Source organism: Dipodomys merriami, unplaced genomic scaffold, assembly GCF_024711535.1.
Source record: "Dipodomys merriami isolate MVZ:Mamm:240054 unplaced genomic scaffold, mDipMer1.0.p SCAF_92, whole genome shotgun sequence".
NCBI lineage: Eukaryota > Metazoa > Chordata > Mammalia > Rodentia > Heteromyidae > Dipodomys > Dipodomys merriami.
Genome location: NW_027206535.1, coordinates 1730667 through 1870992, shown reverse-complemented (window position 1 = coordinate 1870992; position 140326 = coordinate 1730667). Strand labels below are relative to the sequence as shown.

Sequence of the window (140326 nt, the reverse complement as noted above, 5' to 3'; positions counted from 1 at the left end):
ATGGTGAAGAGCCAGATGCCAGATTCCAGATCCTAGCTATTCAGGAGGCTGAGATCTGAGGATCTCAAATCAAAGCCAGCCTGAGCAGGAAGTCTGAGATTCTTATCTCCAATTAAATATCAAAAAAGTCAAAAGTGGAGTTGTGGCACAAGTGAGAGAGTGCTAGCCTTGAGCCAAAAAGCCCAGGGGTAATGCCCAGTCCCTGAGTTTAAGCCCCAGTTCTGGAGCACGTACATGCATGCGCACACCCGCGCACACACACACACAGTGATGATAACTTAAGATTAAGAACCTGAATGATAAAGTGATGAAAGCAGAAAACAAAATATACTTCTTATTGATATTCCAAGTACATTAAGAAAAATTACAATAAAAAAAAATTAGAGGGGCTGGGAAGGTGGCTCAGCAGTAGAGCACTTGCCTCACGTGCATGAGGCCCTGGGTTCCATTCCTCAGCACCACATAAACAGAAATAAAGGCCAGAAGTGGCACTGTGGCTCAAGTGGTAGAATGCTAGCCTTGAGCTGAAGAGCTCAGGGACAGTATTTAGGCCTAGAGTTCAAGCCCCATGACTGACCAAAAAAAAACAAAAACAAAAAAACCTTAGAGGAGACACAGCAAAATAATACCATGTTCTTACTAATGTAGAAGCTAAAAAATGTTAATATCATAGAAGCAGAGAGAAAGTAATTACTAGAAACTAAAAGAAATGGACAAAAAGTGGGAATCAAGAAAGACTGGATAAACAACCAAAATACAGTTAGATAAGAGGTATAGGGACTAATATCCTACAGCACAGAAGGTTGACTATAGTTTACAATAATTTAAACAGATACACATATTATGGTGTGGGAGATTGAGAACAGAGCTTTTACTTCACCACTGAGCTACATCCCAGCAACTAGACAGATAGATATTTACATATAAATATATATACATAAATATATTTCCAGAGGGTGGGACCAAGTCATCTCTAAAATTATCTTCCATTTTATTTTATTCTATTTTTGGAGGTGTTCCCAAGTTTTATTCAAGAACACATTCAATATAGTTCAGATAGTTGAATTTTAATCCTTATCTTCCTCCTTTGTCCTGGTTAATCTGGAAGGAATGTAAACCGTAACTCTTTGTGTAACCAATCAGATATTCTTAAAATATTTTTGGGTGAGATATTTCAAATACCTTTGGAGAAAGGCATTTCAGAGTTTACAGTGATCTTGCTCTTGTTTCTCTCAATGGTGATAACTCTTCCACTAAGATGTCCAGCTTTCCTGTTCACTTTAATTCTTTCTTGGAGAAATTGGCAGTATCCAGGATTCCATCTTCTACAGGGTGGGTGCAGTCCATAGTGAACTTCAGAACCTGCTTCTTCCCCGCCCGCCTGCGGCCCCCACCCCCACCCCGCCACACACACACACCTTCACCACAAGCTTTTTCACAGTTGCCATAGTGGCAGCAGAGATAGAAAGGTCCTTTCCATTCTAAAATAGTTTTCTGTGAAGAAAAAAAAAATCAACAAAAATAGTCTTAGAAAGTGGGAGGAAATGTCATGAAATATGATGTTATTCTTCTTTTTCTTTTTAAAGAGGTCATTTTCTTCTGAGAAAGTTACTCATAAGGACCATGCTGTTCCCAACCCCAGCTGGAGCAAAGACCTACGAATCCTTTTTGACCAGTTTATGAAGAAATGTGAAGATGGCTCCTGGAAACGTTTGTCTTCATATAGAATAATTCCTCCTGAACACCTTAAAGACTTCCAAACCCAATTTATAGGTAGGAACAGTCATTTGCCCATTAATAATAATATTTTAATATTGAGTATAAAACTAAGTACATATTGAAGAACTAGTTATTACCTAAAAAGAGAAGGAACAGGGGGACATAGTAGTTTCTACCTGTAATCCAAGCTATTTCACAGGAGGATCACAAGTTCAAGGCTAGCCTGGGGAAAAAAACAATCTCCATCTGAAGAGAAAGAGAACAGTATAGAGGTTTCTATAGTCTCTGGTTTTATGGGCCAATCATTTATTGCCAGTCCTGGGGCTCAAACTCAGGGTCTGGACACTATCCCTAAGCTTCTTTTGCTCAAGACTAGCCCTCTACCACTTGAGCCACAGCGCCACTTCGTCTTTTTCTGTGTATGTGGTACTGAGGGAACAAACCCAGGGCTTCATGCATGCTACACAAGCACTCTACCACTAAGCCAGCCTACCTGAGCAATTCAGCTCAAGGCGAGTGATCTACCACTTGAGCCACAGCACCACTTCCAGTTTTCTGGTGGTTAATTATGGATAAAAGTCTCATGAACTTTCCTGCCCAAGCTGGCTTTGAATGGCAGTCCTCAGATCTCAGCCTCCTAAGTAGCTAGGATTACAGGTGTGACCCACCAGCACCCAGCAAAAATTTTTAACACTGGATATTGTGGCATATGCCTATAATCCCTGAACTCAGATGCTGAGGCAAGAAGATTGTGAGTTCAAGACCAGCCTGAGATATGTACAAGAGCCTGTCTCAAAAAAATTAAGTTTTAAAAGCTGAGGGTCCTGCTCAATGATGGAGCACTTGCCTTACATGTGAATCTGAGTCCAACTGCACAAATTATAATTATTTTTAATTAAAATTGTAAATGTTAAAAAAACTTTAAGTGAGCCAGTGCTGGTGGCTCACATGTGTGGCTCAACAGGTAGAACTCTAGCCTTGACAAAAGAAGCTCAGGGACAGTGCCTAGGCCCCAAGTTCAAACTCCAGGACTAGGCGGGGGAAAAGCCATGATATAAACAATACATTTCAAATTAGATGTCAAAAGACAACACTACATCCTTTATCAGCAGTGGCTTTCTGCCTTTATTTTGAAATGATCTACATTTTTACTCACCCTGTGACATCCAACTTGCACTCAGTGTTTTAGGTGAAGAAACCATAAGCAAGTACTCTAATACTTAAAATATATCTGAAATATTCTGTTGCTTTTTTTTTTTTTTTTTTTTTTTGTCAGTCATGGGGCTTGAACTCTGGGCCTGGGCGCTATTCCTCAACTCTTCAGCTTAAGGCGAGCACTCTACCACTTGAGCCACAGCACCACTTCCAGTTCTCTCGTGGTTAATTGGAGATAAGAGCCTCACAGATTTTCCTGCCTGGGCTGGCTTTGAACCGTGATCCTCAGATCTCAACGTCCTGAGTAGCTAGGATTACAAGTATGAGCCACTGGCACCCAGCTATTTTGTTGCTTTTAAAAGTCTGATTAACAAGTGTGAGAGATAGCAGGTAAAACTCATACCTGTCAGGAAAAATCCTTACTTAAATCCATTTAAGCCTCACTTGCTCCAAGAAGAAATTCTGTCTGTACCTTACCATTTTGTTCAGTTTATTAGCATGTATATATTTCTTGATTGTCATGTGTTGATAAGTTTCTATGTTATGTTTACTCTGTTCCTAGACTAGTAATTCCACAAGGGCCTAGATCTTATATTCTACTTCTTAGAAACCTTTTATTGCTTTTAGTTTTATACTTAAGTAACATTTTAATCAATCATCCATCAACATGTGATTTTAGCAGAACATAGATGCTTATATGGCATTTCTCTCATACATTTTTTTCACCACCTGTACCCACTCATTTCATTTCCATACAGACCCAAGTTACAGCAAAGAAGAATATATATTAAAGGGCCAACTCTTCACCAGGAGCTTTGAGGACGGCATGGGCTTTGAATATGTGGTCTTCTGTAATGATGTTGAAAAAAAGGTTGTTTGCCTTTTTCAAGGAGGTCCTTTCCTGCAAGGAGTACCTGGGTAAGAGTGATAACCTAGCAGTGTGTATATGAAAGACTTTTATCTCCTAACATCTTTATGACTGCAGAGACTACAAAGAAGGCATTAAAATGGTAATGTAGATAAACTTATTGACTTGGAAAGATGTTTATAATACAGTGCTAAACATTATTATATTGTTAATTCTTATTAAATTTCAATATGCTATTAAAGGACATATGTAATATATTATTGTAGAATATATAGCAATGGAGTATAATTAGAGGGAATACCACAAGCATGAGAACAGTAGCTTGTCACTGACCTGTTATAAGCCTTAAATTGCTTTTCTTCTATTTATCTGCATTTCTTTTTTATTTTTAATATTTTATCTTTTTTCCCTTCCCATCCTCCCCCTACCCTCCCCCCACCCAGTCCTCCCCGACCCCCCGACCCCCCACCAAAGTTGTAAAGTTCGTTTTCGACATAACGACTTGTACATCTCATTGTTGCAGTGGGTCCACCTGTATCCCTATTTAAACGATTTGTTTTTCCCCTTCCCTCCACAAATTATACCGACATCAAATACAGTGAAAGCAGGGGTTATACTGTGGGGGAGGGACATACAAAGCAACAAAGAAATATTCTTATAAATGCGTTAGAAACAATCGCATGAAAGAAAAAAAAACATTTGAATACATATCTTAGGGTTCATTTCCCTAACACACCTTATCTGACCTTTTCTGCTCGACTCAGACATACACTAGATATTGCAAATAAGGGAAACCATGGAACCTATGTTTCTTTGGGCCTGGCTTACTTCACTTAATATAATTTTTTCCAAGCCTTTCCATTTCCTAACAAATGGGGCAATGTCATTCTTTCTGGTGGAGGCATAGAATTTATCTGCATTTCTTAAGCTTTTACAAAAAACAATAAATGAGTATAGCTTATTTAATAAAAATCATATGTGAATGTTCTAAATTATACTGTATCTTTTTATTTATTGTAAATTCATTATTACTATTAAGTTCCAAATTTACCACAAATACGTAAGCCTGCCCCATTATGCCATGAACAAAGTTGGGGGCATGAGCATTACTTGACATTCAATACACCAAACTTGGGATATTAAGCAGGCTACTGCTAAGTAGTGATAAGAAGATGCTGGTGTGACTTCTCCCTCTTAAGAGGCTTTCTGCTTCCTGAACTTCTGAAAACATTTTCCTTCCTCTGCTGTGTAACTAGATTCCTTCACGGAGGTGCCACCGCATCCATCATTGATGTTGCTCTTGGTAAATGTGCAGCTAGAGCTGGGGGAATTGTCATGACTGCCAATCTTAACATCAATTATAAAAGGTAAATTTCTATATTTAAAGATTCTTCTCCTACCCAGACACTGTAGAAGGGGATGAGCCCCAGACCCCCTGACTTGTGATTATTCCTTGTTTTCAGGTCTACAGTGTAGCTCAGTCCCAAATAGTTGACCCCTTCTCCAATTCTAGCCTGCCACACAGGGGGACTCATTGTCACACAATATCTCTGCACTGGACCTAGGACTCTACTACAGAACTTTGGGTTTCTCCTGCAGCTAGGACTGCCAGTGTGTTATCACACACCTTGAGGTTGTGGCTTCAGCTTCCCATCGATCCACCCCTCACAAGCCAGGTTAGAGCTATGGATGGTATCCTAGCTTTCTCTGTATTATCTTGTTTCTCCATGTGTTTTTAGCTGTCCTGTCACCTCTTTTTTGATTCTTGATGCTCTTGCTCCCTTCAGAATATTGCCACTCTTTTGCCCTCATTCTTCTCATTCAGGGTCACACTGAGGAAATTTCTAATCCTCAATGATAGGAGTCACCTTGAAAGGAGGCCAATTAATTGGGACTGAACTACTCTGAAGACCTAGAAACAAGGAACAATCACAGGTCAGGGAGTTTAGAAATACCCTTCCATACTTTCTAAGTGGGAGATAGCCATTTATCTGTTACTGGGAATTTTGTAGTGTTTCTACATCTTGGCTATTGAAAATAATGCATTAGTCAATATTAGTATACTATTATCCTGTCAAGATTCTGATTTCAAGCCAGGTGCCGGTAGCTCACGCCTATAATCCTAGCTACCCAGGAGGCTGAGACCTGAGGATCACAGTTCAAAGCCAGGCCAGGCAGGAAAGTCCATGAGACTCTTATCTCCATTTAGCCACCAGAAAACCAGAAGTGGCGCTGTGACTAATGGTAGAGCACTAGCCTTGAGCTAAAGAGTGCAGGGACAGCATCCAGGCCCAGAGTTCAAGCCTCACACCGACAGAAAACAAAAAGATTCTGATTTCAGTTATTTTGTATAAATATCCAAAAGTGGTATTGCTGATGATATGGTAGTTCTATTTTAATTTATTGAGAAACCCTCTATTTTCCATAGCAGCTCTACATTTTTGCCAGCTGAAATAAAATGTTGGGATTGCAAATTAGCTCGAAAGGTATCTATAAACCATACATGGTAGTACAAATCTACACTCTCAGCACTCATAAGGCTGAGGCAGGAGGATCTAGAGTTCAAGGCCAGCCTGGATTATATAAAGAGCCTTTTCCCCACCCCCAGGCTGGGTACCAGTGACTCAAGCCTATAACTACAGCTACTCAGAAGGCTGAAACCGGACGAGTTATGGTTTGAGGCAGAAAAGTCTTCAAGGCTCCACCTCCAAAATAACCAACAAAAAGCAGGGTTGTGGGCATAGGTCAAGTGGTAGAGCACCAGTCTAGCAAATGTGAGATCATAACCTTAATACTGAAAAATAAAATAAACAGAATAAAACATTGAATAATAGTATTTATCAGGCCTTATCTTTTTGTATAAAGTCATTTTAGTTCAAAACATTAATATGAATAATACACTTAATTGAGCAGTTAATAGGCCTTTGGATACTAAATATAACAACTTAAGATTAACATTTTTATTGTTAATTGAAGATAATTTCCAGTGTTAATTGAGCATTAAGTACCTTCTTACTTTTAAGAAGCAAAACCATTCCTTAACCATCTCAAATCATTTCCAGCCCTTCAATCACTTGACTTATTTTCTTATCCCTAGTATATAAAGAGAGACAAAGCTCATAACTAGAGGTGATTAACCTGCTGAGAGGTTGTGTCTCAGCATGCCCATAACCCATTCATGACAAATCACTTCACAAACTTGACTGGACTTTTTTTTTTTTTGGTCAATCATGGTGCTTGAACTATGGGCCTGGGCACTGTCCCTAAGAAATTCAGCTCAAGGCAAGTGTTCTACCACTTGAGCCACAGCACCACTTCCAATTTTCTGGTGGTTTATTGGAGATGAGTCTCACAGGCTTTCCTGCCCAGGCTGGCTTTGAACCTCAGATCTCAGCCTCCTAAGTAGCTAGGATTATAGGCGTGAGCCACAAGTGCCAGGCCACAATTGGACTTCTTAATGCAACATGACAAATTCTAAAAGGTATTCCTCTTCCTTCAAAATAAGTAGCACTTCCTGCCCCAAATATGTAAGCAAATTATCAAAAGTAATTGTCAGCAGGAACAGTAAATAACAAATTTAGACTCTCAGAGATTTAAGATATTCATGACAATGATACACAATATAGAAGAACAAAATGTGAGATGTGTAAAGAATTAAAGTCACAAAAAAGGAAAAGCAAAAGGAAACTATAAAGATTATTGGGCAGATTTGTTATAGAATCCCATAGAATTTGTAGACATGAAAATGTAGCTGTTTAAAACCAAAAAAAAAAAAAAAATGTCAGGAATAGGTAAAAAGACTGTTTTTTCATGAAGTGCCTTTAAATTTTTTTTTTTGGGGGGGGGTCTGGTCGTGGGGCCTGAACTCTGGGCCTGGGCGCTGTCCCTCAGCTCTTCAGCTCAAGGCTAGCGCTCTACCACTTGAGCCACAGCACCACTTCCGGCTTTTTTCTTTTTGTTTATGTGGTGCTGAGGAATCGAACCCAAGGCCTCATGCATGCAAGGCAAGCGCTCTACCACTGAGCCACCTTCCCAGCCCCGCCTCTAAATTTTTTATACCCCAATAGTGCATTCATTCCTAGGGCTACCTTAACAAATTGCCTCAATCTTGGTGGCTTAAAGCATTTCAGACTGATTTTCTTGCAGCCCTAAAAACTGTAAGTTTTAAATAAGGTCCTTTAAGAACAGCTTCCTCTGAGACCTATAAGGCAGGATTCTGCTTTGCCTCTCCCTAGCTGGGGATAGTGGTGGTTAATCTGCAGTAGTCCTTAACTAGTAGCTATATTACTCATTCTCGTCTCTGCCCCTTCACCATGTGGTGACAGTAGAGAAAATATTAGAGGGCTATTAAAGGCAACTAAAAATGAACAGAAATGTAGACCTGCAGAAACTGCCTTGATAAAGCTGTGCAGATGAAGCCTAAAACCTTTCCTCTGAATCTTTAGAAACTCAAAAGCTGTGAGAATGACTTTTCCATTTGCCTGTTACAATTACTCCACCTTGTGGGCAATCTGTATAGAAAGGTTTCAGTACTGCCCAAAAAGTGTGAAAGCAAGAGATGTAAATGTGAATTTTTATAGATAGAAAACACAGGAAATACTCTCTAAGTATTAGTCTACTACAGGCATTTAAAGCAACACTTTATTCTGGGTCGTGATTTGTTAGGGGTTTTTTTTCCTATTTGGTTTTTGTTTTTTGAGTCAGGGTCTCACTATATGGCCCAGGCTGGACTTGAATTCACAATCCTCCTGCCACCTAGCCTCTCTAATTCTGGGTTTACAGGTACCACCATGCTCAGCTTAAAACAAAACTTAAAACTACATTCACTAGTGTTCTTTAAATGAAAAGGGAAAATGGTCATTCTTAGGCTTCTGTTTTGTTTGCTTTTTTAGAGTTTAGGTTGCTTTTCACTATGTTTTTACTTTCCAGAAGCTCAGATCACTTCAACAATCTTGCACCAATTGGTTCCATTTTTTAGAAGCTTATTCTTCTAAAATGCACAGTTAAATCCTATCCTGTATTTTTTTCACTAAAAATTCATAGATGTTTTACATGATTTAAAATTTTTCACAACCCAGTGAAATCTAAAATCATTTCTCTTCACAAGATGATTCCTCCTTCCATTAAAATTTATTCACGAGCTTTTACAGATCCATATCCTTCATAGTGGTGATAATGGTAACACTAAATCCTTCACCAATTCCACCGTTTGAAAGTGATAGTGAAATATATCCTACATGCACACTAACATGGCCACTTCAGCTATTTGTCAGCTATAACAAGCTCAAATGGGAAGTAGAACTTTCATCCAGACTGACTGTTAAAACCACATATTCACATATCAAGTAGACATGTAGCTTTGGTAAGTTATATAGGCTCTCTGGGCCTCACTTTCCTCATCCATTAATAAGAGACAAATATAGCTAGAACACCCAATGTCCATATGTGAAAAAGGAAAAGAGAAATGTGAAATGAGTCCAGGGGTGGGAACAGATGGGATAGAGGAGAATAATGGAAGATGTGACTGATCAAGAAGCACTGGATACATAAATGAACACTTTAAATTGTAACCCCATTGTATAACCTTTTTGAAGTTCAGGGGGAAAAAATTAAGAGATAATACTTTTCCTAGAGGTGACAGCTTAGATATTTAGAGTTAGCAATTTAATAGGTTAGATAAGCCTTATAAGTTATTTTCAGATCTAGGCTTAGAAGAAAGAAGAAGAAAGCTTGAGAGGGAGGGAGGGGTGAGAAAGGGAAGGGCAGGGTAGGGAGATAAAATATGAAACCAATTTGTGTATGTGTACTGGTCCTAGGGCTTTAACACTTAAACTCAGTGCCTGAGTGCTGACCTTTAGATTTTTTGCTCAAGGCTAGAGCTCTACCACTTGAGCTATAGCTCCATGTACAGCTTTTTAGTGGCTATTTGGAAATAAGCATATCATGGATTATACTTTCCTGCCCAGGCTGGCTTCAAACCATGATTCTCAGATCTCAGACTCCTGAATAGCTAGGATTATAGGCCAGAGCCACTGATGACCCAGTGGAAAATATTTTTTAGACAGCTTTAACTATAAAGGACAAATAAAAAGTTCTAATATCCTATAATCAGAGTCCTAGAAGAATAAAATAGGGAGAATGAAAAAGATCCGGGATGTTTGCCTGAGAATAGTGAAGCTGAGAGAAAGGTAACAGGATAGATTTCTTTTTTTTTTCTTTTTTTTGGGGGGGGGAGGGTCGGTCATAGGGCTTGAACTCTGGGCCTGGATGCTGTCCCTCAACTCTTCAGCTAGAGCTAGCGCTCTACCACTTGAGCCACAGCACTACTTCCAGTTTTCTGGTGGTTTATTGGAGATGAAAGTTTCACAGACTTTCCTACCTGAGCTGGCTTTGAATTGTGATCCTCAGATCTCAGCCTGCTGAGTAGCTAGGATTACAGGCATGAGCCACCGGTGCCTGGTAAGATCGATTTTTTAAATGTTGCTATTGGAGAATTGAGTGTTTATAAATGTTTGTAAGGAATATTTTAACTAAGGAAGTCCATGCTCACCTGTGTCAAGTTTCAGAAAATTGTGTATCATGTACTTGATCATCTTTCAGTGTTTGGTAAAAACTCACTTTCTTCTTTTCTTTCTTCTGTAGACCTATCCCTCTTTGTTCTGTTAGTGTGATAAACAGCCAAATTGATAAAATTGAAGGAAGGAAACTTTTTCTTTCCTGTAATTTTCAAAGTAGTGATGAGAAGATCTTATACGCAGATGCAACAGGTAAGAAGCTGCCACTATCTCTTTTGGGTGGATTTAAGCTCCAGGTTTTGTCTTGTCTTTGTTGGCTTTGATTTTATAACTCACACATGCCCAGATGTTCTCAATTCCCTGACATTACTGAACAAGTTAAAAGCATTCTTATACATTGTTGTTGAAGAGCCATTGCAAGTGATCTGTCAAAATTACAAATTATGTGCCCTTGACTCACAACACAGATAAAAATGTAAGCAGAATTACGCACATCCAACATTACTTGCTCTCTCAAGTAATATTTTTTGCTCTTGCAAGTAATAGATATACCTCAGTAGGAGAATGGTTAAATTACTGTAGTTCATCCCTAAACTATACTGTATTTATGCTATAAAAATAGCAGCATGGGGCCATAAGGATAAGGAAGCTCTTTGATCAATGAGCTATCTCATTAATATATACGTATTGAATGAATACAAAATAAAGGACAGTAAGTATAGTACGTTATCACTAGTATAAAAAGAGAGATCTTCACATTTCTTCCCCTTTTCTTCCTCTTTCCTAGTACCTTACTTTCTTCCTGAATAATTTATTCCAAAGCCATTGGCTGGTGTTCTGGCTTAAGGATGAGGGAACATCTCTAGGGAAAGGTAGCTAAAACAGCCCAGCACAATATCAGAGCCTGAGTGGATTGAGGAAGGTATCTACACAGAGGTCCCAGGTAAGGAAAGTGGCAGCAGTATTAGGAACCATGGTCATACTGTTAACCGTGACAGGTATAGGAAGAAAGAAAACAGTAAGTCTAGTGTTACATAGGAGTTAGAGACATTGGGTATTCATGTTTTCCCATTCTTTGTTTTATAGGTTTATAACAAATATCTTTATATGTTGCCACTTTTTTTTGTTGTTGTTTTTGGTCAGTCATAGGGCTTGAATTCTGGGCCTGACGCTGTCCCTCAGCTCTTCAGCTCAAGGTGAACACTCTACCACTAGAGCCACAGCTCCACTTCTGGTTTTCTGGTGGTTTATTGGAGAAAATAGTTTCACAGCCTTCCCTACCTAGACTGGCTTTGAACCACAATCCTCAGATCTCAGCCTCCTGAGTAGCTAGGATTACAGGTGTGAGCCACTGGCACCTGGCTATTGCCACTTTTTTAAGTGTGTACAGATACTGGAACTTGAACTCAGGGCCTGGGCACTATGTCTTAGCTTTTTTTCACAAGGCTGTGCTCCACTCTTTGAGCCACTGTTGTACTTTTAGCTTTTTGGTGTTAAAGTCTCATATACTTTCCTAACTGGGCTGGCTTCAAACCATGATCCTCAAATCTGTTTCCTGAGATCACAGCTAAGATCAGAGGTGTGACCACCAGTGCCTGGCTCTATGTTATCACTTTTATACACATTTTAACAAATTACTCTCCAGTCACTTAAAGGAAAATGTATCCTTGGACTAGTCTCATGATTTGTCTGTATTTATTTTGAAATTATTTCAAAATAAATAATAAATGGGAAGGGAAATATATGCCTATGATTGCATGCATATAGACTACCTCGTAAAAGTGCTACACATGACTTGATTCTTCTGGAAAGAAGACTGGAAGATTTACTATATGCCTTTTTATACATTTTGAAAGTGTTTATGTGTGGGTTGGAGGCATAGTTTAAGCACTAGAATATCTATTCTAGCACACTCAAAGCCCTGCCTGAGTTCAAAATCCAGTACCAACAAAAAAAGGAGGGGGGGGGAGAGAGAGAGAGAGAGAGAGAGAGAGAGAAAGAGAGAGAGAGAGAGAGAGAGAGAGAGAGCGAATAGGGGAATAAAGAAAGGGAAATAAAGTCAGACAGACAGGCATAAGAAAAGAATGAAAACCATATGAATGGATTACCAAGAAAAAAAGATAGATTTTTTTTTTTTTAGTTTAATGTATTTTAATAGCAAACTTACAGGAACAACACAGAAGACAGACAACATTAAAAACATGAACTTGCATGTAGGACAACTCAGAAAAGTGGAGTGAATGGATGGAATCTACCGTATGATAAAAATGCTACAAACACCATTTAGTTGCCATCAATAAGAAATTTACTTATTTTTTTAAAAAATCCAAATGCTGGCATTGTCCAGAAAAATTTAACAGATTTATAAAGTTGAACTGCTGAAACATTTTGACTTGCATTAATGCTTTATATCCCCACAGTTATATTAAAAATTCACACACAAATGGAAATGGAAAAACTGCCAATACCTGATTTCTGTCCCCTATTTTTCCACTGGCAATCATATACTTAGGTACCTTTTGACCCCATGGGAAAAAAAATCTAACATTCAGAACTACTGATAGCAAGAAAAGGGGGGGGCGGATTTTGAGAATGAAATGCCCCCCATTTTAGTGGATTCTTGAGCAGGTTCTCCACGTATGCAGCGTGCTAGCTGGCTATCTTTTGGCATAATTGTCACACGTTTGGCATGGATAGCACACAGATTGGTATCTTCAGAAAGGCCAACGAGATAGGCCTCACTCGCCTCCTGCAAAGCACCGACAGCTGCGCTCTGGAAGCGCAGATCTGTTTTGAAGTCCTGAGCAATGTCCAGACGCTGGGAAGGGAGCTTGCGAATCAGAAGTTCTGTGCACTTCTGGTAGCGTCTCATTTCACGGAGCGCCACAGCACCAGGCCTGTAGCGGGGCGGCTTCTTCACCCCTCGGTCGCCAGCCGCTTCCTGGGCGCCTGGCCCCGGGTGGACTTGCGGGCGGTCTGCTTGGTGCGAGCCATGGAGGAGCGGCCTCAACCCCCCCTTCTCCTTCTGCTGGAGCTCAGCGAAACAGAGGGCGCACTGGCGCGGTGGCGGCTGCCAACACCAAAAAGATAGATTTTTATGTGGCCCAAAGCTTATAAAAAGCCCAACTTAAGAAAAAGGATTTCAAATTAAGCATAAAAGTGAAAAATCATTCATAATGAGGAGGGAAATCAGAGTACATTACCAGTGTCTTAAAAGGGTTGCAGAAGCTTTCCTTCTCTGTTCTCTGTAGCAATTTGTCAGTCTCATACAGGACTGCTTCCTTGAATAATGCAGAAAATCGGGGCCTTTGCAAGTCAATGAAGTAACGAGGCCTTACCTTCCTAGCTTCATATGTGGAAATAGATAACCAGTAGTTTTCATTTTTTACTTTTTTATTCTAGTGGCCCTCTCTGTGCTTTGGTAGGTTGGTTGGTTCGTTTTGTGTGTGTGCTGGGGTTTTAATTCCAGACTGGCATGGATATCAGTCTCATGAATAGGTAGGATTATAGATGTGAGCCACCAATGCCCAGTTTTTTGTGGTGGTTGTTTTTATTTTCTGCAAATGCTCCATAATTTAAACACCTGAGGATTAGTGACCTAGGAGGCAGTCTAATGCCCAAGGCTTTTTTGTTTGTTTGTTTTTCTGGTTCTGGGACTTGAACTCAGGGCCTGGGTTTTGTCCCCCAGCTTCTTTTTGCTCAAGACAAGCACTCTTCTGCTTGAGCCACAGTGCCACTCTGGCTTTTTCTGAGTACTTTATTGGACTTAAGTCTCTCACAGACTTTTCTGCCTGGGCTAGCTTCGAAGTGCAATCCTCAGATCTCAGTCTCTTGAGTAACTAGGATTATAGGCATGAGCCACCAGTGCCCTGCTGTACCCAGTTTTTAATGGACCTGTTAGATGCACATGTTTTGATTAATCATAATCCTTGAGTTAGGATACACAGTTCTCACTGGTACATGCATAGCCATATTTTATTTGTTTACTTATCTACTTATTTTTAAATTTTAATAGTAAAAAATTCTGGTACTTACCATCAAATAGGAACAAGACTTGCACAATATTTTATCCCTATGTAATTGCTATCCCTGTATTTTTCTTCTGCTTCGAGGTCACCGAACAGATTTTGTGCTTTCCATTTTTTTTGACTTTCTATTTTTAAATACTTTATCAAGAATAATATATATCTAAAGGTTATATTACTTACTTGTTTTTTAACTTTTTTTTTTTTTTTTTTTTTTTTGTCGGTCGTGGGGCCTGAACTCTGGGCCTGGGTGCTGTCCCTCAGCTCTTCAGCTCAAGGCAAGCGCTCTACCACTTGAGCTACAGCACCACTTCCGGTTTTCTGGTGGTTTATTGGAGATAGGAGTCTCACGGTCTCTCCTGCCCGGGCTGGCTTTGAACCGCAATCCTCAGATCTCAGCCTCCTGAGTAGCTAGGATTACAGGCGTGAGCCACCAGCACCCGGCTTAACTTTTTTTTTTTTTTTTTTTTTGGTCGGCCATGGGGCTTGAACTCTGGGCCTGGGCGCTGTCCCTCAGCTCTTCAGCTCAAGGCGAGCGCTCTACCACTTGAGCTACAGCGCCACTTCCGTTTTTTAACTTTTTAGAGAAGAGATTGTGAGGTGTACGCTATGCTATTCCAGTTTTGGAGTTGTTTTGTTTTGTTAACTTAGCTGTATTCTACTGAGGTTCATCCATGTTGTTAACCATGTTGTATTGTTTGCTCATTTTTGCAACTATGTGACCATTCCATAATGAATTTAACTCTTCCAATGCTGTGTTTCTGACTGTTGTGACTGGTGCTGCTATGAACATTCTTGTTCATATCTCCTGGTAATATATACAGGCAAAAGTTTGGCTTACACTTGGGAATAGGGTTTCTGGTAATAGGGGATATAAGTGTTCAGCTTAATAGAGTAATGCCAAATTGTTTCCCAAGCTGCACTCCCACCAAGAACTAGGGATCCTTTTGATCCCTAATTCCTTTAGTAATAGTTAAGTCAGATTGAGTTTTGTCAGCCAAATGCTTAAAATATGCTATTTGTCATTCTTATTTGCATTTCCCTGATTCCATACCCATATGTAGCACAGGTGTATATTACTAATCATATTTGTTTCCCATTCTGTGTAATTCCTGTTTGCTTGCTTCTTTTTATTTATTTATTTATTTATCATTGTGAAAATACTGTACAGAGGGGTTATAAAATTACATGGGCAAGATAATGAGTACATTTCTTATCAAGCATTGTAGCCTCCTCCTTTGTTTCCCCTTCCCATCCCTTCCCTGCTTGCTTCTTTTTCTTTCTTTCTTTTTTCTTGTCTTTCTTTCTTTCTTTTTTTTTTTTGTCAGTCGTGGGGCTTGAACTTTGGGCCTAGGCGCTGTCCTTCACCTCAAGGCTAGCACTCTACCACTTGAGCCACAGTGCCACTTCCAGCTTCTTCTGCTTATGTGGTACTGAGGAATCGAACCCAGGGCCTCATGCATGCAAGGCAACCACTCAACCACTGAGCCACCTTCCCAGCCCCTGTTCACTTCTTTTTCTTTTTAAAAATTTTTATCCAGCCAGGTGCCAGTGGCTCACATCTGTCATCCTAGAGACTCAAGAGGCTGAGATCTGAGGATCAAGTTTCAAAGCCAGACCAGGCAGGATAGTCTGTGAGACCCTTATATCCAGTTAATCACCAGAAAACCAGAAGTGGCATGGTTCAGTGGTAGAGTGCTAGCCTTAGCCTTGAGCAAAAGAGCTCAGGGACAGTACCCAAGTCCTGAGTTCAAGCCCCATAAATGACAAAAATAAAATAAAATAAAAATTACCAATTTATAAGAGCTCCTTATATTATTATATTAAACTTTTGTTGGATTGTAAGCTGTGCATTTCTCCTTCCAGTATATGAGTTCTTTTGTTTTTAATTTGCTCTAAGGTATCCTTTTGTACTCACAAACTTTTAATGTAAGTGTAGTTGCATTCATTAGATTTTTCCCTTTATGGCTAATGAATTTCATGTCTTGTGTTAGAAATTTATTTTCCCAACATATCAGCTACTTGCAGGAGTGATGGATAAAAGGAGCAGAGAGAGATCATGAATAGCTTGAATCTATAGTCAAATTATAACTCCATCCTAGGCTATAGCTTATAACTCTTTCCATATCCTAAAGGTACCAGATGGCTGGCTCAAATGCAAATTTACTTCTTTCCATTCCCCTGACTGTCTCTTAATGGAAGTGGTAATGAACCATGAAATGGCCAAGTAGTAAAGGACTGTTTTGCTAGGGGAAGATAATATTGTAACAGTCAAAAGTTGATTCTTGATTTGACTGAAAAATGAGAATAGCCAGACAGACTGAAAGTACCTATGTGAATCTGCATGCCTCCCTTTGTATATATCGTTCTAGTGAATTTAATCTCATTAGATGGAAGTCAGCTAATTTATAATCTGTTCTTTTGTTCATTTAGGCTTATTTATAAAGCTGGATCCTAAAAAACGTTTAACATAAAAGAGCTGTCAGAGAATTGCACACGGTTCTGCATGAGGCCCTTCCTCCTCTGGAAGCAGCAGCTGTCCCCGCCCTTGCTCTGCTCACGCACTACAGCATCCCCCAGTGGAGCCCGTTAACACTGATCCTTTGGAACATAATTCTGATAATAAATCCAGACTCTCCCACCTTTTAAACTTTTTAACAAGAAGCACTTCCAGGAGAGTATCAGCAGATCTTTGTATCTCTCTAGGATAAAATGATGGTTTTTCTATCATTTGAACAGATTCCTTCAAGTGGGGTAGAAATTAACAGCTGCCTACGGAAGACTTGGAAACCAATGTAGGAATAAATATATTGAATTGTATGAGGAGTGTATATGTGTTCTTGTGTGCACAAATTGTGACTTACAAAGCTACCTTTGTTATAGCTGAACAAACAAATCTGTTGGGCCAGAGTAGGAAAGAGAAAAGTCTCAATGGAAAAGATAACCACAAATCTATGATCCTAGATCATAGATCTAGGCATTAAACCTCTGTACCTTTTTTTTTTCTTTTTTTTTGATCGGTTGTGGGCCTGAATTCTGGGTCTGGGTGCTGTCCCTCAGCTCTTCAGCTCAAGGCTAGCACTCTACCACTTGAGCCACAGGGCCACTTCTGGCTTTTTCTTCTTATGTGGTGCTGAGGAATCAAACCCAGGGCCTCATGCATGCGAGGCAAGCACTCTACCACTGAGCCATCTTCCCAGCCCCACTGTACCATTTTAAACAAGGCTTTGCTTTTGTTTCTTGCCAACAGTAGTTTGCCCTACTTAAGAGAGACTATTAGTTTCCTAAGGCTGTAACAAGGTACTAAAAACTGAGTGGCTTAAACCAACAAAAAACGTACCATCTTAACCATTCTGGAGGACAGACATCCAAAATTAAGGGATTAACAAGACTTGGCACCTCCTGAAGGTAGTAGGGTAAGAACTGATTCTCTCCTAGCATATCCAAAGGAAGCTTCAGGTAATGTCTGGTTTATAGATACAGCCCAATCCTCTATGTCTCCATATCATCATTTTATACACATCTGTCCTCTTTGCATGAAGGCACCAGTCCTAGTAGATCTCTTCTGAGCAACCTCATTTTAACTTTGTTGCTTTGTTTCCAAATAAGATCCATTATGACGTACTAGAAATTAGAACATTCCTTTTAAGGAGACAAAAGTTAACTCATAAAAGAACCTTGTATAAGACAAAAAAATAAATTGAGAGGTTAATGTTCTGGAAAAAAATTGTTTCCTAATGCAGGCAATACATCATTTGGGCTTCTGTATCTTCTTCACCCTTTTGGGAAGTTTAAACCAAAACTATATAAAAGGGCCTTTTTAAAAAAAAGTCACAGTGTAACTGTAACCCCTCTATACAGCATCTTTACAATAAAATAAAAATTAAAAAAGTAAATAAAAAGTCACAGTGGTCAAATATTAACAGTTTCTGACAATTCAGCCCAGTAACTTAGGGTTAGCCATTTAGTACCCTATCAAGTCATTCTCCCATGGCCAAAAGAGCAGCTAGAGTGCTCCACTACCAAAGCTGACTGACCCTAACTAACATGGCCAAGTGAGGTTGTGGGAGTATCTCAGGTAACCACCTGTAGCGCCAAAGCTTCAGGAAAGGCCTCCCCAGATGGAAGGAAGCACCCCATGAGGATAAAGCTAGCAGATCCTCCCTGAAAACTCTAGTCGAGCTGGAACACTTGAGGAGTTTGCAGTTCCCATGTCTGGTAACCACCATTTATTCCAGTCTTCCTTTCCACTAATCCTGAAGCATCAAAGACAGTGGACTGTTAAGATAACTATCTCACGCTTGCTTTTTATGGGAACTAGTAATATAAAAATATGTAGGGCTGGGAAGGTGGCTCAGTGGTAGAGCGCTTGTCCTGCATGCCTGAGGCCCTGGGTTCGATTCCTCAGCACCACATAAGCAAAAAGAAAAAAGCCGGAAGTGGTGCTGTGGCTCAAGGGGTAGAGCACTAGCCTTGAGCTGAAGAGCTGAGGGACAGCGCTCAGGCCCAGAGTTCAGGCCCCACGACCGGACCCAAAAAAAAAAAAAAAAAATGTAAAGCCAAAGGAACTAGGCACCACTGCTTTTTAGTTTCATTCATCTAGTAGAGGGTAGAAGGTTCTAGAAAGTGAAGGTTCTTTTGTCATTTGTTCTCTTATCATTTGGTTCATTTTAACAGCCTTGCACAACTGCTAGAAAACACCAGACTTCTGCCCAAGGCAAAAATAAAACAACTGAAAGAATGCCAAAAGACCAGTTTTTCTTATTCCTAGTATCTTCATATCTCTCTTTGAATCCTCCCTTTTTTTTTTGCTTTTTTCTACCCACCCTCTCAGTTTTAGTTTTAAACACTGGTTTAATTAGGTCCAGGATACATGGAAACATATGAGTGAGATCATTCACAAGATCAACCAAGGGAAAAACTCAGTCGCCATTCACACCTTATAACCAATGAAGAAAAATGGTTTCTCTGCTTTGAAGCAGACTATTAGTAGGCATCACCCTGCTCAAGTGTAGGATGGCACTGTTAGTTTTCCATTGCTGCAATAATGCACTAAACAAAATTTAGGAACATAGATTTTATTTTGGCTCATGGTTTTGAAGGTTTCAGGCCATGGGCACTTGGTTCTATTGTACTGTGATGAGGTCAAACATCATAGCAGAGATCATGTGGTGGAGCAAGGCTACTCACTTTATAGCATACAAGAATCAAAGAGAACAAAGTGGTCAGGAAAAATAATAGCTACCAACAAACTCCCCACTACCACCACCACCAACCCCGCTGCCAGTGTCCAATTTTCTCTTATTGGGGCTCTACCTCCAAAAGTTTCCATGACCTCCCAATAATGCCATCCAATTTTGAGTCAGTGAATCCATTGGTTAGGTCAGAGCCCGCATACTACCTCTCAGACAGCAAATCTGCCAGCAGAGGGCCAAGCTTTCAACATATGAGCCTTTTTGGTGTCACATTTCATATCCAAATCATAGCAATGGCTAAAGGAACTGGAGAGTCAGAAAGGAGAGATGTGCAGTCAGGTTATTCTCAGCTCCCTCGATCACTGGCTTGCCGTGTGACTTAATAGTCCTTATTATTTGTTTTTCCCTCTATCCTGTATGGAAAAACAACATTTTGAATGAAGATTAAGGATTGATACTAGTGTATTTAACTAATGTGTTGTATATATGAAAACACAGACTCGGAAGTGGCGCTGTTGCTCAAGTGGTAGAGTGCTCGCCTTGAGCTGAAGAGCTGAGGGACAGCGCCCAGGCTCAGAGTTCAAGCCCCATGGCCGACAAAAAAAAAAATCTCATGGGGGCTTTTCTGCCTGGGCTAGCATAGAAAACACAGACTCAACAAAAACTTATGATCAATAGTAGGAGAGAAGGAAAGAAAAATAGACCTTATGGAGCAGGTGAGGCCTTGCAGAAGGGGGTTGTGACAATAAAGAAGACAATTCTATCAAAATAAGACTATTTCCAACTATGAAAACTGAATGAGTTGGGCACTGTAAGCCTAGCTATTCAGGAGACTGAGATCTGAGTGAGCATCCCAGTTCAAAGCCAGCTGGGCAGGAAAGTCTGAAAGAAAGACTCTTATCTCCAATTAACCCTGAGAAAACCAGAAGTGGCACTGTGGCTCAAAGTGGTAGAGGGCTAACCTTGACCAAAAAAACTCAAGGACAGTGCCCACACCCCGAGTTAAAGCCCCACAACCAACAAAAAGAAAAAAAAAAAAAAAGGAACAAAAAATGAGGAAACCTATTGGAGACATTATTTCCTAAAATGAAGGGTGCAGGGTATAAGAGTAGGTGAAATTGATTGGAATATAACTTTAACATATATAGACATGTAGCAATGAAATCTCCCCCTCTTCCATATAACTGATGTAAGCCAATAAAAATCTTTGAACTATCAATATAAACATAAAAGTTGGCCCCAGTGACTCACACCTAATAACCCTAGCTACTCAGAACACTGAGATATGGAAGAGTGTGGCTCAAGTCCAGCCCAAGCAGAAAAGTTGGCTAGATTCAGGCTCTAAAATAACCAGTAAAAGGCAAGGCTTGAGGGGTACCTCAAGTGGTAGAACAGCAGCCTAGCAAGTGAGAGGCCCTGAGTTCAAACCCCATACCACCACAAAAAAAAAATCATAATTTATTATGGTATCTTGCTTTTACTGCCATGTTTATAAAATGTCTAAAGCCAGGTACCAGTGGCTCACGCCTGTAATCCTATCTAATCAGGAGGCTGAGATCTGAGGATTGCGGTTCAAAGCCAGCTCAGGCAGGAAAGTTCATGAGACTCTTATCTCCAATAAACAACTCAGAAAACTGGAAATGGCACTGTGGCTCAAGTGGTAGAGTGCTAGCCTTAAGCTGAAGAGCTGAGGGACCGCACCCAAGCCCAGAGTTTAAGCCCCACAACTAACAACAACAACAAAAATAAATCAAAATAAAGTCTAAGAGGCACAATAAAAACATTGTGTATAGATATCAGAAAAAAAAACTTTTTTTTTTTGGGTCCTGTCGTGGGGCCTGAACTCTGGGCCTGGGTACTGTCCCTCAGCTCTTCAGCTCAAGGCTAGTGCTCTACCACTTGAGCCACAGCGCCACTTCTGGCTTTTTTTTCTTTTTGCTTATGTGGTGCTGAGGAATCGAACCCAGGGCCTCATGCATACAAGGCAAGCGCTCTACCACTGAGCCACCTTCCCAGCCCCAGATATCAGAAAATTTAAAAACAATATTTTTTCCCAAATGAGAAAATGAAACAAAACACTTAAGAAAGTCAAGCTGGGTGCTGGTGGCTCACCCCTGTAATCCTAGCTACTCAGGAGACTGAGGTCTGATTGTGGATCAAAACCAGCCTGAGCAGGAAAGTCCGTGAGATTCTTATCTCCAATAAACCACTAGAAAACCAGAAGTGGTGCTTAGCTCAAGTGATAGAGAGCTAGCCTTGAGCTGAAGAGCTGAGGGACAGTACCCAGGACCAGAGTTCAAGCCCCATGACCAACAAAAAAAAAAAGTCAATAAAGCCAGGTGCCAGTGGCTCACACCTGTAATCCCAGCTACTCAAGAGGCTGAGATCTGAAGACTGCAGTTCAAAGCCAGCCCAGGCAGAAAAGTACTCGTGAGACTCTTATGTCCAATTAACCTCTAAAAAAACAGAAGTGGAGCTGTTGCTCAAAGTGGTAGAGTGCTAGTCTTGAGCCAAAGAGCTCAGGGACAAAACCCAGGCCCTGAATTCAAGCCTTACAACTGACTGGAAAAAGAACCATTTTCTGTTGGCACCAGACCTAGGACTTAAACTCAAGGCCTGGGCACTGTCCTTGAGCTTTTGTGCTCAAAGCTAGTATTCTACCTCTTGAGCTATAGCTCCACTTCTGGCTTTTTTCTGTTTAATTGAAAATAAGAGTCTCACAGACCTTCCTACCCAGGCTGGCTTTGAACTATAATCCTCAGATTTTAGCCCCCTGAATAGCTCGATTACAGTACCCAGCTTAAATATACACTTTTTAATACCAAATCTGTGACATTCTCTATAGTGAATATAGCGCAATCTCTTACATTTCAGTTACTGGAAATAAGTCATGATTTAAATATATCAAGGCTTAAATTTGTCCTGATCATATTCTGGGTCTGGTACTGTGGTAAATTTGGAGTTATAGAATTGGTTTGCTTTATTCCTCGTCTTAATAAAAAGCTTAATTACAGATTTAAAATTAGAGAATATGCAGACAAAGAAAGCTCAAGGGGGGAAAAAACCTATAGACCAATATATCTTATAAGTACAGATGCTAAAATCCTCAACAAGCTGCTAGCAAACCAAATCCAAGAATACATTAAAAAAAAAAAAAAACTACATCTAAGCTGGGTGCTAATGGCTCACATCTATAATCCTGGCTACTCAGGAGACTGAGATCTGAGGATCATGGTTTGAAGCCAACTTATGCAGTAAAGTCTGTGAAACTTATTTCCAGTTAACTACCCCCCCCCCAAAAAAAAGCCAGAAATGGAGATATAGTTCAAGTGGTACAGTGCTAGCCTTGAGTGAAAGGAGCTCAGGAACAGTGCCCAGGCCCTAAGTTCAAGCCCCAGGACCAGCACCAAAAGAACAAAAACAAAAACCCTACATATTATGACCAAGGGATTTTTATCCTACCAATGTAGAAGTGGTTCAGTATATGAAACTCAAGGAAGCAAGCAAGCATGATGGGTCATACCTGTAATACCAGCACAGTAGAGGCTGAGGTAGGAAAATTGATCATTCAAGGGCAGCCTAAGATACTTATTGAAACCCATCCTCAAAAGAAAAAGATAATTCAATGTAATACAAATAGAACACAATAAAACTACATGAAGTTAGACCTAAAATATAAACTCATAATGAAAATACCTACACACACACACACACACACACACACACACACACACACACACACACAGAGTCAAGCTGACTAACTTCTGAACAATTAATAGATTGGTTCAACAAAATGAATATCAAGAAGCTAAAGGGGGCTGGGAAGGTGGCTCAGTGATAGAGCATGGGGTTCAACAAAATGAATATCAAGAAGATAAAGGGGGCTGGGAAGGTGGCTCAATGGTAGAGCGCTTACTTTGCATGCATGAGGCCCTGGGTTCGATTCCTTAGCACCACATAAGCAAAAAGAAAAAAGCCAGAAGTGGTGCTGTGGCTCAAGTGGTAGAGCGCTAGCCTTGAGCTGAAGAGCTGAAGGACAGCGCCCAGGCCCAGAGTTCAGGCCCCATGACCGGACCCCCCCCCCAAAAAAAAAAGAAACTAAAATATGTCTTGTCTCAGGGTGAAGGGCAAGGGAAGGGGTACAGACAAGTACAGAAAGTAATGGTAGGCCAATATAGTGATAATACTCAAAGTACATACATGAAACTGGAACGAGGAATCAAGGAAGGGGGGGATAGGATAGAAGGGAGAGGGAGGAGAAAGGTGGAAGAGGTGATACTAACATGCATTGTGCATATAAATTGACATGTTGAATTGAAAACTCTTTTTTAAAAAATTTTTGGAGGAGGAGTGCTTGAACTCAGGGCCTGGATGCTGTCCCTGAACTTTTGTACTCTACCACTTAAGCCACAGCTCACTTCTGGCTTTTTGGTGGTTATTAGAGATCAGAGTCTCGTGGAAGCCAGGCACCTGTAGCTCACACCTGTAATCCTAGCTACTCAGGAGGCTGAGATCTGAGGATAGAGGTTCAAAGCCAGCCCAGGCAGGAAAGTCCATGAGACTCTTATCTCCAATAAACCACCATAAAACCGGAAGTGGCGCTGTGGCTCAAGTGGTAGAGAGCTCGCCTTGAGCTGAAGAGTGCAGGGACAGCACGCAAAGCCCAGAGTTCAAGCCCCACGACCGACAAAAAAAAAAAAAAAAAGAGTCTCATGGACTTTCCTGCCAGGCTATCTTTGAACCATAATCCCCAGATCTCAACCTGCTTAGTAGCTAGGATTACAAGTGTGAGCAATTGATGCCTGATACTACTGCTATTTTTAGTATAGTTCTAGAAGTCCTAAACAGAGATCAAATGAGAAAAAGAAACAAAATCAATGCAAATTGGAAAGGGAGGAAAAATATTCTAAATATCTATCAATAAACAATGGATAAACAGGCCATAATACATATAATGTAGTTATGGTGACACTGATTAAAATGACAGGCCCTTCTTGCTTCTGCGAGGACACATGCCCAGTCTTGAGGTGTGGCAGTTTCTGGACTCTAGTAAGCTATTTCCCACCCTTGCTCATGTCCTTCTACTACAAGGCAATCTGGCCACATGCAGAAGGAGAGGGGAGAAGAGGGCTAGAAATGAAGTGTGCCAGCTGCCAAGTGGCAGTGACTAACATTGACCTTAAAGAATCGTTTTTATGAGCACATGTTTAATTCACAGCTCTACTCTACTCACCTGTTTGTGTTTTGTTGGCCAAGGCAGAGACAGTGTTAAAGAAGGTATAGAAACTGTTGGGAAGAGGCTGTATCCAGACACGGTGAACCTGCATTGACCCAGAACACTTGTCTAAATGGGCCAAACCTTTGCAGTACAAGTAACTGTGAAAAGCCATAGTAGCTAATTACTTAAAATTACAATTTGATAGGCCTGGTGTGAACACAGTATTTGTGTTACCTCCTTTGTAGATATTGTTACCAATTGGCTGGGTGTTCTTTTGCTCTATCTGGATGGAAATCACAAATAGGCAAAGTGCAATTCCTTTACTGTCAGCAATTCCAAGCTTAGAGTGTCAGAATCTCCTGCTTTTTATTGTGGCCGCTGCTGACTGTAAGTGCCCAGCTACTAATGTTACAGCTCAGAGCTTAAGATGTCAGAACCTTTCACTATTAGTGTTACAGCTACTTGGCAGCCCAAGCTGCTAACTCTTGCTGGCTTCCTTGGAACTCTTGCAGCATTTGGGCTTGCAGCTCTGCCACAGCCGTGGCTCTTCAGAGGCCTTTGCCTTCGAGCTCCCTGCTGTCTCTAACTCTTTCAGCACTTCTGTAGTCCTTTATAGTCTCTTCTCTTTGCAGTCTCTGTTCCTTCCCAGTCACTCTCTGAAACTTCAGTGGCCTTGTAGCTGCTCCTCTTGGCTATGCTGGGGATGTTGCCTGGCTCTGCTTCTGGGCACTACTGCTGCAGACAAACACGAGGGTGGGGGGGGGCCTGATAGGTGTCAAAAGCAGCTAAAATGATGCCACATAAGACAGCTTCAGTCATTTAAAAGATGATTAAGGAGTGCTTGCAATAAAGAATCAACCTGGAGCAGGGCGCTGGTGGCTCACGCCTGTAATCCTAGCTACTCAGGAGGCTGAGATCTGAGGATCTCGGTTCAAAGCCAGCCCTGGCAGAAAAGTCTGTGAGACTCTTATCTCCAATAAAACCACTAGAAAACCAGAAGTGGCGCTGTGGCTCAAGTAGTAGAGCGCTCGCCTTGAGCTGAAGAGCACAGGGATAGCGCCAAAGCCCAGAGTTCAAGCCCCACGAACAACAACAACAAAAAAAAAAAGAATCAATTTTTCTTTAACGTTTTCTTTATTTAATACCACTACACCACCAGCACTACCACCCCTCGCCTTAATATCAGTTGAGAGCGTCAGGTTGTCCTGGTCCATCTCAAGACCATCAGTAGCTTCCATTTACATCTGTAAATTGTGCAAGCTCTGTGATGTTGAAGCAAATTTCCCCAGATCACACAGCCAGCCCTATAAGTTGGATAGTCTTATCCCCATGTTTAGATGAGGAAGCTAAAGCAAACCTGAAATTTGTGTCTGGGTCCCCCTGACTCTAGATCCCAAACTTCCAACACAGGGATTTACTATCATCCTGTGATCACATACTAGGACATAGAAGTATGTAAACGTGTAGCAGAATCAGTAAACAGACATCCTAAAGACAGCAGGTAGGCAGTATGGACATTCCTTTTCTTTTCTTTATTAAGATAGGATTTTGCATTTGTGGCATAGATTGGCACCAAACAAATTCACAATCCTGCCTCAACCTTCCCAGCAGTAGAGATTACAGGTACACACACCATGCCCAGCTTGATTGTTTTCTTTTATCAAGTAAAATGTGGCCAGTTTTCAATACTGAATTTTGAAATTTTTCTATTTTATGTAAAAATAAAAAAGATACCTCGTGCCTGTAATCCTAGCTACTGAGGAAGCTGAGATCTGAGAATTACAGTTCTAAGTCAGCTCAAGCATGAAAGAAGGTGAAGTTCTTGTTTCCAAACAACACCAAAAACCTGAAGTGGAGCTGTGGCTCAAGTGGTAAAGCACTAGCCTTGAGTATAAAAGCTCAGTGTCAGCACCTAGGCCCTGAGTTAAAACCCCAGGAGTGGTACACACACACACACACACACACACACACAAAAGCTACCTCAAATCCATTTTGATAGTAGTATAGAATTAGTATCTATGATCAGAAAAAGTATCCTCTGAAATAATAGCATAGAGTCAATAGCAGTGGTATATATATATATGTAATCCCAACTACTCAAGAAGCTGAAGCAGGAAGATGACAAGTTCAAGAAAGCCTGGGCGCCAGGCACCTGTGGCTCACTCCTGTAATCCTGAGGATCACAGTTCAAAGCCAGCACAGGCAGGAAAGTCTATGAGACTCTTATCTCCAATAAACCACCAGAAAACCGGAAGTGGTGCAGTGGCTCAAGCAGTAGAGCTCTAGCCTTGAGCTGAAGAGCTGAGGGACAGCGCTCAGGCCCAGAGTACAAGCCCCATGACTGACAAAAAAAAAAAAAGCCTGGGAAATATAGCAAAACTCCATTTTCTCCATCTCTTTCCTTCCCCAAAAATTAATACCAGCCATAAGTAAATGGACATACACACTACTGGAAGTGAACATTATAGAGCTGTAGCTATAGCTAGATGTCTGTAGTTGTATATTATCTGATAAGAAATACACATAAAAATAAATGCTCTATTCATTTCCTATAAAGTGTTCTGCTAGTCTTCAAAAATAATATAAGAAAAAGAAAAACACAGAGAGAAAAAAATAATAAAACAAAATGAGGCCATTACTATAGGGAAAGGTGAATAGAACAATAGGATAAGTACTGGGAACATGAGTCAGGAATAATACCCACACCACCCAAATCTAAAATATGGAGGAGACTGTTTCCACATCTTCAACATCAGCAAGCTGCTGAAGAACTCTATGGTTGGATAATTCTGATCTGCAGTATTTTTAAATAAGCCTCAACCAAGAGGACCACTTTCACTTCCTCTTTCTCTTCCTTTGTCTCCATTTCATCCCCTCCGTTCCCAAAACATAATCTTTACAGTGGAGGCATGCCTCCTTGGCTACTCCCGCCCATCATGAAGGCTTGTTTTCCTATTCATCCCTGGACTTGTTAAGATACAGTTATGGATTTTAGTCACTATTTTGTCTGTCTACCTTCCCTTCTCCCTGTCTTCTGTTTAACAGAGCTGTGCAGCAGTGGCAGGCAACCCTTTCCGCTTTTCCTTAATTCTCACAATCTTTGAGAGCCACTGGCATTAAGACACACATGCCGCTAGCCTTAGTCACTCCCAAAGAGGAACATGATAGTGGAATCTTTCCTTGGGATTTTATGTGGATGATAGAAATTGAACAGATTGTGATATATTCTGGAAATACAATCCATGAGGCTCTATATGTGGATAGAAAAGTCATTTAACCTCAATAAACTTGAGCTTCCTTCTCTCTACAATGTAAGACTTAGACCAATGGCTCTTTGAGGCCTGCCCAGACTCAGTCTGGGATCTGGCAGTTCAATGGAGCTTTACCTGAGTCAGTCTGACTGGAAAAGACATACTCTTCAAGGAAAGAGGAACCTGGCAAAATTATACATCTGGGGAAATTCCTCTCCTGTAAATCCAGACTCAAGTTTATCCCTATGATTTCCCCCTTCTCTAGAGAAAATTAAGAAAATGCTCAGAGGAAAGAAAATCTCCCTTCCAACCTAAAGTATTTGGAGAAGCGTCTGGGGCAGAAAGGGCAGGGGAAGTCAGTAATGGTAGATTTTTATTCATTCTGTTGCTCTGCCTGCTTTATTCCTAGTTTGGGACCCATAAGTGAGTATTGGGTTTAGGAACTTCTCTTTCTAAAATATTGGAATCTAGAAGCACATTCGGAGCCTGGCAGAACTTCTCTTTCTAAAATATTGGAATCTAGAAGCACATTCGGAGCCTGGCAGAAGACCCAGCTGTGTGATCTGCTGAGACATGTTTAAAAAAAATCTACTTTGGAGTTGGAGATAAATGGTGGTTGTGGTGATTCGTAACATTTTTCCATTTCTGTGATGCAAATATTGTCATTGTGGCTGATTTCAAGTTGGAGAGGAGTATACATGATCTAGCTCTGGTGAAATAGGAACTGGCTCCAGCACACCACTGCATGAGTGACTTCTCTGGCTTGAACTGAAGCCACAAGATTGACCAAACCTCAGTAGATTTAATATATCAGTTCTTTGTCCCAGCTCTAAATTCAATTACCTTTCGGTGTGTTTTGGAGTTCTCTTTCTCAAAAGGCTGACTATGGAGTATTTCTTAGTCTTCCCAGCCTATCTGCTTTGCTAAACATCCAACAAATCCATAAGACATTTTTTGTTGTTGTTTAGATCTATTTTCATCACTAAGAAGAAACATGAAAATCAGTATTGCTAGAAATATCACCAAGTCTACTTCAGCTTGGGTGGCCCTGGAAGCCCTTTCCAGATCAATATGAACACATGGCTAACTTCTTAAGGATGGAGGAGCATTCCAGCCAAAACTCAGGGCTTTTATCAGTAGGATTAATGAAATGTTAAAGGTATTAGCAAAGCACTCCTCCACATCCCTAAACAGCTGACCTCATCTACAACGAGCTCCATTTTGCAGGAAAAAAAAAAAAAGGATGTGAGGAATGATGAATCAAAACAAAGAGTTGGAAAGGGAGCCATTTCTCCAAAATCTTTGTCATTCTCTTCCAAGATAGCTCTAGACAATGGCATGAGTGTGTGTGTGTGTGTGTGTGTGTGTGTGTGTGTGTGTGTGAGTGTGTGTGTGTGTGTGTGTGTGTGTGTGTGTGGCATTAGCCACTGGCACCAGGCTCCTCTTGCCTTCTCCCAGCTATCTTTCTAATATCCTCCAATTTATCATATCTTTTATTCTACTAAGTCCGTCCTCCATGGCATAGATATCACCAGATCCTCATTGCTTTTACCTTCTCCCACCCGGATGCTCTTCCCTCTCAGCTGGGAAATAAAGGTTGGTCACCTCAACAACTCCTTCATTCCTTGTTTCCCTAATTCTCAGGGACCACACCACCCACCAAGCTTTGGTAATTATCCCCAAAACAGGAATGTTATCTATATTACATGGCAAGACTGAGATCAAAAGTCACATACGCATAATTATGTAGATACCTGAAAGTGGATATCACCAAAAACTGTGAAGGAAGAGAGTGTTATTGCCCTGGTCTAGCAATACAAGACTTAGAGCTGACTGGGCCTGGTAAAAACCAGCTCCCTTCGTGGCTCTTGGACAATGAGGTAACACTGTCCTCACCCAGGTTTGCGGCTGGTTCTTTGTGGGAAGGATAATCATTTCCTCCTCCTCCTTGAGCATCTTGGGATCAATTCCCAGTGTCACAGACACCTGAAGAGCGCCCCCGATTGTCCCCGCTTCCCTTACCTCTTCATCCTTCTCACATGCTTCTTTTCTCCCCTGTCTCTTCCTCAAATCTCACCTTTTAAATCAAAGAAAATGAAAGGAAGCCCAGCACCAGAAGAGGCCTGAGCAAACACAGGCAGGGCAGCAGCCCAGCCAGCTGCTGCTGAGACATGCCATTGCTAAGCCTTTCCTCTCCTCTGTGGAGAGCTCTGACATTCTGTTTTGTACAAAACTCCCTGTTTTACATTGTTATCAATTAATAAATTATCTTTTAGTTAAGACTTGGTGCCTGAGAGAGTTTAGAGGGGAAAAACCTGATTCCTCCAGCTCCTGGGAAATACAAACCTTCCTTAGAGGTGTATATTGTAGTTTTCTAGAGCAGTCAAACCCAGAAGGTGATTAAAACCAAGCCACGGGCCATAGCTATCTGCTTGGCATTTATCAAAAGAAGAGTTTGTAATCGCAGTTGTGGTACTCTAGCCACACCATACATTGCCTGGACTCCTAGGCCATCCTTTGACATCCTCAGTTAACTCACCCCAACAAGCACAGTAAGCCTAGTTTTATTTACACTATTCACAACATGTGTGTGCATGAGTACACTGGTCCTGGGGCTTAAACACAGGACCTAGACACTGTCCCTGAGATTTTTACTCAGTGCTAGTGCTCTACACTGAAACCACAGCTCTACTTCCAGGGTTTTTGGTGGTTAATTGGAGATAAGAGTCTCATGAATTTTCCTGCCTAGACTGACTTCCAACTGCAATCCTTAGATCTCAGCCTCCTGAGTATTATAGGCATGAGCCACAAATGCCAGGTTTCTTCTGTACTTTTTACTTCTCTGACTTTGAGAGAAATGCTCTACCTCTCTTGACTACTTCCTTTCAGTTGGCTTTAAAAAATCACTAATTGGGGCTGGGAAGGTGGCTTGCCTTGCATGCATGAGGTCCTAGGTTCAATTCCTCAGCACCACATAAGCAAAAAAAGAAAAAAGCCATAAGTGGCGCTGTGGCTCAAGTGGTAGAGTGCTAGCCTTGAGCTGAAGAGCTGAGGGACAGCGCCCAGGGCCAGAGGTCAGGCCCCACAACGACAAAAAAAAAAAAATCACTAATTGTAGGATAGAGTCCTAGTTCAAGTGGTAGAATATTCACCTAACTAAGCTCAAGTCTCTGAGTTTAAACCTGAGTAACCACTCACACACCCAAATGAAAATGAAAACAAAATCATTAATTCTGCAGGTTATACACTGAGCTATATATTACACTCACACTAACTATACTGTACATAATACTTTAACATATAGGTTATAATGATTATCATTGCCTAAATTGCTTTTCAGGAACATAAAAGGATTTGGGGTGGGTTTTTTTTTTTTATCAAAAACTACCAATTATTCACTTGTACTTGCATAGGTGTCTGATGGGTGACCTTTTGAAGTCAGAAGGCTGACTTCAAGATCATATATCACATGAATTGCCATGAGGTTTAACTGTGTGCACAGACCCCAGATCATTCCCAATCGCCTGTCTCCACAACCTAAATACTCCAAATGCCATCCTCAGATTGGCAGATTTGAGACTTGGGTGCTCTCCCTCCATGCTCAACTGCATTGCAAATAATCTCTTTTGTAAAACCTGTCTCAGAGATTTGCTTATTGTGTAGCTGTCAAAATGGATCTGATTCCATAACATGACAAATGTTTTAACTTTATATTTTAAAGTTTAACCTTTCAGAACCTGCCAAGAGATCATAATCATCACTGTCAACTTCATATCATCATCAAATTCCATCTTTGTATAGGTCCCATCTTTTTTTTTTTTTTTTGTGGGCCCTGGGACTTGAACTCTGGGCCTGGACACTGTCCCTCAGCTCTTCAGCTCAAGGCTAGCACTCTACCAATTAAACCACAGGACCACTTCCAGTTTTCTGAGTGGTTTATTGGAGTTAAGAGTCTCACAAACTTTCCTGCCCAGGCTGGCTTTGAACCATGATCCTCAGATCTCAGCCTCCTGAGTAGCTAGGATTAAGGCATGAGCCACCGACACCTGGCTTGTTCTTATCTTTAGAACATGTTTATTTTATTTTAGTAAACTAAAACTAAGGCTTTTGGCCAGGCATGATGGCATATACCTGTAATCCTAGCACCTTCGGCCAGGCATGATGACATATACCTATAATCCTAGCACCTATTTAGTGAAATGCTGTCCAAGTAGGGAAGGAGGGAGGTTGAAGATAGAGCTCAAAATGGTAAAGCATGTGCCTAGCATGTGTGAGGCCCTGAGTTCAATCCCCAATACTGAAAGAGAGAGAGGAGGGACAGAGAAAGAGAGGGAAAGGATCTGGCCCTTTAATTTAAAACTGACAGGTTTCAGCTAATAGAAGAAACAATGCTACCAAAAAGCATCCACAGCTTTGTAGATATTGGCTGAGCACTCAAGCATCTCCCTCAATACGCAGATACACAAAACCTCTACAGTCTGCCCCACCTCACTCCCTCTCTCAAAGCATGAGTTTCTTGCTAAATTGCTTTTCCCATGTGGCTCTTCCTTCCTACCTCCTCCCCCTCAATCCTTCCCCTTAATCTCTCCACACATACCCTCAACTCCAATCCCTGGCCAGAGGTGAAGATGAAGGCCTCCCTGTGGTAACCCTTGTCTGACACATAAGAAAAGGGGTGTCTAGGGGCTGAGAGTTGTTTTTCTGAACCCCAAATCATGCCAGAGCTTTCAGTCTTGCTGCAGAGCACATGTCACAAACACTCCACTGACATCCACCAATCAAGAGGTAGACAACCACTTTTCTTTCTGGAAATTTTTATTAGTTCCTTCCCAGATACCCAGGGCATCTTTCTAAGGCTCCATGTACCCTCCTATTACTTGTTTATGCACGTTTTATTCCTTAAACAAAATTTTCTTTTGGAATTCAAGCCAGTCCTCCTTCCCAACCATGCTTAAGCAATATCTGTCCCTCCCCCAAGCACTGGGTTGGGCTCTAGAAGCAGATGAAGGCCTCAAGCAACTGGGGGCCTTGTCTGGCCAAACCCACCCCCACACAGTCACCCTCTGTAATGAGCTCTGTGTGCCAGAACAAAGCTTGCGACACGGAGGAGTGGTTAGTGGGAGGTGGCTGCACCCTCTGCCCAGAGTATTTCACAGCGCTTACCTTATCAACCGCTTCTCAAGAATCAGCTGCACCTCTGATACAAGTAAGGCCAGGAGCCTGGCCCTCAGCCATGATGAGAAGAGGCTTCCAAGTGGCAGCAAGACTTGGCCACCAAAGAACTCTTTCCAAGATACCCCATCTCTTGCCTAGACTCAACATGGCCTCAGCATCTGGATCCCCGACAGACTCCCTGGTGAGTGAATTCCCAGCCCAGTCAGATGAGCAGCTTTTCTTCCTCTATCTGGAGGTCCCACAGCCCAAGCAGCAGTCCCTAACCTCCAGGACACCATCTGTCATCTTGATTTTTCCTACCCAGGTCTCAAGATTCTGTCTAGAGAAGACAGACTTGAAGGATTATGCCCTTCCCAATGGCAGCTGGGGTCCAGAAATGTTGAGCCTATACCAAGAGTTTCTGGAGAAGACCAAATCCGGCAGTTGGGTAAAAATGCCCTCCTTCAAGTCTAACAGAGAACACATTCAAGGGCTCAAACTGCCATTCGAGTTGGGAGTTACCTCAGGTAAGACAGGTCCTGGCCCTCTCAGACCCACACACATCCTAACCCACACTGATGGGACCCTGAGTGGGGCCTGTGGGTCACTTCACCTAGCTCCACCCCTGTGTTAAAAAAAAAAAAATCTGGAGGACTTACAAAGCCCTTTCCAGTTCTCAACCTAGAAACTCTTCCTGGGTCTGAACGCTCCCCAGCTGTGGATGGGAAGGGTGTCCGCTCAGGTCCCTCACCCCCTTCCTTCCCTCTGAATGGAACACTTCCCGGTGATATCCTTGCGCCCAGCCGATTGTATGTCCCCACTGGAGAGCTGTCTGCTCGGTATGTGCCCTTTCTCACTTCTCACTGGCAGGTCTTTTCTCACAGTGCTCTCTTCCCCAGCCCCCCTTGCCCTCAGGCCTCAGCTTAGCTAGGCTCAGAGTGGCATTTTAGACAACCATTGTAGTGTACTACCACCTTCATCTTTCTTCATGAGCTTATGCATGTGTGTGTGTGTGTGTGTGTGTGTGTGTGTGTGTGTTTGTGTGTGTATGTGCATGCATGCATGCATGCATGAGAGTAGTCGGCACAAAATAATTTAAGAATTTGAAGCCAAGTATTGGTGGCTCATGCCTGTAATCCTACCTACTCAGGAGGCTGAGATCACAGTTTAAAGTCAGGGCAGGAAAATCTGTGAGACTCTCCAATTAACCACCTAAAAACCAAAAGTGGAACTATGGCTCAAAGCCTTGAGCAAAAAAGCTCAGGCCCTGAATTCAAGCCACATGATACACACACACACACACACACACACACACACACACACACACACACACACACACACACACACCACACACACACACACACACACACACACACACACACACACACACACACATTGAGAGCACAGGATGATGGTTCATACCTGTAATCCCATCTACTTGGGAAAAGCAGAGATCAGGAGAATCATGACTCAAAGCTAGTCTGAGCAAAAACTTTAGCAAGACCCTCATCTCAACCAGCAAGTCATGCGTAATGGTGTGCATCTACAATCCCAGCTATTGGAGAGGCATAAGTAGAAGGATTGTGGTCTGAAGCCAGTCCTGGGCAAAAACACAAGACTCTACCTTAAAAACAACTAAAGCTAAAAAGGGCTGGGAATGTGATAGTGCACGTGCCTAGGGAGCACAAGAGCCTATGTTCAAACCCTAGTGCCACCGAGAGAAAAAAATAAAAATAAAAATAATAAAGAAGGGATACAGTTAGTTGCATTAGAGGGAAAGTTCAGAACAACTTTGGTAGACTCTATTTATTTACTTATTTACTCTGTGTGGGGGGTGGGGTGGAGGGGCATGTGGATATGGGTATGTTTTATTACAGTTTGAACTCTGGGCCTTGCATTTGCTAGACAAGCATTCTACCACTCCAGTCACACCCTCAACCTAATAATGTTATTTTTAATTATATGCAAGTTCCACGAGTAATCATTTTTTAAACAATCCTTATGCTGGTTTTATTTATTTATTTATTTACTTATTTATTTTTTAGTTTTATTTATTATTATTAGTTGTTGTCATTGTTGTTTGTTGGTCATGGGGCCTGAACTCTGGACCTGGGCGCTGTCCCTCAGTTCTTCAGCTTAAGGCTAGCACTCTACCACTTGAGCTACAGTGTCACTTCCAGCTTTTTCTGTTTATGTGGTGCTGAGGAATCAAACCCAGGGCCTCATGCATGCAAGGCAAGCACTCTACCACTGAGCTACCTTCCCAGCCCCAGTAATCTTTTTTTTTTTTAAGTTAGTGGTGCTGACAGCCTTTTCAAGTGTTGCCTGGACTCTGATCCTGTCTCCACCTTCACCCAGGGAACTGTTTGTCTCCATGGCCATATTCTCTCTAAAGACAGGGACTGTGTCTCTTTTCCAAGATTGAAGGCTCCCTGAGGGTGAAGCCTGAAGCCTGGGGTCCTCTGGTTCACTCACCTTGATCTAGTCTAGACAGGTCAGCTGATAGAGGGCTCAACTCTCAGTGCTGCATCCTGACTGAATGCTACACCTTCAACCATCTGTTTTCTCCGATTGGGACACTGTCCATCTCTCCCCAGACAAAAGTGACGGGCGCATCTTCACCAGGTGCATCCAGGCAGAAGGACAAGGCTACGAGTATGTTATCTTTTTCCAACCATCCAAGAAGAAGTCAGTCTGTCTTTTCCAACCAGGCCCCTACTTGGAGGGGCCTCCAGGGTAAGAGCACGGCCAGGGTGGGCTCCTCCTTCCTGGCTCAACAGAGTGGGTCTGCACCTCTCTTCAAGGAGCCAAAATGGGGATGTGAGAAACTGGGCTTCAGTCTCACAGTGGGCAGCCTGGGAGGACATACGGGGCTATCTAGTGCAGTCTGTGTTGTTCAGGTAAGGGAAAGCCCCCTTACTGAGGTCTCACGATTTTCTAGCAAGAAAAAGCCTGGTGCTGGTGGCTCACACCTATAATCCTAGTGATCAGGACACTGAGAATGGGACAATCACTGTTCCAGGCCAGCTGGAACAGAAAAAGTCTGCGAGATTCACATCTCAATGTCAGGAAGCTGCATGTGGTGGCATGATTGACATCCCATTAAAGACAGGAAGTCTAAAATAGGCTTAGTGTGGTACAGGCAGGGAGCAAGACCCTCTCCTAAAAATAACCAATGAAGCCAGGTGCTGGTGGCTCACGCCTATAATCCTAACTACTCAGGAAGCTGAGATCTGAGGGTCAAAGCCAGCCTGGGCAGGAAAGTCCATGAGACTCTGCAGTTAACCACCAGGAAACTGGAAATGGAGCTGTGGTTCAAAGTGGTAGAGTACTAGCTTTGAACTCAGTGCCAGGCCCTGAGTTCAAGTTCCATGGCTTCCAAAAAAAAGAAAAGAAATGGAGGCATGACCCAAGCAGTAGATCTCCTGCCAGCAGGTGCAAAATACTGAATTCAAACTCCAGTACCACCAAAAGGAAAAAAAAAAAGGGAAAGAAAGGCTCCAAGATGCCATTTTGAGCAGGATGTGATTACCTGGGAGGTAATATCTGGAAGCAAGAGCCTGACCTCCATACCTGCTCTGGAGTTGCAAACAAGCAGTATCGCCTCTGTTTTTTATCTGTCTTACTTGAATCCTAGGACAATAATACCTGCCTGCCATAATAGACTATATAATGAACATAGTGTATGCTCTCATGAGCCAAAAATCGCAATATAGTTATCATACATGTATATCCAAACTCTTGTATTACCCTGAAGTGCAGAGACATTAACTTGTCTGAAGTAGCACAGCCAATCAAAGTCAGATCCAGGACTCTAATCCAGGAATTGGGATGCCAACTCTCCTTCTACTGTACTCTACCACTGCCAAACATATACTAGACCTAGGAAGAAAGTCATACTGGACGTAAATCAGGATGTCCCTGGGCCTCTTGGCTAAGGCCACAGGACCTTCAAGTCCATGGTTGTCTACCTTCTCTTCCATTCCTATTCCTACTCCAGTCACCAAAGGAGAAAGTTGTTGAGGGCAGAGTTCTTGCAAGGGAAAGAGGGACCAAAAGTGTAACATAAGCTTTATAGTCCTAAGAATTCTGACAGGAGCTTTACAGGGTTAAAGAGTATCAGAGTGCTAAGTATGTCAGCTCCATAGGCTGTGGGCACAGACTGCAGCCCTCAGAGTCTTAGCCATCCCACAGATGTCCTTCACTGAAACACTGTTCTCCAAACCATTGAATAGAGCCTTTCCTGGGCCACCATCCCTTTCTTTCTGCAGAAGAAAACTCCAAGAGGCAGATGGATGTCTGATGTGTGCTAAGGAAGCAAAACAGACCATCCAACACAGGCTGGCCAGCAGATTGAGAAGGATCCAGACAAGAGATTAATATTCATTGGTCCCCCCAGGCAATAGGAACAACTCATTGGTCAAAAGCCACTCTGCAAAATCAGTAGTTACTAATAGGTCCCTTTCTGGATAGCAAGATAAAGAAGGAAGAACAGATCTCGGTGGTTTTGTTGTTGTTCACATCAATGTCTTTTCCCTTTTCTAAGCACTTTAGGAGATGAGGAGGTAAATACCTGGAAATATGCATTTTACAAACATTTGTTCATTGAATCCAGTGAGATGGGAATTGTTTTTATTCACAGTGTATAATGGAATAATTAAGGTTCAGAAAAGTTTAATAACTTGCTCAAAAGCAAACAGGTTGTTAGCAGTGAAACAAGGAGACCAACCAGCTGATGTGGTGCCATGGCCCCCAGCTCTTTCCATTAGAGGAAAGGGAACGTGAGGGCCTGCTAAGTTCACTGATGGCAGAATCTGGAAAACAACCTTTGGACTACAGCATGAACACATATGCGCGCACACGCACACACAAGTGCATGCACCAATCCTGAGACTTGAACTTGGGGCCTGAATGTATTTATTCAAGGCTAGTGCTCTACCACTTGAGCCACACAGCTCTAATTCCAGCATTTTGGTGATTACCTGGAGATAAGAATCTCACCACTGGGGCTGGGAAGGTGGCTCAGTGATAGAATGCTTGCCTCGCATGCATGAGGCCCTAGGTTCGATTCCTCAGCACCACATAAGCAGAAAAAGCCAGAAGTGGCACTGTGGCTCAAATGATAGCGTGCTAGCCTTGAGCTGAAGAGCTGAGGGAGAGCTCCCAGGCCCACAGTTCAGGCCCCATGACAGACCAAAAAAAAAAAAAAAAAAGAGTCTCACCACTTTCCTGTCCCAGCTGGCTTCAAACTACGATCTTCAGATCTCAGCTTCCTGAGTAGCAAGGATTACAAGTATGAGCCACCAATGCCTGGCTACAATTGTACTCTCAAATATCAGAAACTTAAACCTATTTTGTTATTTGCATTCTAAAGTTGGGGGGCCTCTGAATTTTCCCTGGTTAACTAAAATGATGTGACTTTGTCATGAAGGCCAGCTTGCATGGAAATGAAGGTTTTCATATCCAATAAGTAAAGCAAATGTTTGCAGCATGTTTGCAGCCTGCTGGAGCAGGCTTTTACCTTTTCCAAACAATGCTGCTCAGGAGTCTGCCTTGCTGGCATATATGGTATAAGTTATTTCTCAGATCTACCTGTCATGAAACTGTGAGCTAGTATAGCAAGATAGCACAACTGCTGAAAGGGGTGGGGCATGCTACTGGAGGGGTGGGGCATTGATCCCCACATGGCTAGCTGTCAGGAAGTGATTGGACCGTGGACAGCTTGGGGGAGGCACATGAATGGCAGTTGGAAAACCATTGGGGGGAAAACCGTTAGCCCAGAGGGAGAAGGGGAAAGCTTGGAAGAGAGTAGTATGAGTGGAGGGAGAGACGGCAGGAGGGAAAAGCCTTCCAGAGCAGAGCAGGGCAGGCCTGTGAAGGACAGGGCAAGCCTCCAGAGGCCATTTGGGGCTTCTCAAGGAAGCCATTTGGGGCCTCCTCGAGGGGCCATTCGGGTCCTCCTTCGGAGGTCATTTGGGATCTCCATCTAGAGAGGCCTATGGAGAGGCGCCTCCCGGAGCAGAGCAGGGCAGGCCTGTGGCCTGTGGAGAGTGGAGAGGCCTTCAGTGGAGGAGGAAGGGAAGAAAGGGAAAAGCCTTCCCCTTTGGAGGTTTGGAGCTTTGGAGCTACGGAGGTTTGGAGGTTTGCAGGCAACTAATTGGGGTTTGCAGACCAACAAATAATGGTGGGAGGGGGAGGTCAGGGCTGCCTATTGGAGGCTTGGAGGTTTGATGGTTGAAGCTGCTCTTGGTTCTGGGTATCTAGACAAGGACAAGGTAGTCTCAAGACCCTTTTCTGGTATAAATAAACTTCTTTTGTTCATCTTTCACTGTGACTCGATGAATTGTCTCGCTCTCCAAAGGTCATAAGTCTGCCTTGAGCAGAAAAGCTCAAGGATAACACACAGGCCCTGAGTTCAAACCTCATAACCAAAAAAAAAAAAAAAGTTTTGAGGTAGGCTAGAAGGTGTGGTGAGGTGGTCTGCCCATTCTTACACTTGCTCCAATCCCTAGGTTTGCCCATGGAGGATCTCTGGCAGCCATTATAGATGAGACCTTTTCTAAAACTGCCTACCTGGCTGGAGAGGGGCTGTTCACACTAAGCCTCAACATCAGGTTCAAAAAGTAAGTATGGATTCCTGGAGTCCCCAAGTCCCCGAGTCCCTGGCCAGAGTGCAACCTCCGCCATCCCACTTTGGGAATCTCTGAGCCCATGTATGAGTCCCTGGGGCCAGGTGGGGTAAAAATAAGATGAGGGTCACAACGAGGGTGAAGTTGAAGGATGGGCTAAACTGCCTCTTCTCCCAGCTTGATCCCTGTGGGCTCACTGGCTGTCCTGGATGTCCAAGTGGAAAAGATTGAAGATCAGAAGCTTTACATGTCTTGTGTTGCCCAAAGCAGAGATCAGCAGACAGTCTATGCCAAATCCTCAGGTAAGGAATTACTCAGCCCTAGGCTCTGACCTGCCATGACCCACCTCAGAACAAAGACTGCTGGGGATCCATTCCAAAACTGGGGGTCTAGCTAGTTTTAGGGGTGGGACAGGGCACCTACTACTACTACTAGAGACCTGGATGAAGGGAGGAAGAACCCAACTAGGATTTTCTTTCCTTTTTCTCTTTCTTGCTTTCTTTCTTGTTTTCTTTCTTTCTTTCTTTCTTTCTTTCTTTCTTTCTTTCTTTTCTTTCTTTCTTTTCTTTCTTTCTTTCTTTTTCTTTCTTTCTTTCTTTCTTTCTTCCTTCCTTCCTTCCTTTCTTTCTTTCTTTCTTTCTTTCTGTCTTTCTTTCTGTCTTTCTTTCTTTCTGTCTTTCTTTCTTTCTTTCTTTCTTTCTTTTGTCGGTTGTGGGTTTGAACTCTGGGCCTGGGCACTATCCCTCAGCTCTTCAGCTCAAGGCTAGCACTCTACCACTTGAGCCACAGTGCCACTTCCGGTGTTCTGGTAGTTAATTGGAGATAAGAGTCTCACGGACTTTCCTGCTCACATTGTCTTGGAGCCTCCACCCTCAGATGTCAGCATCCTAAGTAGCTAGAATTACAGGGGTGAGCCGCTGGCCCTGGTAACAGGGGACAGTTCCAGGTAGTGGGTATTTGGAGTCTAATGATCCATACACATAGGCAAGCTCTTGCCCTCGTGGCCCTCCTGTCCTCTAGACTCAACGCACCCTTCTCTTGTAGGTGTTTTCCTTCAACTGCAATTGGAGGAAGAGTCACTGCAGTAGCAGTCATTGTGTCCTCAGTAGCGATGACCCTGATGGCCCTTCCAGTCTGGTACCAACCACACAGCAGGAAGGGTTCCCCAGGAAGCAGATGGCAGGTGAGGGAAAGGACATGTTCTCCAAGTAAATAAACTCTCACCCCATGCTTAGCCCAAGAGTCTTCTGTAAATGGAACCCAAAATCTTCCCAGGGCCTCCCATTCACCCCCCCACCATCACTGAGATCTCAGAGAGTTATTGAGTTCCTCCTAGGTGCCAGGCACTGGGTGGGGCATTGAAAGATGCACAAGGGGAAAGTGGTACACAGAGGGTCTGTCAAGCTCCTTCTGTCTCAACCGTGCAGGAACAGTAAAGACAAACAGAGGCAGGTCCATGTTGCTCTCTGAACACAATGAGACAAGGCTTCCTAAAGCAAAATGTGCCTGAAATAAGTCTCAAAAGTGGAACTCACTCACCAGGCAGGAGGGGCAGATGGGATATTTCAGCCAGAGGGAACCAAAAGAAGAGAGGCACTGTCACATACAAGAGCACAGGGACTTTGGACAACTGCAAGGCACTGAATAGGGCAGGAGTCTCGGGAAAGAGAAGGTGCTCAGGGCAAGAGCACACCATGGGAACCTTCAGAATCACCACCATAAAGTAGGAACTGAATGTTATAGATAATAGCAGCCACAAAAGGTCTGCACTGAGGAGAGACATAATGTTCTGTTTTTAATAGAGGTGACAGGTGGGAGGAAGCAACAGCAAGACTGAAGGGAGGAATGCTGGTTAGGAGACCCCTTCAGGACTCAGTGCTGAAGACAGGAAGGACTGAGGGTCACAACCATATAGGTGAAAGAGCTATGAGGAAAGCTGCAAATAAAAGTGCAAGCTTGGGCTGGGAATGTGGATTAGTGGTAAAGTGTTTGCCTAGCATGCATGAAGCCCTGGATTTGATTCCTCAGTACCACACAAACAGAAAAGGCCGGAAATAGCACTCAATTGGCAGAGCATTAGCCTTGAGCAAAAGAAGCTCAGGGACAGTGCCTAGGCCCTGAATTCAAGCCCTAGTACTGGCAAAAAAAAAAAAAGTACAAGCTTTGCTACTGGTTACACATAGTAGATGTGTGAAAGAGAGCTATCTAAGATGATTTCAAGTTTCTAGTTTGTGGAGCAGGGGCTGTTCCACATAATATCATAGGGAACACAGGAAAAGCAGAAGTGGAGAATGAGCTGTTTCACATGGACTGAGCTTGAAGTACTCATGGAACCTACATTGTGAAGGAAACACCAGCAAGATCCTGGATATTATGATCTGGCGCTCAGGAAAAGAGAAGCTACTGACTCCGTTTGTGGATTAAATACTAAAGCCCACATGGCACCCCTGGGAGTAGCTTGTTAGGAGTGAGAGAGGAGAGGAAACAAGGGAAATGAGAGTGAAGGCAGGGAAGAGGAAATGGAGAAGAAAACAGCCAAAGACAGAGCCTGAAGCCACAATGAGGCTTAAAGTTGGAACAGAAAGCCAAGGACCCACTAAAGAGACAGAAAAAAGAATAGGAATGCCTATCTCTGAGAAGATGAGATCTGCAGTCTCAAATGCTAACAAGAAAGCAAGGAAGAAGAGAACTAAAAAGAGGCCTTTGGATTTGGCAATGAAAAAGGAGGTAGTCTTTTTTTTTTTTTTTTTTTATGCCACGCCTGGGGCTGGAACTCAGGACAGGGCTTTTCTGCTCAAGGCTAGTACTCTACCACTTGAGCCATAGCTTCACTTCTAGCTTTTGGTAGTTTATTGAAGAGTCTCCTGTCCAGACTGGCTTCAAACATCTATCCTCAGATCTCAACCTCCTGAGGAGCTAGGATCACCTGTGAGCCACCCACACCCAGTGACATCATCTTTGCCAGAGCAATTTAAGAAGTAGAAGCCAAACCCAAAGTGTGATCAATTGAAAAATGATGATGAAATGAAGGTAGTGATTTCTTTCAGGGAATTGTGTTGTTTTAGCTAAAGCAAAAAAGGCATTAACTGTATTTATAAATTTGTTTTGGAGGAGCTAGTAGAGAGAGAGGCTAAAGATTTTAGGAAAAAGCATCATCCCAGAGACTAGCTTGTTGCTCTCACAGATGGACCGAGAGCACAAAGAGATGGGAGAGCATCAGACTGACGCTGAGACCAAAAGGCAGGAAGTGAGGACACAGAGCAAGATGAGAAGTTGAGGGGATCCTCCTCAGACTGTCTCAACTTTCTCAGTGAAAGAGGAGGCAAAGCCTTTGGTGGAGAGAGGAAGAACAATGACTTGGAAAAGCTCTGTAGGGATGAGGAAAAGCAATTGATCAAATACACATATAACCAAGGCATGCTGAGGTCCCCATTGCTAGTGGAAAATGGGTTTCTGGAGTGACACCAGCCTGAGGGAAAGATGGGAGCTAGCCAGCAAAGCTCAGGGACAAGGGCGGCTAAGACAGGTGGGAGCAGAGTAAAAATAGAAAGAGGGCAACATGGCTGGTGCACCTGTTAAGAAATGTTGCTGTAATGGAGATGATGGCGTGAGGAAGGTAACATTCACCTAAGAGTAGCCTGTACCTTCTCAGGACCTGGGGAGGAGATGGGCAAGAAACTGTGCAGCTTTCACAGGGAGAACTGCAAGAGAAGAGGGCTCAGGACAGTCAGAACTGCAGTAAGGCCAGTAGGTGGAGAGGATGTTTAAGAAGAGGTCAAGATTAGGAATGTTTTGAAATGCCATATGATAAAGGGATTTCTTATTGTGTGTGGTAACGTCAACTGTTGAAATACATAAGCCTTTAACTGTCCATAGCTTTATCCATACAGAATATAGTTCTTACTCACCTGAATTCCAGTTAGTGGTGTCTAAGAGTCATTCAGGAACTTGGCTGATAAAAGTTCTGCCATCTTAAACACGTGACTTCCAGGGGCCAGATAAAGTAAGAGAGAATCCCCACAAAAGGTGGGGATCAGGCCTCAAAGTGGTTCCACTCACTAGAACACAGTTACAAGAACCCCCCCACAAAGCCACAAAGGAGTTTTGTTTGAAAAATATTGTCAGCCGTGCGCCGATGGTTCACGCCTGTAATCTTAGCTACTCAGGAGGCTGAGATCTGAGGATCAAGGTTCAAAGCCAGCCCGGGCAGGAAAGTCCATGAAACTCTTATCTCCAATAAACCACGAGAAAACCGGAAGTGGTGCTGTAGCTCTAGCCTAGAGCTGAAGAGCTGAAGGACAGTGCTCAGGCTCAGAGTTCAAGGCCCACGACCGACAAAAGAAAAGAAAAGAAAAGAAAAATATTGTCTAACTATATGTTGAAAGACAGGGAAAAAGGGGCTCAAGGAGTAACTAGCAGCCTCTGCCTTTGTTTGAGATCTGTAGAAGGAAGAGTCTGTGCCTAAACACTCATCTTGCCAAGTGAAGGAGTTGGCTTCAAGCCTACACTGAAGTTCCAGGATCTGAGGCTGGGACTGAGGATTCAGAGGATCAGAGAGAATGTAATCCTTTGCAGCATGGAACAAGGCCAAAGAGTTGTGTGCAAACTCAGCAGCAGTGATATACAACATACTTCTAAGTGAAAACAGACATAGACTAGAAGGGCCTTGACCCAGAGCTTCCCAAAAGGTGAGGACATAGTGGAGGCTGAGGCCAGAAATCTTATAACAACCAACTGGCTGCTCCCCATATACTCACCTCAAAACCTTTTACCCTTTGTGATTTCACAGTTACCCTTAATAATCTATTAAACCTAGAGGCTAAATCAATGTATCCTGGAAAAACTAGTTGTCTTCTATTCATGGTCAAGAAGATTTAACTATCATTCAAGAAAAGAAACAAATTTTTGTCTTTTTTTTTTTTTTTGGTCGGTCATGGGGCTTGAACTCTGGGCCTGGGTGCTGTGCCTGAGCTCTTCAGCTCAAGGCGAGTGCTCTACCACTTGAGCCACAGCACTACTTCCAGAAATACATATATATATATATTTTTTTTAAGGAGGGAAATATAGTTCATCTTTCCTGTGCAGAATAAACAGTTCTTGGGTTTCCATATTAATATAAGCTGAATGCATCCTCTACTAAGGAGATGGAATACTCTCAGGGAAAGTTCCAAGGCAAGACTGGAAGTATCAGCCCTGACTGGGCAAAGTCAGCTGGGTAAGCAGGGGTCTTGGAAGGGAAATAAGGTCAGTCCCCCCAGGACATGTCTCTAGTATCTAAGGCTTGACTGATGAAAGCCTCCCACAAGACCAAGTTTGACAGCTATTTGGGTGAAACAAGGGGAGATGTTACCTCCACATTTGCAAACCCATTCCCATGTGTAGCAGCTATCTGTAGTACAGCTGCTCCAGAGTACACAGAATAGCATTTCGTAGGCCATTCAAGTACAGGTGGTAACTTACCCTGTTTGAGGCAGGGAATATTCTCCCGATACCTGAGTTGGGTTTCAGGAGAAATTGTTAGAGTATATTAGACTTGCCAGAAAACCACACAGACATCCAGGTACAAAGAACAAAGAAAAAGTTTATGCCAGTAAAGGGAATGGCAACAGCCCTTTTCACAAGAGAGGAGTGAGAAGTGGTGCCAGCTATTGTCTGAGGTGACCTATATAACCTACTGAAGCTAGGAGGGGCTAAAAGGGGCTAAGAGGCAGAGACCCTAGTGTAGAACTGTGGGCCAGGGGCTTCTTCATGGCAGTCTAGGATTGATGGCTGCTGCCCAAGTGGTAGATTAGGGGCTGCAGCTGCCCAGACCTGAAGGTCACTCTAAGGGGTTCTTGCTGCCTTATATGGTGGTGGTACCCCAGAGGAGTGCCATCTCAAGGTAAAGGGGGGTTGGAGGCTGATTATTTACTGTCTTTACTAAATGGGCCTACTGCTGCCTAGGGAAAGAGCATGCTAAGCTATGGGAAGGGAGCTCATTGGGCTAACAGAAATTTTAAAAACGTATATAGCCATTGCAAAATCAAGCAGTTCAAAAAGGCAGAGGATATCAGTAGAAGATACTGTCTGTGTGTCTTCCTCTCTGTCTCTATCTCTCTGTGTGTCTGTCTCTGTGTCTGTCTGTCTGTCTCTCTTTTTCTCTCTCTCTCTCTCTCTCTCTCTCTCTCTCTCTCTCTCTCTCTCTCTCTCTCTCTCTCTATTACTCATATGGGGCTTGAACTCAGGGATAGGGCACTCTTCTTTAACTTTCTGCTAAAGGCTGACACTCTACCATTTAAGCCACAGCTTCACTTCTGGCTTGTATTTTTTGTTGTTGTTGGTTAACTGAAGAAAAGAATCTCAGACTTTTCTGCCTAGGACTGGCTTCAAACTGGCTTCAAATCTCAGCTTCCTGTGTAGCTAGGATTATAGGCATGAGCCACTGGTGTCTGGCAGGACACCAGCTTTTAAAAAGGGGCCTCTTAGGCCCTCTTGGAACCGAGACCACGGAGTTAGATCTTCACCACAGGTTCTCAGTGACAAGCCCAAGCTGGAAGACAGCTTATCACCAACCCCATCACCCTCTAGAGCTTACAGTGAGGATTGGTGGCCAAGTCACACACCTGAAGCCACCTCAGAACCCATGTATTTGCAAGACCCCAAATCTAGGGACCCTGTGGCAGTGGTTTTCCTCTCTGCAAGAAAAGCCTTTCCTTCTATGCCTCTTCCATCTGACTTGGATCTGGGAAAGCACTCTGTACTTCCTAGTCCTCTAAGTGCTTTTCTTCAATGCCACCAGCAAGAGCCAAGAAATTGAGTCCCTTGGGATACCTGCAGGGTACTATGGTTTGAATATGCTTTGTCCCCTCTGAAAATCATGTTGAATCATGGCACCATGGTGGTGGTCCAGGGAAGAGAGGCCTTTAAGAGGTGACTAGGTCTTTAAGAGAGATCAATGCCTTTCCCTTTGGAGTGGGCTTGTTCTCATAAGAGCAGGTTATTATAAAGTGAAGTCACTCCTATGATCTCTCTCCTCTGTCCACCACTTTTCTACCATATTATGATGTAACACAAGGACCATACTGGAGCCAACACCATACTCACAGATTTCCCAGTCTCTAGTAGCATGAGCCAAAATAAATCTCTATTCTTTGAAAGTCATACAGACTCAGTTTTGTTTTGTTTTGTTTTGTTGTCGGTCATGGGGCTTGAACTCTAGGCCTGGGCACTATCACTTAGCTCAAAGCACTAGCTCAAAAATCTAGTGCTCTACCACTTGAGCCACAGCACCACTTCCAGTTTTCTGGTGGTTTATTGGAGGTAAGAGTCTCATGGACTTTCCTGCCCAGGCTGGCTTTGAACCATGATCCTCAGATCACAGCCTCCTGAGTAGCTAGGATTACAGGCATGAGCCACCAGCGCCTGGCTCAGTTATTCTTTTATAGCAACAAAAAAGTATACTAAGAAGTTCAAAAAGTATGGAGCAGTGACACTGGGAAAAGTGAAAAAGTACTCATGTCCCCAATCAAAAACAAAGCACTGCTCAAATCCTTAGGGAACAAGAAAAAAAAAATTGCTCTCTGAGACAAAAAACTGGAGTTCTAATCTAGACCCTGCTATTGTTGTAGGCCATCATTTCTTTCCAGATCTGTTTTCTGTCCTGCAAAAACAAGAATGGATTCCTTCCAATGTGTAGATACTTTGTTGTCCCAAGGGAGGCAACATTGCTAGTCATTGATCTACTTGCTCAACCAAGACCAAGATTTCTCCTAGTCTACTTTATATAGCAGAATATATTTTTTTCTCCTATTCTGCTTTACATGGCAGAATATTTCTATCTTTTCTGACCCCCTTTGTCATCAACTGTAGGAAAGTCCAGAGACAGTTTAGAATGTGCCAAGAAGGGATAAGGAAGGCTATTTCTTCACTGCTCTTTGTTTTGGGAGGCAACTAAAGCAGTAACTGGATCACCATAGTTACAACCCCTTTTCTAGACACTTCCCACCCCATCATCTTGTTTGCCTTTTAAGCTCTTCAAATACCTTTGTAAGGAATTTCCTGTTAACTCCCACCTCTGCTGAACTACTTAGCAAGTGCCATTTTCCTGGCTAGACTCTGACTACTACAGTGAATTGTTCATAGCTAATTTTCAATCCCATAGCTAGTGTGCAGTCTCAAATGCAATCTTCATTTTGTATCCACCAAAAAAAAAAAAAAAAGGAAAAAAGTGAACTGTCAAAGATTGAGCACAATCCTAGCTAAATTTAAAAAAAAAATCTCTGCCATTTTCTTCCTATACATTGCTCACAAGTGGAGGGAAAAACCCAACCATGCTGTCCAGTTTCACTTTAAAGTCATGACCACCGTCCTAAAGTGGGTCATTCATGCTGCCCAGCAATCATCCCGCACTTCCCTACCCCAGTCACTCTGCTGTCCCAAATGCCACCTTACTCTCAGCTGGTAACCGTGTTTCCTATTACGCTAAGAAATTACAAGCATTCAGAAGATAACAAGTTCTTGCCATCACATCTCTCCTCTTGCTAATCTGTCCCCATTTAATCAACTGTTCTTCTATTATCTGTGGGTAAACTGTCCACACAGCCGGCGTGAACAACCCTACATCTATTTTTTTAACTCAGGGCACTCATTTCTTGGTCTATTCAAGAACATTATTCTACAATTCTCCCTTCTTTCTTCTGCATTAGCAGATTTTCTTCCTGTTCCATGGAATCTTTCCTATCAGCACATAAACCCTCTGTCGTTCCTTTCATTTAACATTGTCTTGATGCTCCTTTACCCCCTAGCCTCTGCCCCACTTCTCCCCTACCCTTTCAGTCAGTACTTCAAAAGCATTGTCTTGGCTCTTGTTCTCTCTGTCCTTATTCTTTCTTGACTGCACTCTGATTAGGCATTTACTTCCACCTCTCCTCCAAAACCACTCTTGTCAAACTTACCCCTCATCTTACCCCACCTCTCCTTGGCATCTGGCTCAGCAGGTTCTTTTTCCTCTCTTCAGCCTCTGTACATGGGAGCACCCAGGACTCAGTGCTGGGACATTTTCTCTTTTCTGCCTTCACTTTAACAAGTTTAATTACTTTAAACTCTTTATTTTCATTTCTTTTGGTGCCCACATTTATCACTTCCAGTCTGGGCCTCTTCTCTGAGCTCCAGATTCACATATCCAACTGCCTATTCGACATCTCCCCTTAGATGTCTACTGAGCATCTGAAACTTAGCATATCTACAACCAAGGATATTTCCCCTTCAGAAAAATGGTAACACCATTCTTACATCACTCAAGCCAAAAACTTTTGAGCATCCCTTCTCTTTGGATTGAAGGACTAAGTTAACTCCATTCTAAAAACAAACCGTCATTACCTGTAAAACTGACCTCAGGTTAAACTTAAGGGACAAAAAAGTTATTGGAAAAAACAGTTTTTGGAAAAGTTCTCGGAAAACCCACAATCAAAACTACAATTATACTCCTAGCAACTGCCAGTTAGGTAAGGGTTGAGAAAATGGACAGGTTGGTCAAGTTCCTGGAATAAGCTATAAGGTCATAAACAGTTAAAAAATATATTGTTGCCTGCATTCCTATGGTTAGTCTTATGTATCCCAACTAATGATCTGCTTGCTATGTATGATTTAACCAATCCTGTAACTACTAAGTTGGAAAGCCCCTACCCTTACTGGAAATGATTATGCCCCTAACCAATGAGTTTACCGGGAAATTTGCCCGTGAAATGCTGACCAGTTGCCGACCAATTATGTAGAAGCCCGCAAACCAACCCCCTCCTATTTGCTGGAAACCCTATAAGAACCCTACTGAACATGTGGTCAGGGCTCACAACTCTGACCTGCTGCATCGGTGACAATTGTGAGTCCAGGCTCGAGCTTGCAAATAAACGACTCTTTTGCTGTTTGCATTGATGGTGGTCTCTTGGGGGGTCGCTCAGGGGTCTCCAGTTCAAGTCTTAACAGGATGAGGCTGGGGCCCTCAGGGACCCTAGTGGCTACTTTCAGATTATATCCAGAAACTCACTACTACCCTGATCCATACCCCAGACATCCAAGGCCAGGATTATTCCACTAGTCTGCTATCTGATTCCCCCCTAATTCTGTTCTCTACATGGCTACCAAATGGACTCTTTTTTTTGGAGGGGGGGCAGTCGTGGGGCTTGAACTCTGGACCTGGGCCCTGTCCCAGCACTCTTCAGCTCAAGGCAAGCACTCTACCACTTGAGCTAGAGAGCCACTTCTGGTTTTCTGGTGGTTAATTGGAGGTAAGAGTCTCACAGACTTTCCTGCCCAGGCTGGCTTTGAACCGTGATCCTTAGATCTCAGCCTCCTGAGTAGCTAGAATTATAGGCATAAGCCACCTGTGCCTGGCTTAAATGGACTCCTTTTGACATAGGAATCCAGCCATATCTCTCCTTAACACACCAAAAGTAGAAGACTAAATTGCTTCAGTGGTTACAAGCTGCTTCATCCTGGCTCTGTTACCTCTCTGACTTCATCCTTCCCACATTTAATCTGTTCAAACTATGCTGGCCTTTGGTCTCCTTGACTCCAGACATCTCCTGGATCTTGGTAATTCCTTCTGCCTAGACATTTTTCCTAGGAGTCTTTCTCCCTTTTATTATTTCTGAAATATTGCCATCCCTAACCCACTGTATTTAAACTGCATGCCCTCATGCCTTCATTCTCTATCATCCTCTCATACTTTTTCTCCTCAACAATTACGTCTAACTAATAAACTATGACTTTGCTAATATAATTTTATTATTTTCTTTCTTTCCCCATTAAAGAATAAATTTCATGTGGCCAGGGGACTTGTCTGGGTTTCACAAGGAGGACTAGAGTCAGTACAACAAAGGAATGGGCCATTGGCCACTGATGACAGTCTCCCTCTTCTCTGCAGTCCTCCCTTAACCTTTACCCAGGCAGTCTGGATCTAGGCTTTGCAGGTTCTGCTAGAAATCTGGATCTGGCTGAAGGAAGAAGTTTAGAAGGCTGGGGTGAGACAGAACTCTGTTTATCCTAGAAAAGAAGTCAGATGCAGGCAACAGGGGCCCCTGCCAGCTCCTCCCAGAAGTAATGGGGGGGGGTGGCAAGCTGGTGAAAGAAAGAAAGAAAGAAAGAAAGGGAGAGAGAGAGGGAGGGAGGGAGGGAAGCAGGGAGGGAGGAAGGGAGGGAAGCAGGGAGGAAGGGAGAGAGAGAAAGAAAGAAAGAAAGAAAGAAAGAAAGAAAGAAAGAAAGAAAGAAAGAAAGAAAGAAAGAAAGAAAGAAAGAAAGAAAGAAAGAGAAAGGGAGAGAGAGGGAGGGAGGGAGGGAGGGAGGGAGGAAGGGAGGAAGGGAGGAAGGAAGGGAAGCAGGGAGGAAGGGAGAGAGAGAGAAAGAAAGAAAGAAAGAAAGAGAAAGGGAGAGAGGGAGGGAGGGAGGAAGGAAGGGAAGCAGGGAGGGAGGGAGGAAGGGAGAGAGAGAGAGAGAGAGAGAGAGAGAGAGAGAGAGAGAAAGAAAGAAAGAAAGAAAGAAAGAAAGAAAGAAAGAAAGAAAGAAAGAAAGAAAGAAAGAAAGAAAGAAAAAGAAAGCTGCTCCTCTAGAGCTCTTCACGCGTTTTCCAGGCTAGAAGCCAGATCCAGGCCCCATCGGCAGCCCACAGCTAAGACCAGCACTCAGGCCTGGGGCTCCAACTCCCAGGCGGATGATCAGAACAACACCTTCCCCCCACCCTCACCCCTGCAGGACGATCAGACCGACACCACCCCCCACCCCCACCCCTGCAGAGCTGTGGCGACCTCGAGGCACAGCTGAGGAGCCTTACGGAGCTAGGAGCTACTCAGGAGGTGGAGAAGAATCAATGCAGCCTTTGTGTGGAGTGGTTTCCTAGCAAGAAAGAGTGGGGCGTGGGAGGGGCGACCCAACGGCCCGGACCCGCCCCGCAGACTCGGGATGTCATAGGGCTGAGAGACTTCTTGACAAGTAAAGGTGGGAATCTGTGGCCCAGGCGGGAATCTGTGGCCCACCGAGAGGTGCATCTACTTGGACTGGCCCTGCATCTACTCAGATCCGGCGTGTCCCCTGCGTCCTGGAGCAGAAGAGAGACACCTTTTGTTCAGAACAACTTGAAAAGGTCAGGATCAACTTTTATGGGAGGAGCCAAGGTAGATAGGTGGGGCTAAAACCTAGGGATGGCACTGACCAGAGATTCCCAATGGGGGGGGGCGGCACGGGGGGCGGGGGCGAGGGACGGGGGTGGGGGGGGGATCCTGGAGGCCTGGAGGAGGGCCAGACCAGATCCTGGAAGAAAGCTCAAGTCATCAGAATGGGCCAGGGGGAGGGGAGGGGAGGGGCGAGGAGAAAAAGAGAGAAGGTAAAGCCGGTCCAGGGCACCAACGTCCTTACAGGGGAGAGTGTCTACAGGCAGGATTAGGAGTCTGCGTTTGTGACCACAGAACTTGTGGTTATGCTAGTTCCTCTAGCAGTACCCTAGGGGTTCAGTGGGTGTCTTGGGTCCTTATAACTTTGACGTGGACGAGGCATCCTCCATAACAATGGAAAGGTCTGTGTGCTTGAGAATCTGAGGCTTGAATCTGAAAATGTCAGTCTGGTCCCGAGCTCCAACTCTCTTCAGCTTCCTTCCTTCCTTCTTTTTCTTCCTTCCTTCCTTCGAGCTCCAGTTCTCTCTTTCTTTTCTTCTTTCTTTCTCTCCCTTCCTTTTTTCTTTCTTTTCGTCTGTCTGCTCAAATAGAGACCTAGGGCCCCAGGAGTCTGGGGAAGAAGGGCGGGGAGGTGGTTGTGCTGGACTTGTCAAGTGTTGACTCGCTAAATCACTGACCTCCGGATCCTCTTCTCTCTCAACCCAGCTCCGTCCACCTCTCCCAACTGAGCTGCTGGATTTGGACCCTCTCGGCCCTACGGATCTCCAGGTTTCCTTACTCCCTCCCTACTGCATGTGGCTCTTGGAAAAAGCTGGCTACGGGGTGGGGACCGCGGAGCCCGGAGCCCGGTGGGCCCCCTCCAGGCTCTTCCCTAGGCGCCGCGCCCCGGCCCCGCCGACGCGCGCCTGCCCCAACGTCCTCACCCCGGATCGCATCCCGCAGTTCTTCATCCCGCCTCGGCTCCCCGATCCCGGCGCCGCCGCCGCGTCCCCGGCCGGGCGCGACGCGGGAGGGCGCAGCCTACTGGCCGCCTGCTCTCTGCCGCACCTGGCGGGCCGCGAAGGCTGGGCCTTCCTGCCCGAGAGCCCGCACACGCGCCGGCGCGAGTCCCTGTTCCACTCGCCGCCGCTGGGCCTGGCCGCGGGGCTCCCGCCTGCGCACTCGCGGCTGCACGTCTCCGCCCCGGACCTGCGCCTCTGCCGTGCCCCCGACAGCGACACCGCCTCGTCGCCCGACCCGTCGCCCTTAGGTTCCCCGGGGCCGCCCAGGCCGCGCTTCCTGGCCCCAGAGGCGGCCGGCTCCAGGGACCCGAGCCCCCGCGCGCCGCGCCGCGCCGCGCCGCCCCTCTTCCACCTGGACTTCCTCTGCTGCCAGCTGCGGCCCACCAAGGAGAGCGTGCTGCGCCTCGGGCCCCGCGGCGGGCAGCTCCGGCTCTCCGCCGCCTACCACGCGGGACCCGGGCGGCTGCGGCTGCGCCTGGTGAGCGCCGAGGATCTGCCCCGGCCTCGGCCCGGGCCCGGGAGCGGCGGCGGCGGCTGCTGCGTGGTGCTGCGGCTGCAGCCCCGCGTCCGACCGCAGGCCCAGCGCAGCCGCGTGGTGAAGGGCAGCGCCAACCCCATCTTCAATGAGGACTTCTTCTTCGACGGGCTCCGCCCGCCAGACCTGGCGGCCCGCAGTCTGAGGGCAAAGGTGCTGGACAGGGGCGCAGGGCTGCGCCGGGATGTGGTGCTGGGGGAGTGTGAGACGCCGCTTATTGCCCTGCTGCCCCCCTTGGGAGGGGGTCTAGGCCCAGGGTCCTCCCTGGCACCTGCCCATCTCAGCCTGTAAACGGAGACTGGGGGCACCTCTGGAGGTTTCCTCTGGGTCCGCGGTGATTCTTACCCAGGGTGTATTTATTTTTGTTAATAAAACGTCCGTTTGTCTCTAGTTCCGTTGTTGGTGCCCTACTGCCCTGGAGTTCGCAAGCTACTTTCGGGCAGGCTGTACACAAAACGGAAGGAGCTCTTCATTCGGATTATCTGAGCAGGAGCAGACCTTCAGTCGTGGTTCTCAAACTTGGAGGAGTTTCGCAATAACCGAGCATCAGAAATCCTGCAAGAGCGAGTTAAACCTACAGAATCCTGACCTCCAACGCAAAGGGCTGTTACTCCAGAAGATCTGAGCTGATAGGTCCCAAGGCCCCTGTCCAGCAGGGCCCTAGATCTTCAAAAAACCGGAGGGCTCTTTGGGTCACCCCCAGCAAGAGCTCTGTAACAAAAGGCAGCAAAAGCCACCTTCCCCTAGAGGTTCCTGGAGGATTTCGGGGGGGAATTAGCCCTTTTCTTCCTCTTTCCCTCTTACCCCCTACATCTGTCCTGAAAACAAATGACATCCTTGCACCTTGGGAGTGGGTCAGGGGATATCACACAAACACACCTGTGTGTGTCCTTTAACCTTCCTGTCTCCCTCTTGCCTGTGTCTTTCACACCTATGCTTCCTAACAGCAAGACTGGAGCCAAGAACAAGAGAACAGCATTTAGATATCCAAAGCCTGAAATAGAATGTCCCAGAGATGGAGAAGGAGAGCTACCAGAGTATGAGAGTTGTTCTCAGCAAAAGCTAACCTGGCCAGGAGGAGGAGGAGGAGGAGGTAAAGGACAAAAAAGTAAATGTGGGTCAGATTATGTTTACCTCTTACCTGAATATCCTTTACGTCAGCAATGACCTTCTTCTCTCTACCTCCACCTTCCTGGGAACTGGTTCCTCTTGGCTCAGGTTAGACTCAGGGGAAGGAAGGAGGAGAGAAGGCACTGGGCCAGTCTACCTTCCTCCTCCCTCTTGGGCCCTTTCTTACTTCCAATGGTCGCAGATTTACACTGCTCCAAGGCTAAGCCTTCTGAATCTGAACAAAACTATAGAACCCGAGCTCAAAACTCTAAGGACAGGCACACACCCCTCTATTCAGATGGTTCCCTATTTCCTTCTCCCCAGGCTGATTAGATCCCCACTACTTGTGCCCTAGACCTAGGAAACCTAGCTCCAGATATCCACCAGGTGGTAGCATTGACCAGATGATCATAAGTGGCAGGAGCTCTGCACAGATTAGCCTCATACAAGGAAATGTTCCAACAATTTGTCAAGTCAATTGTTCTCTCCAGCAACTGCCGTAGAGGTGCAGTCCTATTGTTATCCAATGTGACCTTGAGCTTGACTCAGCTAAGCTAGTGAAGAGGACTTGAACTGGGAGAGACTGGCTCCAGAGTCAGTACTCCTCATCACCTCACTATAAAATTCCCCAGGTGCTACCTGATTCTAGCTCTGTTGGGTCGCTCTGAAAGGGTCTTCCTTGCCCACGAGGATAGCTCTCCAATCATCTCACACCCTAGAAGTTGGAATACATAATGGTGGTCTCTTGAAGCCTACCTGAAGGTCTAGCTTTATCTCTCTGACTGTATTGAATTTGTACTTCAGCCCTAAAATCCTCCCACTGACAATCCTTAGTGAATAGCTGGATTTGGAAGTATCTGGAATGAATGTTAAAGATCATAAAATGTTCATTTGTAACTTTTCAGGAAAGTCTATGAGGTGCCAGACCTTGGATAAAGCAGTGATCAAAACAGACACAGAAATCAGACAAATTGCAAAATGAACACTATCACTTGGTGATAGGGTATGGAGGGGAAAAGAAACAACAAAGGAAATAGAAAGTGGTGGTCAAATAAGGAAAGGGAGGAACAGAAAATGGAAGAGAGGGAATAAAATACTTATTTGTAACTGTGGTACTTTGTGCTAGGTCCAATACTTTACCCATGCCCTTATCTCTGTCATCACAACCACTCAGTAAAGTAGATACTATTCCTATTTCACAAAGGAGAGAAGAGATCAGAGAGGTTAAGTAAACTGCCCCAGGGTCAGCCTTGGCTTCAGGAAAGGTTTCTGACTAAGATTCTACCAATGTACCTTCAGCTGCAACCCAGGGGCTCATGGGAAGCTATAAAGTAGAAAGCAGTGCTCTCGGCATGCACAGCCCACAGTGGCTTGTGATGGGGGCTACACCATCACTGGAAGAGCCACAGACACATACCCGAGGGGCATATGAGTCAAGAAAAGCTGTCCTATGTGCAGACTGCTCAAGCTGCTGAGCGCCTCCAGCCAGGCAAGCCAGGAATAGTGGTATTGCCACTTCTGATTGATGTGGTCACTGAGGGCTTTGAAGGGCCTCAAGGCCCACAGCTGATGCCCAGCAGACCACATCGCTACAAGCCTTTTGGCTCTAGAAATCAGAGCTCCAACCTGTCAGTGCTTTTCAACGCTTCTAGGTCTATGTGACTCTCAAGTTGAATTGATTTGGATGAACGGTTTGAAGAGGGTCACCAAAGTTCAAGGCCAGGGCTGGGGCTATGGTGGCCTTTGTGACTACAAGGGGAGGTCTGGAGGCAGCGAGATGAGAGGCTACAGCTATTTATGGAGTCTGCATTGACCTTTGGTCAATGGTTGAAACTCTCTCCCCTCCTGAAGTCATTCTGGTAAGTTGAGGGCTTCTCAGGTCTGGAGCCCCTCAGACCCAAAAAAAAGCAATCCCTTATCACTGAGGCAGCGTCTTCCGGGCAATTGCCTGCCATGGATGGGGCTAGAGCTGTGTGTGGCATCACAGGCTCTGAACCCAACCTATTTTCCATCTTTACCCCCTAGGCCCTCCCTGGAAGGACAGGCTTGTTCTGAGCTTTAAGTGGTTTCTGTGGTTTAGGGGGTGGGGAGGAAGGGAAAGAAAAGTTGGTGACTACTCCCCAGAATCAAGCCACCACCAGCAGCCCCCCTCCAGGCTGTTTGCCCCCTGCTTTGAGATTCCCCAGCCTGATAAAGGGACTGGGCACGTGGGGGGAGGGGGGTTGAAATGATTCTCTGATCCCTATCAGCCTCTTCCTTGCATAAGAATGTACGACTGTATTTGAGGAGGAAATAACCAGTGCTCAGTTTTGAAAGGACTGATAACCTCCGGAAAGGGGCTGTGATTACAGCAAATGGGAAGGAAGGGTTCACTAGAGAGGCCATTTCCCAAAAGGGTAACCTAAGTCCTTTCTTCCCTTGAAGAAAAAGAACCCAAACCATCCATATTTTAGAGCAGAGAAAGCTTAGCCTAGAGGCTAGACCCCTGCCTTCCCAGCCCTCCAATCACTTCCTGCCCACTCCACACAGCAGGCAGGAAGTGGCCCTCTGGAAGTGGTATCTGGAGATGTGGAGACCCAGCCCATCCACAAGCATTCTGCATTCTGCATGACCACCCTCCCCCCACACCCTGTGGCTACGGTTTGGGGGAGGGATAGTGTCATGGAGGAAGAAAAGCCTAAAGAGGAGAGGAGATGGAGGGGCAACCTGGAGAGGCACGGAAAAACCAAAGAGCCAGGGGCAGACGGACCAGGAGAGAAAGAGACAGGGACACCACGCTCTTCTTTCTGGGGGAAAGGAAAACAGATCTATGCTGCCTGCACTCTCCTCTCTTGCTACCTCTTGCCTACTCTACTTACCAACCCTCCCCCCCCCCAGGGTGGGGTGATGTTTCCAGAGCTTGGCATCTTACTCCAAAGCTGCCCAAGAGGTAGAGCCCTGAAACAGACTATCATTGTGTTCTGAGCAGAGTGTACCATGGACCTGTGTTTATCAAAAAAAGGACATGGGGTACCAACACATACCCTCAGACTCTCAGTGCCAAAGGGACCTCAAAATCTACCCTCCTTTCTTCTTCCCCATCTTCCTGTCAACCACCCCAGGAGTTAGAAAGTCCTTCTCATTTTCTAGTCCTTATCCCTCGAGCTGCAGCTCTTGGGAGACTCTGGGAGCTACCCTGGGACAGAGGTGCTGATGGTAGCAGAGTGTGAAGTTCCAGGGCGGGGCAAGAGCAGAGGATGATGGTGCGAAGGGATAGCTGCCTGCCCTCTCCACGCCAGGTGCCACGTGCATCAGGTGGGGGGAGTGGGCGAGTCACGAGGCTGTGTCGTGGCTGGCTCCTGTTCTGCTGTTTACCAGCTGGGAGAGAGCAAGAGGGAGGAGGTGCCAGGGAGCCTTCCCTGAAGCCTGGCCCCTGGCCAGCTGCCTGTTGAGTAACTAGGAGTGCCAGGCCCAGCTAATCAAACTCTGGGCCGATGCTGGGCAGGAGAATAGCAACATCTCCACAGAAGCCTTGCTCCTCAGTGCTCCTCAGACTCCAGAGCAGGCCTCAATGAGGGCAGGCTCAGACTTGGGGGGGGGTCTCCATACAACCAGTCCAGTGTAATCCAGACCACAGGAAAGGGCAGCATGGATCAGGGACAGACAGTGTCCTTAAAGAACCAAAGAGACACCAGGATGAGTCTAACCCCATCCCAAAGAAGCAGAACAAACAGGCTGTCCCTTCACCGTTACTTCTGTCACTTGTCTTAGTCTGATAGAAACTGTGGGGTTCTGAAATCACAGAGACCTGGGTTCAAATCATAACTCAACCGTGCATCATTTTGTGCAAGTTCTGGAGCACGTACTTAATATCTCTAAGCATCACTTGATTGACTCACTGATTAATCTAAAATAATTGTTTCCTGTGGTGGATGTCATGAGGAATTACATAAAGCAGTATCATGGTTTACAGAGAGGACCTGGCAAAGGACCTAGTCCATAGTAGGTGATTGCTAAATGCTAGGTCCCTTCTTTTCTTTTCTTCTTTTACTTTCTTTTTTTCTTTTTCTTTTTCTTTTTGTTCTTATTTTTTTTGTCAATTGTGGGGCCTGAACTCTGGGCCTGGGTGCTGTCCCTCAGCTCTTCAGCTCAAGGCTAGTGTTCTACCACTTGAGCCACAGCACCCCTTTGGGCTTTTTCTACTTATGTGGTGCTGAGGAATTGAACCCAGGGCCTCATGCATGCTAGGCAAGCACTCTACCACTGAGCCACCTTCCCAACCCTAGGTCCCTTCTTTTCATCTATTCTGTTTCTACTCAAAGGCTCTAATCTCTAGTTTTTTGGTCTCTCCCCACATTCCCTCCTGGTGCCAAGACAGCTCTGCCAGCCACTCCTTTTCCCTGCCTGCTGACAGCCAGGTGCTCCCTCCCTCCTCTTCCCTCCCTCCCCTGGGCCCTGCTCCCTGCCCTCCTGGGCAGCCAGGGCAGCAAGGACGGCACCAAGGGAGCTGCCCCATGGACAGGGCCCCACAGAGACACCACCGAGCCTCAAGGGGTAAGAGGCCCCACAGCTCTGTAAGCAGGTGGAAGGGACTGCCAGGAGGCTCAGAGGTGGGGAGAGATGGGAAGTCAGTGGGCAAGTAGAGAGGGGGACAGAGAAGAATACACAGAAAGGGAGAGATGGACTGGTAGGGGAGCCCAGGTAGGTAAGATAGGACAAGTCCTGATTGAAAATGAAGAAGAAACAGGAGAAAGGACTGGAAACTAAGAGAGGGTAACAGGAAAGGCAGGGAGAGGTGGCAAGAACACTATGGGGAGGGGAGGGGGGGGAGAAAGGGAAGAAGTGAAAAAGAAAGACAATTTGGGGTAGGGGGAGGAGGGGAGAGCAGGATTAGGGTAGCTAGAAGAGTGAAGAATGAGAACACGGTGGCCTTCGCAGGTGTGAGTGCCTCTGAGGGGTGGCAGGGTCCCCCCACCCTTACTGATCTCAGCAGCTGGCCAGGCCCCTGGACAACAGGGACAGGAAGGCTGGCTGCTTCATTCACCAGTGGAGGAACCTGTCCGGTCCTGCTATGAAAGAGGGAGGGGGACAGCCACCACGCCCCATTAGTTGCCCATGCCCACTAGCCTGGCACTTTCCTCCCGCTGGCCCAGAAGTATGGGGTTTCGTTTCTGCAGAGAATGTGGGGCACTGGGCCAAGCACGGAGAGGGACCGAGAGTTGGATTAGCCCTAGGCCCCACCAATGGACTAACTCAGGCATCTTCACCCCATGCCTGGTCAATGTGAGCACCCAGGGAAATATGTGAGCTGAGCAAGTGCCAGAGCTGCCAAGCTCCAGGGCCACCTGGTGGAAGAACAGCTTGCTCTCTGGGCAAAAGAAGCACACTCCCCCCCCCCCGCCCCTCCCCACACACATACAAATTTAGGACTATTCTGAGGTGTAAAGCTAGAGGAGGGACAGGGGTGCCACATCAGGAAGGAAGCTAGGTGGGGCTGGATAGGATGGCCAGGATGGGTGGGGCTAGGTGGTGTCATTCCTTCTCTGGGCAGACCCAGGGATCCCAGATTACCAGGCCCACTTGGCACCATGACAGCCCAGTTGTGGGGGGAGCATCCCCTGGACAGAGGGACAGTGACGGGGATGGGGAGGGGTATTGGAGAGAGGGTGTGTGTGGTAGGCTTGGACTGGACAAGAGAAGAGGAGAAAAGTAACAGAACAGAGTCAATGATTAGGGAGCTGGGATGTAGTTCAGTGGCAAAGCGCTTGCCTAACAAGTACAATGTCCTGGGTTCGATCCCCAGTACCAAAAAAAGAAAAGACAGGGCTGGAAAGGTGGCTCAGTGGTAGAGTGCTTGCCTTGCATGCATGAGGCCCTGGGTTTGATTCCTCAGCACCACATAAGCAGAAAAAGCCAGAAATGGCGCTGTGGTTCAAGTAGTAGAGCACTAGCCTTGAGCTGAAGAGCTGAGGGACAGTGCCCAGGCCCAGAGTTCAAACACCAGAAAGAAAGAAAGAAAGAAAGAAAGAAAGAAAGAAAGAAAGAAAGAAAGAAAGAAAGAAAGAAAGAAAGAAAGAAAGAAAGAAAGAAAGAAAGAAAGAAAAAAAGAAAGAAAGAAAGAAAGAAAGAAAGAAAGAAAGAAAGAAAGAAGGAAAGAGAGAAAGAAGGAAAGAGAGAAAGAAAGAAAGAAAGAAAAGAAAGAAGACAAAAAATACACTTTAAAAAAAAAAAAAACAAACCCAGAGGCAATGATTAGGGAAGTTACAGGCATGGCTGGGACAAAGACTAGACATAAGATCTATGAATTGCCACTATGTGGATATAGGAAATGGATCAAGATCTGGTCTGGAAGCTTCTTCCCATGAGGCTCCCTTCCCAGGTGCTTCATCACCTCTAACTGTGTGAGGGAATGCTTCCACAACCATGCTCTGGCTAAGGCTCCCCCCTCAGCAGCTACTCCTCCTAGGTGGTCCTCTATCACATCACCACCCACCTGTGCCCTCTTCTGCCAACGCTCCATCCAGATCTAATCACACAGCAGAGCAGCACAGGAAAAGCAAATTCTTCCCTGGGCAGATGGCAGGCCAATGAAATCTGGCTGATGGAGGCCAGGGAGGGCTTTTGTGTTCAAAGCTCTCTGCTTTGCCACCAGCCCCACTACTCTGAAACTTCCGGATACTTTCAGGAATCAATCAGCAACCAAGAGTTTTGTTTTCATGCAGATTTTGCTCTGGGTGCAGAACAGTTATGGTGCACTTCTACTGTACCAGGTACCAGGGAGTGTTCTAGATATTTGTCAGGACAGCAAGTTGAACAAGACAGATATAGGCACTGTCTTCCTAGGGTTTACGGTCTAGCAGAGCAGACCCATTTTACAGATCACAGCATACTTTATGGTGGTTGGGTAATATGTGAGTGCCAGGAAATTAAGTGTAAGGTGTTGAGTGAGTAAACCTCAGTAAAAACTCAGGGGAGGGAGAGTGCCTGGACAGCTTCTCAGGAAGGGATAGAATCTGAGACTTGATGAGTGATGAGAGGATGGTAGATTAAGGGGTAGGGAAGAGAAGGTCACTCCAGGCAGAAAGAGTGGCATGGGGGAAGTCCTGGAGGCATTCAAGAGCCTGGCACTTTGAGAACCTGGAAGAGGGCCAGCATGGCTGAAGGGCAGAGAAGGCAGCAGAATGGGAGCTGGCAAAGGTGGCCTAGCTTCTTTCAGAAGCCAGGCTCTGCTGGGAAGGAATGGAGTAGAATGGAACCAATCCTGTAACTGGGAGATGTGCCTTCAACAGTTGACACTGAGCCCCTCTTTTCTCTTTCCAGAGCTGCTGGCTACAAAGAAGACCCACACTTGTGAGTAAGGGCTTGGGACCAAGAACTAGGGCTGAGCTGTGGTGAGAGAGAATTCGTCAAGGACTCTGGGAGGTCCAAAGTAAAGAAAGCCCCAGGGCTGGACAGAGGTAGAAGAGCCAGACAGAAATGATAGGCTGGAAAGGAGGCAAGCCTGGGAACTCAAGGGAGTGAGGAAAGGTTGGGACAGGTGAAGGGCCACAGCCAAGGGCAAGCCTGATAAGGGAAAGATGTCAAGAAACAAACAAAGAACAAAGGAAAAGCAGGCAGAGAAGTTGGACAGAGCCACACAGGAAGTAAGAGGGAGGCCAGAGGGAGACTGGTGGTCCAGGGAAGGGGGGAGGTGGAGAGGTAGTGCTGGGTAGCAGCCTCAGAAACTCAGGGATGCCACAATGGGAGGCCCCAGGCTTTGCGGCAGCAGAGCCAGGTTTGGTGTTCATCTCTGTGGTTAACACATCCTGAAGTGTGAACAAGCTTGGAGCCTGGCTGTGCCACACAGAAGAGCAGGAAAGCCTTGGCTCTGTAGGAAACAGAATGAGTTAAAGACACTCTCTACCCTGGGGCTGTAAAAGACTACAATCTGTGAGAAGAAAGCTAGAGCTCAGGTAGAGCTTTCTAATGGATACATTCAAGTCAGCATCTTCTTTAAACTACTTTCCCAGAAGATGCACATGCTTCATTTCAGTAGCAAAACTCATCATCCCTAGCAGGGCCACACATGTGCTCAGCAGCCTGTGGGCACGCTGGAAAAGGCTTCCCGTTAGCAGGGGTTCCTGATCTGATGAGAATCCTCCATTTCTCCCATAAGTCCCTCCTTTCAACTGCTCAAACCATGGACAGTCTCCCTATTCTAGGCAGAGCCATCTCAGAGGGCATAGAGCTTCTCCTCCTTGAGCCAGAGACAGGGCTGGGGACCATCTAGGATTTGACATCCTCCTGGGGATGGGGGCTGCTTCGCTCAGCACAATCCTGATCAAGCCTCGCCTGCCTGCCCGTAGTCACAGGGCCTCACGGAAATGCTGAGCAGGGCCCTATGAGGAAAGCAGGTCAGAGAGTGACGTAGGTGTGCTAGAGGAGGGGGGGAGTGTTGGGGGGAAGAAGGGGACTTTTGGAGCAGTGGGAACTGGGAGAGGTGAAACCATTCCTACTCTTAATCCCTTACCACAGAAACCTTGCTGGCCAGGACCCTATCTCTGGCTCCTGTCCCAGGCCCAATAACCCTGGCAAACATTCGGTAACCCCCAAACTCATGAGTTACTATTAGGATCCAGGCCATCAGGCCCTCCTCCCTTCTGCTGCCCAGCTCTCAAAAGCCTGCTTAGAAAAGCTCACACTGCCTGAGTTGCTTGTGAAGTTCTAGCAAAATCAAAGACTTCTCAGGAGAGTTGGCCCAAAGAATCTAGATGTTCAGGTCTCTCACAGTTGAATCCCCAAGGCTGAGGTACACTGCCAAAATTATTTGGCCCATCAGTTGGAACCCCATATCAATCTACTGAGAAACTCGGGCCAGGAGGTATCTGAGTCTGAGACACCTTCAAAAGCAGACTTGAACCAGAGAAACCCTACTGGTCCTTTGAGGGAGAGCTGAGGCCAATCTGCCTGGGCTTGAATTCTAGCTCTACTACTCACTAGGTCAGTGACCTTTAGCAAGTTACTTAACTTCTCCGTTTCGCTTTTCTCATCTTTGAAAGGGGAAAACTACCTTGGAAAATATTTTGTGAGGATTAGCTAAAGCCACATAATATGTTAGAACCATTTCTGGCACATAGTAAGGACTATTATTATGATTATGAGTTAGACAGTGATAAATGTCATTATCTGCATTCCAATTTAGCAAAGTTGCCCCTAAGGAAATGTCTGATGGACTGACTCTCCCCTCCTGCCGATTCTGAGTATTTGCCTGATAATTGTTACTACTGTTCGTATTATGCTCACCTTTGGTCCTTGGCTCCTACTATAATTTTCATGTTCCCTAGCCCAGGGTAGATGGCATGTTGGTAGGAAGGAGCATAGGGATGAGGGTGGGGGTAGACAACCTCAGACACAACAGGCTGGGTTAGTCCACAGGGTTTCAATGGCAGATGCTGCCACCCTCAGCAGACATCCTGTAACTTACCTCTGGGACATTCCTGTCCTCCGAGTTCTCTGGCAAAGAGAGTCAGGCTGGGATCCTTAGAGAGAGGGGAATAGGAGGTCCATTCCGGCTCCCCAGCCAGAACTACCCTGGCAAGTGGAAACAGCTTTTACCGCGAGTGGTTGTTGCATGTGGTTTTGGAATTTTCCAACGCCCCCTACGATTGGCTGCTCCACCCCTCACACCCTGCCCCAGGCCCAGATTGGCCACGTGGAGCGCCTGTCATCTTACCCACTACACCCCTGGGGGACTAGGGGGGCTGTCACTTAGCCACCTGTGTGTTGCAGAGTTTATCCCCCCCTCCCCCTTTCAGAAGCACTGGGGGAGAGCTAGGTGCAGAGCTGCAGGCTGAGGCTCCGCTGAGAGGGCCTCACCCCCACCTCCACTGCCAGCTGTTCCCTGTACCTGGACCACCCTGCTGAGAAGGACAGGGAGCCAAGGCCGGCTAAGCTGCCAAGCCTAGGTTCAATCATGAGAAGTAAGTGAGTTGGGGCCACCTGGGTGCGGGGGAAGCTTGGGAGTGGGGTCACCATCCCTGAGCCTCTCAAGAGGAGGGTGCCTTGGGAACAGTATGAACAAAGCTGGAGGGCTCCTCCCTGGAAGGGTGTGTCGTGGTCAAGGGCAAGAGCCGTTGGAAGCTGGGAGGAGTGGCTGGAAAGTTGTGCTCCCACCCCCCCACCCCCCACCCCCTTCCAGGCAGTTTCCTTACTGAAGCAGTAGTCAAAAGAACAGTTGAGGAATTCTTGCTGTAAGTTCTGGAAAGATTCCCTGAGAATGCCTGAGGTGTCCAGCGCCTAAGTTCACAAAAGCAGAGACCCAGGGAGGGTAGTGGTACACCCCAGAGCACACAGCTGGGAGCTGATGGAGGGTGGCAATTACCAGAGCTCTGAACTTACTCTCTCAGCTCCTAGTGAAGTAGATCCCATAGTGACTCCAACCAGGGGAGTTGCTACGTTCTGAAGCAGGACAGTCAGAGTAAACTGAGGCAGGCAATGATGGGTCAGAATGCCAGAATCTATACCTCACAGACACCACACTTTCTGCTCATCCAGGGATGCAAGAACTAAGTGCCTTCCAGCTAGGATGGGCTTTGTGTACATGCATGCATGTGTGTATGTGTATGTGCATGCTTTTCCAGGTTTAATCACTAATGCAGGGATCAGAAGGATCAGAGCAATGGAAATAGGAGCAGAAAACCTTTAGCATCATTCCCTTTCTGCTTTGAAACACTGGGCCAACAACTGGTGGGAAGATGTCTGGGGTCCTGGTTCTTTCAGCTGAGCTAGGTGGACAAATCAGATGGTTCATGTGAGGACCTCCAGAGAACCGCTCAGAGCACAGGGTAAATGAAGAAAAGGGAAGCCTGTGTCCCTGCGGCCTGAGGCCTGTGACGGCCTCAGCCTCAAATGGGGTCTTCCCACAAGCCACAGAAGAGAGGTCATATTGAGTCCTGGAAAGACCCATGGACTGAGAGTCTAACAAACAGATTCTGGTACCATTTCTGTCACCATGTCACCTTTTGGCAAGTCTGTAGAGTCCTGGTCTCTCATGTGTAAAACAAGGACATTAAACTTAAAAACAACAATGCCAACTATAAAGGAGGACTAAAGAGTGAATCCTAGCTTCTGAGGTGTGCCCCAATAGAGTTTCTGCCCTCCCAGGCAGTAGAAGAAAAGGAGACCAAGGCAAGAAAGGAGCTTCATTTCTGTAAGTGGGATGAGACGGCAGTGCAGGTGTATGAGCTGCCCTGGACAAGCCAAAGGCATCCAACAATGCAAGTAGGAACATCTGTTTCTAGCTTCTCCTCATTAGCAGCAAAGGCTAGCAGGCTGGACCGACCACAAATGACCCCAAATAAGCACATTAACCCTACGATGCCATGCTGGGTATGTTTCAAGCCCAGCATAAAGGCAGGAGTTCCTGGAAGTGACTGGGGAGACAGTTGGGCAGCTCTGGTTTAAATCCACCCCTCACATACACACAGCTGTCTAGGAGAGGGGATCTCATCCGATTTGGAGGACAGTGCCACTGGTCCTCATGTGGGCATTTCTGAATATCTCAGAACCCCACGTTTTCTGGTCCTAGGTAGTACTAAGCCACCAACACCTAGGGAGAGTTAGAAGCTTGTGAAGCTTGTGTCTGTGACATACCCAAACACTAAGGCCAAACAAACAAGGAGCAGAAACAGTCCAAGAAATAAAGAGATACAGAAACTAAACTCAAAGGACTGATTTATGAAAGGCACAGGAACAGGCTTATTGGCTAGATGGAGATGTGGACTGAGCTTACCAAGAGAACCAAAGCTGTGTGGTATGACGCCTGAGAACAGCTGGAATGCAGTTCACCATGTACAGATACAGGGACAGGTAGAGAAGCTAACCATTAACCAAACAGACTCCCAGCTGGCCAGAAGGTGGCCCAAGTACTCACTCTAAGAGGCTTGGCCAATGAGGGGCCAATAGACATTGAGGCCCTGGCATTGAGCCTAGATCGGGAGGTGGGATGCCAATGGGTGAGAGGTCACATGTCTGCCCTCTCTGTGTCCTGATCTTTAATCCTGTCATGATAATGAGAAATAATGGGCCAGTAGGAACTGCAAATCCCCAGGGTGCCACAGAGCTCACCATAAGGGTCCAGGGCCATCTGAGGGTTTTGTAGAAGACATTCTCCTTTCTAGCATCATTCCTGTTTCTTGCTCTTTTCCTTTCTTCCTGTTCCTAGCACAAATCCCAACGGCTTGGAGCCCAAGGCACTAGAATGTGGAGTCTCAGCCTGTCCTATCACTATGAAGATAATGTATGTTAATATGTCTGTCCCTGACAAGGATGCACTTTTCCCTTCCCCCTGCCTCTGTGCCACCGCAAACTAAAGCCCATGCTCAGGGCTCTCCAAGGAAAGCAGTCATGGAGTCTCATTCATGTACCATTTAATGCGTAGTTCTTCCTGAGATCTAACCACCTTCCCTGGGGTGCTGAGGTTCAAAAAGGACGGGGATGCCTATTTGGAATGTCAGGATGGTAACAAGGCAGGGCCTTCCGGCCTTTCCGGGTCTGGTGGCTTTCCAGAGCAATGGTGGTGTCTAGAACGAAGACCGGAGGCTCAGGAGGCAAGGGAGGCCTCTGAATGTGACAGTGTGCCGTCTGGGCTCCCACTCCTCAGAGCTTCTTCCTGGTGATTCATCCCCTCCCCCCCATCCACTGGTTGTTTTCACTGGGTTCTTTTATTTCCCCTTCTTTCTCCTGCCCCAGACTGCGGGGGTGGTGGGGGCAGCAAGAGGGGGTTTCGGGAGACTGGCTGTCTTTCATGGCTTTGCAAAACCCCAGACTCTCTCTCGCCCACCTGAGTTTTAGCTTCACTATTTTCTCAGCTCTAGGATCCGAGTGTATCAGCATAAAATTGTCACTGGGGACTGTGGGGAGAGCCCTGCTCGGGCTGGGGTAGTGTCCACCAGGCAGAACAGCGCCTCCCCACCCAGCCCTCCTCCTGCTGCTCCTGTGGTTGTGCCAACCACCTTGGTTTTCAGCATTGCAGAAGCTGGGGGGAACTGAGAGCCAAGGAAGGAGGGAGGCTGGTAACAGATTGGGGTACACAGAGGACCCCTGGCTAGAGCTGTGGTCTCAGTGGTGAGAGAAGGGTCAGGCTAAGAAAAGCATTCCTCTTTCTCACTCATTTATCATTCATTTCTGCAAAGAAAGGCCTACTAAGAAGCAAGAAACTCGTCCACACCCTAAGGGAGCTATGGTCTGGCAAGGGTTAGGAGCTCACTTAGGTGTAACACATTGTCTCACCTTAGCAAAACAGGTAAGAGCAGGAGGGGACGATGATTACAGAGGAAAAGCTAGGGACCGAGGGAATATCTGACTTTTTATACATGAGTTGTGGCTTTAGTTCTGTAAGTTTTCTCCCTAGATTATTTGTCTAGCCCATTCCTTTCACTTTCCCCTCCCCTGCAGGAAATAATCTCACCTCATCCCACTCTGGCCCTTCGGGCATCTCATCCTCACAAGGTACATAGCTTAATGGTCCAGGGCACTTGCTCTAGAGTTACAGAGACCAATGCCAGACCTGCCACTTGTGGCAGATCTGAGTCTCGCTAGGCCTTAGTTTTCTCATCTGAGAGAACAATACTAGTAGTACCTCCAACAAAAGGTGGTTGTGATCATTCAAAAGTGTGTATAAAGTCAGGCGCCATTGACTCATGCCTGGAATACTAGCTACTCGAGAGGCTGAGATCTGAGGATCATAATTCAAAGCCAACTGGAGGAAGGAAAGTCCATGAGACTCTTATCTCCAATTATCCAGCAAAAGACCAGAAGTGAAGCTGTGTTTAAGTGGTAGAGCACTAGCCCTGGACAGGAAAAAAAGCTAAGGGACAATGCCCAGGTCCTGAGTTCAGCCCCATTAAAAAAAAAATAAATGGCCAGTGCTCTGTGTGTGTGTGTGTGTGTGTGTGTGTGTGTTTGTGTGTTTTGTGTGTTTGTGTGTTTTAGGGTTTGGGTTTTTTTTTGTTGGTCATGGGGCCTGAACTCTGGGCCTGGGTGCTGTCCCTCAGCTCTTCACCTCAAGGTTAGCGCTCTACCACATGAGCCATAGCGCCACTTCCAGACTTTTTTATGTGATGCTGAGGAATCGAACCCAGGGCCTCATGCATGAGAGGCAAGCACTCTACCACTGAGCCACCTTCCCAGACCCTTTTATAATTATTATTCCTCCTTATGCAGTATGTATTGGAGAGAAGCAACTGAGAAAGAAAAGGGCCTAGCTCTAGATTGACCTCACAGGAAGATGAAGATCCCAGGAATCCTCTGAATCGTTCTCCACTGGGCTGGAGGTGGTTCTGGGGTTTGAGGGGTAAGATCCCCCTGGGTTGCCACCCCTCCTCTGCACCTACCACTTCCTCTCTGTGGCATAGGGCACCTGGACATGGCCCAGGGCCAAGTTCTGGATACATTCAAAGAGCACTATCAATGGATCTCACAGCTGTGAGCAGAGTGAGATTAGAGGCAGAGTAGGTTTGCCTCTACCGTATTTCTCCTCATATGAAGCTTTGACAAGATGCTTCCTGGGGAGCCTTCAATCTCTGAGACAATACAGGAGACCCATTTTCTTTTTCTAAGCCTACATCACAATGAAGTTTTACAGGTCACACTGGAAGGTAGGGAAGGTGTAAGAATGAACTTGATGAGCAAAGCTTAGTGGGGGAGTGGGTGTTTAGCATGCTTGCAGCGCTGGGTTCAGTGCCTAGTACCAACACAAACAAAAGAAATAAAAGTACCACGAGGAGGAAGAAAGAGCTTGGGAAGAGATTGTAAAACCTACCTTGCCCACCTGGCACAAAAACTGGCCGAAGGGCTAAGTTCTTGCTACTCTAAGGGTATGCTAATAATGTATTGCAAATTTAGGTACCAATCTAGAGCTCATTAAAATATAGAATTATCAAGCCCATCTCCAATCTCCTGAACAGGGACTTACATTTTTTGTTTGTTTTGTCTTGTGATCTGTAGGTGATACAAAAGGTAGAATCATCCCCCGACTAGCTGATTTAAGGAGCTATTAAAGACATTTTTCTTGGGGCTGGGAAGGTGGCTCAGTGATAGAGCACTTGCCTTGCATGCTCGAGGCCCTGGGTTCAATTCCTCAGCCCCACATAAGCAAAAAGAAAAAAGCCGGAAGTGGCTCTGTGGCTCAAGTGGTAGAGTGCTAGCCTTGAGCTAAAGAGCTGAGGGACAGCGCCCAGGCCCAGAGTTCAGGCCCCAGGACCGGACCAAAAAAAAATAAGACATTTTTCTCTCCTTTCTCTTCTTTCTCCTTTTGGAAATACAAAATTGGAGGCTTTTCTTTTGATAACCAATAATGTTGCTCCTCTCCTGCTCTACCAGTGCCTCAGGGTACTTAGCTTAATGGTTAAGGGTGCTTAACGGGACCTAATGCTAGCTCTGCCAATTCTGGTGATTATAATCTTAGTCAAGCCACTGAGTTTGTAGGCCTCAGTTTTCAAATCTTTCTCAGGAGAAAAGTACAGTGAGTAGCAGATGAAACACAAAGCTCTTCCCAAACAAGCAGGAGTGGGAACAGGCAGAGTCCCACTGCTACGAGAGCAGTGGGGTTAGGGCTGGCTATGAGGCTCCTGACCTTTGTTTGGCTCTGGTTCCTGGCACTGTCAGGCCCAAAGATGGTAAGTTCCTGGCAGGCTAGGCTCCCAGGAAACAGTTTGAGTAATCCTGTGATTACTCAGCTCCCCCTCCCCATGTGGGTTCCCACCACCTGCTGCTCAAGGACTGGTTCATGGGGCAGGTCCTGAAGGTGGATTAACGGAGGTGTTTCGGAGGTGTTTCTCAGCATCTCGCACTCCCATCCCCCAAGTGCCCATCTTTTCCCCTCCCCACCGCCCTCCACTAGCTCTCTTGAGTACCGGTACTTTCTCTTTGAGGTTTGGGGTGGATGTCACTGAAGGGGATGCAGGTGGTAGGGGAAGGAGAAAGAGTAGGACAAGAAGCCTGGTAATTCTGAGGATTGGACATAGGACCAGGACATAAGCATAAGCATTCCTACATTCCTGCCTCTGTCTCTCCTTTCCTAGGGCTGTCTCTATTTTCACCTAGTCCTGAACCTCTTAGTCCCTCCAGCTCGGAGAAGCTAGAGGGTCTGACTTTGAGAGTCTCTGATTCTGTGTTCCTGTCATTGTATTCTTCAGCCTTGGATTATGGTTGAGGGAGGTGGGGAAGGGGCTAGCCTGGAGGCTGAGGTCCAAGGCTCTAGATCTCCCAAATATGGTATTTGTGAAAGAGGTCCTTGGCTGTTCACCTCTTCCTATGAAAAGGGCAAGCTTTTGGTGACACTGTGGCGAGGTCCCTAAGGCCAGCAGTGGGTCAGCTGTGGGGCAGGGAGATGTGTCTAGGGTTACCCATGTGGTCAGTGCATACACGCACACGGATGTGGCTCTTGGAGAAGGGGAGAGGCAGGGAGGCCTGTGGTCGGCTGCTGGGCCAGAGCCCAAGTTCCCACTGTGGCTTGGCCTAATCTCCCTCTTGCTTGTTTTTTGGGGTGACCAATGTTGTCTATCCCCCTTCTTCTGGTCTTAGGGCCACTGAGGAGAGATATCACCAAAACAGAGGGGAAGATATTGGGTGAGAACAGAGCCTGTGGGGCCCAAAGGCTTCTCTAGGCCTGGCCATGTCCACAGCTTCTTTGCTTCTCCTGGGTCAGCAGCTACTGCCACTCATGGTGCTCTGCCCCTATGTGGTGCTATACTGGTAATGTCATCTAATGTGAGTCTGTGTGACCTACAGTCACTCATAGACAGGCAATTTTACTTTTATTCTCATCTCACTGCTAAGAGAACTGAGGTAGACAGAATCTGACTAGAAGCATGAGAGTCCCCATACTTTCTAACCTTCTTCCCAACTCTAGTCTCTCCCCTCTTATTCTCTCTTCCCTTGTGTGCATTGACCTCTATTTATAATTTACTAGAAAGAATAAAAAATTCACTTGTCATTTGGTCCTGGGGTGACCACAGCTTACTATGTGGGTGTTAGGTGGCAAGTATGAGTAGAGGTGGGGGAAAAAAATCAAGTCCTGATGGAAGGATTTCAGAACACCTGTAGCCATAAGGAAGCAACTACTTAACCTGACTCAGTCCAAGGCTGGACTGAGAGAATGATACTTTAAAGATGGTGAAAATAAGATTTCAGGGCATGGTAAGCAAGTTATGGTCTCCCTGTCTATCCTATATAAGCAGGTCTTGCATATGACCAGGGGCAGGCTTGAGGTTGGAAGTGAGCTCTTGGGAATGTAGATTTGCCCTCCAAAGGGCAAAAATTCTTCTCTCCCTAGGGTGGAAGACCTGTCACAGGTAAGAAGAAGCTTTAGAGCTGGGTGCTGGTGGCTCATGCCTGTAATCCTAGCTACTCAGGAAGCTGAGATATGAGGATCACGATTCAAAGCCAGCCTGCACAAGAAAGTTTGTGACTCTTACCTCCAAGTTACCACCAGAAAACTGGAAGTGGCACCATGGGCTAAGTGGTAGAGCATTAGCCTTGAGCAAAAAAGCTCAGGGACAGTGCCCAAGTCCTGAGTACAAGCCTCACAACCAAAAAAAAAAAAAAGAGGCTTTGGCCACAGGATGCTTTTTCTGGCCTCCTCCTCTCCTAGCCTCCCTCTCAGAGGGAAAACCAACCAACCAGTGATGGTGGAAGAGACCCATAGGTCCTTGGAAGTGCTAAAAAAAAGACCTGGAGTGGCTTGGGATCCCAGACCTTAAAACTACAGAGAACTGTGAGCACTGACAGGGACTAGGCAAAGAACAGGAGATGAATTTGGGGCCAGCAAGCAAGCAACAGAGGAGTATAAGCAGGTACATCTTACAATGCACTTAATGGGAACAAGAACCTGGATACTAGTGCCCAATGAGCAAGCTTTAATACACAAATGTGCCCTGTGTACACTGGTGCAAGCAGACATGCCAAGGCGTACATACACAGAAAGAATGCTCATAAACATGCTTAGTGGGCTGTGATGTAGCTCAAATGTAAAACACTTGCCTAGCAAGTGGAACATACTAGGTTCAATCCCCAGTACCAAAAAAGAAAAGACAAAAAGAAAGTTAAAAAATAGTGATCTGTGACTCAAGAAGTCATTCATTCAGAGCAGCACAATAGGTTGGGCACCAAGGGTTCAGCCATATAATCCTAGCTACTCAGGAGGCTGAGCCCTAAGGATTGCATTTCAAAACTAGGTAGACAAAACTAGGCAGACAAATGAGAGACACTTGTCTCCAATTAACCAGCAAAAAGCTGGCACTAGAGGCTTGTGGTAGAATGCTAGCCATGAGTGAAAAGTCTGCATGAGAGCACGAGGCTCTGTTCTGAGTTCAAACTCAATACTGGCGCAAAAACAAAAACAAGCAAACAAAAACAATAACTTATTGGAAAGAAACTAGCTGTGTGAACCTGAGCCTTCTCAGACATTGTCCTTCGTCTACTAAGTGAGCTGGTGAATAAGATGGTCTCTAGTCTCAACCAGTGCTCACACAGGTGGACACAGATACATACAGAGTCACCTTCTGTCCACTCAGGCCAAGAGCCTAGACTCTCTCCTTGGCACCCAACAAAGCTGGGTTGTGGAGTCCCACTCTCCTGGACTTCATCTGTGGCTTCTTCCTAGGTTCTCTGCCCCCTACTCTTTGAGTCCCTCTCTTGGTTCCTGCTTCTGTGCAGCTCTCCCCAAGCCTTTTCTGTCTGGCTGAGAATGGCTGGTATCTTTACCTAGCCCCCAGTTACCTCCTGTATGATGTACTCCATCTTCCTGCCATGCCCCACACTCTGCCCATGGGAACTGAGCCCCCAGTGGGGGAGGGAGCTACAAAGAAAGCCCCTTGGGCGGGAAGCAGGTGTTGTGAGGCAGTGAGGACTGAGACAGGATGGAGGGGCAGCTGGAGACATTCAACTGGAAGAGCTGAGCAGGTGGCTTTTCTGCAGCTGCTTTCTGCCTCCATAAACCTGATAGGACTCCCGGCTGCCCCCACTCTGCCGGCTCCTTCCTTCTCAGTGGGGAAAGGCGGGGAAGAAGGCCTCAGATCCTTTACTGAGAAGCATTTGCCACTTTACTTCTTCCATTTTACAAGAGGGAAATATCTGGAGCTGCCTGGAGAAGTTAGGTAGGAAAGGGGCACCGGTGTCTGTAGCCCAGGTACATAGTGGTGGAATGTAAATGAAAAAAAAAAAAAAGTATCTTGGTCTGATGTGTGTCTCTTTCCCCCTGCTAGCTCAAATTGAAGTGATCCCTTGCAAAATCTGTGGGGACAAGTCTTCTGGAATCCACTACGGGGTTATCACCTGTGAGGGGTGCAAGGTAAGTTGTGCATGGGTATGCACACTCCTCTTCAGAGCTGGAGGCCAAGGTCTCAATGGTCAACTGAGGCAGCTAGGGAGCTTCCCAGTGGTGTTTCCCTGCAAGGAATTGAACAAATTGAGGTGAGCCAGTGCAGCAAGCTCATGCCTGTAATCCTATAGAGGCTGAGATCTGAGGATTGTGATTCAAAGCCAGCTTGGGCAGGGAAGTCTGTGAAGCTCTTACCTCCAGAAGTGAAGCTGTGGCTCAAGTGGTAGAGTGCTAGCCTTGAGCAAAAGAGTTCAGAGGGACAGTGCTCGGGCCCTGAGTTCAAACTACTGGAATGGCATTTAAAAAGAACGGGAGGGAGGGAGGGAGGGAGGGAGGAAGGAAGGAAGGAAGGAAGGAAGGAAGGAAGGAAGGAAGGAAGGAAGGAAGGGAAGAGGGAAGATGGTAAGAAGACTGAGGATGGGAGGATGGATGGCTAAAGGATGTGAAAAAGCTGGGTCAGGACCACCCTGGGCCTGGCCAGCGTGAGCAGCCTTGACCTCCCCCATGCCTTCCCCAGGGCTTCTTCCGTCGGAGCCAGCAGTGTAATGTGGCCTACTCCTGCACCCGTCAGCAGAATTGCCCCATCGACCGCACCAGCCGTAACCGATGCCAGCACTGCCGTCTGCAGAAGTGCCTAGCACTGGGCATGTCCCGAGATGGTGAGCCCAAACAGGCTGTTCTGGTGGGGGTGGGGGGGTGGGGGAGATTTTCTTGCAGTCTGTAGAGGGATAGCTAGGCAGATGGATTGGCCTGCAAAATGCCCTTCCTGAGACCTCCTTCCATTTCTCCTCTTGACAGCCCCTTGTCTCTTCCCTTTGGAGTCAGTCCTTTAAAGCTCTTCAGAGTCCCCAACCTGGAAGTGGCGCTGTAGCTCAAGTGGTAGAGTGCTCGCCTTGAGCTGAAGAGCTAAGGGACAGCGCCCAGGCCCAGAGTTCAAGCCCCACGACCGACAAAAAAAAAAAAAAAAAAAAAAAACAGAGTCCCCAACTTGAGGTTCTGACCCAACAATCCTTTCTCAAGATCCCAGGCCTCTCATCTCTTCTTCCTGAGATGAATTCTCTTCACACTACTTCCCTCTTGCCCAGCTCTCATCTAGTGTCCGTGTCTTTCCCTTCTGACTGTGGTTTACGTCTGTGAAGACCTAGTTTACCTCCATCTTCCTCCCTGAATTCCACTCCCCCCCCCCGCCCCACAAATTCCACTCAAGGACATGGGACTATGGCGAAGAATGGGAGCAGAATTAGCCTAAGGAAGACCCAGAAGGAAGGGCAGGGGAACAGATGTTCCCAGTGTCTTCACCCACCACCTTCTCACCAGCCCCCTCAGGTCCCCCACCACTGAGGAGCTGGGGGAGGGGGGGACACTAGGTGATGAGGATGCAGAAGGAGCCTGTCAGCACTTTTCAGTGCTCAAAATAACAAAGCGAAAGGAAACATGCAGGGGTGCAAAGGGGCAGGCAGGGTGAGGGGCTGTGCCCCCACACCTGGGAGGGGGAGCGGGGTGGGGGTGAGTAAAAGGCAGGAAAGAGAGAGCAGAAGAGGATGTTCAGAAGCAAGCCACGGAGCCTGGGTTGGGCTGTGGTGAGTATCTAGGTCACCAGGGAGCCTGCAGGCCTGACCACAGGGAGACCTGTGTTCTCAGCCCTCCTCTTCCTCCGGCCCTCCCAGACAGGCACGCTGACCCCAATACAGCCTGAGGCCTCCCCCTACCTGACACTTCCCCCCCCCAATCTCAGAAAGCCAGAATCCCCCTACCCAGGTTCATTGTTTGAATTCTGCCACTATTAGAAGCTAGTTGAACATCCATATGATTTTGTTCAGGAAATGGAAATGGCAGGTCAGGTATATCCTGAAGGGTTTCAGAGTGAGGGGTGGGAGGAGACCTAAGTTCCCAAAGTAAAGGTTCTTGGGGAAGTTGGGCTTGGAGTCAGAGGGCAGTTGGTCCATCCTGGAATGATCCTTGGCTGCTGACCTTGCCCTGAGCCTTGCATGTTCTACCTCCTAAACTCCTGATCCCTTGGCCTCTTTCAGCTGTCAAGTTTGGCCGCATGTCCAAGAAGCAGAGAGACAGCCTGCATGCAGAAGTGCAGAAACAACTCCAGCAGCAGCAGCAGCAGCAGCAGCAGCAACAGGAACAAGTAGCCAAGACTCCTCCAGGAGGGGGCCATGGAGCAGATATCCTCACCTACACCTTGGGGCTCCCAGATGGCCAGCTGCCCCTCGGTGCCTCACCTGACCTGCCTGAAGCCTCCGCCTGTCCTCCTGGTCTCCTGAGAGCCTCAGGCTCTGGGCTGCCATATTCTAACAACTTGGCCAAGACAGAGCCCAAAGGGGCCTCCTGCCACCTTGAGTACAGCCCTCAGAGGGCCAAGGCTGAGACTAGAGAAAGCATCTATAGCAGAAACAGCCAGATTACTCCTGGAAAATGTGGACTTCCTTTGGAGGGGCCCAGGCACTCTGGGTTTGGGGATCCAGGACAGGGTCCAGACAGCTACTGCAGCCCCAATATCTGCAGTACCCCAGAGGCACCGTATGCCTCTCTGACAGAGATAGGTAAGCACCTGGGAAAGCCAAGACAGTGGTGGAAATGAGGGAGGATTAGTTACATCAAACAAACATGAGCCTCAAGAAAGCAAGGGGTCCTGGACAAGGGGTCAAGACAGGCAGTAGACCCAGCAGGAAGCATCTTGTAAGTGGGGGTAGGAGCTGGCTGAGATTTGGTCATGCCTTTCTTCTCTGGCCCCAGAACATCTGGTACAGAATGTCTGCAAGTCCTACCGAGAGACATGTCAGTTGCGGCTGGAAGACCTACTACGGCAGCGTAATAACCTCTTCTCCCGGGAGGAGGTGACCAGCTATCAGAGAAAGGTAAGGCCAGAACATGTGGCAAGTGAGGATGTCCCATCACCAGAGATGGATACCTGCATAGGCTTAGGGGCTAAAGGGGAAGAAGGCAAGATACTGCAGATAAACACAGGCTGCCCAACAAGTGTATGTACTGCGAGTGTGGTGTGTTTCTGCCTACACCCTAGCAGATGGATAAGAGCTTTCCCTTAGCCCCTGCTATTAAACTTCACTCAGCTTCCAACCTACTCCCCTACTATCTAGAACTTGATATACTCTCCCTTCTCTCTCTCCCTTCCTCCTCCTTCTCCTCTTCCTTTACCTTTTCGGTCAGTACTAGCTCTACTCAGAACCTGAGTTGTGTTATAGAGAATACCCTTTTTCTGCCAGGCACCATAATAAATGCCTTACATAGATTATCTTTGAGCCTTCAAATAACCAGACTACAAGAGTGGTATTTATTGCTGTATAGATTTAATCACAATCATAAAGTGACGGAAACAAAATCAAATTCAGATCTAATGGCTCTGACGATACCACTTACTCTAAAAAGCACTCGTTTTGCACATCTCACTGACTTCTGAAGCTTACTAAGACCTTGGGTGTGTTTTGGGAGGAGATGAAGAGTAAGCAGGCTTTGAGGGTAAACCATACCTCATATGGTTTTTATTCCCCCACAACAGCTAATGCAGTGTACTTCAGGAAGACTCTCCACCCCCCTGTAGCATAATCCTTAGTGCCTAGTATTATAAGAGCTACATGGAATACTAGGCTACCAGGGAGAACATAGCTTGAGGTTAGGAAAAGTTGCCCTTTCATCTCTCCTCTGTTTCCTTTGTACTGAGATGGTAGATGCTCAATAAGTAGGATCACATGACAGGAATTGACTTGTGCCTTTGTGCTAATAAAGGTTTTGAATTTTTCCAGAACATGGGAGTTCAGAACCTACCACCTGCAATTTATTATATGGAACTCCTAGGGGCTTGGAGGGATCACAGGGCCACAGAGGGCTACAGCAGATCTCCATTCTGTCCCTGCAGTCTATATGGGAGATGTGGGAGCGCTGTGCCCACCGCCTCACTGAAGCCATTCAGTATGTGGTGGAGTTTGCCAAGCGGCTCGCAGGCTTCATGGAGCTCTGCCAGAATGACCAGATCGTACTACTAAAAGCAGGTGCCACGGGATAGGGAGGTAGACCTTGGGGAAAGGGGACAGAGCATGGAGCGGGAAAGGCCAAATGGAGGGAGGTGGCTTAAAGATACCAGGACACTGAGTGGGGCAGAAACAGGCTGCTGGCTTTGTTTCATGCTGTCCATCCATCTTTTCTTCCCTCTCACCAGGAGCAATGGAGGTTGTGCTGGTCAGGATGTGCCGGGCCTACAATGCTGATAATCATACAGTCTTTTTTGAAGGGAAATACGGTGGCATGGAGCTGTTTCGAGCCTTGGGTGAGGGGCAGTGGTGAATGAGAAGGAGGATTCTGATGCCAACCCCATGCAATGCTTTGTGATCCTTTTATATAGAGCTGGCTGATCTTCCCCTCTGTTCCTAGCATCCAGAGGGCGGTGTCTTTGGGCACATGGTCTCATCTGCCTTGCTTACTCTTCTGCTTTCTACTCCATCAGGCTGCAATGAGCTCATCAGCTCCATCTTCGACTTCTCCCACTCCCTCAGTGCCTTGCGCTTTTCCGAGGATGAAATTGCCCTCTACACTGCCCTTGTTCTCATCAATGCCAGTGAGTGTGACTGGGCCTGACTTGGGAAAGGACATTCTGGAGGCTGAGGCACAGCAGATACTAAGTCTAGGCCTATGTATGTGGTTAAATCTAGGAGCTAGCAGGATGAGCCCTGCCCCATACTGCTATACAATCAAATCAGTTCAAATAAAGATGCCAAGGACCCTTGGAACAGGACAAAAACCAGCATTAGGTGGTGTGGTTGGATCAGGGAGAAGTGAGAGTCAGAGGAAATGAGCTACTTCCCTGATAGAAATTAGTCTGATGTGGTGACTCCTTTGTAGCATACATTGGAATTATCTGGGGAGCTCTAAAACCTATTGCTGCCTGGCTCTCACTTCCAGAGTTTCTGATGTAATTGGTCTGAGTTGCACTTGAATTTTTAATAGCCTCCTCCAGGCCATCAAGATTGAGAATCCCTGCTCTGTACAAGATCCTTTAAGACCGAATGCCTTCAATGGCATGGCTATAGGTATCCAACTCCACTGGACTAGAGTGGCTAGCCTGAGCCAGCCAAACACTAAGTCCTCAGAGAATCTGCAGAAATGGGTCTGGCTGCCAACCTGGATTTTCAAATCATTCTTATAGCTCTGCCAATATGCCCCTTTCAACTGGAAATTAAAGCTTTAAATACAACTTCTTAGTATTTAAGGGAAACAGGTCAAAAGGTGATTTGGGAGTTGAAGTGAGTCACAGACTGCTGCAGAGGTCTGGAAAGGGCCTGAGTGGCTCCTATCAGAAACCACTCACATAGGAGAGTTGGGAACTTCCTTCCTATTTTTATTTCCTCCTGTGGCAGAATGGGCTATGTGAAATACCAAGTTATCAGGGAGAAGGTAGCTTGAAGTTAGAAGATTACAAGTTTCCATCCCCTTCATTTCTCTCCAGTTTCCCTTGCAGACAGCTAGGTCCCAGAGCTAACGGCTCCCAAACCAAGATATACGTACACATACATACAAATGTACACACAGTTCAGAAGATCAGATATGTGAAAAGACCCAACACATTCCTTTTGCTGTAGAATCCATGTTCTTTCTGTTCTCTCTTTGGTCCCATCCCTTCCTTCAGACAGACCAGGGCTCCAAGAGAAAAGGAAAGTGGAGCAGCTGCAGTACAATCTGGAGCTAGCCTTCCATCATCATCTCTGCAAGACCCATCGCCAAGGCATTCTGGCAAAGGTAGGAGCAGTCTCAGGGGTAGAAAAGGCCAGGACCAATGTCGGATCTGTGACATCAGGGTATGAAACACAGGGCTAGGATCTGAGGTTGCAAAGGAAGGACTGCTGAATGCCACATTATGCCAGAGAGCTTGCAACAGCAGTAGGGACTGAGGAAACAAGCAACTACTTCCATGTGTACAGAGATGGAAAGTTAGAGTCTGGAATTAAAAGGAACCTCCAGGGAGCAATTCAGTTTAATATAGCCAACATTTACAAAACACCTGCTTGTATAAGGCACTGTGGAAAGATACAGATTCAGTTTTTGACCTCACCAAGATATTTTAGACTGGTATAAAGAGATTTGTGTACCTTTTGGGTTTTTTTTTTTTTGGGTCCGGTCGTGGGGCCTGAACTCTGGGCCTGGGCGCTGTCCCTCAGCTCTTCAGCTCAAGGCTAGCACTCTACCCCTTGAGCCACAGCGCCACTTCCGGCTTTTTTCTTTTTGCTCATGTGGTGCTGAGGAATCGAACCCAGGGCCTCAGGCATGCAAGGCAAGCACTCTACCACTGAGCCACCTTCCCAGCCCCGAGATTTGTATACCTTTTAATATACCCCTAATATAGAGTAGAATGTGATATGTGATGTTATAATAATGAGATTAACAAAGTGCTTTCACTAATATGTTCTATCATCCTTTTGGCAACCCAGTCAATAAGGACAGGTGTTAAAAATCTTCCTGTAGCAATGACTTGTTTATGTGACTCAATTGATAAATGCACATTTTAATTCCAGTAGTTTTATTTTTTTGTCCCTTGTCTCTATGTCCCCAGTATGCTGTTGTAAAAGCCTTTGGAAAAAGGGAATAGAACAAGGATTCCAACAAGTTGAGTGCAAAAGGAGTGACACATAAATGCTTCCTAGAAAAGGTAGCACTTAACAAGGTCATATTAGAGATAAGGTTTTAACAGACCTCTGTGAGGGTGCAGCAGAAATTCCAGGCTTAGGGAATGATATGAGCAAAACTAAGAAGGCAAAGTAGTGTATAGTTGGGGAATAGCTGACAGTACTTTTTGAATAAAGTGTAAGTTCAGAAGATGGGATTGGGGGCTGGGAAGGTTGCTCAGTGGTAGAGCACTTGCCTTGCATGCATGAGGCCCTGGGTTCGATTCCTCAGCACCACATAAGCAAAAAGAAAAAAGCCGGAAGTGGCACTGTGGCCCAAGTGGTAGAGCACTAGCCTTGAGCTGAAGAGCTGAGGGACAGCACACAGGCCCAGAGTTCAGGCCCCAGGACCGGACCCAAAAAAAAAAAAAAAAAAAAGCAGAAGATGGGATTGATGAGGCTGAAGAATGCCAAAGATAAGTCTGAAAATAGAGGAAAATCAGGGAGAATTTCCAGTGTCATAGAAAGAGTTAAGACTTTGTTTCTGGGCAATGGGGAGTTCCGAAGCTAGGGAAATGCTACAATTAGAGGTGTTATTAGGCAATTTACTTGGGAAGCAATGTGAGGATCCATTGGCATAATCACTAAAGCAGTCCTTTGCTACATGCTAGGCACAGCACTAGTGTTGAGGATCCACGTATGATTTTGGGGGCTGCATGCAAAAGACATTCACTTAGCTTCAGTTGGGTTTTTTCTTTGTTTGTTTAACACATACATACTTTTACCAATGGGATTTGACTGATCCAAAGTGCCAAGTACTTAGAGCAAAAACAAGGAGAGGTCGTACAGTCCGGCATAGGCAAGAGGACTTGTTTGCTCTGAGGAGAATGCTGACCGTTCTCTCCATTAACCCATCCCCAGCTGCCACCCAAAGGGAAGCTCCGGAGCCTGTGCAGTCAGCATGTAGAAAAACTACAGATCTTCCAACATCTCCACCCCATTGTGGTCCAAGCTGCTTTCCCTCCGCTCTACAAGGAACTCTTCAGCACTGAACTCGAGTCTCCTGAGGGGCTATCCAAGTGACCTGGAGAAGGGACACCTTTCCTCTCTTTTCAGCCTGCTGGCCCACCTCCCTGGACTCTGTTCCATCATCAGTCTTTTCCTTCCTATGCCTCCTGGAGGGTGATCCTGCCTATGTCCTTGGGGTGAACAAATGCTAAGACTGGTTTTCTGCCTCCCAGGCTTGCCTAGTAGTGGATAGGGATGGAGAGAAGTCTTGCTCCACCTCACTTCCCAGAGCCTCTGCCCCAGCTTCTGGAAGGTGTGGGGTGAGGTTAGATATAAGAACCTCTAGGAGCACTAAGATGTCCTCAAGAATATAGGGAATGAATCCAAGCATCCTGGATGAAGAAGACTCAACTCTGGGCTCAAAAGCGAAGAACCGACCTTTGAAATACCTCATTGCATTTCCCCTTGAGCTTCAGCTAGGGGAAATGGATCAAGCTCAGAGACTGGTGGCAAGCGCCCAGAAGGACCTGTACATAACACGAATCTGGACCCTTAGATTTTTCCACCTTTTTCCTTTCTCTCAGTACAGCAAAGGATTTGTTAGGCACCCTGTCCTTTTCCTGGGATCTAGAAGAACCTGGATATGTGGAGAGTAAAGGATAGGGGTAAGAGGCCGGGATAACTGCTTTATGGGGTTTGGGTATGGAAACAAAGCATAAAAGAGGCCAAGAGCATCAGTGTTCAAAGCAAAAACCTGTCACGTGCACTTTAAAAACAGACTTTAGGAGTTAGCACAAATCTAATCAGACATACCCATTCTATACAAGTGAAACACATACTAAATTCATCCTATAAAAGGTGGTCCTAAGAACATATCTTTTCTGACATCATGTACTTTTTTGTTTTTGTAGTACTGGGATTTGAAGTCAGAGCTTCAAATTTGTATGGGAGGCGAGCTACCACTTAAGCTACATATCCAGCCCTTTATGCCCTGGTTATTTTTTATTTTATTTTATTTTTTTGTTGGTCCTGGGGCCTGAACTCTGAGCCTGGGTGCTGTCCCTCAGCTCTTCAGCTCAAAGCTAGCACTCTACCACTTGAGCCATGGTGCCACTTCCGGCTTTTTCTGCTTATGTGGTGCTGAGGAATGGAACCCAGGGCCTCATGCATGCAAGGCAAACACTCTACCACTGAGCCACCTTCCCAGCTCCCCTGGTTATTTTTTTTTAGATAGGGCTTTGCTTTTTGCCCAGGTTGGTGTGGACCTCAATCTTCATATTTACACTTCCCCCAACAGCTGGGATAAACAGGTGTGTATTACTGTGCCAAGTTTTCTTGGTTGAGATAAGGTCTCACAAATCCTTTATCTGGAGTGGTCTCCTGGCCTCTATCTGAGAGTAGATAAGATTACCAGCACCTGGCCACAATCTCCTTGAGTTCACTCAGAGAAACCAAGTGGCCTCAGGGAAGTCCCCCTGTCTGACAGGACCCCAGAACATTTCCATGGTGCTTCAGTTTACCTATCTTAAACTTGGGATGTACAAACTCCATTCCAGCTCCGGCTGTCTTTTATCACACAAACCCCCCCAATAGAAGTGGAAACAGCTGGACAATTGCCAATCAAAATGTCAAGGACAACCCCTGGGAGAACTTCATTAACCTTGGCCTCCAGCCCTGCTCTCACTCTACAGAAAGCTGGTGTCATCCCACATCTGTGACTGCCTGCCTCTGACTCCAGCATGAGGGGGAGACCAGGAACAGGGCAGGGACCTGTTTCTCTTACCATGATCGCACCCCTGAACTTCTCTCAGCTTTGTAAATGACTGCAGACCCTCCATAAGGGATAAGTACGAGATGATTGAGAGAAGGGGATATTTTTTTCTGCTCAGGGGAAAGGTTTAGCTGGGTAAACCTAAACCCCAACTTCTGCCATTGTTTATAAAATGATTTAAAGCAAATGGTGTGTGGGGTATAGGGGATGTGTGGATGTGTGTGGGGGCGCGGGTGTGTGTTGGAGGTGGAGGGAGCCTTTTGAATACAACTACCTACATTTCTGACCTTTGGTCTTTTTCCTATGTAGAGTCAGCAATCCATTTGTTTCATAGGACTTTTGTCCCCTTCTCCTCCCTTCCCAAGCCCTGATTCTCCCAAGGCTGGAGTTCCAATCTCCCTGTGACGTTTGTAAACTGATCATCAGGTACCTCCACGAAAGGGCTTCAAGCTAAGCTCCAAGGGGGATGTTCTGGGCAGGGAACTTTCCCTTGGGGCCGTTTAGAGGTTGCATAGAAATTCTGAGCATTTCAGCCACTAAAAGACAATCCTCTGGTAGTGGTTGACCCACGAGAGCTCTCAGCACCCCAGAGGGGGAGCAGGATGTCAGAGGGACCTTTTCAAGCTTTCCAATCCCTCCCTGGCACAGAGCCCTTCTTGCATCCTCCCCCTTCTCGTCATCCTGTAGTGGCGCTTGCTGCAGCCCTCCCTGGTTGCTTTATTTATTTATTTTGCACCAACAGGGTTGCGGCAGACTCATTCTTGCCTGGTTTGAAAAGAGAGAGAGAGAGAAAAAGGAGAAATGCTTCCTGGCTCTTTTCTCTCCCTCAGTCTTGGCAGCATTGGCTGCAGCCACAGCAGCGCAGCGGCTGGCTGGCTGGCCGGCTGGCGGCTGGCTGGCGGGTGGCAGGGAGTGGGGAGTCAGACACACAGGAGGGTGCAGGGGTTCTGAGGTGCCGCACGAATGGGACAGGCCCCCAACTCTGGACAGATGCAGTGCCCAACTTGATGCTACCCTCCAGCTTCTCTGGTAAGTGCCCCGACCCTCTGTCCTGAAGCCACAACTGCCCTTTGCCATAACATTCTCACAGACAAGGCCAGATTATGTGCCTATCAAGGAAAGAGGATTTGCCCTCCTGCCCCGGACTATCCCAAGACTAGCCCCCCACCCCAGGAATTTGATGGGAAAAATAAAATACCCCAGGGTGGAAGGACTCCAAAGAGATCCCCTTTCCTTCTTCCCACTTTTCCTCTACCTCTGGGAAGCACCCCCCTCTGTGTGGATATTCCAGAGATCTTTCCCAGGAGCCCACCTCCTCAAGGTCCCTATGCCTCTATCAGGTACGCTTTAAAGAGGACATCCATGTTTGCATGTGTCTCCAGACTGACACACAGAGATAAGAAGAAAGTTCCCTGTCCCTGAGGTCCCTGATACCCTAGACCCCACCCCGTTGCAGGGAAGAAAGAAGGGCTTTTGATAAGGCTGTTTCTTCCTGCAAAGTGGCCAGATGCCAGTCGTGTAGCCACAGAGGATGGTAGGGATAGTTTGTGATAAAAATTAGCCACTTTAAAAATAAAAGAGGCCAGCCCTAGGTCCCCTAGTCCTTAACTCAGCAGGCTTTGGGGACTAAGAGGAAACTTACAGGAGCAGGAAGGAAGGAAGCTGGGTTCCACGCTTCATTGCACTTTTGCTGAATGCAGAACACACAAAGGGAGAAAAAAAAAAAAAAAGGATGAGCAGGAACTGCAGCGGCAATGATGAAGAGCTAGCAGTCAGGTGGACTTCCCAGAATGGTTACAGGGAGGCTGGGACATGGATCTCCTTGGAGAACTCTTAGCACGCCACCGAGATACCTGTTAGGTTAGGATAGGGGCAAGAAGAGCCGCAGCCTTTGCCCCTTACCATTTTTTCTCTTTCTTACCACTCCAGCTAAGCATGGTTTCCTGCATGCCTCATTCCAACCCCCTCCCACTCTGCATCAGCCTCTTTCTTTAGTTGCTCAAATACTACAGTCCTGTGAATTGGCTAAAGGAAGAGGATGAAGTCACACCATCTCCTAAATTGCCTCTTCTGTGGTTCAGCATGGGAGAAAATGGGTCATGTAGCAGAAAGCTAACCCTCACAGGGCTAAGAAAGCCTCAAGTCCCAAAGCCTTGAGGTGATGAGATCTGTAGCCTGGGAGAAACTGAGGCATGCTGCCTCCAGGAGCACCAGTTGGCTCTTGCTCCTATTCTTTTGTCATCTCTTATCACCTCCTCCAGGGTTGCACTTAATGGTTGGAGCCAAGAGGCTCTTACCACTAGATAGCCCTCTTCCTCTATCACCTTGCCCAGCACTATCCTCTTGATATTGCCCAGGCCCTTGGTACCCAGAGACCACTTTAGATAGGATCTATCTGTACACTGCCTGTGCCCAGGTATGTGCTATGCAAACCTAGAGCTCCCTTCCTTCCCAAGCTACCTCTCCTCCCTTATCTATGCCTCACTTGATCCCAATCTGCCTCTTATATATTCTCAGACAGTTAGGGCCAAAGAGGTCAAGAGCTCTCTCTCAGAGCTACAAAACATCCTTAATACCCATATATCCCTACATAGGATACAGGGGTATAAAAGAAGCCTAAAACCAAGGACCAAGCAACAGAATTAAAAACTTGAGCACCCTTTGGATCTTTCACACACCACAACTCCATCTGTAGGGGAAAAGGGACTGCCTGGAGGCTCTTGTAGGATTCTCAGCGTCTCTATCAAGTGTCCCATGTACTCTATGCCATGGCCAATGTAGAGCTGTGCTGTCATCCAAACAGAAACTAGATCTGCTAGTCCAGGGTGCGGGCTCTGGGCCAGGCTGGAGAGGGGGCAGAGTCTGGGGGTAGTGAGCATGTTCCCCAGACTCCGGCAACTTAGTCAAAGAGAAGACCTCTCTCCAGTTAGGCCAGAGAGTTCTGGCCAAGGGTGTGATCTCCCTGAGCCTTAGGGAAGACTGTGGGTTCAAATACTGGGCCAACGGGTGGGTCAAAGGGAATAGAAAAGAATTTGTAGAGAGCAGATATCAAGGAGAAGGGAGGGACCTGAGGTATGCCCAGATCTCACAGGTGCAGAAAAACCCATTACAGACTCAGTTACTTCTTTGTTGCTCTCCGTCCCATTCCCACAAAGCCTTCCCCATAGGAATCAAGATGACTAGGGTCCCATGAGCTAAACACATGGCCATTTATCCAGGGAGGGAGTGAAACAGAGAAAATTCCCCAAGAGGGAGCCCCAGGGAGGTGATGCACTTGAAGTCTTTGTTCTGGCAATGCTGAGACAGATCACTTTTTCTCCCCTCTAAGGAGAACCAGGGAAGTCCAGGGACCACCATCATCTAAAGCTTCTTTCCCATCTTTCCAGGACTCAGGGGATGGACGCAGCCCTAATTCCAAAGCAAGCCTGGTCCCCATGGCACCCCCTGCTTCTCCTGCTCCTCCTGCCTGGAGGGAACACCAGCAGCTGTCCTGCTGTGTGTGACTGCACCTCCCAGCCCCGGGCAGTGCTCTGTGCCCACAGGCGACTGGAGGCTGTCCCTGGGGGCCTACCACTGGACACTGAGCTCCTCGACCTAAGTGGAAACCGCCTGTGGGGACTTCAACGGGGCATGCTTTCTCGACTGGGCCTCCTCCGGGAACTCGACCTCAGCCACAACCAGCTCTCCACCCTTGAGCCAGGGGCCTTCCATGGTCTACACAGTCTATTAACTCTGAGGCTGCAAGGGAATCGGCTCCGAATTATGGGGCCCGGCATCTTCTCAGGCCTGTCTGCCCTCACACTGCTGGATCTCCGCCTTAATCAGATTGTCCTCTTCCTAGATGGAGCTTTTGGTGAGTTAGGCAGCCTCCAGCAGCTGGAGGTTGGGGACAACCACCTGGTGTTTGTGGCTCCAGGAGCCTTTGCAGGACTGACTGAGCTAAGCACCCTTACCCTGGAGCGCTGCAACCTAAGCACAGTACCTGGTCTAGCCCTTGCCAGGCTCCCAGCACTAGTGGCCCTTAGGCTTAGAGAACTGGATATTGAGAAACTGCCAGCTGGAGCCCTGCGGGGGCTGGGGCAACTAAAGGAGCTGGAGATCCACCACTGGCCATCTCTGGAGGCTCTGGACCCAGGAAGCCTGGTTGGGCTCAATCTAAGTAGCCTGGCCATCACCCGCTGCAATCTGAGCTCAGTGCCCTTCCAGGCACTGCACCACCTGAGCTTCCTCAGGGTCCTGGATCTATCCCAGAACCCTATTTCAGCCATCCCAGCCCGAAGGCTCAGTCCCCTGGTGCGGCTCCAGGAGCTCCGGTTATCGGGGGCCTGCCTCACCTCCATCGCTGCCCAGGCCTTCCATGGCTTGACTGCCTTCCACATGTTGGATGTGGCAGACAACGCCCTTCAGACCCTGGAGGAAACAGCCTTTCCTTCTCCAGACAAACTGGTCACCTTGAGGCTGTCTGGTAACCCTCTAACCTGTGACTGCCGTCTTCTCTGGCTGCTCAGGCTACGAAGACACCTGGACTTTGGCACGTCCCCCCCTGCCTGTGCTGGCCCCCAGCATGTCCAAGGGAAGAGCCTGAGGGAATTTTCAGACATCCTACCTCCAGGGCACTTCACCTGCAAGCCAGCCCTGATCCGCAAGTCGGGGCCACGGTGGGTCATTGCAGAGGAGGGGGGGCATGCTCTCTTTTCCTGCTCTGGAGATGGAGACCCAGCCCCCACAGTCTCCTGGATGAGGCCTCCAGGGGCTTGGCTGGGAAGAGGTGGGAGAGTGAGGGTCCTAGAGGATGGGACGCTGGAGATTCGCTCGGTGCAGCTACGGGACAGAGGAGCCTATGTCTGTGTAGTAAGCAATGTAGCTGGGAATGACTCCCTGAGAACCTGGCTGGAAGTAATCCAAATTGAACCACCAAATGGCACTCTCTCGGACCCCAACATCACCATGCCAGGAGCCCCAGGGCCATTTTTTCTAGACAGCAGAGGTGTGGCTATGGTGTTAGCAATGGGCTTCCTACCCTTCCTCACCTCGGTGACCCTCTGTTTTGGTCTGATTGCCCTCTGGAGCAAGGGCAAGGGGCGAGTCAAGCATCACATGACTTTCGATTTTGTGGCACCTCGGCCCTCTGGGGATAAGAACTCTGGGGGTAACAGGGTCACTGCCAAGCTATTCTGACATCTCCTTCCACACTGGAGACCCAGCCAAGTCCACTTTTGATACCAAAGGGGAAGACAGAACCAACCAAGGCCCCTGGGACCTCAACTTCATCCCCAGCAGCACAGATCTCCCACAGCAGCCGCCTGCATTATGAGCAGCTAGTGATGGCTTCTGATAGAGGGGCTGCTGCCCCATGCTTTCCCAGGCTGAAGAGAGCATTGTCATCTCTTCTCTGAGGGAATTGCAGATCTAGACTCTGTAATCAGCCCAATCCTCCCTCCCCCACCCACAAAGCAGAAAACAGAACCAAGGCTCTAGCCTATTATTCTAATCACTAGGCATTCTTCACACACTTCTACCTTTCTAATAACCAGTAACAGTGGCCAAACACAGCTAGATTATTTCAAGCTGGGAAGTGCCAATTGCTTTTTAAAGTCTCTGCTCCTCTGAGGCAGTTTCCCTTTTTTTTCTGCTTCCTATTCCTATACCAGCGCTCCTCCTAGGTGCAAAGAACTAGAGCCAAGGACCCTCAGGCTGAGAAGAGGATGCATGCAAAATGGAGGCTGGGGAAAGGACAAACTATACACTGGCATGATGTCTGCATGAGCTTCCAGCCTCCATTGTCTGATCATTAAATCTGCTGCCAAAGGCCACTACAGTTGCAGTCAAAATGAAACACGATTTCTGGAACTTTCTTTACGTCAGTCTATTTCTAGACCTTTCTGGCTGCTCATTGACCATGTACCCCAGTAGACCTTGCTTCCACCTAATCCAACCTGACATTCAGGATTAGGGAGGCCCATCATGCCTGGAGAGATCAGCACCCCCAGCCCCTCCTCTCATTCTCAATACTTTCCCTTTTATGCTTCATCTCTGGGCCTGGGGGAGAGATTCCATGTTCCAGGGTAATCCTTCATGCAGAAATTCCAGCCTAGGACACCTAGTGTCTTCCTTCACATTTCTAAGTAATTTGGAAGGGTTGAAGATCCCTAGTGCCCTTGGGGGAAAGTCAGAAGAAGGGAACTCCTAGAAAATGAATAATCTGTCCAAGCTGTCAAAGGAGAGACCCCAAAAGCAGGAGGGGCTAGGCTGAAGGAACAAGGGAGGGCAGCCTAGCAAGCTGCAGTGAAAAAGTGGGGGAAAAAGCAGCAGCCATGAGAAATGCCTCATTGGTAACTTTGCAAGTCCATAGGATCCATGTTTAGCACAGACTCAGTGGGAAGTTGTCTCTGGAGAGACGTCACCCAGATAGGGAAGGAGTGAGCGGTGAAACTGCTGACGACCAAGGAGTATGCTTCCAACAGAGGACAAAGCACAACCCCAAAAATGCAGAGATGCTGAGAGCTAAAGAGACCAGGCGACAGCATCAGCATCATCACAGGGGAAAGGGGGGAAGGGGGGGCCCAAGAGGAGCAGGAGGAGGGCAGACAGAGAATCACGAGGCTGGGAGCCTTTCTCTCGGCAACAACACCTGCCCAGTGTCCTTAGTTTCCTTCTTCCTGTGGAATCCTTGCCACCAAACCACATGCACACTGAGCTTGCTAGCCAATGCTGTCGTCCTTGCTCCGAGGAGACTCCCAGACAGGTGAGAGCAGCTGATGCCACTGAGGAGGCAAAGCTGGATTTCAGGGTAGACAAACTCTTCAGGGGAGTGAAGGTGAATGTGAGAACCTAGCAGTTTAAAGAGCAAAGCTGGACAAGCCAACATTCTTGAAAATGCCTATCCCTGAGCCCCTAGCCTCCTCACACACAATTCAATGGTCATCCAGCTAACTATTCTCCAGTTCGTGACATGCCCTCTTCTCCACAATCTTCCATCTGCATCTTATTGAGACTTGTAAGCCTGGTTCTTAGTCTGGTTGCCCTTTCTGCAATGCAGATACTGGTGGAAGCAACCTGCTGTTTAGACAAAGTTTCTCTGCGAAGGCCCCTGGGGCAGTCAGGAACAGATGTGTGTCTGGCATAGGGAGACATTGCTGAGGAACATTTCATGAACATCTCAAGAGAAGACAGTCAACAGAAAGAGAAATTGAGTCACACGTGTATTTTCAAATTTTCTGGTAGCCACACATTAAAAAAAATCAAAATAAAACAGATACAATTAATTTTAATACTATTTTATTTTACCCAATTTACCCCAACTTTTTTTTTTTTTTTTTTTTTTTGCCAGTCGTGGGGCCTGAACTCTGGGCCTGGGCACTGTCCCTCAGCTCTTCAGCTCAAGGCTAGTGCTCTACCACGTAAGCCACAGTGCCGCTTCCGGCTTTTTCTGCTTATGTGGTGCTGAAGAATGGAACCCAGGGCCTCATGCATGCAAGGCAAGCACTCTACCACTGAGCCACTTCCCAGCCCCATACCCCAACTTTTATCATTTCAATGGTAGCAGTATAAAAATCTGTAGTGAAATCATTTAACATTAACGTTTTTATACCAGGTCTTTGAAATCCAGTGTATTTTATACTTATGGCATTGCATCCGAAATAGCTTACTTACCTGTATTAGGTTTCATAAGATTAACTGTTGAAAACGTAGATTCATTCATCTAAACTGTTCCAGCTGGGCACTGGTAGCTCACACCTGTAATCCTAGCTACTCAAGAAGCTGAGATCTAAGGATTGCAGTTCGAAGCTAGCAAGTCCTTAAGACTTTTATCTCCAATTAACCATCAGAAAACTGGAAGTGGAGCTGTGGCTCAGAGTGGTAAATTGCTAGCTAGAAAAGCTCAGGAACAGTGCCCAGGCCCTGACTTCAAGCCCCATGACCAAGCAAAAATAAAAAAATAATTGAAATAAAACATATTGTTCCAAACATTCTTGAATGTTTCCCAATACCTGAAAAAATATTTTAAATATTAATTACAATTAAGTGCTTTTAAAATTCCATGCCTCAAACTATCACCTTTATAAGTGCTTAGAACAACTACATGTGGTCAGTAGCTACTCTCTTGGCCAGAACTTCAGTCACTATGACCCGAGGCATGGATAAAGGTCTCCTCGATGGGCCAAGCATCACCCCCAGGAAACATATCTGCATCCTAAGGAGGTGCCTATGGTGTTGTTCCTGACTAACATACTCATTCACCTGCCAGAGCTCTTGCAGGATACCTTCAAGGGTTGCAACAAACTAATGTAACAAGGTTCATGCGGGAATCCACAAGTCAGTCCTATATGTTACCCATCTGGGAAGCCTGATCTTAGAGCAGCTGTGACTGTTCAGCTTTTCATGTGTGTACACCAGTGAGTGTGCAAATGCATCTAAAAATGCAAGTAAGTTTGTGTATGCTATATGGTTTTGTGGGAGCATGTTCACATATAAGGATATGATGTTATCATATTGTGGGGGCAATCCAAAGGAAGCTCTTCCCGGAATGGGGTAGTGGAACAGACAGAAGAAAACATTTATGGAGGGCCTATTTCACATGAGTGGCTGCATGTATGTTTTTTCTTTTCTTTCTTTCTTTTTTTTTTTGGTCTGAGACCAGGACTCAAACTCAGTACCTGACACTTTCCTTCACTGGCTAGTGCTGAGCCATGCCTCCAATCCCTGCATGTATGTTTTCTTATTTAGCCTTTACATCAATCCTACAAGGCAGACAGACAACTTAGCTGATTAAGTTGATCAGGTGCATAGAGCTAATTAGTAAGGATATTGAATTTGAACTCAGGGCTAAGTCAAAACCCATATAGTTTCCACCATACTGCTCCTCTTTCCACCATACTGCTGTTGTCCTCTTTCAACTTTCCTGTGCAGGCCTTTCAGTTGTAGGATGTAACATCCTCTACCCGACTCACTCTGAACATTTAAGGACACTGGAATCATTTGATGATTCTGGTCATCCTTCCACAACTTCAATGTACCTGATTCAGGAGGTTGTTTTCTAGTTTTTATTCCTTCTTTCCCATCTCCTCTTCCAGTGTCCTGACTGCCTCTGCCTCGGGGAGCAGAAATTCCTGGGATCAGACAAACTGATCTGCCCCAAGAAGCAGAAATTCCTGGGATCAGACAAACTGAAGGGAAATGCCTTTTCCCAGCAATGGATCTTCTCATGATTAAAAATGGAGACTTAGCTGGGTGCTGTTGGCTCACACCTGTAATCTTAGCTACTCAGGAGGCTGAGATCTGAGTATTACAGTTCAAAGCCAGCCAGGGCAAAAAGTCCATAAGCTTCTTATCTCCAATTCATCACAGAAAAAGCTGGAAGTGGTGTTGTAGCTCAAAAAGTACAGTGCTACCTTGAGAAAAAGGAGCTCAGGGACAGTGCCCAGGCCCAAAGTTCAAGGCCCAGGATGCGGGAGGAGGGGGAGGAAAGGAGGTTTAAAAGCCAGGTGATGGTGGCTCATGCTCGAAATCTTAGCTACTCAGGAGGTTGAGATTTGAGGATCACAGTTCAAAGCCAGCGTGGGCAGGAAAATCCATGAGACTCTTTTATCTCCAATTAACCACCCAAAAAATTTTGGAAGTAGAGCTGTGTCTCCAGTGATAGAGTGCTAGCCTTGAGCAAAAAAATGTCAGAGACTTTTTTTTTTGCCCAGGCCTAAAGTTCAAACCCCAGAAATGGTTTGAAGAAAAAGGTTCAGAAGGGCTAGAGTGTAAAGCAGATGTTAGGAATGGGCTCTATCTGCTTCATCCACCAGCATCCACCTGTTGAGGACAGGAAGAAAACTCTGGCTCTAAGCAGCAAGCATGACGATGATGCAAGCTGGAAAACACCTGAGACCAAAGGCTTCCAGGTCCTGTTCCTTCAATCTGTTTTGTAAGAGAAACCAAGTAGGAGGACTTAAGAGCTGGATGGTGGTAGGTGGGGAAGCTAAGGAGAATTTCTCCCCTAGAACATCTGCCCCAATTCACCAATCTGATCTAAAAACAAAACAGTAGCACTAACATAAATGACAGTAAGGCTTCTGTTCCCAGTTGATGCTTTCTGGTAAAGAGGCCTAATTAATGGGTGAGGAAAGGATGACTCCCATGCTGAGCTAAAGGAGAGATGAGTGTTATTTTTCAATTACTTAGACAACTAAATATTACTTGAATTCAGTACAGGAAGGGAACTCTGAGCAGCCAAGACCCTGGACCAGGCTACTTGAATTTGAAACCCCTCACTGCCCACAAGCTAGCTTAAAGTCTGCTTTCCTGCTTTAAATAATTGAGTGGAAACTTCTGACCACTGAATTCTCTGAACAAATCCAACCTTGTGTAAACTTAGTTTACCTACTGCCTCCTGTAAGCCTGTTTAGAACCCTTTGCACAAAAAATAATGGATTTTTAGGAATTGAGAAGGCTGTAATTGCAGGCTATAATCCCAGCTACTCAAAAGGTTTCAGACTGACCTGGGAAATAAAAGAGTGACTCTATTTGGGAAAGAAAAAAGAAAAAAGAAAAAAAATAGAATTAAAAGCAAAAGGACTCAAGGTATGGTTCAGGTAGTAGAACGGAAGAACAAAGCCCTGAGTGTCTAGTACTTAAAAAATAAAATATAGTGGGCCTATAAAATAATTCTGTGCTTTTTGTAACCACACTGAACACTATTCCTTGAGCAATCAAGGTGCTTTAAATACTTAAATATTTATTCAGAAGACATGTAAATTCTATATGATGAAAATGCTAAAACATTACAAGTCAGGCACTGGTGGCTCATGCCTGTAATCCTAGCTACCTTAGGTGGCTGAAATCCAGCAGGTTCCACTTCCAGGCCAGACCAAGCAGAAAAGCCTGAGACTCCATTTCCAAAATAACATGCAAAAACCAGGGCTGAAGGCATAGCTCAAGTGATAGAGCACCAACTTAGTAAGTACAAGGCCCTGAGTTCAAACCCCAGTACTATCAAAGTAACAAACACTACTGATAGAACATCAAAGAGTTAAATTGCAAGAAGATACTATATCATAAATACAACAATTCTTTAAGAAAATCCATGTAAGCACCAGTGGTTCACACGTGTAATCATAACTACTCAAAAGGCTTAGATCTGAGGATCACAGTTCCAAGCAAGCTTGGGCAGGAAAATCTGTGAAACTCTTATCTCCAATAAACTACCAAAAAAAGCCAGAAATAGATCTGTGGCTCAAGTACTAGATTGCTAGGCATAAGCAAAAAAAAAAAAAAAAGCTTAGGGTGCAGGGCGCTGATGGCTTACACCTATAATCCCAGCTACTCAGGAAGCTGAGATCTGAGGATCAAGGTTCAAAGCCAGCCTGGGCAGGAAAGTCCCTAAGACTCTTTCTTATTTCCAATTAGCCACCAAAATCCAGGAGTAGAATTGTGGCTCAAAGTGTGAGCCCTAGCCTCAAGCAAAAAAGCTCAGGGACAGCACACAAGCCCTGAGTTCAAGCCCCATGACTGCCCACCTCTCATAAACAAAACAAAAAAGCAAGAAGAAATCTAAAAATGATTCCAAACAAAATAAAAATAGGAGAGAACAAATTATGTTATATCCTCATAACATAATACTAACATAGTAATGAGAATGAATAAACCAAATTATATTCAATATAGCTGCATCTGACAGAAATGATTTGAAACCCAGACCCAAAAGCGAGTATGTAAAATAATGTACATACTGAAACGAACTTCAAAGATACAGAAACAAAGGACTTCTTAAATTGTTTGTTGTTTTTGTTGTTGACTCTGTATTCTTTACTTTATATACAGTGTATTCACATCCACATCTGTGGGAAGGTAAGGAGGGAGGGCACAGAATCGGAGAAAAAAGGCTGAAAAAGTGCAGCAGTGGAGCACAGTGGCTGCAGTGGACATTGATGAAAGTAAACTATGCAACTCATGGGTGGAGATGGGAGGGAGGGAATGGGAGAGAATGAGGGAACAGATGACACTATGTGAAAGGAAATACACTTATTCCCAGATGTATGTAAAGGTAACCCTGCTGCATATCACCTCTAAAACAGCAATAAAGTAAAATGAAAAATAATTAAATAAAAAAGAGAATATGTGCGTACCTAAGCCTATACATCTGTTCACACCAAAAAAGAAACTATAAATACTAGTTTATAGTATTTGAAGTTAGAAAAAGAATGGTTATCAGCAGGGTGCCAGTGGCTCATGCCTGTAATCCTTGCTACTCAACAGGCTGAGATCTAAGGATCCCGGTTCAAAGCCAGTCTCAGCAGGAAAGTCCATGAGACTGTTATCTCCAATTAACTGCCAGAAAACAGGAAGTGATGCTGTGGCTCAAGTGTTAGAGCACTAGTCTTGAGCTGAAGAGCTGAGGGACAGTACCTAGGCCCAAAGTTCAAGCCCCAAAACCAACCAAAAAAAAAAGGTAATACTCAAAAGTAATGGAGAAAATGAGTTATTCAGTAAGAAGCGTTGAATAAAAAAAAAAGCTGGATCTCTATCTTTTAATTTTATATAAAAATAAGTCCTCAATTAATCGAATATACCAAAAGAAGAACACTATACAAGTACTGAAGGAAGACAACATGTTTGTTTGCTAGTACCAGGGCAAAGTCCTCATGTTTACTTGGCTAGTACTCTACCACTGAGTCTTGCTGGTTATTTTGGAGATGGAATTTAGCAAACTTTTCTGACCAGGCTAGCTTCAAACCATCATCCTTCAGATCTCAGCCTCCTGAGTAAATAGGATTACAGCAATTTCAAAAGTATTCTTTAGTAATGGGAGATTTTCTGAATATGATAGAAAAACCCCAAAAGTTATCAACATAATGTTATCAAGATGTTACACAGAAAAAAAAAACACCATTAATAAAAAGACATTGAACATACTGGGGAAAGAGGTATTTTAAATTTATACACAAAGAGAGAATATAAAGGAAAGATTCAATATCCAAGGCTGGATGCCACTTGTTTATGTCTATAATCCTAGCTTTTTCCATCAATTGCTGGGGCTGTGGCATGTGCCTGTGCCAAATACATGTGAGGCTAAGATTAGCATGATTGTTGTTCTAAACCGACCCAGGCCTCCTCTCCCCCCTCCCCCAAAAAAAGTCTAAGACATCAAATCTCAACAGAAAAAATCTGAGCAAGGTATTGCACATCTATTATTCTGCGATGACAGGAAATATGGGAGGATTGAAGAGGGAGCTATCTCAAAAATAATCAGAACAAAAAGTGCTGGGGGCAGGACTCAAATGGTAGAGCACATGCCTAGCATACAAAGGCAATGAATTTTTTTTCTACTGCAGAGAGAGAGAGAGAAAGAGAGAGAGAATGAATTAGAATTCAATGAGAAGCCAATTACACTATCAGATTATTAAAAATCAAGAGGGGATAACATATTGTGTAAGTGTGCTATCAAACAGGTCCTTTTTATCCATGGCTGGTGGGAAAAAAAAAACAACTGTTAAAACCTCCATGGAAAGCAAATTGGCAATACTAAGCAAACTCCTTTTCAAATATTGCTGGTGGAATGAAAATTAGAAAATTCTTTGTAGGAGGGAGAGAATTTACAGAACTGTATCTAATAAATGGAAAATATGCTCTTTTTAAACCTAGTTTTTGCATTCCTAAGTAATTATCATGCAGATACACAGGGGCATAAATGAATTGTGCTCATATGTATATAATTCTAAAGGACTTAAGTGTATTTTATATATCAATCAGTCATACTGTGAGACAGATACATATGAGCTGTTAATGGGAAGGCTTCCAGATTACATTAACTGGGTAAAAATATGTTTATGCATGTGAGTTATGGATTATTTTGTAAAAAATTTCGCAAGAAACTGGAAATATTGATTGCCTCTGAAGGAAAGATGAGAGACATTTTCTATATTTTTTTCCTTTTGAATTTGCTAAAAATATGCATGTATTCCTTACACAAAACACATACATATTTTTTAAATAGAATGTGTCTGTAGTTGCAGCTACTCGGGATATTGAGGCAAAGAGGATCGTTTTGAGCTCAAGAGTTGGAGGCCAGCCTGGTCAACACAGCAAAATCCTTTCTCTAAAAAATAAAATAATAATAATAATAATAATCACAACAGAAATGGGGAAAACTGAAGCGCAAAGGCACCTTCCTCATGAGTTGGAGGCCAGCCTGGTCAACACAGCAAAATCCTTTCTCTAAAAAATAAAATAATAATCACAACAGAAATGGGGAAAACTGAACGCAAAGGCACCTTCCTCATTAATCAGAATTATAATCTGGTATTCATTAGCATGCTTAGGGTAGATCCGGCCCCGGGTCCTCACGGTTGAGTCTCCGGTGTGGGGATGGGGGCGCAGGGGCCTGCTGGCGAGGCTCCTAACCGTTCTTAACGGCGGCTGGAATTCAACCTGCCAAAGCAAACCGCTGTCTGGCAGAAACCCACCCCTGAGGACACCGCCCCCGGGAGCGCCCCCGGGCCCGGGCCCTCCACCACCACCCCCAGCGGGGCGGGCCCCGCGCCGCTGCGCCCACAGGTCCCTTACCCAGGTCCAGTCTCCGCCGCTCCCGCCACCGCTCGGTCCATCCACATGGTGTGTTCACGCCTCGGCCGGGGAAAGCCAGCGCGGGTCCTCGCTCTGCTGGGCTGTGCGGCGCCTCCCCCTTGCGTCTCCTGCTGTCCAGAAATCTATTTCGTGTTTTCAAAAAAAAAAAAAAGTTTTTAAGTGTTCCCACGTCTCTCCGGGGGAATTTAGGGGACAGGTCGAGGCAAAAGTTCGCAAGAAAAGCAAGTGGTGGAGTGTACCACTGTCCTGAACCCGTTACCCCAGCGGAATGGTATCGGCTCGGTACAAAGCCGCTAATTGTCTGGGAAGCGTGACACACGTGAGTCAACCCCTCACACCTGGGTCCCGGCCTCGCGAGCGCCGATTCTTCACCTCATGAAGAAGGAGGCACAAGCCTCCTCTGTGATTGGCTTAGAGGCGGACCCAGAAGACTCTGTTGGAGCTTCTAATTGGCTAGTTAATTCTCAGCAGGTGCGAGCTCAACAACTACTTTTCCCGGATCTTACTGGCTGATGAGGTGGGCCGGTCTTGGATTTCTTGCGGGTAATTGGATTTTAGCGCTCAGTAACTATGTCACTCACGATAACTCGCAGAATGATTGGTTGGGGTAGGGGGAGACGATTGGTTGACTACAAACCAGACGTTGATTAGTGCGGACGCGCTTTGGAGGCGGGACAGTGGTGGCTGAGGCGCGGCGGGCGGAGCTCGATTTGTGGTGCGTGTGGGAGGAGGAGTCGGCGGCGGCGGCGGCGGCTGGGTTGAGGTGCGAAGCGGAGAGCAAGACAGTTGACTCTCGAGGAGCGCTAACGGTGGGGTTCCAGGGCGGGGTTTGGGGGTGGGGAGAGGCCGGGCTGTGGGCAGTCGTGGTAACCGGGCTGCAGAAATGCGGGTTTGAGGAATGCCAGGCGGCCTGCTGAGGGTGTGGGGCCCAGGAGCCGGGGAGGCGCTGGCGGGCCGCTTTACCCAAATCCAAAGGACGTACTCTGGTACCAGGGCTAGTTCGTTGTGGAGTCTGCTACGGGAGGGTTTGCCCCTTCGGCTGGTTCCTTTAGAGACGGAGGCACCATTCTTTTATTAATTTGCTGTTTTGTGTTTGTTTTTGTTTTTGTTTTGGTGCCGGGCTTCTTGAGTTCAAGGCCTAGGCGCTGTCCCTGAGTTTTTGTGCACAGGGCTAACTAGTTTGCCTTTTTATCCACCTCCTTCCCACCCACCCCCCCCACTCAGCTTTTTCTTTAGTTATCTCTAAATATAGGGGGGGGGGGTTGCAGTGGTCAGAATAGTGTGTCAAGAAGGTTTTGGGGGTGTATGTGTGTGTATGTGTTTCCTCCCTGTAGTCCTTGATCCTTAAGACAGTTATTATTGTGGTAAGTTTTGTCTGATTTGACTTCATTAACTCATCCCTTTGGACATCGGCTGGGAACTCAGCACAAGATAATTTGTAATATCTGAAGAGGCATTAGCTTTCAATTCATTCTTCCCACATTATATCAAGAACTACAGATGTGGTCAAGAGTAGAAGGATCAAGATTTGAAATCAGCCTTGGTTAAAAAAAAAAAAAAGTTTGTAAGATCTTATCTCAATAGAAAAAGTTTGGTGTGTGGAATGCATCTATTATTCCAGCTATGGAAGTGTAAAATAAGAGTGTTACAGTTCAGGGGCTGGGAAGGTGGCTCGGTGGTAGAGCGCTTGCCTTGCATGCATGAGGTCTTGGGTTCAATTCCTCAGCACCACATAAGCAAAAAAGAAAAAAGCCGGGAGTGGCACTGTGGCTCAAATGATAGAGCTCTAGCCTTGAGCTGAAGAGCTGAGGGACAGCACCCAGGCCCAGAGTTCAGGCCCCACGACTGGACCCCCCCCCAAAAAAAAAAAGAGTATTACAGTTCATTAACTGTAGGCCCTATCAACAAAAATAACCAGAGGAACAAGGGTTTGGAGACATTGCTTAGGCACTAGACTGCCTACCTAGCAAGCTCAAAAGCACTGAGTTCAAATCCCAGTACTACTTTCAAAAAAGAATGATAAGCATGATGTGTGTTTGGGATACTGTGGAAGTATCCTAATCTACAGTAAGTCAGGCTTCAGAGAGTTTAACTACAAAATCAGAAAAACATAGGGCTGGGAAGGTGGCTCAGTGGTAGAGTGCTTGCTTTGCATGCATGAGGCCCTGGGTTTGATTCCTCAGCACCACATAAGCAGAAAAAAGCCACAAGTGGTGCTGTTGCTCAAGTGGTAGGGTGCTCGCCTTGAACTGAAGAGCTGAGGGACGGTGCCCAGGCTCAGAGTTCAGGCCCCATGACTGACCCAAAAAAAGAAAAAAAAAAAAGAAAAACATTAGCAATCCCTGGATTTGATTCTCATAGTTTCAGAACTGAAAAAAAAAATTTTTTTGTGTGTTGAGTCCATTTTGTCTGCCACGGGGAAGGACATTGGTGTCCAGTTGCTACCATGGCTTCCGGTACACTGGCAACGCCTTAGATGCTGGATCTTCTGGCCAAGCATGGGTTCATATTCATTGTATCTCTGGGGATCTCAGCTCTCTATAAGTTTGGTGTGGCTGAACCAGGAAAGAAGACATATGCAGATTTCTACAGAAATTATGATTCCATGAAGGATTTTGAGGAGATGAGGAAGGCAGGTATCTTTCAGAGTGCAAAGTGAGTTTGGAATGTAAAGAATTTCTTTGGGTTGACCTGTGTTCCTGAACTATGAAATATGAATATGTGGGCTAATGAATAGTTTCTCTTATAAATAAATAAATACTATGGATTGGAAAACAAAAAAAAGTGTTTTGGGCTTCCCTACAGAGATGTGATTATGAGTGGCCTTCAAAACAGAATTATTTTCCTTGCACTCTGTGATGTGGAGAAATTCTTTCATATCCTTCAGCCTTCATTTCTCCATTTGTAACAAGGGGAACAGAATACTCTCTATGGTCTCTCTCAGTTCTAAAACTTTTGCATAAACCAAGAAGTATGGCTAGCAAGATCATGTTAAATGAGAGAGCACGTTTATTTAGGTTTCCCAGAACCACCTATAGGCATCTGCCTATCAAGATTTCTCCTACCAGACAAGCTAAATCTTACTTAACCTGTGTGCGTAGAGCCAGTCTCACATTTGATACTTTACAGTTATTGGTTTGAGTAATTTGGCAGAGAGTGAGTAGTACTTTTTCAACTATGTCCTTTCTAAGAAATCTATTTAACTTCTAGTTCTTTCCTGATATTGAATTGGCCAAGATTTTTTTTAATTTGTTTTGCTGTCTAATTAGTTGTTTTAGTGTTATCTCTCACCAAACTGTTTCAGAACAAGATTTTTATTTTTGGTGGGGTGGGGAGAGGGGGGGGGAGTTTAATTCAGAAACTTAAACTCTGGCCCAGTTTTTTTAACTCATGTCTGGCACATAACCACTTGGGCTGCACCTCCACTTCCAGCTTTTTACTAGTTAGAGATAAGTCTCATGGATTTGTCTGCCCATGCTGGCTCCAAACTTCAATCCTCAGATTTCGGTCTCCTGAGTTGCCAGGATTACAGGCATGAGCCACTGTTGTGAGGCTCAGAATAGGAATTATTCCTCCTTTTTTCCTAGCATGCTCAGCCCATAATAAGCCAGAAGTATTTAACTGAAACACATTAATAATGAAGATGTTTAGAGACCATGAGAAAATCTATGCAGTAACTAGATTTTTTTTTTTAAGTAAAACCTTTTGTAGACATCCAGAGTAAACTGTTTCTTAGTGTAGGAAAATATCAATTTGGGAGTCATATATTTACAAATTATTTATGCAGAAACCTTTCTTTCTGAAAGCAATTATGTTACCACAGGTATGTTAAAGGTATTTATGTTATAATACAAAGAGTCATATAAGGTTTTCCTTGCTGGCTCTTTAAAAAACAAGAAAACGGCCGGGCTCTGGTGGCTCACACCTGTAATCCTAGCTACTCAGGAGGCCAGCCCAGGCAGGAGAGACCGTGAGACTCCTATCTCCAATAAACCACCAGAAAACCGGAAGTGGCGCTGTAGCTCAAGTGGCAGAGCACTCAGCCTTCAGCTGAAGAGCTGAGGGACAGCGCCCAGGCCCAGAGTTCAAGCCCCACGACCGACAAAAAAAAAAAAAAAAAAAAAACAAGAAAACAGTTTTATTCAGTGATTTGAGGAATAAATTTCATAAATGAAAATAAATACCATACATTAAACTCAGTCCTTCCATCTTTCCCTTAAAAATGGGGGAAAGCGGGCTGGGAAGGTGGCTCAGTGGTAGAGTGCTTGCCTTGCATGCATGAGGCCCTGGGTTCGATTCCTCAGCACCACATAAGCAGAAAAAAAAAGCCAGAAGTGGCGCTGTGGCTCAAGTGGTAGAGTGCTAGCCTTGAGCTGAAGAGCTGAGGGACAGCGCTCAGGCCCAGAGTTCAGGCCCCACGACCGGACCCAAAAAAAAAGTGGGGGAAAGCTAGATGTGGTAGTATACTCCTGTAATCCCAGCTAAAAGCCTGGAAAACTTATCAGGACTCAAAACAATATCAAAAAGTGTAGTTCAGTAATAGTTTCCTAGGATCCATGAGGCTCTAGGTTCAATTCCCAGTACAACCCCTGAAAGGATGGGAAGAGAACAGTATTCCTTCATGTTGATGCTGAGTCTCTAAAAGTGATGTACAGAGCAGTACATCAGTGGTTCATACTTTTAATATAGCTGCTCAAGAGTCTGAGACACAAAGAAATATGGTTCAAAGGCAGGCTGAGCAGAAAAATCTGGGATATTTCATCTCCAAAATAACCTGCAAAAAGCAGAGCTGTAGGCCTTTCTCAAGTAGTAGAGCACAATAATATATTGGATATTGGATAACTAATGGTCTGTAATAGACAAGACACTTGAAAACACTCCTCAACAAAGAGGGATTCCCCCCCCCCCTTTCAAGCCAGGAGTCTCTCAAGAGGGTAATTTTGTTTAAAGATATTGTCTAGAGTCAAGTGACAGGAGATCTCCCTGTAATCCTAGCTATTAAGAAGGCTGAGCAATGAGGATTGCCCTTCAAAGGCAGCCCTGACAGAAAAGTTTTAGAGATTCTGTCTCCAATTAGCCAGCAGCAACAACAACAACAACAAAATTGATTTGGAGATAGGGTTCAAGTGTTAGATCACCAGACATGAGTGAAAAGGCCAGTCAAAAGCACAAGACCCTATGTTCAAGCTTTGGTACTAGAAAAAAAAACAACTACAAAAACCCTACTGTCTTTAAAAAATAGATTTGTAGGGGCTGGGAAGGTGGTTCAGTGGTAGAGTGCTTGCCTGACATACATGAGGCCCTGGGTTTGATTCCTCAGCACCATGTAAACAGAAAAGACTGGAAGTGGCACTGTGGCTCAAGTAGTAGAATGCTAGCCTTGAGCTGAAGAGCTAAGGGACAGTGCCCAGGCCCGGAGTTCAAGCCCTACAACTGACAAATAAATAATAGATTTGTAGCTGGCCACCAGTGGTTCACTACTATAATCCCAGCTACTCAGGAGGCTGAGATCTGAAGATAGTGGTAGAAAAGTCCCCATAAGGCTTTTTTTTTTTTAATGGTCAGTTGTGGGGCTTGAACTCGGTCTAGGCTTTATCCCTCAGCTCTTCAGCTCAAGGCTATCGCTCTACCACTTGAACCACAGCGCCACTTCAGTTTTTTGAGTGGGTTATTGGAGATAAGAGTCTCATGGGCTTTCCTTCCCAGGCTGGCTTTAAACTGTGATCCTCAGATCTCAGCCTCTTGTATAGCTAGGGTTACAGGAGCAAGCCACTGGTGCCTGGCCCCATAAGACTTTATCTCCAATTAACCACTCAAAAAAATGAAGTGGTGCCGCGGCTCAAGTGGTAGAGCACTAGCCTTGAGCACAAAGAGGCTCAGAGACAATGCCCAAGCCCTGAGTTCAAGTCCCACAACCAACAACAACAATAACAAAAAAAGGAATCCACTTGTCTGGACATATTATGTATGCAGTTGATTTTACAAATTTAAAGTTTAGGAGGAAGTCCTAACTGTAACAACATATAGATGATATTTTAGTATAATAGAAGAGAGGAAAGAACAACTCCTTGGGACATCTGGTGTGACAAGGTTTAACAAATGAGAAAGAACTAGAGATTGAGTCTTGATAGATTAGCCAGAAGAGGAGAAAAGTGAGGAGGATGTGCTGTTTTAGAAGCCCAAGAGGTGTTTTGTTTTGTTTTGTTTTGTTTTTTGGGGGAGGGGTCTGGTCGTGGGGCCTGAACTCTGGGCCTGGGCGCTGTCCCTCAGCTCTTTAGCTCAAGGCTAGCGCTCTACCACTTGAGCCACAGCGCCACTTTCGGCTTTTTTCTTTTTGCTTATATGGTGCTGAGGAATCAAACCCAGGGCCTCATGCATGCAAGGCAAGCACTCTACCACTGAGCCACCTTCTGAGCCCCAAAACAGAAGGTGTTTTTGAAAAGAGTAACACCCACTATTCTAGATCCTGTGGCAAAATCAGACAAGATGAGACCTAATCTTTGAATTTAACAATACCTAAGTATTAACACTCTTAGTTCTTCATGTAAAAGGAAAGGAAAACATGGGAGGTAGTTAAGAGGAGCAAGTAGAATGAAGACAGGCTTTCTTTAAGAAGAGAGAATACTTACTGATGGGAAACCCAGGGGAGAGGAAAGCATTAACAACACCAAAAGAAGAACTTGGAGAACTTTTTTTTTCCTTTGTCGTGGGGCTTGAACTCTGGGCCTGGCCGCTGTCCCTCAGCTCTTCAGCTAAGGCTAATGCTATACCACTAAACAGGAAGTGTCACTTCCTGTTTTCTGGTGGTTTATTGGAGATGAGTCTCACAGACTTTCCTGCCTGGGCTGGCTTTGAACCGCAACCCTCCTGAGTAGCTAGGATTATAGGCATGAGCTACGAGTACCCAGCTTTGGAGGACATTTTTATGAAAGACTTCAGTATGGGCCTGGGAAGGTGGCTCAGTGGTAGAGTGCTTGCCTCTCATTGATGAGGCCCTGGGTCCAATTCCTCAGCACCGCATAAACAAAAAAAGCCAGAAGTGGTGCTGTGGCTCAAGTGGTAGAGTGCTAGCCTTGAGCTGAAGAGCTGAGGGACAGCGCCTAAGCCCAGAGTTCAAGCCCCATGACTGACAAAAAAAAAGACTTCAGTACAAGGAATAAAGATAATTTATTGTTACAGGAGAAAAGATCAGATAGAGAAAGGTGAATGAATGGGTGTTTGTGGATACTTTCTTTGAAGGCTCTGCTTCCTTAATGAAGTAGGAAGCAAGAACATTTAAGGAATTTAAGAAACCGTTTGGGGCTGGGAAGGTGGCTCAGTGGTAGAGCGCTTGCCTTGCATGCATGAGGCCCTGGGTTCGATTCCTCAGCACCACATAAGCAGAAAAAAAGCCAGAAGTGGCACTGTGGCTCAAGTGGTAAAGTGCCAGCCTTGAGGTGAAGAGCTGAGGGACAGCGCCCAGACCCAGAGTTCAGACCCATCACTGGACCCGAAAAAAAAAAAAAAAAAAAAGAAGCTTTTTAAGGTTGGAGAAGAAAGATGTGAAATAATTGTCAAGGGAGTTTGAATGTATGTGGAGTTACAAGGAAGGAAATATTTCGTTAAGATTTTCTTGGCAGCAAAATGAAGGTATAGTGTCAGATTTTAATACATGCTAGTAAGGCCATTGCAATGTTCTAAATAAAAGGTTTGTGCTTATTGATTGATAGATTGATGCATGCTCTTACTGGGGCTTGAACTCAGAACCTGGGTTCTTTCGCTTAACTTTTTCGCTCTAGGCTGGCTTTCTCCCATTTGAGCCACAACTCCAGGTCTGACTTTTTGGTGGCTGATTGAAGATAAGAATCTCATGGTCTTTTGTGCTGGACTGGCTTCCTATTATGATTCTGATATTTCAGTCTCCTGAGTAGTTAGGATTACAGGCACAAGCCACTGGTGCCCAGCTAAGATGTTTGTGCTTCTGACCAGGTACTATGTGGTTGGAGTCATTAGCGTGCAGTCAATAATTGAAGCTTCAGGTGTTGATGAAATTTCCTAAAGAAAGCAGTCACATTAGCAATGGCTAGAAAGCATAGGTTGACAAGCCCCAAATGGAGAAGTATTTGCCAGAGAAACAGGAAGAGAATGGAAGAGAAAGAGGACACAGAAACCAAGGATTTTTATTTTTATTTTATTATTATTGGTATGTGTGTGTCTGTCTGTCTGTGTCTGTCTGTCTGTCTGTCTGTCTGTCTGTCTGTCTGTCTGTCTCTCTCTCTCTGTCTCTCTGTCTCTGCCTCTGTCTCTGTCTCTGTCTCTCTCTCTCACATACTCGATCGCTTGCTCTCTCGCTCTGTCTATCTCTCTGCGTCTTTTCTGCAGCTTGACCTCAAGGCCTGGACACTGTCCTTAAGCTTTATTGCTCAAGTTTTAGTGCTCTGCCACTTGAGCCACAGCTTCACTTCTGGCTTTTTTCGGGGTGGGGGTAGTTAATCGTGGTTAAGAGTCTTTGACTTTCTTGTTCCCGCCGGCTTCAAACTGCAGTCCTCAGATTTCAGCCTTCTGAATAGCTAGGATTACAGACATGAGCCACCAGCACCCAGCCCAAGGAAATATTTTTTTTTTTTTTTTGTCGGTCATGGGGCTTGAACTCCAGGCCTGGGCGCTGTCCCTCAGCTCTTCAGCTCAAGGCGAGTGCTCTACCACTTGAGCTACAGCGCCACTTCCGGTTTTCTGGTGGTTTATTGGAGATAGGAGTCTCATGGTCTCTCCTGCCCGGGCTGGCTTTGAACCGCGATCCTCAGATCTCAGCCTCCTGAGTAGCTAGGATTACAGGCGTGAGCCACCAGCGCCCGGCCCAAGGAAATATTTTTGTGGCAAGAATAATTGCCTTCTGGCTGCTGCAGAGTAAAATAAGTCCTCATGCATGTTCTCTAGGTTGATTGTCTGGCAAGTTAATTCTAGTAAAGGAGCAAGGTAGAATCCTATTTCACTATTGGCTGAGCTATAAATAGAAATCGGGAGAGACAGTAAATGAAGGCTATATCACCATGCAAGATAAGTAAGATGGTCTTTATCAGGCCTAGAAAAGGCAGTCCTTGCAGAAACAACAGCTTCTGAGAATATCCAGAGGCATAGATAAGGAATTTTAAATCATTTGATATAAAATCTAAGAGTATGTGTACACTTGGGCACACATAGCTTACAAAGCTGACAGTGTACCATTGAAACCAAACCTCCAGCTATACTTTTTTTTTTTTTCTAGTTAAGTTGGATTATGGTTGTGGCCACTGCTCCTTTGGCTTTTAAAACTGATCAGTGGGCTGGGAATGTGGCTTAGTGGTAGAGTGCTTACCTAGCTTGCATGAAACCCAGTTCGATTCCTTGGTACTACATAAATAGAAAAGGCCAGAAGTGGCACTGTGGCTCAAGTGGTAGAGTGCTGCTAGCCTTGAGCAAAAGAAGCTCAGGACATTTCCCAGGCACTGAGTCTAAACCACAGGACTGGCCAAAAACAAAAACAAAACAAAAAACTGATCAATGCATAGATCTCCTTGAGAAAAAAAAAAAGTAAAGTTTTCTATTTCATTTTATGTGCATGTTTCCTTTAACATGTTTAAAATACAATGAGACATTTTTTTCCATGAAACAGATTTTTGAGTTTGCTGAAGTTCTTAAATGGGAAAATCAGCACTTGTGTTCTTTTCAGTAACAGTGTGTTCTCATGCCTCTCTGCCAGCCAGACAAGTGTTGGTTGAAAATGCCAACATTTCCTTGGTTTGCTTCTTTCAGGATGTCAGTCAGTGTATAGCTGAAAATGTCCACTGAGCAGACTTCTTGGACAAGCTTGTCCACTATTCAGAAGATAGCTCTGGGCCTCGGCATCCCAGCCAGTGCAGCAGTTGCCTATATCCTATACCGTAGGTATAGAGAAAGCAGAGGTATGTGAATCTCTTCATCATTGTACCTAAAAATATTTAGATCATGTTTCTGCCTTGTCAATTAAAATAAAAGTTTTTTCCTTGCCAGACCAGTAATGTGTCTGAGATAAAATTGGCTTTCGGTAAGGAATCATACTAAAAATATTTCTTCTTTGTATTCTGTGTAGCTAACCTATGAAATGATCAAGTTGTATAATCCCATTGGTCTGTTATACTCTTATTTATATGCTTCTCTCTAGTTGTCAGAAGTCACTATCCCAGCCACATGTTGATGGCTCACCCTGTATGTAATCCTAGCTATTCAGGAAGCTGTGACCTCAAAGACCAAAGTTCAAATACAGCCTGGGCAGAAAAATCTATGAGATTCCCATCTCTAACCAGGAAAATTTTGGACTGGAGATTTTGGACTCAAGTGGTAGAGCACCAGCCCATGAGCAAGAAAGCTGAGCAAGAGACCCTGAGTTCAAGACCCAGTACCAGTACCTAACTAAACAAATGAGTAGTATCCTACAGGCTAGAGAATAGAACTTAGAGAAATGATTAATGTAAAAGTCATTCAAGAAAGCTAGGTGCAGCCGGGTGCTGGTGGCTCACGCCTGTAATCCTAGCTACTCAGGAGGCTGAGATCTGAGGATCGCGGTTCAAAGCCAGCCCAGGCAGGAGAGACCGTGAGACTCCTATCTCCAATAAACCACCAGAAAACCGGAAGTGGCGCTGTAGCTGAAGTGGTAGAGCGCTTGCCTTGAGCTGAAGAGCTGAGGGACAGCGCCCAGGCCCATAGTTCAAGCCCCACGACCGACAAAAAAAAAAAAAAAAAAGCTAGGTGCAGTACACTTGTAATCTCAGATTCTCAGGGGTTAGAGATCCAAAGGATCATGTTTGAACTTCTACTGGACAAAACAGTTAGCAAGACCCCCCTCTCAGTCCAATTAGCTGGGTATGGCAGCACATCTGTGGTTCCAGCTACACAGGAGCCCATAACTTGGAAGATCACAGTTTGATGCCAATCCTAGGCAAATCACCTAGGATTGCTAAAGCAAAAATGGCCTAGAGGTGTGACTCAAATAGTAGAACACCTGCCTAGAAAGGCCCTGAATTCAAACCCTAGAACTGCCAAAAACAAAAATAATTCAGGGGGCTGGGAAGGTGGCTTAGTGGTAGAGCGCTTGCCTTGCATGCCTGAGGCCCTGGGTTCGATTCCTCAGCACCACATAAGCAAAAAGTAAAAAGCTGGAAGTGGTGTTGTGGCTCAAGTGGTAGAGCGCTAGCCTTGAGCTGAAAGGCCCAGAGTTCAGGCCCCACGACTGGACTCCAAAAAAAAAAAAATTCAGAATTTTTGTGACTATAGATATTTAAAGCAACTTGTGGCCTTCATTCTTATCCAAGAATCATGTTTTGGGAAAAGTAGTTTGCTCAGAACCAAGAGCCTCCTCTTTCCATAATCTACATTTCCCATTTTAGTATCTTAGAGAAAATGCCCTGTTTGTGAGTGTGTATGTGTACTGGGGCTTAAACTTGGCCTTATGCATATTAAGTATGTACTACACTCATCACTGAACTATACCCTCACCCTCAACTCTAGTTTTTGAGGATCTCTTAATTTCCACTTAGCTATTCCTTTTCTTTCTCACTGTGGTTAGATCCACATTTTATATCTTGGATCAGTGTCTCTTACATTCAAGGAAGGGATAATAGTATTTTGGGGTGTATTTAAGTCCAATCCAGTAAGCTCTGATCTGTGCAGAAGAACGGCTGACGTTTGTTGGAGAGGATGACATTGAGATAGAGATGCGGGTTCCCCAGGAGGCTGTGAAGCTCATTATTGGACGGCAAGGAGCCAACATTAAACAAGTAAGTGTGGGAACAAGCAAGTGGCTTTTCCCAGGCCTTGATTCTGTTTGATTTCTTGTTCCCTTCCTCCGACCCTATATCAAGAAAGACCCCCCCCAAGCTGTTTATATTTTTAAATGAAAAAAAAAAGCTTTTTATCTAGCTACACTATTTACTTTCCAAAGATGAATACTTTTTAGAGAATTAATGACTAGATTAGATGATTCTCAGCTTAGTATAGCTTGAATTTTTTTCTATTATAGAATTAATTAACTTATTAATTGGCAATAAATACAGAATTATTGCTTTTTAAAAAACTATTTTCTATTCTTCAACAAAACAAAATCTTTTGGTTGAAGATGTAGTTCAGTGGTAGAATTCTTAACTTAATACCTATGAGGCCCCAGGTTCACTTCCTAGCAAAACACACACACACACTCATGCACGCACGCACACACGCACACATGAATGAGGAATGAGATGGGCACCTGTGGCTCATGCCTGTCATTTTAGCTACTCAGGAGTCTGAGATCTGAGGATCACAGTTTGAAGCCACCATGCCCTCTCCCCATGTTCCCCCCCCAACCCCCAATAGAAGCAGAGAATGAGACTTTTATCTCCAGTTAACCACCAAAACCTGGAAATGGAGCTTAGGCTTATGTGGTAGAGCTCTAGCTTTGAGCAAAAAAGCTCAGGGCTCTGAGTTCAAGCCCAGGACTGTCAAAAAAAAAAAAAAAGAGAGAAAATTGTGATTATCTAATCTATATAAAATCAGGAAAGAAAGGGACATAAACACAAAGAGAAATAAATGGTTTTAAATTAACTGCTATTTGGAATTATTCTTGTTACTGATTTCCTTCCATAAGTACAAGTAAATGAGGATTGCTTATAGTGTTTGTACTTAGCTGGTACTTTTGCTTAACTCCATGTATCTCCAGGATTTAATTTAGAGTATCCTTAGCTGGGCCCTAATTGGAGCTCTTTCAAAGTGTACTGCTACATCTCCTTTTTCTCTGCAGTTGCGGAAACAGACAGGTGCTCGGATTGATGTGGACACAGAGGATGTAGGCGATGAGCGAGTGCTGCTTATCAGTGGTTTTCCTGTTCAGGTGTGCAAGGCCAAAGCAGCCATCCATCAGATCCTGACAGAGAATACCCCTGTGTCTGAGCAGCTCTCAGTTCCCCAGAGATCCGTGGGCAGAATCATAGGTACCACTGGACAGCTTACTCTGCTATTTCCTTTTTTCTTTACTTTTGCCTTTCACACCTTCCCAGGGGTTTTCCTGATCTACCCTCTTTGACCTTGTTGAGGAAAAAAGACAGACATTGAGACCAGTACTTTACTTTCGTAGAGAATTGGTGGTAAAAACAAAACTTATTATCTGAATCTTATAGATAGATTTATAAAGGAAAAATTTGATGCCTGTACTATCTTGGTCTTTCAAAGCAGTGCTATAAAGAGTACCTGTTAGGGCTGGTATGTAGCTCAGTGGTAAAGTGCTTGCCTAGCAAGTCCAACATCCTGGGTTTGATCCCCAGATCCCTAGTACCAAAACAGAAAAGACAAAAAAAATACCGTTAAGAGTACCTGTTAAGTGTTCCCCAAGTAACTCCGTGTACTGTTTCAGACAGAGAAGAGTCCTCAGTACAGGATTCTAATACAACATGCAGCATGTTTTCTTAAGAGCTGGAGATGCAAAGTATAGTCTTGCCTAAGAATCCAGAAAATGGAAATGACATGAAATTAACATAGCTAAACATCAAGAGTAAATAAAATGGATAGAGTCCTTTATTCTCTTTCCTATAACAATAACTCCAGTAGCTCATCCTTCCATTCTTCATTTTATATCCTGCTAAATTTGGAAAGTAGCACTGACTATGATTTTTCTAGTAGTTAAGATTGGCCAGGAGGAAAGGACAGATTTTTATGTGTTCTTCAATATAGGGAGAGGCGGTGAGACGATTCGTTCTATCTGTAAGGCCTCAGGAGCAAAAATTACCTGTGACAAAGAATCTGAGGGGACATTACTACTATCAAGACTTATAAAAATCTCAGGAACACAAAAGGAAGTGGCAGCAGCTAAGGCAAGTAGCTGATGCACTGAATCATACTTAGAGTGAAAAGAACCCTTTACTTGATCCTGGATCAGTATCTGACTGAATAGATTATACCTTCTTTCATTTTCCACAGCATTTGATACTGGAGAAAGTTTCAGAGGATGAAGAACTTCGAAAGAGAATTGCCCATTCTGCAGAAACCAGAGTCCCACGCAAGCAGCCAATCAGTGTGAGAAGAGAAGAAATGACAGAGGCAGGAGGAGCTGGAGAACCAGCTTCATGGAAAAACACCAGTTCTAGCATGGGGCAGACTGCACCTTTGGAGATTCCTCCCCACAAAGGAGGTGGTGACATGGCTGTTGTAGGACCCAAAGAAGGTTCCTGGGAAAAACCTAATGATGACAGCTTTCAGAAACCTGGAGCCCAAACCAGTCCAGAGATGTCCATGTTTGAAAGTATGTAACAAACTGAGAACCCATTAATCATATAAAAGATAAGACGACTAGCTTATCTGACCTCAAATAGGAATCAATAAAAAATGTAAATCTATCATCATAAATCATGCCTTTCTGGTAATGTCTACTTAGGTTGATACTAAACAATATATATGTGTGTATATATATGTATATATATATGTATATGTGTGTGTGTATGTGTATATATATATATATATATATATATATATATATATATATATATATAAAGAGATTTTTTTTTTTCTGGTTGTGGGGCTTGAACTCTGGGCGCTGTCCCTCAGCTCTTCAGCTCAAGGCTAGGCCTCTGCCACTTGAGCCACAACACCACTTCCAGTTTTCTGGTGATTTATTGGCTGTAAGAGTCTCACGGACTTTCCTGCCTTGGCTGGCTTTGAACCGTGATCCTCAGATCTCAGCCTCCTGAGTAGCTAGGATTACAAGGTGAGCCACTGGTGCCTGGCTACAATAATTTTTGTGAATGTAAGCCAGCTAATGATGAAGGAAAATGAGATCATAATATGCTGACACAGAAAACTAGTCTGTGAGTGGTACATCAAATAATTAAATGTATATTCTTTCCCCAAACACACCTTTTACTGGCTGGGCACTAATGGCTCATGCCTGTAATCCTAGCTACTCAGGAGGCTGAGGTTTGAGGATCATGGTTTGAAGTCAGCCTGGGCAGGATAGTCCATGAGACTCTTTTCTCCAATAAACAGTTCAAAAAAGCTGGAAGTGGCTAAAGTGGTAGAGCACTAGCCTTGAGCAAAAGAAGCTCAGGGACAGCACCCAGGCCCAGAGTTTAAGCCCCAGATCTGACAAAAGAAAATTTTCATTAGCGTACACTACTTCTATAAGAGAAGTTTCATTTTGACATGTCCATACATGTATTCAATGTATCCCATCAACATCATCTTCCTTATTACTCTCCCTTATTCTTCCTCATCTTAAAACAATTTCACCGGGCTTCATGGTGTATGCATATATATGTACGTTGACAAAATTCACCCTTATTCACTCTCTCCATTGATGCTCCCCTTCTCTCACTCATAGCCACCCTGAACAAAGTCTGTTTTATTCTTCTGTCACCAGACATGCTTTTTGTATAAGTAAATTCTTAGCCTAATTTTGTATGGCCTGTCTGGTTTGTTTTTAAAAAATCATCACTTCAAGAAGACTGAAAAAACCATGAGCTTTCTCTCTATGCAAAGATGCTGGGATGAACAGGGAAGACCAGGGCCCCCCAGAGGCTCATGCTCATGACGTTGTCCATGCTCACATGATGGATCCACGGTAGAATGGAATCTGGAACAAGCAAAATTATTCATGTACAGCTTACTGCCCATGTACCTTTTCATGATCTTGATGCACCTGCCAGATGGAGGACTTCTCTGAATACATGGCATATGTCAAAGAATGTATATCATTGTTTCTCAGTTACATAGAAAGGTACTGAGGATAACTTAGTACCTTTCTTCAGGACATTCTTCCAGTTGTTCCTCCAGCCATTTTCTAAATGGTTAACAGCCACTCAGTCAGTATTTGTACCATTCACAGTTCTAATACAGTCATCATCCTTATCCCTATGTTCAGTCCCCAGTCCTGACTTCAGTTTCCATGCTGATGAGTACCTAGAAGTCTACGTTTCTGCCTCTGAACACCCTAACCACTTCTGGATCCAAATCATTGGCTCACGTAGCCTGCAATTGGATAAGCTTGTCAATGAGATGACCCAGCATTATGAGAATAGCCTGGTGAGTTGCCATAAGCACAGGGCTGGGGCATTTTCATTGTAATATGTTTTCTTTCTTGTGAGGCAACTGTTCTTTCTCCCTTATGGTATTCCCTGTTTATTAGCTACCATTCATAACTCTACCCCCTCCCAACTCCTCACTCCCATGTATAGCCTGAAGACTTGACTGTGCATGTAGGAGATATTGTAGCTGCACCTTTATCTGCAAATGATTCCTGGTATCGAGCCCGGGTCCTTGGCACGTTGGAGAATGGAAATTTAGACCTCTACTTTGTTGACTTTGGAGATAATGGAGATTGCCCACTGAAGGAGCTCAGGGCTCTCAGGTCAGTGTGGACTCTTCTGGAATCTCAGCTGTTGGCTCAGCCCTGACCATATAGAGTAGTAAGCTCACATCACCACGGGGATTTAAAAGAAAATCTATTTTCAGAAAGCAGATGATTATCTTCTCACTGGATCAGTTGGTTCTGTCTAAAAGAAGAGTATAAGAAGTCCCACTTTGCCCTGAGCTTCTGATTTGTTTCTCTCAATTTAGGAGTGACTTTCTAAGCCTTCCATTTCAAGCAATTGAATGTAGTCTGGCACGGATCGCCCCCACAGGTAAATCAGTCATGTCAACTTTGTCTTTCATATAAGGTATGTGAGGAGCTCTCACATTACCAACCTTTTTGAGTCTTGGGAATCTCAAAGCTTTTTCATTACTAGTATGAAAAAGCAGCAACCAGAAATTTGCCTGGCAGTGAGGCAGACTCACCAGAGATGTATATAAGTACCTTCCTGAGTAAAAATGAATAGTTCCCACTATGTTGAAAATGAACTATTCAACTTATGGGTGGAGATGGGAAGAGGTGACACTGTTCAAAAAGAAATGTATTCATTACCTGACTTATGTAACTGTAACCCCTCTGTAATCTTTATAATGACAATAAATTAAAGAAATAGTTCCAACTTCCCTCCAGGGTATATGCATACCCTTTCAGCACCTTCTGTGACACTTCCACCCTCTTATAATTTTCTGCCAGGTGTACAATGGGAAGAGGAAGCTTTAGATGAATTTGACAGACTCACTTACTGTGCTGAATGGAAGCCCCTGGTGGCCAAGATCTCTAGCTACGTCCAGACTGGGATCTCAACTTGGCCAAAGATCTACTTATATGATATCAGCAATGGGAAGGTAACACTGCTCAATCTATCATCTGCATTTTCATGCCCTATTTCTCTCCCAGAAACCTTTATCCTAGTCACCATCTCACACATGCACAAAAAAACCTTTGAACTCTGGGCCTGGGCGCTGTCCCTCAGCTCTTTAGCTCAAGGCTAGCGCTCTACCACTTGAGCCACAGTGCCACTTCCGGCTTTTTCTTTTTGCTTATGTGGTGCTAAGGAATCGAACCCAGGGCCTCAGGCATGCAAGGCAAGCGCTCTACCACAGAGCCATTTTCCCAGCCCCGGACAACCTTTGAAGTTTTAATCTGAGTTATTCCATCTTATTTACTCAGATTTGTCCTCCCTAACAATGGGAACAGTATTCTTTTTGTTTTATTTCTCAGAAACTTGATATTGGGCTAGAATTAGTTCGTAAAGGATATGCAATTGAGCTTCCTGAAGACATGGAAGAAAACAGAACTGTCCCGGACATGTTGAAGGACATGGTATGTGAACTCTTACTTAGACAGCTGCTTCCAGGAGAACCTTGGGCATGGAGACACAATGAGGCCTTCTAGACATAACATTAACTTCTGGAAAATCAAAAACTGTGCCACTCTAGAACTATTAGGTTACTTCAGCTTCCAAACTGCTTAGGAAAATGTTGATCAGAGTCATTGAGTAGGAAAGGAATGATGGAGTGGGGGTAAATATGGTCACAGTGCTCTGTGTGTGTGTGTGTGTGTGTGTGTGTGTGTGTGTGTGTGTGTGTGTGTGTGTGTGTGTGTGTGTGTGTGTGTGTGTGTGTGTGTGTGTGTGTGTGTGTGTGTGTGTGTGTGTGTGTGTGTGTGTAAATAACATGAAGCCCATTAAAAGTTATAAAGGGAGGATTATTGAGAGGTATAAGGAAAAAAACCCAAAACAACAAAAGGAGATACTTTTGTTCCTGTCAACTGCCTTAATCTGATCCTATAGGCAAAATGACAGGATGGCCTCTCTTTTCCCACCAGTCAAGATGGTCTTTTTCTCTTTTATGCCCTAAGGCCACAGAAACAGATGTCTCTCTTGCCAGCATGCTTAGTGAGACCAAAGAGAGCCCGGAAGAGCTACCACATACCCTGTCCTGCCTCAGCTTATCAGGTACCATCATTGTTGCCTATTTAGCATACCTGTGGATTTTTTTGTTTTGTTTTTTGTTAGTCATGGATCTTGAACTCTGGGCCTGGGCACTTTCCCGGATGTCTTCAGCTCAAGATGAGTGCTACTACTTGAGCCACAGCGCCACTTCCAGTTTTCTGGTGGTTAATTGGAGATAAGGGTCTCACGGACTTTCCTGCCTGGGCTGGCTTTGAACCTCGATCCTCAGATCTCAGCCTCCTGAGTAGCTAGGATTACGAGCGTGAGCCACCAGCACCCAGCTGGAGTTACCGTTGAGTTTCTCCAGAGTAGGGAAGTTAAAGCTTGGTTCTTAGATCATTGAGCACCAAGAGCCCAGTTTAATCCTGGGCTTCACTGGTAGTACCTGCTAAAAGAGGGCAGTATCTAATATCATTTCTGCCCAATAGAAGCTGCCTCTATGTCTGGTGATGATAACCTTAAAGATGACTACTTACTCTGAAGTCCGTGCTTCAGCTGGAGAGCATCTACTTTGCAATGTGAGTAGGGAAGTGATGAGGGTAAGAACGGGAGCCTTAACTTTATTACCCCTTCCCTTTACTCTACCTTCATGTAGTCCTCTGCAGCTGCTTTCCTGCTGATTAACTTGCTTCATACTGACTCTTTAAGCTTTTTGCCTCTGTTTGGCAGGATTTGGTGCCAGGAGAGAGGAATCTCCAATAGAAATCCATGCAGTCCTTCCTTTGTTACACAGAGTCTTGCTTGGACCAAATTCATTTTCTCCTCCCATTGGACTACCAGAAAGTGTGTGGGGAAGAGGGAGACAAAAACATCCTCCCTATACTTTACTCCCAACCCCCACCCTGCTGCTGTTATTTTCAGGGGTCTGAGTCAAGCTAGGTCCCCTCTGCCAGTCATAATGTGCATTATTGTGGGGCTGTGTCTTTCAAGGCTGGGAAACAGCCAGAGTTTGAGACTGTGACTCACCCTATCAGGTGACTCTTGTTACAGGAAGTGTTATGAGTAGTGTTTGAGTCGAAAAGCAAAGGCAAAAATCAGCAAAAATGTTGAGCTGCAGGACGTGGAAAGAATACCACCTCCCAGCCACAATTTCAGATAGGTTATTGGAGACAAGTGTGTGTGTACATGTACAAACTTTAGTTAAAATGTAAGTAAAAAAGAGCTCAGGAGATGCTGTAAATTGCTAGTAAAGTGTTAGTAAAGTGTCTATATATGTATATACATACACCTTGAAAGTTCAAATCATTTGAGGGACTGAATAAAAATCTCAAAAATATTTAAACTAAGTATTCATTGGCCACCTAAACCTAAATCTCGTGAGAATTATCAACTGCCTTATATATACAGGCAGTAAAACAAGTGTCTTTCCATATACACATTTACTTTCTTCCCCCAGAGTCACTTCCAAATCAGCCAGCTCAAGGTTAGGCTATGTAAATAAAACCCCACCTAAACTATTGTAAAAAGCCTGGATTCGGATTCTGGAAACCTGGATTCAAGGAATGCTTAAGAGCAATTTTTCATTTGTGACAGTATTGTCTCTAATGAGAACTGTGAAGGTAATTGAAGGTATGTATATATGTAATGTGGGTAGGAGGATAATGGTAAGTGAACAATGAAGGGTAAACTAGAAAAAAATAAAGATGCCTTATGCAGGCCCTTTTTAATATCAAGGGGTTAGTGAGATCTTCCCTGATACTACTATGTGGAAATTCCTCCTCCTTTAGGGTCTTTGCTATCAAAGATAGCACGAACTTCACCCCCCCTTTGGTGGAAAATTAGTGCCTCAGTCTTACCTGTAGTTTACTACTATAAAATATTCTTTTGCTGTTGGTCATGGGGTAAAAATCTATTCAGTTCATGTCTTGTCAGTTTATATCCCGTCCTGTGAATTCCATTCATTCTTCCAATACAACCCTGTACTTGCTATCTGGAATATGCTCTTTGCATTTTGTGATCCATGTACCTTCTCTCCAAACAGAACTGGCACTTGTCTCCAATTTCCATTGAAATGTGTAAATGTGTAGATCTAGTTGGTCACTTGTGGGGCTTGAACTCAGGGCCTGGGCACTGTCCCTGAGCCTCTTTATGTTCAAGGCTACCCCTCTACCACTTGAGCCACAGAACCACTTCTGGTTTTTTAGTGGTAAGAGTCTCACGGGGATTTATCTGCACAGGCTGGCTTCAAACTGGTATCCTCAGATCTCAGCCTCCTGAGATTACAGGCATGAGCCAACTGGGCCCAACAAGACAGTCTTTTTGAGCTCCCTAATTGGTTGGTAATACTTTGCCTTAGACATTTATAAATGTCTAAGGATGTATAAATGGCTTGGATGTATAAATGGCTTGGGATACGGGAATGGAAAAAAGAAATTGAATTCGTTCCCTCTTTTAATCACCAAACTCACCCTACAGTGAGTTTAGTTCTGTACCCCCAGTCATCACTACCCCCTCCATCCAAGAAACAGCGGACACATTTTGATTGCACTACCCTTTATTCCTAGGGTGGAGTTGTTTTGAGTCACATCCTAGGGGTCTTGAGTCCCGTGTATCAAGGCTTCCAGCCCCTCACAGAGATGGAATAAGCATGTTTAGGGAGGCGCATTAGGCAGGTTGCCAAGGTCCCTTTCTAGGGGATACACCATGAAGATGACATTGCCCCAGGGAGGAAGGGCAGGGTGATCTGGTCTGACCACCTCAAAGCCCATGTAGCTGAAGGCCCGAAGCAGGGCACCTGTAAAAGGACAGTACAAATGATTAGAACAAGTGATTAGCTCATCCCATTTATTCCCTCAGAGATCTGATTTATGGAAGCAGTAGAGTACAGGCTTTATTTAGGATGTGTTTTGGTGTGAAGCAAACCTAGGCTCCAGCCCTGACTTTAACACTTCTGATGTTCAATTCTCTCATTGTGAGACTTCCTAGAACTTTTTCTTCACTAAATTTAAGATTAATTTTGTGTGTATGAAGTCTCAACACAGCATCTATCTGGTTAAATGTATTCCAGTTCTGGCTTTGTGCCCAATCCTTTCACATAAGGAATGTTACATTCCCTTGAACTCCTGCCTGGTCCACCACATCTCTTGAATTTTCTGTGTAATTTTATCATTGCTCCCTCAGTCTAACTCTGACACTGCCTCCAGGGACTTTTAGTTAGTTCAGCTACAATGTGCATAAACAGAATACTGAGTGATTTAATTTCTTTTGTAGTGGGGGAGAAGAAAAATCCCTGAAATACCAGGAAAGAGACTCTAACAAAGGAAAATAAGCTTTTGGCTGCCTCTATAGAAAGGACAAGAAAAAAAAAAAAACAGCAGATTCCCACCTCTGTCCTTCCGATTGTTCTGGAAGTTCACAAACACAGAGTCCACACTAGTCTTCTCCTCCACATACTCCAATGTTGCTGTCAAACTAGAGGGCCAGAGAGAACAAGTCAACTCAGGGTCTAGAAAAATTTTTCCGCTTTTGCTGTCCACTTGCCCAGACCAAGAAATCAAAGTTTTTAAACTAGATTTGATAGCTTTTTCTCTGAAGCCAAAGAATTATGACTGGAATGAAATATAAACCACAGAAAAAGTCTAGGAAGAAAGGTCTATTAAGACAAGAAGCTGGAAAGCCCTTTTTGTTATTCTGTTATTTCTGGATTCTCATTTCTATGTTTCTGAATCAGTCCTGCAACTTCCCATAGGCTCTATTCCCTTAAACACCAAAGGTTCTGGGTCACATCACAGGTTTATCTGTATGCTACTTGATTTGTGTGTCCTACCCAGTTCTTGAATCAGCCCACTTACTGATTGTGACACAACAAAAGGATGGAATCCCTTCATCCCTTCCCTCCCCAACTGGCTCATCCTAGCTGAATCACCTTTCCCGATTGCCTTGATCCAAGGCCCGAAATGGGATGTCCAGGAAGAGTCGGTGGTCAGAAAGAAGGCCGTGCCAATGGGCATAGGAATGGGGGGTGAGGCGAAAGTGGAAGTCTAACTGAACTGGATCCTGGTGGAGCAGAATGTCAGTAGACAGCACTGTCAGGTTCCCAGCCTGGAAAATAATAATCATATTCTTCTTACCAAAAGTATTATAGTCTACTGCCTCAGTGTCCACAAGTCAAATTGTACAGATTTGGGTGCCTCTGGAAGCAAGATGAGTCAAATGAGACAAGCTGGGAGAAGTGGAATCTGTCTCAAAAGTCTCCCTTAAACCATTCCTGTTAAGAGTTCTACTTGATATCAGATCTGCAGTCTATGGGGTGTTACTGGATGCTGATCTCATCCCAAGGACTAATTGAGAAATGTACAAATATTTACAGTTTATTTTTATCTTGTTTTGAGACAGTTTCACTATGTTGCCCAGCCTGGCCTTGAACTTCCAGACTCAAGCAATTTTCAGGCTTCAGCTCCCCCATAGCTTGGACTACAAGATGTGTACCATAGTACACAGCTTACTGTTTAAACAAAGCCTTATCATCTATTCTATTTACTCCACTTATTTTCTCATATCGGTTTTCTCTCAAGCTGTTTTTCTAAGATCATGATTCGGAATGTTACTTGCAATATGGTATAAAGATAAATGAAGGAGTTCTAGATTCTAGGTCAGCATCTAAACAGCTTTATGTCCCATATTCCTATAAAGCAAGTCTATATGTCTATAAAGCAAGTCATTATTACATCTCAGCTCCAATGTACTATCTACCTCTAATTTTCTATGACAGACTTTTCCAACTAGCTAATGGCCTCTAAACATTACAACTAGCACTCTGCCCCTATCATGCCCTCAGCTCACATTTCACTTACCGAATACAATTCTTTAAGCTGGTTGTGCTCTTTTTCCTGCTCAGTGCTTTTGCCCACCTGGAGACCTCCTAGGGACTCAGGAGCACTGGAGGCAGCAACGGGGCCGGAGTGTCAAGTCCTCCTGTTCCTTATAAGTGATGCTAGTTGGGAAAATAAACCTAAAGTTAATTTACATTCGAATCTGATTAGGCTATAACTCAAATACTTAGGATTACCTAGGAACACAGGACTAGCCTCTGATACTGTTTTTGTATCATCTATGGACCAGCCTATTTTTCCAAAGCAGTCAAATGGGAAAGTTGTGCAAGTCCCATGCTAGATTTGTCCAACTTTGCTACCAGTTGGGAAATACTTTCAAATTCTTCCTCTTTCCTACATTTTATAATAAATAATAAAAAAAAAAGTACCTTCTGTAACAACAGGGCAGCATCTTCTCCCGGAGGGTGATCCGGTATTTGTAACAGTAAAGATAATAGGCGTATGGTGACCAGATTGGGTAGAGGTAGTTCCGTGTTTTTCCCCTCTTGATATAAGAAAGGGAGTAGAGAGAGGGACGGGACCTGTAACAAGGCAGTTTTTCTGTTCAGTGCCTCCCTGCGGCAAAGTGAAGTTCAGAGACGAGCGGCAGAGGTTCAAGCTATCTTGCCCATTGTGACCTGGAAGGCACTATGACACAAGCACTGAGTCAGCCCTTATGTCACTGGACTCCACTCTGCTGCTGCTTGCCCCACCCTCTTCTTTAACCGACTGCATATTCACTTGACAGAGGTACTTTAAATACTTTAAAGTTTGTATTCGTTTCAAGCACTTGTGCTCACCCATCCTGGACCTTCCACTGGGATACCTCCTTCTAAAACCCACCACTTAAGAGTTCCGACACTGCAGAATAGTTCCAGGACTCTAATTGAACATTTGCTTATTTAGTTCCTGTTCAATATTTTTACTAACATCTCTACCCTACACAGGCATTACAGATTATTGAAGTTCTCCATTATCTTGTAGGGTAGGAATGGAAAACTGAAAACCTCCAGGGGCCCAGGACAGCTAATATAGTTAGACCTGCAGGGCTACATACAAAATGAACTCACACCCTATTTAAAAGATACCAACACAACTCAGCTTCATCTGGTTGCCATACAGAGCCAGTGGTATCAGACTTTATGGTGTTTTTTTTTTCAACCAAAACCAGAAAGAATTTGTGCCAAACTCTTCTTTAAAAGCTAATGAAAAAAAATTGAAACGATGTGTTAGCAAACCTTGGTTTTGAGACCACCAGTGTGAACATCTATATATTCTTTATTCATCCAATAAACATTGAATGAATAAATATTGAACACTGGGCTCACAGTGGTAACCCTAGCTACTCAGAGGGGCTGAGATCTGAGGATCACAGTCCAAAACCAGCCTGGTCAGAAAAGTCCACAAGACTCTTATCTCCATTTAACTACCAAAAAGCCAGAAATTCTGCTGTAGCTCATGTGGTACAGTGCTAGCTTTGAACAAAAAAGCCCAGGAACAATACCCAGGCTCCAAGTTCAAGTCCCAGGACAAGCACACACACAGAAAGAAAGCTGTGTGTGTATGAGAGAGAGGCACAGAGAGAGAGAGAGCGCTAGGCCAGGCACTGTGAGTCTAGGTGCTTGGGATACAATAGTAAAGAAAATGAGGATTCCTGCCACGTGGAACTTCTAAGAATAAAAGAACAAACCTAGAATATAAGTAATATTAGAAGAAGACTGCTGTAGAAATAGAGCTGGGTAAAGAACCATGAAGGGAATGCAGCAGCAGAGCATAGTAACAAGGTGATTTAAATAAGCCTCACTGGAAAAGTAACATTTCATCAAACCCTGAATGAGTTAAGGTTGTTAACAAGCCAAGCATCTGGATATGAGAGGCCCACTAAGAAGCAAGAACCAGTGTAAAAGCCCCAAATAGGAAATGATCCTAGTGTTTTTAAGAAATAGTAAGATAGCCAATATCAATGAGTGAGCTGATACAAGCAATGAGAGCTTGTGGAGTGAGATTATAGAGACTTTGTCACTTGTATGGCCTTTCATTGTTGAATAAAGGGGAAATGATTGCAGAATGGCATGCTTTGACTCCACTTTATAAAAGACCCCTTATCTACGGGGATACCTTATTTCTGGGAGATGGTGACAAGTGGTTGAATTCTGAAATACTTTGGAATACCCACAGAATTTCCTGCTAATAGTATAAAGGAGTTAAGATGTGTCTAAGAACTGAAATAATGGAGTCTCCATCAATTGGCATGAGAAAGGCTAAGGGTTGGGTAGTTTGAGGGAGGGGTTATAAATCATTTTAGTGTGGGACAGTTTTAACTTTGAGATGTCTTTTAGCCACATAGGGGAAGATAATGGATACTCAGTTGGATATTTATATAGAATTTGTGAGAAGTCTTGGATGGAGATGGAAATTTGGAAATTCTTGGCTTATAAATAGCATAAAACTAGAACAGTTCAAGAGAGTATACATTGAGCCTGGAGCCTGTGGCTCATGTCTATAATACTAGCTAATCAGGAGGCTGAAATGTGAGCAAAGTCCATGAGTCTTATCACCAATGAACATCAAAAAGCCAGAAGTGGAGCTGTTGCTGAAGTGGTTGAGTGCTAGCCTTGAGCACAAAAGCTCAAGGACAGAGGCCAAGCCCTGAGTTCAAGCTCCAGAAACCACACACACACATACACACACACAGAAAATGATCATCACAAACGTGTTTGAAATGTCACTGGAGAATGGATGAGGTCTTCTCTCATGTTCCCAGTTTCCAAACAAAATCAAAGGTCCTTGATATAATAAAAACATGTCAAGGTGTCTCACAAAAAGAAGAGTTTCAGCCAGGCTCTGGTGTCTCGTACCTGTAATTCTAGCTACTCAGGAGGCTGAGATCTGAGGATCACAGTTCAAAGCCAGACTGGGTAGGAAAGTCTGTGAGACTCCAATAAATATCAAAAGCCAGGAGTGGAGCTGTTTCAAGTGGTAGAGGGCTATCCTTGACAGTGCCCAGGTTGAGTTCAAGCCTAGGACTGGCGCACACACACAGTCTCACAAAGTGAAAGTTTTGGCAAGGATGTATTTTAGTGTAACAACAGGGTTAAAGCAGGAGGAAATGGAAAGAGAAGCATTTCCTGCTCCCCAAGCAGAAAACAGGACGGGCAGATTGAGACGTGGCCTCTGAGAACACCTGGAGCTAAAGCCAAGCCCCCGTGATTTCTAAAGCCAAGAAGAAGACAGTTTCTTGTCCGGTGTCAGTGCGCTAATTATCATTCCATTATCTGTCCTTAAAACCGGAAACCGAAGCTGGGAGCGCAGAGGGGAAAGGAGCGCCGGGGCGTCCCGGCCACCCCCGCGCCGCCTCCCGGTTCCAGCGCGCCGGCTCAGGCGCGCCGCGGACAGCCCCAGCGGGGCCCTTCCCGCCGCCGGCGCCGGGGTCCTTCTTCGGGTCTTCCTTTGAGTCCGGCATCATGGCGGCGGCCGCCGGCCGAGCACTGCTGCGGGCCGGCGGGGCTGTGCCGCTGCTGCGGGGGGGAGCCCGGGAGTTACTCCGGCCGCGGCTTGACGGGGGGACAGACAGTCTGCAGCGCGGTTTCGGTCTCTCCCATCGTCGGGTGAGGACGGGCTTGGGCTCTGGGGTCCTGGACACTCGTGGGGCTATTGACGTCCAAGTGTCATTTCTGGGGCGCGTTGGGAGTTGGAGGGGCCCGGCCGTGGCGTGGCGGGCTCTCCTGGGGGCGCAGCCGGCCGGGGGCGGGGGTCTCTTGGTGGTGACTCAGCCCAGCCTCCCTACCCCAGGACACGGTCATCGTGGAGCGCTGGTGGAAGGTGCCGCTGGCCAAGGAGGGCCGGAAGCCGCGCCTGCACCGGCGACACCGCGTCTACCGGCTGGTGGAGGACACGAAACACGGGCCCAAAGAGAACCTGGAGCTCATCCTCACGCAGTCTGTGGACGGTAAGGCCTGGGCGCGGAGGTACTTGCCCCCTCAGGCTGATCCTGTTTGACATTCGCTGTTTTGCCTTTCTCTAGTTTGTAGAATATCTGTCTATATGTGAAGAAAGGAAGCCATTAAAAGTACTGTCATTGTAGCCGGGCGCCGGTGGCTCACGCCGCTAAATCCTAGCTGCTCAGGAGACTGAGGTCCGGGGATCGCGGTTTAAAGCCAGCCTGGGCAGGAAAGTCCGAGAGACTCTTAAATTAACAACCAGAAAACCGAAAGGTGCGCTGTGGCTCAAAGTAGTAGAGTGCTAGAGTTGAGTTTTAGAAGAGAGCTTAAGGACAATGCCCAGGCCCTGAGTTCAAGCCCCATGACCGACAGGGAAAAAACAAAAACAAAAAGAAAATTGTGATTGTGATACTGGAAAATTAAAATGTGGATGCAACCATACCATTCTGTGAAGGAGAGACCTGACAGTTTGTTCCATAAATAATGAACTCTTCTGAACAGGTTCTCACTCACAGCAAGTCATACCCAGAATGCTAAAATTCTAAGTAAGGCCCTAAAGAAACAATTACCAGTCTCTCAAGTGTAGTTCCTATTAAATATAACAATTGTTTTTAGGAAAGAATGAAAACTTTTAAGAAAATATGGAAGTGTACCTCCCCTACTGCTACCCCCAAAGACACACACAACTGGGGATGGAGCTCAGGGCCTGGGTCATGCTAGTCAAGATCTCTACCACTGAGCTATAACCCAAGCCAGTTATCTCTCTTTGGTGATACATGTAGTTTTTTGACCCAGTTTTTCTTGTTCTCATCGGCAGAACTTGGAGTCCGTGGTGACCTAGTCTCAGTGAAAAAATCTGTGGGTCGTAATAAACTCCTTCCTCAGGGACTAGCTGTGTATGCATCCCCCGAAAACAAGAAGCTATTTGAAGAGGAGAAATTGGTGAGTGGACAAAAGGAACCTGGAGGAACAAAACATTTAAGGAAAAGTTTTCTCTATGAATTTCCTCCCCTTCCATATTTAATTTAAATAGAAGAATAAGAATCTAAGAATCCTGCCTATCCCTGGCATAATAAGAGTTTGATATTACTTAACATGAACTCATAGGTTTAATTAATTTTCATCTATTTCTTTTCTAGCTGAGACAACAAGGAAAATTAGAGAAAATCCAGACCAAGGCAGGAGAAGCAGTAAGTAGAAAGTTTATTGTTCACCAGCCTCTTCTTGAGAGCTCCCTGATTTCCTCAGAATCTCCTGATTATACACACTAGAGTGTGAGAAAGAAGTGCTACTTCCCTCTTGAGAAATTCTGGTCTTTTATATGAAGTACCATAGCTTATTGAGGTAATCTGGACATAGGGAACCCAATGAAAGTGTGAGGTGAAAACCTAGTAAATAATGTCTCATGCCTGTGGTCCTAGCTACTTAGGAGACAGAATGAGAGGATCATGGTTCTAGGACAGCATGGGCAGAAAAGTTCACAAGACCCTCCCCCTTCTCAAGCCCTTAGGCCAGTGTAAGCTACATGGGAGGCTGAGATGAGGGAGGGCTGAAGTTCAGGTCATCCTGAACAGAAAAGTCCAGGAGATTTCAGCTTGGTGGAAAAAGCTGCTGATGATGGCAGGAACCTATCAGTCCAGCAACAATGGGAAGCCTGAAATAAAGTTGTCATGGACCAGGACAGTAAGTGAGGCCCTATCTCAAATGTAACCAGAGAAAAGCAGGCCTGGAGACAAGGCTCAATGATGAGTTTCTGCATAGCACATCTGAGGCCCCAAGTCCAGGGCCCAGTAACCTTCTTGTCTTCCCTACAAACGAATGTGAGATGAAGTCTCTACCTTTAGGATCATTTACAGATAAGTAAAATGTAGAGTTGAGAAGGCAGTAAACTCAATGCAGTACATTTTAAGAGTTACATGCATCATAATGGTCTTAAGGGTGACTGCAGAGGGCCTCTTCTCAGATGGGATCAGTAGGCTTTGAACAGTCCAGGAGAATGGAAAAAGTTCTTTTTAAAAAAATGTATTATAAAGGGGGTGTACAGAGGGTTTTCAGTTACATAAGTTAGATAATGAGTACATTTCTTTTTGCATAGTGTTACCCCTTCCTCACTGTCTCCCAGTTTTTTCCTCCTGGGAAAAGTGTTCTTAAAGGAGAAAAAGTTTAAGTAGAAATTTAAGGCACATTTTAACAAAGTAGACCAGTCTAGGAAAAACAGAGGATTTACATAGTATAATATTAGGAAACATGGCTAGAAAGGGGATTAGAAGAGGATGTGCAGAACATTTTGAATCATCAATTAATGAATTAATATTTCATTCTGTAAGCAAAAAAGAACTATCAGTTGGTGCAGGTAGCAGTACAAGTCCATTTAAAATGGTATGAATAACAGTCTTGTTTTTTGTTTTTGGTCAGTGGGGACTGAACTAGGCCTGAGCACTGTCCCTCAGCTCTTCAGATCAAGGCTAGCACTCTATCACTTGAGCCACAGCACCACTTCCAGCTTTTTCTGTGTATTTGGTGCTGAGGAATTGAATCCAGGGCCTCATTCATGCAAGGCAAGCACTCTACCGCTGAGCCACCTTTCCAGCCCCAAAGATCTAGAAACTTTTTTTTTTGGCCAGTCCTGGGGCTTGAACTCGGCCTGGGCACTGTTTCTGAGCTTCTTTTGCTGAAGGCCAGCATTCTACCACTTGAGCCACAGCACTACTTCTGGCTTTTTCTGTTAATGTGGTACTGAGGAATTGAACCAAGGGCTTCATGAATGCTAGGCATATACTCTACCACTGAGCCACCTCCCCAGCCCATGAATAACAGTCTTTAAAGGCCATTCCATCCTAGATATACTGGGAGTCCTTTTTGATGATCCTGACTAATGTTCCTAGCTTTGGTACAGTAGTGTATATAGGTGACATCCTTGTAAAAGGTTTGTTAAAATATCCTTTTACCTTATCAGCCACAATACAATAAGGCTATATCTATCTTTCCCATCCATTTTCTCCCCATCTTGAGTATGAAGCAGAAATTGTGTCCTTATTTTCTGAACTCTCAGACATGTGACTTTTTTTTTTTTTTTTTTGGGTCCGGTCGTGGGGCTGAACTCTGGGCCGGGGCACTATCCCTCAGCTCTTCAACTCAAGGCTAGCGCTCTACCACTTGAGCCACAGCGCCACTTCCGGATTTTTCTTTTTGCTTATGTGGTGCTGAGGAATCGAACCCAGGGCCTCAGGCATGCAAGGCAAGCGCTCTACCACTGAGCCACCTTCCCAGCCCTAGACAATGTGACTCTTAACAAATGGTTGTTCTCCTTTGACTCCAATTCAAATCTCAGTCCCTATTTATAATTCTTTTCAGACAGTAAAATTTCTGAGAGGCTGTCACCTAGAAGTGGGAATGAAGAACAATGTCAAATGGGAGCTGAACCCTGAAATAGTTGCCCGCCACTTCTTCAAGAATGTGAGTGTTTCAAAACACCACCTCGAGACAGTGCTTCCTCTGGGAAGGAAGCCCCAACTTTAATCCTTCATTCCAGAAGGGTATGAGCATCGAGCTGGAGTTAAAAGTATTCTTTGGTTTGCAGGGAGTGGGAGGGAAAGGATTGAGATAACAGACTTTAAAGATAGGAAAAGTTGGAGGAGGTAGGGAGAGCCTGGGAATACATGAATTACGGGAGAATTACTACTCTCATGGGTGAGAGTGATTTTAATGAGTTTCTATCTGTAAATTCACCTCCCTTTCTGGAAAGTCAGACTAAGTTTCTCTGCTGTGGTCAGTTTTGTATCCTTCCATGAAATCAACCAGAATAAATTCTCCTGTACAGGAAATTGTAGAGGAGGTAGCTTTATGTGGTTGCCTGAAATGGCATCCTTAAGGATTCATTTCGCTGATTTTTTTCCCCCAGCTTGGTGTTGTAGTTGCTCCACATGCATTAAAGTTACCAGAGGAGCCTATCACACGGTGGGGCGAGTACTGGTGTGAGGTGACGGTGAGTGTTTCAAGTATTGTTTTTCCCTTTTTCTCACTGGGAGAAACATCAACATGAAAAGATGGAGTTGGGTAATGTTAGCTCTGCCTGACTGTTTTTTGTGCTGGTTTTTGTTTTTTGTTTTTTTCCAGGTAAACGGACTTGACACTGTGAGAGTTCCTATGTCTGTGGTCATGTTTGAGAAGCCCAAGACCAAAAGATATAAGTACTGGTTAGCTCAGCAAGCTACCAAGGCCTTGCCCTCCACCGACTCCCAGACAATCTGAATCTCCCCTCTAGTTCTGCAAAGCAGAATCAGGAACAGTGGAGTAAAAATGAGCCGGCACCTTGGCCTCACTCCTAGCTCTGACAAAGTGTGGGTTTTAGAGAACATATGGACATGCCAGACTGAAAGGCATATGTCTGTGTTGACTCTTCCATGTTACCATCTGCACCTCTCAACAGTTCTCACATCCGGCTTTATTGGGACAGTTCTGCTCAGGAAGTACTAGACTATAGATTTATGTTGCATTGCAGTGGACTAAAACAGTCTGGATCCTATTTAGCCTCTTCCCTTGGAGTTAACTGGAGCAAATAGAAGAGCTAGCCATCATCTCTAGTACTTGGCTCTCATCATCTGAACTGAACATTTATATATCATACAGAAATAAAGACCTGTGTTCTTTTTTTTAGGTATTATTTAATGGCTTCAGTATACTGGGAATAGGACATCCAAAGTAAGTTTTTTTTTTTTTTTTTTTTTTTTTTGGTCAGTTGTGGGTCTGAACTCTGGGCCTGGGCACTGTCCCTCAGCTCTTCAGCTCAAGGCTAGTGCTTTACCACCTGAGCCACAGCACCACTTCTGGCTTTTCCTGCTTATGTGGTGCTGAGGAATCAAACCCAGGGCCTCATGCATGCAAGACAAGCGCTCTATCACTGAGCCACCTTCCTAGCCTGTAAGATGTTTTTGTGAGCCACTGAAGGTTTGTGGCTAAAAAGGAGAAGAGTATATTAAGTTGCTATGTCCTACAGTTATTATGAGTTAATTCCCCTGAAAATTGGATTTTGTCTTTGGTCTTAGAACTTAACTCTCATTAGATGTATTGATAAAGTCATCAGTGAATAAGCACAATGCCTTTATACAATGGATTCTTGCTTCTCAAAAAAAAAATCTGAATAAGGGCTGGGAAGGTGGCTCAGTGGTAGAGCACTTGCCTTGCATGCATGAGGCCCTGGGTTCGATTCCTCAGCACCACATAAGCAAAAAGAAAAAAACTGGAAGTGGTGCTGTGGTTCAAGTGGTAGAGCGCTAGCCTTGAGCTGAAGAGCTAAGGGACAGCACCCAGGCCCAGAGTTCAGGGCCCACGACCAGACACCCCCCCCCCAAAAAAAATGGTAATTGATGGAGGGCTGGAAATGTGGCTCAGTGGTAGAGTGCTTGCTCACATGCATGAGGCTCTGGGTTTGATTCCTCAGCACCACATAAACAGAAAAGGCCAGAAATGGAGCTGTGGCTTAAGTGATAGAGATTTAGCCTTGAGCACAGAGAGGCTCAGAGACAGTGCCCAGGCCCTGAGTTCAAGCCCCAGCACTGGCAATAATAATAATAATTGATGGAGAAAATGATGATTGAAGATTAAAAAGAAAACTTCTGGTCAAACATGAGTGGCTCATGCCTGTAATCCTAGCTATTCAGGAGGCTGAGATCTGAAGATTGAGATTTGAAGCTGACAGGAAAATCCATGAGACTCCAATTAACCATCAAAAAGCTGGAAGTGGAGCTATGGCTCAAGTGGTAGAGCGATAGCCTTGTGCACAAAAGCTCGTGGAGAGCACCTAGGCCCTGAGTTCAAGCTCCAGTATGCACCAACACCCCCCCCCCCCCCCCACACACACACAAAGGAACTCTGCATTGTTTTTTAACTAGCTCCTGGAATTCTATAAATAATTTCTGGACTATGTCTAAGCTACTAAGATGATTAGGTCATTCTGAAATAGATGGTATCTTGATGGGAAATGAAAGCACCTAGTATAAAAGGAGCATTTGTTGGCAATTGGGTTGTGCTCTTTTACAGTATGCTCTTTAGGGAGGGAAAGATGAGAGCAGAATCCTTTACTGGCTTTGGAAGATCAGAAACATTGTTTTCTCTCATCCTAAATGTTTGAGCTCACCTGCCACACTGAGCCAACGAAGCACTTTTATTCCAGCCCAAGTAGTAAACTAGTGATTTCACATTTGCCAGAACCTGTATCACCATCTTTCCCTTAAAATAGAAGGTACACAGATTTCTTTTTCATATTGCTATCTTATCATGGCATGTCCAGATTTTGGCAGCAGATACACTTCACACAACTAATTAAAATGTCATAAAGTGAGTTCTTTACAGAAACAATTAGTGAAGTCAGACACTGGTGGCTTAAACTTGGTAATCCTAGCTACTCAGGAGACTTAAGATCTGAGGATCCTGATTCAAAGCTAGCCCAGGCAAAATGTACAAGAGACTATCTCAACCAAGAAAAAAAGCTGAAGTAGATGAGTAGCTCAAGTGATAGAGCACCCAATGAGAGCACCAAGCCCTAAGTTTAGCATAGTATGTGGTAAGTGTATAAGCCAAAAATTCCAGTTAGTGAATGTGTGGGAGTGAGTGGGTGAGTAAATGATCAGGTATTGAAACTCCAACCACTTAGATTTCCATTTGCTGCTGACTTTCAAGGCCACCTGTAGCAGGGCATTCATAGCTCAAGCCTGTAATCCTAGCTATTTAGGATGCTGAGATCCGAGGATCAAGGTTAGAAGCCAACCCAGGGAGACAAATCTTGAGACTCATCTCCAGTTAACCAGCAAAAAGGCAGAATTAGAAGTATGGTTCAAGTGGTACAGTACAAGCCTTGAGCTAAAAACCTAAGCAAGAGCACAAAACCAAGTTCAGACTCCATAACTGGAGGGAAAAAGGCCCCCTGTAAGTTGGCCACATTACAGCCATCATCCTCATTTTCAGCTTTCACCTATTAAGACACCCCATATGCTAACCAAGTTCAGCCTTTTTCTTCTGTCATCTGGTCAGATCCCCTGAGCAGGTAGTTATAGAAGTAAACCATGAGAAAAACAGTACAACAGTGGTGGGTGGCAGGGAGTCTGGCCAGTTGCATGTATAGCCGTTTGCCTCTGTCCCTGCTTGTGCTCAGTTCTTACATAATACTATTACCTCAAGAAGGACATCACTAGACCCACCTAGCCTTACAACTTGGAGGTATGACAGAACCCAGATTATAATTCCTGGTGACATGGTTGATGTCCCACAGGTAAGCATTTTGTCTCAACTAGGACTTGGCACTATCACAGACCAGGCACTGTCTTTTCAAAAGTGTGTTAATTGTAGGATTCATGTGTGTGTTCCTGTTTGGCTTGCCATAAATAGTATGGAATGCTTTCCTACCACCTCCTTTGAAGTCTGGTAAGGATCTTGTTTCACAATCTAGACTTGCCACAGAATTTTGTTTTGCTTTTGTTTTTGTTATGGCCCGCTCAAGGCTGCCAGCCTTTTACTCCACTAGATTATTGGGTTAAAACAGTATTTCCAGGTGTGGAATGTGACATTTGTAGACACCAGAGGTAAACTAGTCTCTTTACTCCCTTAGTGAGAGATAATGAGATGTAAATTTTCTCCTTTACTTTGGAGAGAATTCCCTGGCCTCCTCCAGACCACTAGACTATTAGGAACTGCACAAATATGGCAGGGTTCTGAATATCAGTAGGGTCAGTGTATATGAAAAATGAAGAACACATCCCACCAAGGCCTCCAGTGTTCTTGACATTTCTTGCTCCTCCCATGCAATTATTATGATGCCATCAATATAATGTGATGTCATATAAAATGTCCAGATGGTCTATCTCCCTTCAAACAGAAGTCGGAAGTGTTTACATGGTCCAAGAAAAGGGCTGTAAATGTAATTTTTTTTGGGGGGGGGAGTCCGGTTGTGGGGCCTGAACTCGGCCTGGGCGCTGTCCCTCAGCTCTTCAGCTCAAGGCTAGCACTCTATCACTTGAGCCACAGCGCCACTTCCGGCTTTTTTCTTTTTGCTTATGTGGTGCTGAGGAATCGAACCCAAGGCCTCTTGCATGCAAGGCAAGCTCTCTACCACTGAGCCACCTTCCCAGCCCTGTAAATGTAATTTTTATCTTAAATCTCTATGGTCTTCCTTTTCTTAGAGATTTAACAAAAGCCCTAGGAACATTGAGGGGAAAATACACTGCCCAGGTCAATACATAACCATGTTCCTAGGGCTTTGTTAAAGCTCTAACTGGGATATCACATTTGAGACAGCAGATACAATTAATTGTTTTGTGGGAGGTTGAACTCAGTGCTAGGGTACTGTCCCTCAGCATTTTTGCTCCAGGGTGGTACTCTACCATTTTAGCCACAGCTCCACTTCCAGCTTTTTTGCTGGTTAGTTGGAGATAAGAATCTCCAGACTTTCCTGCCTGGGCTAGCTTCAAACCAAAATCTACAGTAGCTAAGATTACAGGTGTGAGTCATTGGCACTAAGAGTTCTAGAATTTAGAATTGCTCCTTGACAAAAATTATAGCTATATGAGGTAGCACATGCCAGTAACCTCAACACTTGGAAGGCTAAGGTAGGAGGATAGCAAGTTTGAACCCAATGTAGGTTAACAGCAAACCCTCAACTAAAAAAAAATTCTCTTCCTGCTATAAAGAATGATAAAGCCTAGCTACTCAGGAGGCTGAGATCTGAGGATCATGGTTCAAAGCCAACCCAGGCAGGAAAGTCTGTGAGACTCTTATCTCCAATAAACCACTCAGAAAACCAGAGTTGGCGCTGTGGCTCAAGTGGTAGAGTGTTAGCCTTGAGCTGAAGAGCTGGGGGACAGCGCCAAAGCCCAGAGCTCAAGCTCTGCTACCGACAAAAAGAATTATAAAGCCAGACAAAATTATAGAAATATTTGTAGCCAGGTGCTGGTGGCTCATGCCTGTAGTCCTAGTTACTCAGGAGATTTGAGGATTGCAGTTTAAAGCCAGCCCTGTCAAGAAAGTCTGAGAGACTCATCTCCAATTAACCACCAGAAAACTGAAGTGGCACTGTGGCTTAAAGTGGTAGAGCACTAGTTTGAGCAAAAAGATCTCAGAGACAGTGCTCAGGCCCCAAGTTCAAGCACTATGACCAGCAAACAGATAGTATAGGACATAGAGCTGGGAAATAAAAGCCTTAGCTCACCACCTGGAGAAAGTTTCCTGTACTGTACTATAAGGAGCAGTGCTGAGAGCCAGTTACCAGCCTGAGAGCAAAAACTTGAAGACAAAACGAGATGAGGAAATGACACATGTACAGAAGTGCTGTTTCAGATATTTGGCTGGGGACTAAGTATAGCTCAGTAGCAAAGTGCATCCCAATCAAGGGCGAGGCTATGGGCTCAGTTTCTACCACCACAAAAAAAGGAAGGGAAGGAGAGAGGAAAGTTAAATACCAATATGTACATGCATGAGGCACATAACACCAGAAAGCAGTATGCCATTTAATTGCCAGGGTTCACAAAGGGTTAAGAATATTTCATTTATATTTATAATATGAATACATTTTATAATATATACATGAGGCATAAGATTGCAACTTCAAAAGAATTCATTAAAAATTTACTCATTTAAATATGGTTACTCAACCCATCATGCATAGTTTGAAAACAAATTTTAAAAGGATCAAACACTAGTGTGCCAATCCAATACTCATTAAAGAAATGAGTAGGGCTGGGAAGGTGGCTCAGTGGTAGAGCGCTTGCCTTGCATGCATGAGGCCCTGGGTTCGATTCCTCAGCACCACATAAGCCAAAAGAAAAAAGCCGGAAGTGGCACTGTGGCTCAAGTGGTAGAGTGCTAGCCTTGAGCTGAAGAGCTGAGGAACAGCGCCCTGGCCCAGAGTTCAGCCCCCACGACCGGACTCAAAAAAAAAAAAAAGAAAGAAATGAGTAGAGCTGGATGAAGCTGTAATCCTACAATCTAGAGGATCACAATTTGAGGCCAGCTCAGCCAGAAAAGTCTGCCTCCAAAATAACCAGCAAAAAGGCAGGACGGGCTGGGAAGGTGGCTTAGTGGTAGAGTGCCTAGCATGCTTGAAGCCCTGGGTTCGATTCATCAGCACCACATAAACAAAGCCAGATTTGTGCTGTTCCTCAAGTGATAGAGTACTAGGCTTCAGAGAAAAAAAAAAAAAGGAAAAATTGCATGGAACCAAGAAAAACAGTTCCAAAAGTTAAGCAATAGTGAAACTAATAGAACAATAAAATGGCTCAAGTGGTAGAGCATTAGCCTTGAGCTGAAGAGCTGAGGGACAGCGCCCAGGCCCAGAGTTCAGGCCCCACAACCGGACCCAAAAAAAAAAGAATATAAAGGAAAGCCAAGTGCTGGTAGCTCATACCTCTAATCCTAGCTACTCAGGAGGCTGAGATCTGAGGATCATGGTTCAAAGCCAGGCCAGCAGGAAAGTCCATGAGACTCTTATCTCCAAGAAACTACCAGAAAACTGGAAGTGGCGCTTGGCTCAAGTGGTAAAGTGCTAATCTTAAGCTGAAGGGCTCAGGGATAGTGCTCAGGCCCTGAGTTCAAGCCCCATGACTGACAAAGAAGAAGAATATAAAGGAAAACCAAGTGCCAGTGGCTCACATCTATAATCCTGAATAAGGCTGAGAATGGGAGGATCTCTGTTAGAGACCAGCTCAGGCAGAAAGATGGATTGTACATATACATTTGTGTATACATACACAATCTGTTGGCTATGTCTGAAGAGCTCTACCTCATTCTTGCCAAGACTGAGTAGGAACCTAGACTTCTGTTGTCTCCTGGTTGTAACACATCACATAAAACCCTTTCTAGGTAGAGACATGGGAGTCCCAAGTCAGGAATGGGAGTTTCATCTCAGCCAGACAGTACTGAGCCCTCCTCCCTGTCAACTGTGTCAGTAAAGACCATGGTGTCAGCAGAGAACCTGGATCCACTTGGAGAAATGAGGCTTCTCTGAATTCCTGCTGGTAATTTACCATTATCCACATGTGAGTCAGCCTTCTCGGTAGGATCACTGGACACCACAAAGGAGCTACAATTTTTTTGTCCTAAGGGCAAGGAAAAGCTCCATCTGAAAACCAGAAGTGCAGCTGTGGTTCAAAGTGGTAGAGCGCTGGCCTTGAGCAAAAGATCTCAGGGACCAGGCCCAGGCCCAGGCCCTGAGTCAAGCCCCACAACTGACAACAACAACAAACATTTCTGATCATATCAAGAACTGCAAACTGGATGAGAAAAAAAGCCAACAAGCCAATGTTGAGATGACACATACTAGAATTATCCAGTGGGGATTTTGAAACAGCCACAAACTGACCAGCAGCTCCAAGCACACTTTAGCAAGGAAATAAAATATATAAAGAACTAAATGAAAACACTAGAGTATAAACTAACAATACCTCACATGGAAGCTCAGTGGGTGAAACGGGATGAAAGCACATCAGCAAAATGAAGAGGATGGAGGAGGGACCCAGCAAGCGCAGAGGTACATAATAGGAATCTGAACAACATGGAGAACATAGCTGAAAAAAAAAAAAAGAATAGAGCGGGCTGGGAAGGTGGCTCAGTGGTAGAGCGCTTGCCTTGCATGCCAGAGGCCCTGGGTTTGATTCCTCAGCACCACATAAGCAGAAAAAGCTGGAAGTGGCGCTGTGGCTCAAGTGGTAGAATGCTAGCCTTGAGCTGAAGAGCTGAGGAACAGCGCCCAGGTCCAGAGTTCAGGCCCCATGACAGACTAAAAAAAGAAAGAAAGAAAATGTACATAGAATCATGGTTGGAAATTTCAAGTTTATCAAGAGATATAGACAAGTGGATTTAAGAAACTAAACAAACACCCAGTAAGATAAACCTGAAGAAACGCATGGCAAACGCACATTATAACTGAAATCTAAAGACAATCTTACCTAAAGACAGCTTACATACAAGGCAAAATCAGTTTAAATAATAGTGTACTTCTCACCAGAAACCAGGAAGAATAGAAGTGGTACAATATTTTACAAGTCCTGAAAGAATTATGCTATTACCCCCCTCAAAAAAAAAAAAAAATTCTCCCAAGCTAGGCACTGGTGGCTCATGCCTGTAATCCTAGCTATTCAGGAGGCTGAGATCTAAGGATCACAGTTCAAAGCCAGCCTGGGCAAGAAAGTCCATGAGACTCTTATCTCCAATAAACCACTCGAAAACCGGAAGTGGTACTGTGGCTCAAGTGGTAGAGAGCTCACCTTTAGCTGAAGAGTGCAAGGACAGTGCCCAGGCCCAGAGTTCAAGCCCCACAACCGACCCCCCCCCCAAAAAAAAAAATCCTCCCAGAATGAAGGAAAAGTATTAGGCTGTGTGCCAGTAGCTTACCCTTGTTATCCTAGCTACTCAGGAGGCTAAGATCTGAGGATCACAGTTCAAACCAGCCCAGGCAGGAAAGTCCATGAGATACTGACCTCCAGGTAACTACCAAAAAACTGGAAGTGGAGCTATGGCTCAAAATAGTAGAGTGCTAAGCCTTGAGCATGAAAGCTCAGGTACAGTGCCCAGTTCAAGCCCCAGGACTCTCATACACACACACACACACACACACACACACACACACACACACACACACACACACACACAATCATGCAGGTAAGCCTTATGGTTTATGGTATATATCATAGGTATATACCTTATGGTTTATACCTGAAATCCCACTACTGAAGAAGCTGAGTTCAAGGCCAGCCAGCCTGAACTACATAGCTAGATTATGTCTCAGGAGAGCAGGATGTGAGAATAAATATCTTAAGGAAAAAAATTTTAAGTATATTGAACCAAGTAAAAATGAAATAGGACACTGTTGGCTCATGCCTGTAATCCTAGTTACTTAGGAGGCTAAAAACAGGAGGATCCCAGTTCAAGGCCAGCTCAAACAAAGTTTACAAGACCCCTTCTTGAACAGTAGACGGTGCAGCAGCATACACCTGTTATTCTGTAGGAAACAGATTAGGAGCACTGAAGTTCCCTAGGCTAGCCCCAGGTAGAAAAGTCTATGAGAACCCATCTCAGTGGAAGAAGCACCTCTGTCATCCTAGCTACAGAAAAAAAGAAGCTTAAAAATTAAGTGAATTGGCTAGGTGGTGGTTCACACCGTAATTCTAGCTGCTCTGGAGGCTGAGAGCTGAGGATCATGGTTCAAAGCCAGCCCACACAGGAAAGTCCGTGAGACTCTTTAATTAGCCACCAGAAAACGAATTGGTGCTGTGGCTCAAAGAGGTAGAGCACTAGCCTTGAGTAAAAAAGAGCTCAGAGGGGCTAGGAAGGTAGCTCAGTGGTAGAGTGTTTGCCTTGCATGCATGAGGCCCTGGATTAGATTCCTTGGAACTAGATAAGCAGAAAAAGTGCGAAGTGGCGCTGTGGCTCAAGTGGTAGAGCGCTAGCCTTGAGCTGAAGAGCTGGGGGACAACACCCAGGCCCAGAGTTCAGGCACCACTACCAAAAAACAAAGAGCCAGTACCTAAGCCTTGAGTTCAGTCCCACAACAACAAAAGGAATAGGTGAATTGCAGTCCAGGCCTTCACCTGAGCAGGAAATGGATGTGGCAGAAGGGAGAGAGATAGAGGAGGTAAGACTGAGTAGGATATATTGCAAATGAGTGGAAATGTAACAGTGAAATCCCTCCCTGTATAACTAATGTAAGCTAATTTTTAAAAAAGCTTCAATGGTAGAGTGCTTGCCTAACAAGTGTAAGGCCCTGACTTCAAACCCCAGAACCACCAGGTAAAGAAATCTACATAAGCCGGGCGCTGGTGGCTCACGCCTGTAATCCTAGCTACTCAGGAGGCTGAGATCTGAGGATCGAGGTTCAAAGCCAGCCCAGGCAGGAGAGACCGTGAGACTCCTATCTCCAATAAACCACCAGAAAACCGGAAGTGGCGCTGTAGCTCAAGTGGTAGAGTGCTCGCCTTGAGCTGAAGAGCTGAGGGACAGCTCCCAGGCCCAGAGTTCAAGCCCCACGACCGACAAAAAAAAAAAAAAAAGAAAAAAAGAAAGCTACATAACAGAATTAACCATTAAACAGATAAAACAGTGCTGAAGAAAATTATAGCACTAAATATATGTATATTGTTAAAAAGCCTGTCAATGATCTGAATCTGTATTAGAAAAATGATAGCATAGGCAAAGCCCTATCTCCAGCAACACCAAAAAGAAGCCTGTGAAGGAGGAAAAGAAACAAAGTAGCAAGAATGTGAAAGGAAATAAAAAGAATCAACAAATCAATGAAGCTTACTTTAAAAATAGACAAAAATAATTGAAGAGCTCCTTCTTTGAAAAAAATAAAATAGGCAAACTACTAGCAAAACAATGAAAAGACAACTTATCAGTCCAAGAAATGAAACATGCTATCACTATAGACCTTGCAAATGAACGACACACAAATTTAAAACAAAATGGCCTAAACTCTTGAAAAACAAACTAAGGTGAAATAAGTAAGTTGAATAGCACATGTTTACAGCCCAGAGGGGGGAACTGATTCAGGTTTTAAAGCATCGGCTGAGACGCTCCTATTCTAATCCCAGGGTCTCACTCCTTTTCAATAGACTCCATCAGAATTTAGACCTGCTGAATTAAGGTCCAGAAATAAATCCTGTACCTTACTCTCAGTTTTGTGGGTTTTTTTTTTTTCAGGATTGGGGGGTCCTCTAAAATAAAGAGGCCTGTAGGCTTTCATACTTGGTGATTAACTGCACTCAGCCCTTTATTGTGAATACACTGATTGCTCCCAGAAATAGCCATCCAATATCACTGTCTTTATAAAACCTGATAGGATATCAAACCTGAAATACTTTCGTACTGACATTCCATTCTGCCTTCTCCACTCAGCACTAATGAAAGTTGAAATAATTACACTGATCTGTTGTCAGTGCCCAGACCTGGCTGGCAGTTCAGGAGTCCTCATTCCCAGCTGGCCAGCAGGTAATTCCACTTTTAAAATCTCACTTTAGAGTCTGCTTCCTCAAAGAGCTGGGGATTCAGCTCAGTGAAAGAACATTTGCCTGGAAAGTGAAAGGCCTTGGGTCCAGTCCTCAGCTCTGGAAAAAATAAAAAGTCAAAATTTGACTATCTGCAAGGTGCCAGTGGCTCATGCCTGTAATCCTAGCTACTCAGGAGGTTGAGATCTGAGGAAAAGTCCCTGCAAGACTCTTTATCTCCAATTGACAACACAAGAACAAAAACAACCAGAAGTGGAGCTGTGGCTTAAAGGGGCTGAGCACTAGCTTTGAGCAGCATCCAGCCCTGAGTTCAAGCCCCACAACCAACAACAAAAAATAATCTCCTTAGCACTGATGGTTGCCAGGATGGGTTCCTTGAGAAACATATTGAAATAGAAATTTGAGTAAAAGAAGTTGATTAGAAGTCAACTCAGCAAATGAAC

At 45.1% G+C, this 140326-nt stretch overlaps 8 protein-coding genes across 18 annotated transcripts in view; 7 read left to right on the top strand and 1 right to left on the bottom strand.

The window, feature by feature from the left end:
* The window catches only part of Them4 (thioesterase superfamily member 4), a 21298-nt gene extending 4196 nt beyond the window's left edge, over nucleotides 1-17102 (top strand). Inside the window, exons 2-6 of the mRNA XM_070014072.1 lie at nucleotides 1587-1773; nucleotides 3633-3792; nucleotides 4999-5109; nucleotides 10385-10509; nucleotides 16716-17102. Coding sequence (XP_069870173.1) covers nucleotides 1587-1773; nucleotides 3633-3792; nucleotides 4999-5109; nucleotides 10385-10509; nucleotides 16716-16756 — 624 coding nt within the window. The 3' untranslated portion in view covers nucleotides 16757-17102. The remainder of the gene's footprint in view (nucleotides 1-1586; nucleotides 1774-3632; nucleotides 3793-4998; nucleotides 5110-10384; nucleotides 10510-16715) is intronic.
* A 16000-nt stretch (nucleotides 17103-33102) lies between these two features.
* Nucleotides 33103-40963, top strand: Them5 (thioesterase superfamily member 5). Its single transcript, XM_070014068.1, has 6 exons — nucleotides 33103-33302; nucleotides 33426-33627; nucleotides 35698-35836; nucleotides 39613-39723; nucleotides 39907-40031; nucleotides 40774-40963. The coding sequence occupies exons 1-6, from the start codon at nucleotides 33180-33182 to the stop codon at nucleotides 40815-40817; spliced, it is 744 nt and encodes a 247-aa protein (XP_069870169.1). The 5' UTR covers nucleotides 33103-33179; the 3' UTR covers nucleotides 40818-40963.
* Nucleotides 40964-51552: 10589 nt separating this feature from the next.
* On the top strand, nucleotides 51553-53789 carry C2cd4d (C2 calcium dependent domain containing 4D). Of its 3 annotated transcripts, none has more exons than XM_070014070.1 (2): nucleotides 51553-51841; nucleotides 52575-53789. In XM_070014070.1, the coding sequence occupies exon 2, from the start codon at nucleotides 52662-52664 to the stop codon at nucleotides 53694-53696; it is 1035 nt and encodes a 344-aa protein (XP_069870171.1). In that variant the 5' UTR covers nucleotides 51553-51841; nucleotides 52575-52661; the 3' UTR covers nucleotides 53697-53789. The 3 variants fall into 3 exon arrangements, with proteins under 3 accessions (XP_069870171.1, XP_069870172.1, XP_069870170.1); XM_070014071.1 differs by lacking the exon at nucleotides 51553-51841 and adding an exon at nucleotides 52065-52081; XM_070014069.1 differs by lacking the exon at nucleotides 51553-51841 and adding an exon at nucleotides 52189-52270.
* A 5164-nt stretch (nucleotides 53790-58953) lies between these two features.
* On the top strand, nucleotides 58954-81692 carry Rorc (RAR related orphan receptor C). 2 transcript variants are annotated; one of them, XM_070013851.1, is made up of 11 exons: nucleotides 58954-59048; nucleotides 61815-61844; nucleotides 73739-73824; nucleotides 74372-74513; nucleotides 75885-76406; nucleotides 76600-76721; nucleotides 77738-77870; nucleotides 78038-78145; nucleotides 78323-78433; nucleotides 79502-79611; nucleotides 81396-81692. In XM_070013851.1, exons 1-11 carry the CDS (start codon nucleotides 59009-59011, stop codon nucleotides 81555-81557), a joined length of 1566 nt encoding a protein of 521 aa, XP_069869952.1. In that variant the 5' UTR covers nucleotides 58954-59008; the 3' UTR covers nucleotides 81558-81692. The 2 variants fall into 2 exon arrangements, with proteins under 2 accessions (XP_069869952.1, XP_069869953.1); XM_070013852.1 differs by lacking the exon at nucleotides 78038-78145 and having other exon boundaries at nucleotides 58958-59048.
* A 2511-nt stretch (nucleotides 81693-84203) lies between these two features.
* Lingo4 (leucine rich repeat and Ig domain containing 4) lies at nucleotides 84204-88997 on the top strand. The gene is made up of 2 exons (XM_070014057.1): nucleotides 84204-84282; nucleotides 86640-88997. The coding sequence occupies exon 2, from the start codon at nucleotides 86650-86652 to the stop codon at nucleotides 88429-88431; it is 1782 nt and encodes a 593-aa protein (XP_069870158.1). The 5' UTR covers nucleotides 84204-84282; nucleotides 86640-86649; the 3' UTR covers nucleotides 88432-88997.
* An 8690-nt stretch (nucleotides 88998-97687) lies between these two features.
* Nucleotides 97688-118080, top strand: Tdrkh (tudor and KH domain containing). Of its 8 annotated transcripts, none has more exons than XM_070013845.1 (14): nucleotides 97688-97851; nucleotides 107596-107744; nucleotides 109489-109595; nucleotides 110594-110783; nucleotides 111520-111659; nucleotides 111766-112087; nucleotides 113702-113862; nucleotides 114015-114187; nucleotides 114397-114461; nucleotides 114884-115035; nucleotides 115412-115513; nucleotides 116051-116147; nucleotides 116573-116662; nucleotides 116814-118080. In XM_070013845.1, the coding sequence occupies exons 2-13, from the start codon at nucleotides 107621-107623 to the stop codon at nucleotides 116623-116625; spliced, it is 1686 nt and encodes a 561-aa protein (XP_069869946.1). In that variant the 5' UTR covers nucleotides 97688-97851; nucleotides 107596-107620; the 3' UTR covers nucleotides 116626-116662; nucleotides 116814-118080. The 8 variants fall into 8 exon arrangements, with proteins under 8 accessions (XP_069869946.1, XP_069869950.1, XP_069869945.1 ...); XM_070013849.1 differs by lacking the exon at nucleotides 97688-97851 and adding an exon at nucleotides 98152-98295; XM_070013844.1 differs by lacking the exon at nucleotides 97688-97851 and adding an exon at nucleotides 98152-98341.
* A 540-nt stretch (nucleotides 118081-118620) lies between these two features.
* Nucleotides 118621-124418, bottom strand: Oaz3 (ornithine decarboxylase antizyme 3). Its single transcript, XM_070013812.1, is given in 7 exon segments — nucleotides 118621-118878; nucleotides 119470-119555; nucleotides 120010-120185; nucleotides 120938-121015; nucleotides 121017-121077; nucleotides 121345-121521; nucleotides 124300-124418. Coding segments are annotated over 7 exon segments (840 nt in total). The 3' UTR covers nucleotides 118621-118735.
* On the top strand, nucleotides 124405-129556 carry Mrpl9 (mitochondrial ribosomal protein L9). Its single transcript, XM_070013674.1, has 7 exons — nucleotides 124405-124563; nucleotides 124748-124904; nucleotides 125714-125838; nucleotides 126036-126086; nucleotides 128251-128352; nucleotides 128798-128881; nucleotides 129013-129556. Exons 1-7 carry the CDS (start codon nucleotides 124420-124422, stop codon nucleotides 129145-129147), a joined length of 798 nt encoding a protein of 265 aa, XP_069869775.1. The 5' UTR covers nucleotides 124405-124419; the 3' UTR covers nucleotides 129148-129556.
* Nucleotides 129557-140326: the final 10770 nt, after the last annotated feature.

Excerpts from the sequence above, each read along its gene's own strand:
- Rorc (XM_070013851.1), top strand. The coding sequence starts at position 59,009 with ATGGACAGGGCCCCACAGAGACACCACCGAGCCTCAAGGG. Across the intron at positions 59,049-61,814 it reads ACACCACCGAGCCTCAAGGG|AGCTGCTGGCTACAAAGAAG; the intron begins GTAAGAGGCCCC and ends TTCTCTTTCCAG. Across the intron at positions 76,722-77,737 it reads TGACCAGCTATCAGAGAAAG|TCTATATGGGAGATGTGGGA; the intron begins GTAAGGCCAGAA and ends CTGTCCCTGCAG.
- Tdrkh (XM_070013845.1), top strand. The coding sequence starts at position 107,621 with ATGTCCACTGAGCAGACTTCTTGGACAAGCTTGTCCACTATTCAGAAG. Across the intron at positions 110,784-111,519 it reads ATCCGTGGGCAGAATCATAG|GGAGAGGCGGTGAGACGATT; the intron begins GTACCACTGGAC and ends TCTTCAATATAG. Across the intron at positions 115,036-115,411 it reads ATGATATCAGCAATGGGAAG|AAACTTGATATTGGGCTAGA; the intron begins GTAACACTGCTC and ends TTTATTTCTCAG.
- Lingo4 (XM_070014057.1), top strand. The coding sequence starts at position 86,650 with ATGGACGCAGCCCTAATTCCAAAGCAAGCCTGGTCCCCATGGCACCCC.
- C2cd4d (XM_070014070.1), top strand. The coding sequence starts at position 52,662 with ATGTGGCTCTTGGAAAAAGCTGGCTACGGGGTGGGGACCGCGGAGCCC.
- Them5 (XM_070014068.1), top strand. The coding sequence starts at position 33,180 with ATGATGAGAAGAGGCTTCCAAGTGGCAGCAAGACTTGGCCACCAAAGA. Across the intron at positions 33,628-35,697 it reads CGAGTTGGGAGTTACCTCAG|ACAAAAGTGACGGGCGCATC; the intron begins GTAAGACAGGTC and ends ATCTCTCCCCAG. Across the intron at positions 40,032-40,773 it reads AGTCTATGCCAAATCCTCAG|GTGTTTTCCTTCAACTGCAA; the intron begins GTAAGGAATTAC and ends CTTCTCTTGTAG.
- Mrpl9 (XM_070013674.1), top strand. The coding sequence starts at position 124,420 with ATGGCGGCGGCCGCCGGCCGAGCACTGCTGCGGGCCGGCGGGGCTGTG. Across the intron at positions 125,839-126,035 it reads TATTTGAAGAGGAGAAATTG|CTGAGACAACAAGGAAAATT; the intron begins GTGAGTGGACAA and ends TTTCTTTTCTAG. Across the intron at positions 128,882-129,012 it reads AGTACTGGTGTGAGGTGACG|GTAAACGGACTTGACACTGT; the intron begins GTGAGTGTTTCA and ends GTTTTTTTCCAG.